This window comes from Mus caroli, unplaced genomic scaffold, assembly GCF_978045245.1.
Source record: "Mus caroli unplaced genomic scaffold, Mus_caroli_1 scaffold_11, whole genome shotgun sequence".
In the NCBI taxonomy this organism is placed as follows: Eukaryota; Metazoa; Chordata; class Mammalia; order Rodentia; family Muridae; genus Mus; species Mus caroli.
In genome coordinates this window covers 23,694,222-23,838,400 of record NW_028227266.1, presented here as the reverse complement: position 1 = coordinate 23,838,400, position 144,179 = coordinate 23,694,222, and the positions used below count along the sequence as shown (strand labels likewise).

The 144,179-nt window shown below is 42.4% G+C and overlaps 1 long non-coding RNA gene and 1 pseudogene across 2 annotated transcripts; one reads left to right on the top strand and one right to left on the bottom strand.

Moving 5' to 3' along the window:
* Positions 1-40,109: 40,109 nt before the first annotated feature.
* Positions 40,110-131,371, top strand: LOC110301806 (uncharacterized). Of its 2 annotated transcripts, XR_002378741.2 has the most exons (5): positions 40,110-40,181; positions 73,235-73,287; positions 75,334-75,463; positions 103,128-103,426; positions 131,239-131,371. It is a non-coding gene; the product is annotated as an uncharacterized LOC110301806 (long non-coding RNA). The 2 variants fall into 2 exon arrangements; XR_015044522.1 differs by lacking the exons at positions 103,128-103,426; positions 131,239-131,371 and adding an exon at positions 75,987-76,099.
* On the bottom strand, positions 114,153-115,212 carry LOC110301805 (small ribosomal subunit protein RACK1 pseudogene; annotated as a pseudogene).
* Positions 131,372-144,179: the final 12,808 nt, after the last annotated feature.

The following is a 144,179-nucleotide window of genomic DNA, read 5'->3' as shown; positions in this document are numbered from 1 at the left end:
TTCTTTCCCTGATTACAGTATCCATAGACTTTGCCACCAGATAAACTGACACATCGACTACCGTATGGATGGAGCTCTCTGGAGTCTTGTGGTGATGAACCTTGCTAGTAGACACTTAAGCATTTGTTTTGGGTGGAAACTGACCATGGAGATGTCCAGAGGATGGCAGGGATGGTATTAAGAGCTGGAGGTTTGCCATAGGAGGTGAACCTTCAACAGGGTGTTAGTCTGTTCTATTCTGTCCTGAGCTGATTTGGAGATTCCTTGGGGTTACTCTGGCATCCTGGGTGTTACTATCGTTCTCAGTGTTCAGACCTCTTCTACCAAGAAGGGCTTTCTGTTCAGAGTGCTTCCCATTGTGTATGGTTGCTACATATGGCTTCTGGGTGTAGGCTCAATGTCTGTGAGGAGATGATGCAAAAGCCCACAAATGTGGCCACCCCTAGAAAAGAGACCCAGAAACACTGTAGGTGACTGAAAACTGGAATGAAGGGGAACATTTCTCCAGTGGAAACTGTCACACTTGTGAAATGTGGTATGTCATGCATATGTGTGTGTGTGTCGTGTTACTAGCCAGAGCAATTCGACAACAAAAGGAGATCAAAGGGATACAAATTGGAAAAGATGAAGTCAAAATATCACTTTTTGCAGATGATATGATAGTATATATAAGTGACCCTAAAAATTCCACCAGAGAACTCCTAAGCCTGATAAACAGCTTCGGTGAAGTAGCTGGATATAAAATTAACTCAAACAAATCAATGGCCTTTCTCTACACAAAGAATAAACAGGCTGAGAAAGAAATTAGGGAAACAACACCCTTCTCAATAGTCACAAATAATATAAAATATCTTGGCTTGACTCTAACTAAGGAAGTGAAAGATCTGTATAATAAAAATTTCAAGTCTCTGAAGAAAGAAATTATAGAAGATCTCAGAAGATGGAAAGATCTCCCATGCTCATGGATTGGCAGGATCAACATTGTAAAAATGGCTATCTTGCCAAAAGCAATCTACAGATTCAATGCAATCCCCATCAAAATTCCAAATCAATTCTTCAACGAATTAGAAAGTGCAATCTGCAAATTCATCTGGAATAACAAAAAACCTAGGATAGCAAAAACTCTTCTCAAGGATAAAAGAACCTCTGGTGGAATCACCATGCCGGACCTAAAGCTCTACTACAGAGCAATTGTGATAAAAACTGCATGGTACTGGTATAGTGACAGACAAATAGACCAATGGAATAGAATTGAAGACCCAGAAATGAACCCACACACCTATGGTCACTTGATCTTCGACAAGGGAGCTAAAACCATCCAGTGGAAGAAAGACAGCATTTTCAACAAATGGTGCTGGTACAACTGGTTGTTAACATGTAGAAGAATGCGAATCGATCCATTCCTATCTCCTTGTACTAAGGTCAAGTCTAAGTGGATCAAGGAACTTCACATAAAACCAGAGACACTGAAACTTATAGAGGAGAAAGTGGGGAAAAGCCTTGAAGATATGGGCACAGGGGAAAAATTCCTGAATAGAACAGTAATGGCTTGTGCTGTAAGATCGAGAATTGACAAGTGGGACCTCATGAGACTACAAAGCTTCTGCAAGGCTAAAGACACCATCAATAAGACAAAAAAACCACCAACAGATTGGGAAAGGATCTTCACCTATCCTAAATCAGATAAGGGACTAATATCCAATATATATAAAGAACTCAAGAAGGTGGACTCCAGAAAGTCAAATAACCCCATTAAAAAATGGGGCTCAGAACTGAACAAAGAATTCTCACCTGAGGAATACCGAATGGCAGAGAAACACCTGAAAAAATGTTCAACATCCTTAATCATCAGGGAAATGCAAATCAAAACAACCCTGAGATTCCACCTCACACCAGTCAGAATGGCTAAGATCAAAAATTCAGGTGACAGCAGATGCTGGCGAGGATGTGGAGAAAGAGGAACACTCCTCCATTGTTGGTGGGATTGCAAGCTTGTACAACCACTCTGGAAATCAGTCTGGCGGTTCCTCAGAAAATTGGACAGAGTACTACCGGAGGATCCAGCAATACCTCTCCTGGGCATATATCCAGAAGATGTCCCAACCGGTAAAAAGGACACATGCTCCACTATGTTCATAGCAGCCCTATTTATAATAGCCAGAAGCTGTAAAGAACCCAGATGTCCCTCAACAGAGGAATGGATACAGAAATTATGGTACATTTACACAATGGAGTACTACTCAGCTATTAAAAAGAATGAATTTATGAAATTCCTAGCCAAATGGATGGACCTGGAGGGCATCATCTTGAGTGAAGTAACACAATCACAAAAGAACTCACACAATATGTATTCATTGATAAGTGGATATTAGCCCAAAACTTAGGATACCCAAGATATAAGATACAATTTGATAAACGCATGAAACTCAAGAAGAATGAAGACCAAAGTGTGGACACTGTGCACCTTCTTAGAATTGGGAACAAAACACCCAGGGAAGGAGTTACAGAGACAAAGTTCGTAGCTGTGATGAAAGGATGGACCATTTAGAGACTGCTGTATCCAGGGATCCGTCCCATAATCAGTTTCTAAACGCTGACACCATTGCATACACTAGCAAGATTTTGCTGAAAGGACCCAAATATAGCTGTCTCTTGTGAGACGATGCCGGGGCCTAGCAAACACAGGAGTGGATGTTCACAGTCAGCTATTGGATGTATCACAGGGCTCCCAATGGAGAAGCTAGAGAAAGTACCCAAGGAGCTAAAGGGATCTGCAACCCTATTGTTGGAACAACATGATGTACTAACCAGAACCCCGGAGCTCTTGTCTCTAGCTGCATATGTATCGAAAGATGGCCTAGTCGGCCATCAATGGAAAGAGAGGCCCATTGGACTTGCAAACTTTATATGCCCCAATATAGGGGAATGCCAGGGCCAAAAGAATGGGAATGGGTGGGTAGGGAAGTGGGGGGCGCTATGGGGGACTTTTGGGATAGCATTGGAAATGTAATTGAGGAAAATATGTAATAAAAATATTAAAAATCAAAAAAAAAAAAAGAAGTATGAAAGGGCTATCCATAGGGCAAGAGGGACAGGAAAATGCAGTCAGTCACATAGAGGTTCAGTGGATTAGAGTTGGACTCAAACCCAGGCCCAGTCAGGGGATGCTAACTCCAGGCTGCACCAGCATATCTGTGTCTGACTGTAGCTGTACCTTGGGTCTGGGCCTGGAAAACACTGTGGGGATGCTCTGCACCCCTCCCTTTTGCAGCATCTCCTACTCATTTTTCTCTGATTTCTTTCCCTAGGGCTTCTTGTTCATGTGACTTTTTCATGTCATGATGAAAATGTTTGATTCATAGGGTTGGGCTTGGGGTATCTATATGGGACTTGACAGAAATGTTCATAGCATCTCTTACTTTGTCTATTCTCTAGGAGAAATTACAAAATGTCCAGTTTTAAGAAAGCTTAACTAATATTAGACAAATAATAAAGTATAGTACACAATTCATTTGTATAATAATGTATAGAAATCCATAGACCTTTTAAGTGAGAAAGCTGAGCTAGTTATCCCTATTATACCATGTGTGTATGTGTATATATATATATATATATATATATATATATATATATATATATGCTCAAAGGAGCTGCACTGCAATTCACACCTCAGACATAGTCATCGTTTGTTCACATTTCAGGTGGATATCTGTGACTAGGAACTTGTTCACACGAGTAGGTGTTAAAAGTTTTAAAACCATTTTTACAGCCATTCAGAATTTTACAACAGCCAAAATTATATTTAAAGCCTCAAGTAGTTCTCCCTTTTTTTTCCACCAATAAAAGTAATGTTTGGATGCCTTGCAGTCATACTGATGGAGTTCTTACTATACTTTTTCATAGCTGATATTTGGAAAGCTAGCTCAGAAGATTGGCTAGCTTTAATGATAAATGAATGACCCCTGAGCAGAGATGAACAGCTAGTCCCAGGTGTGTCACACAGATCTCCCAATCTCAATCTGCAGCCAACTGCAGCAAGTCCTGGCCCAGCCCTCAGGAAGCCTGTGGGCTCCCTCATGGGGAGGGGATAGATCCTCCTCTGATGGCCAGAAGGAGAGGCCTCTGGGGCATAGTGCAGTTGGTAGAGCTCCTCCTTGGCCATACTCCCAGTACCACCCTTCTGGGCTTGAGCCACCCTGAGAAGCCACAGAGAGAAGCTCAGAGTCGCTGAGCTAACCTGGTTATCTGTCCTCGGGACTGGCTGCCAGCTGTCCTGGACCACTGGCCTGTCCCACCATCCTGTGAGAAGCTGTTTAGCATATTGTGCATGGTGGCAGGTCTACATCCTCATGGTGCCAGCACCCCTCCAGCCCCTCCTCCATCTGCTGCATATCAAGCAGACAAGAGTTTTACTCTTCATTGGCTGAAGAAGCAGAGATTCTCCTGCAGATCCCTTACTTCCTTTCTTTTATATTTCAAATGCAATGTCCCTTAATTTTTCTTTCTTCTATTTTTAAACAATATTTTGAGATTTATTCTTTGAAATTATCATGTAAGTATGCAATGTATTTGGATCACATCCATTCCCACCCTCTCCCTCCAGCTCTCTCTGTAACTCCCAAACACATCTCCCCCAATATTATGCCTTTTTCTTCTTTAGCTAATTAATTAGTAATCCATGAAATCCAATGAGTGCTGCTCGTATTCACATGGGTATGTGACTGTCCACTGGGGCATGGGCAACTTACTTGTGGTTACCTGTCCCCTTCGCCAAAGCATTTCTTCCCTCATCAGACAGCCATCCATGGACAATAGCTCTTAAATTAAGGGTGGAGACTTGGGACCCCCTCCCCCATCCCTACTGGTTGATCTTGGGCAGGTCTTGGATAAGTAGCCACAGCTGCTGAGTTCATGTGTGCAATGATCATGCCATGGACAGCATGGATGTCATGTCATGTCATGTCATGGACATCAGCATGGATGTCATGTCATGGACGTGACAAGACAGCATTTTACAGATCTCTTCTCTGTTCCCCTGCTCTTACATTCCATCTGCCTTATCTTCTGTAATGTTTCTCTAGCTTTGGTGTGGGGACATCAGTACAGAAGACTTGTCTATGGCTGAACACTCAGTCACCTATTCTCAGCCCTCTGACAGTTATGGGTCTTGGCATTATCCATTTCCACCTGCAAGAGGAAGCTTCTTTGATGGAGGGTGAGAGCAACACTTATCTATAGGTATAAAAACAGTATCTAGAAGGCAGTTTGATAATATAACCATTTAGCAAGATAACACTAGTATTCTTTCCTAGGGCCTATGAACTACTGAGACATGGTTTTTTGAATAGGCTTATAGTACTAAGCACAAAATCCCTCCTGTAAACAGTCTTCCAAAGAATGCTGCTGGTTTTACCCATAACTGGTTTGGCATGATTGTGCTGGAGGTACATCTTGCCCAGCAGATTGATATTGTAGCATGCAAGAGCAAATGCTCAGTAAGACCACTAATGGCATCCCCCTGCTCCTCCTGTAGCCGACTGTATACTACCTTTAATTATATGAAAGCTAGTGATCAGGTAGAGAGTTTCCTAGTCAGTTCAAGATGAACTTCTCCATGATCTGCCAAGGTGTGTCATGACCTCAGCAATAGGTCCCTGCCATCTAGTTATGGTGGCCAATCAAGGGCAGTAGCCGTTGCCTGTGTTGTTTTGAGTGCTTGCAGGGTCTCCCTGCCCAGTAACTCATAGCTATGTATCCCATGCCTGGAACTGATATTTTCATTTAAAAATGCATGTCTTCTTGGAGCAGCATTGTCTATCCATGCAAGGCTCCTCAGTTCAAACCCCTTTTCTGAATTATATTTTAAATGACCTTTCCAATATGTGGGTTTCCATAAGGCTTCTTTATATCCCTTAGTTTTGTTATCCCACTCCATTATCTCTCTACTTCCTTCTCCCTTGGCCCCCTTAATCCCTCCTGCTTAAACCTTTAACTCGCAACACCCCCCTTTATTCTCTTATGTGGCATGTGTTCCAGCATCCCCTTATAATAGTACTTTTTCTTTGGCTGCAAGGTCAGAGGCTTTTGCCTACCCTTTTCACACACCCTTCATTTTATTTTATTTTATTTTATTTTATTTTATTTTATTTATTTATTTATTTATTTTTTTGTTTTTCGAGACAGGGTTTCTCTGTATAGCCCTGGCTGTCCTGGAACTCACTTTGTAGACCAGGCTGGCCTCGAACTCAGAAATCCACCTGCCTCTGCCTCCTGAGTGCTGGGATTAAAGGCGTGCGCCACCACGCCCGGGCTCCTTCGTTTTATTTTTAATGCCTTCCTCTGCTTCCTCATTTCCCTTCCCTCTTACTTCCTGGCTATGCTTGAAGCTTTCTGTCCTAAGACTGCACCTTTTCACTCACATGATATGCCCCTCACTGATAAGTGGATATTATCCCAGAATCTTATAATACCCAAGATACAATTTGCAAAACACATGAAACTCAAGAAGAAGGAAGACCAAAGTGTGGATACTTCATTCCTCCTTAGAATAGGGAACAAAATACCCACCAAAGGAGTTACAGAGACAAAGTTCGGAGCTGAAATGGAAGAATGGACCATCCAGAGACTGCAACACCCGGGGATCCTCCCATAATCAGCCTCCAAACACAGACTCTATTGCATACGCCAGCAAGATTTTGCTGACAGGTCCCTGATATAGCTCTCTCTTGTGAGGCTATGCCAGTACCTGGCAAATACAGAAGTGGATGCTCACAGTCATCTATTGGATGGAACACAGGGCCACCAATGTAGGAGCTAGAGAAAGTACCCAAGGAGATGAAGGGGTCTGCAACGCTATAGGTGGAACAACAATATGAACTAACCAGTACCCCCGGAGCTCGTGTCTCTAGCTGCACATGTATCAGAAGATGGTCTAGTCAGCCACCATTGGAAAGAGAGGCTCCTTGGTTTTGCAAACTTTATATGCCCCAGTACAGGGCAATGCCAGGGCCAAGAAGAGGGAGTGGGTGGGTTGGGGAGCAGGGCAGGGCGAGTGTATAGGGGACTTTCAGGATAGCATTTGAAATGTAAATGAAGAAAATATCTAATAAAACTTGTTATGATCACTTTGCAAAAAAAAAAAAAAAGAGTGCATCTTTTCATTATCCTTTCATCTGGATTTTACTACTTTGCCTTTGGTCCATCTCCCATCTCCCTTCTATTTCTATTTACAAGTACATATACTGCCCATGGTGTGGTTGGTGTGGCTGAAGAACAGGACAGTCTATTTTTGGTGGATTTTTACTCTCCTTGGGCAGGTTATCTCCCACACTTTTCTCCTCTCCATTGCTACCCCAATGTTGTGCCTGAGACTCTTTCCACTATGAGACCTCTGTTTCCCTTTTTTCTCTACCCTGTTCCTGATGTTTTCTTTTCTGCCTGGCTTAGCTGAACATGGGTTGCTGGGATTCTCCTATTCCTCTCTGCCCACTCAGCCTTCAGCTTCATACCATCTGGATCCTGCATCATCTCACAGCAGAAACAGCTTTCTCAAAGGTCACCAGAGACATAATCACCAGCCTGATGGCATTTCCTTGGTCTCCTCTCTGCGTGATCAGACGTTGACGATTGCCTTTCATGTCTTGATTCTCCGCCCTTTCTCAGCAGTATATTCCCTCTGGCTTCTTCCTTAGTCATGGGGGCTCCCTTTACCTCTGCTAGAAGGAGAGACATGGAAACAAAGACCTTTGCAGCAGGAGGGACAGTGAGGCCCAGTGGAAGAGGCATGGGACCTATTCTTCCCTGCCCCTGGATAGGGAACACCTATGGAATTGTTCCTCATGCTTTGAGCTCCTGTTTGGATTTTATTCCTTGCCATTTGAGGGTGGTGAGCCTCTACAGCTGGTAGAAATATACGTTGTGTCTGTTTAAGAAGCAGCAGGGAAACAGGTTAGTGACCAGAGCCTGTTTTCTGGATCAGTAACTTGGATCAAATGCAAATCTCTAGAAACAGCTCACAACCCTGCTGCCCATCAGCCTCCCAGGCAGAGAAGCTGAACTAATCTGTCTGGCACCCAGGCCGGTGATGTCCTCTGTGGAAGGTGTATGTGCTGGCATCCTCCCTCTCTACAGCTAGCTGAGGGTCACTGCAGGACTAAGCAGACACGCTGTCTTCTGCTTGCTTGCTGCTCTCTCTATCAGTGGTTGGTGCCTTTACTACTCAGCACATGAAGTCCATAAATGAGAGCAGACTAATTCTTGTCTCACACTTCCCCTAAATCAGGGCCTGGGTACCATTTGTTTAGTGGACAATAATACTGAGTAACCAAACTGGTACAGGCATCCAATGCTGCTTCTCCATGGATGGACTACCTCTTGGGGCTCTGGGAAACTCTGCTAAATCTCCCCAAAGGATCCCTGAAAGATGGGAGAGGAAAGTGGAGAATGCCCCCCAGGAGCATTAATGAACCCTGCTCTGAGACCTCTTCAAAGAGCAGAAGACTAAGGATTGATGCCAGAAGCTCTCTTCAACAGTAAGGAGTCATGCGCATCCTGTGGTTGAGCACATGGGAGAAGAAGGCGACCGGAGACATGGTACTGACTTCCCTAAATGCCCCCTTCACCTGGCTGCACATCTGAGGCCTGCAGAGCAAAGTGGGAAACATAATATAAGTGTTATGAGTCCCAGGAACACAGCCAGTAAAGTGTCACCTGCAAGGTATGGGGACTGTTATAGACTGGGACCATAAGTGTAAGCAACAGCATGGAGCTTGTCATGGGCGTGTGCATTGAGGGGGGAAGTCATAGGAACTGGATCCTCGTGTGTGTGATGAGATACCAAGTCCATGTAGATAGCGTGAGGAATAAATTATTAGACATTCGAGCAGGATCAGATGCAGCACAGCTTGTTGTGTACAGAGACTCTTTTCACACCAGGTCACAGAAATGAGAGGGCAGAGAGAAGAAAACCTGTCTTTTTTCTTTATGTCCAAGATCCCACTGCCAATAGTTAAAGCCTCTTATCCTTGTTTCTGGAACTCTCTCCATCAACTAGATGGAGAATTAGCAAATAATGCTGGTGATAGTAGCGGGGCACTTGTTTAGATCACCAGACTTGCAGGTTCCATAAGAAGACTACTATCAATGTGCTCAGTCCAGATGCACAAAACCACAATAATGAAGACACTGGGAGGTGGGGAGGGTGCATTACCAGGCCTTGGGCAGACATGGGCTGCTAAGCCTTGGTGGTGTCTGTCAGTTGGAATGCGATCCTACACATGGAGAAGATAGGATGAAGTAGTCACGTAGTAAAGTGTAGATAGCCTGGGACTCCAGAAAGCTTTAGGGGGTATCAGAGACCCCTTTATGTGCACAGGGTATCAGAGGTGATTTCAGCTAGAAAAGCAAACTTCTGAACAATTCATAGTAGTAGTAGTTGTTGTTGTTGCTGCTGTTGTTATGCTGCAAATGGAATTTAGGGCTTCTCACATGGTAGACAAGTACTCTACCACGGAGCTACATCCTCAGCCCAATATTCAGAATTCCTAACCCAATCCCGGTCACTTTTAAGGACCATGCTTGAAGAAAGAACTAAAATCATGCTTACTAGTTAGAGTTATGGATCCCCCTAGATCCTGTACAGGGGGACATCACAGGTTTCTGGCTTCTACAGAATTCATTCCAAGAACTTTCAGAGTACACCTTAATGACAAGCTGGGGAGAGATAGGCTGGAGAGTGGAGACATACTGCTATTCAACAGGTAACAGGGAGATAAACTCTGTGCAGTTAGCAACATTTTAAAAGGCCGCTTAAAGTCTATTGAAAGATGTCCAATAATATATTTGAGATCAGGAAGGGTTTCATAGTGTTTATCTAGGGGAATAAAATGTTAATAATCTTTTTGTGAGTTGAGATTTTGACTTTCTTTTGCTACTATTGACTTGGTGCCCTGCCTTATTAAGTGTGAGATGTGTGTGCACACACATGTATCAGTTTCCTTATCAAAGTGTCCTCTGCCTAGAGAGGGAGCATCAGCAGCTGTTCCAGACTTCTCTGCCTGTGACGTCACTGTGGCCTGTTTCAGAGCTGTGTCAATGATGCTCTTCCACAAATGCCCATTGTCTCACCCTCTAACAGCTGCCACTGGGCAATAAGATTTGGAAGCCTGGCCCTGCCATGGCACAAGTTGAAACAGCGTTGGGATGCTCTCTATGCTCAGACTGGTCCTTCTAAAATGTTCCTTGTTCTGAGGAGCCTACAGCTTCCCCATCAAACTTTGGAGAATTATCAGAACTGTTCCCTCAAGAGACACTGAAGCGTTTACTCGTCTCTTTTGCCACCTCTGAGAGGTGGTGGAGTGAGTGAGCACACACACCTTTGCTTGGGTAGACATGGCTTGGACACAGCTTCCAAGTCTCCAAAACAGGGACTCACTATAATGCAGGGCCAGATGCTAGACTTCCATGATTCTTACTTCTCAGTGAGACAGGGAGCATGACAGTGCCCCTTAGCACAACTGGCATGCCCACTAAGTGAAGTAAAATGTGTGGGGCTCCTGAGCTGGAGACCACCACACTGCCAGAGCCTGATGATTTCTTAATATAAATATATTTTGTGGACTTGAAACATACATTTCCTTCTTGTATCCCACTCTGTTTGCAAAAGAAATACAAATTGGAATTTGCCTAGATTTCCCACCAGGGCTTCAATGGGGTGTTGACTGTGGCATGGTGCTCATGACCAGTGGATATACAGACTTCGAAAACTCCAGCTTCGGACTGGGAGTTGGTGGCCCAGGAATACACCAACAAGGCAACATAGATGGTTTTTCTAGGCCTGCAGAAATAAGACTTCCCAACCAGTGGGCTGGGCATTCTTAGTGGCATTCCTGGACCAAGAGACAAAAGTAGGCTCACTGAGCATAATTGCAAAGCTGACTTAAGGGCTCCCACAGGCTTTCAGATATTGTATAGCTCCCTACAAAAGGGTTGCATCAGCGTCCTTTTGATTCATGGAGGTAATATTATGTGGGAAAAAAATTGAGCATCACAAGCTGTGAATTAAGAAGTGATACAGAGGAGTTGGATTTGAATGTGAAGAGGTTTTAAGAATATCTTAATTTACTTCACTGATTTTTCTCCTTTTACATATGTAAAAGCATAATCTATAATAAAAAAAACAGTGGCAAAAAATAAGCCTCAACAGCTCTTTGAATGAATATCAAATAAGAACCATGTCCTAAGAATGCACTGTACTTCAGTTTAATTGGCAGTCTTTTTTTCTTAATACGGTAGTATGCATAACAATAAATTCAATAGTTTGCTAAGTGTCTGAGCTTTAGCGAGTCACAGCATGTGAGACACAGTAGGTAAAACTCAAGCACCTTTGGTTCCTGTAAGTATGCCTCATGTGACATAGCCATCTGGCTGTGTTTTCTCCCATCCCAATGATTTCAGGCTATTATATCAGATTTTCTTTGTGACAGTTGATTTATTTTTTTCTATTCTTTCTTTCTTTCTTTCTTTCTTTCTTTCTTTCTTTCTTTCTTTCTTTCTTTTTTCTTTCTTTCTTTCTTTCTTTCTTTCTTTCTTTCTTTCTTTCTTTCTTTCTTTCTTTTTTTGTCAACTTGGTGAAGTATGGAGCTGTTGTTTGGTAAATACTAGCCTAGATGTTAACCATGGTGGTATTTTGTAGATGTAATTAACACTGGCAGTCGGATGACTAGACACAGCAGAATAGATTATCTTCCATGCTGCAAATCCATCCGATTAATTGAGGACCTTGATATTAAAACTGAAATTTCCCAATGAAGAAGGAAGTCAGCTTTACTTGAATTACCTACCCCAAAGTATTTGGCGTTTTCAGCTTCTGTAATCACTTGAGTCAGTTCTGTATGTAATCTGTGTCTCTGGAGGACCCTAATATAAGCATTGAAAATTTACTAGATGGTTATTTCACCAAAGCATTGAAAGATGAAGACCAACAGTACTAGCCTTTCAGAGTGCCATGCTGAGGTAACACACTTTGTAACATACTCTATGCCTGCCCTGGCTTGTGCGTGGTTGATGAACATTTTTTCAAAAATCGTTTATTAAATTTTTTTCATACAAATATTTATGAAAAATACACATATTTTGATTATATTCTCTCCCCTCCCCCATCTCCTTCCAGATCTTTCCTACCCCCCTAACTACCAAATTTAGAATCTTTCTCTCTCTTGCTCATCCATGTTAACTGCTGCTCTCTTCATAATAGTCAGAAATTTGAAACAGCCAAGATGTCTACCAACTGAGAAATGGGTAATGAAAATGAACAATGGAATATTATTCAGCTATTAAGAAAAATGAAATCATAAAATTGTCAGGGGGGCTAGAAACAATCATCCTGAGTGAAGGAACCCAGACTCAAAACACAAATATTACATGGTTTCTCTTCTATGTCTATGTGAGCCTTTAACCTTTAGATATGTGTGTTTCAGCTTGAATAACTACAGAGGTTAGGTAGCTAGTAAGGTACCAGAGGAGAGGAGGAGACCTCCCAAGAATGGCAGACACTTAACATATGCCTATCTGTGAGCCTCACATTTTTTGTAGTCTCATGTGATTAATTATGGCTGACTCATACAGGAATTTATATTTGTCTCAAGTAATTACCACTCCACTAAATTTGGCCGATTTTTGTGTGTTATTTAGCACTCAATGGGGTGTCTTCTGATACCCCGCCATCAGAGAAAGACCTTTCAGCTGCAATTATGGAACCTGGATGGATGGAGGCGTTGCCCTTGCAGGTGCCAGTGTGGTGACACCAATTATGCCCTCATTGTAGGCATGAAACAGTCGTCTCCAGTTCTCTTCACAGCTCAACCTCTCCAGATTCAATTGCTTAGGGCTTGAGCTGCACGTGGGCAGAAGTGAATGAATTGTATTAATAGTTTCCTTGGCATAATCCATCATCCCCTCAACAATGCGTTTCTGGCAGTTAATTAGAATCCACACAGTGGAATAACGAACATCGTGTTTAGAATTACAATCTATTGCTAAACAACAGACCAGACAGCTCATTCTCTCCCATCACCCTGGATGTCTTAAGTGTCTGGCTTCTGAATCCCATTTAGTACTCTTTAGCCAGTAATACTGCCGAATGGTTTCAGATGGCTTAATAACATCTGTGTGGTGGAATCTCTCTATCTGTGCATGGGTGGGAGATAGAAGAGGAGAGAGTTGGACCTAGAGAGATGGATTAGCAGTTAGGCACACTTGCTTTTCTTCTGGAGGACTGAACTTAGATTTTCAGGGTTCATGTTATATGGCTCATAACTGCCTGTGACTTCAGTTCTGGGGGCAGGGGGGGATCTGACACCTCTTCTGGCCTCTTTCTGTATGTGCATGCACACATGCACAGACACACATTCACACATACGCATATATAAATATTAAAGTACATCTTTAAAAGAGGAGAGAGCAGAACTCAGCATTTTGAGAAGGGAAGCCACTACTGCCCAAAGCAACAAGAGGTGTTCTCTGCCTTGGGAATCAAACTTTAAGTTCTTCTGTGGGTGTGTCAGAGGGAGGAGCACTCACAAAGTTTGAGTTAACATGGGCCTCAGAGACAGAAGTCTCCTCTCCCCACTCGGAGTGTTTATGTGGATGGTGGCACTAACTCCTACCTCCCAGCATGCTATGCTTCCTTGTGTTCTGGGACACTGCATCAGTCAGGCATAGGCACCTCTCTTAGAGGCGCAGCTGCTCTCAGAGAGTCATTTGCTGGGTTCAGAGAGATTTCTAGTTTCTTGGCCCTTCTAGACGGTAGATGATTTGCAAATTCAAAATCTCTCAGTCTGGTTGTCCCTAAAGTTGGGTTCCAGCCCCATGACTGAACTGTGGATGGAAGCAGCAACCTGTGACAAGTGCCCTTGACTTTGATAGAGTGGGCTTTGGTTTTCACTCTTCTGTTGTCATTATGTGAGTGTTTTTTCCACTCCAGGGACTGAGGGGAACATGTCTGTACAGGAGGAGTTTCTGAGACTCTAGCTCTGATAACAGTAGGGTTGCCCAGCTTCCTGGTACCCATGTCTCTAAAAAGAAGCATGCTGCTATTGTCTGAATGTGTTCCCCGAAGTTTGAAGCAGGATTGGGATGTTTACCCCAGGTCACAGGGGCTCTTCCTGACTAGAGTTATCATGGGAGTAGGCTAGAGAAGTGTGTTTGTTCTATTCTCTCTTTATGTTACCCATCTCCAAACCACCACAATGCAGCCAGTAGAGTATCTCTAGTTGAAGTTGTGGGTGGCCCAGTTTCACAAACCATGAGCCAAATAACTTTCTGCTTAGGATAAGTTATCCAGGCTATATTTTTCTGTTTTATAATATAAATTGATTTAATATAAAATGGACAGAGGCACAATAGTATTTCTGTTGATAGCATGCTTTTAGTTTTTCGCTGTTTCCACAAGACAATTTCCATGGAATCCCCAAGTTCCATAGCCCTGGCATGCTTAGTCTCAGTCTCCTTGTCTACAAAATGGGCAAGGATCCATGTGTTTCTCACATTGGTAGAAAAATAGTATAATAATGAATGTTCTACATCAATCATGAAAGGCCCTTCTGTTTTAAACAGAGAAAGTTCTCATTCAGTATGGATTCTCTCTCAACTCTTTCTTCTCCTGTGTGTGTGTGTGTGTGTGTGTGTGTGAGAGAGAGAGAGAGAGAGAGAGAGAGAGAGAGAGAGAGAGAGAGAGAGAGAAGAAGAAGAAGAAGAAGAAGAAGAAGAAGAAGAAGAAGAAGAAGAAGAAGAAGAAGAAGAAGAAAGGAGAGGAGAGGAGAGGAGAGGAGAGGAGAGGAGAGGAGAGGAGAGGAGAGGAGAGGAGAGGAGAGGAGAGGAGAGGAGAGGAGAGGAGAGGAGAGGAGAAGTTATCCATGCCTTCATGTTGTATTACAATGTGGCTGGAGGGCAAGAGATATTACAAAGTGGCTGGAGGGCAAGAGAACATTTGAGAAACACAAACAGAGCCCCTTTCTCAAAACGAGGGCACCTGTCCCTTGATGGAAGAAGATTTTAGAGCCTAGTCACCTTTCTCATCTTATATTATCTCATCTTACTACCTTAACAGTAGCAATTAAATTTCAGTTAGCTCTCCTTGCAGGCTTGAGTCTGTTGTATAGCCAAGGAAGGCAAAGACACAAGTTTTAGGTTGCCTGGCTGGTTGGATGTCTCTGCACAGTCATGTCACAGGGACTGCTCCCATTTGTTAAAGCATGGTGGAGTTGAGCAAGCTCCTTTTCTCAGTTTTATCCCATACCTGGTCTCGAGTTAGCACTGTATCTGACTGCCTTGATGGCCCATGATGCATCAGTCTCAGAGTGTGCAAGCGCCTGACAATTTTGGTTGTCACAGTGTGCCTTGCTGGGTGGCATTTTAACCCCTTGTAACTGCATTCTCCAACCTGTACCCATTCTTCATCCACATCCTAACATGGTGTAGGCATTTTCTGAATGACTTTTCAGTGTGGAGGTTTTTAATCATGAGTCACATGTGGGCCCTTGGTAGGAAAGTTCAAAGCCCTTTGAATCTTACCTTTGCCCAAGTTTTGGATGAGTGGTATAGGTTTTTCTTCCTCATTGTGGGTTCTAAGCCCCTGTGAGAGGCAGCCTGGTACTTTCAAGGAGAGGTTTGAAGGGGCTCTGGTTGTCCTACCCTGCTTCTACCCAACAGTACCTTCTTGGTTCTACAGGCTAGAGTTGGGTGTCAAGCAGCCATGCTGAATGGGCAAGCTTGTCCCTCCCTTGGCTCTGCCAGGCTGAAGAAAGTCACACTAAATGACTCCCTAACAGTTGCAATGCCTTGTTACATCTTTATGAGTAAATTGGGTGACTATGGAAAGATCACTGTATCTCCAAAGCAAATCTCCACAAGACAATAAATACAGATTCCTTTGTCATAATCACGGCGGCATTTTGATCTGCCTGCAGTGATTAAAGTGTAACCAAACAGCCGCTTAATCTCATTTCAGACCATTTCCAAATTGTGTTGTGTAAAGACATCATGATGCAGAATTGCTCTGTAGCTGGAGCTTTGCTGTGCAGATTCTGTTGAAAATTGCAGCATCTGCTGAGGAATAAGCTCAGATTTGCCCATGTAGGTTGTATGTGAACACAACAATCTCTATTGCTTTGTCTTTTGGTTGTTCTACAGAGGTCATTTTTGCTTTGCCTTTTAGAGACTTTCTCCATTCTCTTAACTACTGGAAAAGAAACCCACAGTGCAACTTATAGAAGCACATCCCCATCTGGGTCTACATAGTGAAGCCTGATAGTGAGCTCCTGTCAGGAAGCTTTCTGGGGGTGGTTACATAAAGACGGCTTTTGCTGGGGATCCCAGGCATGTTTGGAAGCTTGTCCTGCAGGTTCATGAATCACATCTGTGCCTGAGGGAGAAGGGCATAAGACCTCTCTCTACTCAGCAGAGGTTTTAGCCTTGAGTTGAGAAAGATGCAGAAAGAAAGGCATCAATTTAAGGTACAGGTTGCTGAGAGGACAACCAGTGGCCTAGTCCAGTCAAATTGGCCAGCTGGCTCCTGTGGGCTCTGCTGTAGTAGCCGGCAGCCAAGCACCATGATTAATCTGATTTCCCTGCAGCAATTCATTTGAGGACTTGAAAGCTCATCTGCATGGGTGTTCTCTAGCCAGCTCTTGGCTGGCCAGGAGTGAGGAGGGCCCCGTGACTCAACATTATTACTAGGGAGCTTCCCAAAGCATCTTTTCACCTTAAGGGATCAGAATGAGAGCAAAATATGACTGTGGTCTCTAGGGTGGGAGGACATCCTGGCTGGGAGGGTCTTCTTGAGCATGCGCATACCCATTCAGAAGGGAAGAAAGGCTGCTCAGGTTAGACAGCATCATTCTATGCTGAACTCTCTGTTCCTGATGCTTGGGCATAGACTGGAGATTCTAAGAGAAGGAGCAGGAAACTAAGTGGAGAATATATAGGGAATCACAATAGAAGTGCTTGTGTATCTCAGAGGAGAAGCCAAACCTGCCACACGAGTATATGTGTGCACATCTGGGTGTGATTCTTATTGCTTGCCCAGAGAGATGAGGAGACCAAAGTCAAGCTGTGTTGATGGAGGATGCCTACTGTCCCTCGTGTGGGAGTTCTGTTGAAGGGAGGGTCTTGGGGACATGTTGGGTGTATTATTATGGAGCTACAGAGCTTCCTTTCTTTTCAACTATCATCTGCAGACCCACTATCAGTGTAGGATTAGTCACTTGGAGAAAGACCAGGCTATGTGAGGAGGACTGGAAGTTCTGAGCTTGGAGTTGCTGGATCTGGGGCAGTGAGGAAGGTGCTTGGGACAACTGAGAACACTACCAAGATGCAACATCTCTAGGCTATATCAGGCCAAGACTTATAAAGTAAAAAACAAAACAAAACAAATCAAACAACACAATTACATCTGTTCTGTTTACCTGTAGGCAAGGTCTGATTTTAACATGGATGTCTTGCAGTTGTCCTAGTCACTGAGCAGAGTAATCAAGTTTTGATTACAAGAGCAGCAATAGCAGTTAGTCTTATGGCCAACCATCTTGCTGGAACAGCAGATTTTTACAAGATCAGACAATGTAAGAATAATCTTCAATGCCTAGGGGGAAAAAGGGAAATGGGCTGACAGGGTACAAGCTAGGGGCTTGCATGTTAGAAGCATTTTTGCTGTTTGTTTTCTCAAGCATAGTAAGTGTAAACATTAAATGTAATGTTAACCATCATACCATCTGGGAGAGAGGCTTTAGACATAGAATGTTACAAAGGAAGGTGAATCATTCCATCCTGCAGGGAATCTCTTTGGCTCAGGAAATAATTAGACTAGGAAATAAAAAGACTAGGAAGTTGCTGAAACTGATCAGATTTACCAAACACCTCTCCAAGCATAGGTAGTCAGGATTCCTGAGAGAGACTATTAAGACAAACAGAACTGCCTAGAAGAGGCCCAGATCAGGTGATTTGCAGGAAAGAAGCAGAGACCTGCTAAGGACTGAAGAAGCAAAGACGAGCCCAGATGCCTGAAAAAGACACTCCTTAAAAAGGCCTGCTGATGTGTCTTCAAGCTGAGAAGTGAACTCCAGAGATTCTAGGTGTAGTGGATAATGTGTCATGTCCCAGGTTGGAGTAGATTATGGTGAAGCAGCTGTCTTTGAGTCACTTCTGCTTCTTTAAAGTAACTACAACAAAAGTCATTAGTTCACCAAGTTTGAGTTTGGTGGCATCCTTATTTTGGTTTGTCATTGGTTCCCTATCCTGGGTGAGTAGACATTTGCTGTCATCTCCCAGGGATAATACCACAAAACAATGGTTTTATTGGAACCCTTTGTAGTCCTTCATAGCAAACCAAGAAGCCTAGGACACACTTTCCATTATCTCTGATTCACTCAAACCTAAGGGAGACTGAGCATCCTGATAGCAAGTTAGTCAGAGAGTTCATGTCACTCTCTGGGGCTTGATATTGAACATTGAAATGGCAAAGGGCAATCATGGGTCCTAACTTAGGGGATATGAGATCTCTTCTTGTCAGCTAATTAAATTAAAAGATCCCAAGCTAGCTTCCCTTGCATCTAGTAAGAAACAATTCCTACACATTTTGGGGTACAAAACCTAAGTTGTGGTATGAGCACATAGTTGGAGGAACCACATTTGAGCTGTCTTATTTTCTACCTTGCTCTAAACCCCATAGGCCAATCCTAAATGAATTTTCCACTTTTCCTCCTTGTTTTCATGCTTAACACTGGCATTGTTTTGCCGTTCTGCCTCTGACATATTGTTTCTACATCCCAAATGTTCTACAGTCCATTAAGTATTTTCCCACCTTACCTTACTGCTTTGGTTTGAGACAACCTTATTCTTTTCCTGTTGATTGATGCAGGTTTCTATCTCACCCCATCATTCTTGCTGTAGTTTCTCTGAATTTAATTTTTGGTTCCTTTAAACTGTGCAACATGGGTCTTGAGACATGGCTCCATGGTTTATAGTGAATGTTTCCTGCTCTTGCAGACATTTGGTATTTGGTTCCCAGCTTCTGTGTTTGGTGACTCACAACCACTTGTAACTTCAGCTCCAGGGGATCTGATACTCTTCTGGACTGCATAGGTATATACACAGACATGTAAATAATAAAGAAAAAAATAATGTTATAGTTAACATTATTAAATATATTTATATATAAAAATATACATATGAAAGACCCTGCAATCTATCTTAGATCCCTTCTCAACCTCCTGCTGCCTGCAAGATGAAGCCCAGGCAAATTCCTAGGCTCTGCATGGTTGCAACTGGGAACTCCAACACCATTCTCCTTTCTCCCATCTCCCAGACTGGTAGACAACCTTGAGCTCCATGCATCTCCTGCAGAGTACCACTATCTCTTTTGGTGTTGGACAGTTGCATCATGACTTCTCAGCCTGCAAGTTCCCAAGCCCTTTACCTCACTATTTAAAGTTCTTTTGGGAAGTAGCTTCCCTTGTTGACTATATAACCCTCCACCTGCCCCTGTGGTTAGTAGTATTGCTAGCCCCTAGCTATAATATTCATCAGCAACCCACTTCATAAATGGCTTGTGAGGCTCCACAAGCCTCACAAGTCCAAGCACTGTGGCTCACACAGGGCCCACCAGCAGAACTTCACTGCACGCTCTTACTTCCAAGGAAATCCCATGATGTAAGCTATCCTGGCTAATTTCATTTCAGGGGCTAAATGACGCAGCACATTAAATGCATATCAAATTGCTTTTGATTGATATGATAGTATGAATTTACCCAAGATATCATACTTCTTTTTCAGTAGACCAAGGTTAATGTGTGGCTCTGCCTTGTCTTCAGTAGGAGCAAAGACTGCTCTCTACCTGTGTGTTGCAGTGCAGTTATATTCAGTTCTTAGGGTAGACACTGCATACTTCAGACTACTTACAGATTATCTAAAAAAATATTAAAAGATTCCATGGCATGTTCTGCCTTTACCATGTGATTAAATTCATTGCTTTTTTTCCATATTGACATACATTGTGAACAACCCGTCTACAGAATCAGTGTGACATGTCTGCAGAGGCTGCTCTGCAGTCTCGCCAGATGGATACTACTTTGCCCTTTCTTCCCAGTGTTGAAAATCTTATAGTGTATGCCAGGGGCTCCCAGTTTCCAGTCCTGTTTATTGTGTGGCTGTCGGATGAATGGCTAACTCTATTTTGCAAGGTTGCTTTTATACTTAAAGGTCTGTCATTGGGGGATAGCTGTTTTTCTTTTTAAAGAAAACTAGGGAAAAAAAAAAACCTGGATTCAAATGAAAGGCAAAGTCCACTTGTGTGAGACTATCAAAGCACCAATAGAGCACCTTTTCTATGAATTCAAGCAAAGACAAACTTGTTAAGGCATTGCCTTCTGGAGGTTCCCTTGGGCCTCAATTTGATTCTATGAACATTTATCCTGAGACTCAATTTAATGTGACGTCAGAGAGAAAAGACATGATAAACAAGTGGAAGGGTTCTTTTCTGATATTCAGAGGTGCTACAGTTATATCTGTGAGTGTATCCTTCCAGTTTTGATAGACATGATATTCCTATGTTCCCATGGGAATTAAAAGCTCCATAGAGTGGCAAACATTATTCTTATATTTTAGCTTCTGTCCTGCAGTTGAAGTGTTTGGGAAGAAAAAAAAAATGAATGTTCCACCCCAGGCTTTGGAATGGACTCTACTGTGTTTTCCCAGAAGTAGATATTTTGATAATAGATAGCTTTAAAGCTGATGCAACTAAGGGTGAATGAATGGTCTCATTTTTCTAATTTTCTAATTTTCTTTACTTTTTATCAAGAGTCTTGAGTGTCTAAAGTGTTCAAATTCTAGTCCTGAGACAATAAACTAAGGAGAAATGGTGTTTCTTGGGTCAGACCAGTGGAGGTTTCAGTCCAGGACCAGTTGGCATATTGCTTTTGGGCCTGAGGCAAGGCAGGGAATTGTGGTGGGTAGCCATGATAAAACCTCTTACTTCAGGGATGAAAAGCAGAAGAGAGGAGCTCTTCTTTAAGAGCTTAATACCAACATCTAGAACTCTAATTGGGCTCTACCTTGTAAAGATTCCACCACCTCCCCATACCATCAATTTGGAGACAAAGCACTTAGTAACTGGGGCATTTTGTAGGGAACATTTTAAGATCCTAACTATAGTACACTGTATGGTCACTTGTCTCCATTTGAATACATGTTCCCCCATTTTCTATTACTTATTTGTATAGCATAGAGGAGACCTTCAAAGACAATATTGGCAAAAAGAAGGGGTGGGCATTCAAAGCCTTAAATTAGTGCTTGTGGCGGGCCAGCCTTCCTCATGATGGGTGAGTTTCCTATAATCATCTACCACAAGCCACTTCCCTGGAGGAGTGCCAAGAGTGTAGCTGCAGCCTGGGCATTGATCTGTTAATTCATCCTCCTGTTACTCATCTGCAGATTTCTAGTTGACCTACTTTCCAGAGCTCCCAGGACAAGAGAAGAACGAAGGAATCTACAGCATCTCTGACTGCAGGGAAAGAAAAATCATGCAAAATCTTCTGAAAAAATTAGAAACAAAACAAAACAACACAAAACCACCCAAACAAATCCTAACATCACTTCAGAGGGACTCACTTGGCCTTCAGATGGAGTCTTAATTTTCCTTTCCTGGTGCTAAGACAAGATGAACCGCCAAAAGGCAGCTTAAAGGAGAAAAAGTTTATTTGGCTAACAATGCTAGGTCGTAGACTAGCATCACTGCAGGGAAGTTGAGGTGCAGGAACTTTAAGCAATTGGTCACATCACACCCACAATCACTAGCAGAAAGCAATGAATGAATGTATGTGAACTAGTGCTTAACTTTCACAGAGTCCAAAATCCCCCACTTAGGTGGCTCCACTCAGAGTGGGCAGGGCTTCTTACTTAAATTAAGACAATCAAGATAACTCCTGTAGGTATGCCCATAGACCAACTTAATACAGACAATTGCTTGTTGAGTCTTCCTTCTCAGGTAATTCTAGAGTGTGTTAAGTTGACAAAACACAGCTACCCTTTCCATAAGGCCTTCAGAGACATGCTGTTCCAATATCCTTAGCTGAGGTCTCAGGACCTGAGGCCTGACATCATCTTCCCTGAGGGTCTCTGCACCTGATCTCACATGTAAACCTATAGGATAACCTCTACCCACATTTGAAAAACCATTATCAGCTTTTGTAGTACTTTTATAAAAATATATTCACATCAATTCTCAGAGACAGGCACTATAATTCCCTATTTACAGATATGGATAAGTTTCTTATATATGCATTCAGTCATCCACTCCAAAACTCTCACCAAGTGTCTAATATATACATATCATGAAATAAATAATAAGAAATGCTTCCTAGAATGGATACAGAAAATGTGGTGCATATACACAATGAAGAACTATGTATTGATAAAAAACAATGGCTTGGTAAAATTTGCAGGCAAATGGATGGAACTAGAAAATATCATCCTGAGTGAGGTAACTCAGACACAAAAAATATACATGGTATGTAGTCACTAATAAGTGAATATTAGCCCCAAAGCTCAGAATACCTATGTTACAACATACAGACAATATGGAGTGTAGAAGGAAGGGAGATCATGGGGTGGATGCTTCAGTCTTACATTGATGGGGGAACAGGACGATTGTGGGAGATGGAAGGAGAGGAGAACAAGGGAGGGGGAAAGGAGAAGGAGGAAATAAGGGTGGCACTATCAGAATCTGGAGGAGAGAGGTCAGGAAATTGAATAAAAATAGGGGGGGAGGTGGATGAGAAACTAGGGATAGCCACTGGAGTGTCCCAGACACCAGAGAAACGTGAGGCTCCCAGGACCTAATGGGAATGATTTAGCAGTAATTTCCAGAGAAAAGGGAGATAAGAACCTGTGGAGACCACCTCCAGTAGATAGACATGGTCTCTGGTCAAGGGATGGAGCCACTCACCATTCTCAAAGTTGTTTTGTTTTGTTTTGTTTTGGTTTTGTTTTTTGTTTTTTTAACCCAGTAATGTTCCTGTTCACAGGAAGAACAGGGACAAAAAATAGAACAGAGACTGAAGGAAGGGCCAACAGGGAAGCAGCCTCATCTGAGAGTATATCATGTCTGCAGACACCAAATCCAACACTGTTGCTGTGGTCAAGAGGTGCTTGCAGACAGGAACCACTTGTGGCAGTTCCTGGGAAGTTCTGGCCAGCAACTGACCAAAGCAGAGGCTGATGCTTAGAGCCAACCATCAGGCTGAACTCAGGGAACCTGGTGGGGGAGCTAATAGAAGGACTAGAGGAGCAGAGGGGGAATGTAACTCCATTGGAAGAACAATGTAGGCTAGCCTGACCACCCATTTCTCCCAGAGACTAGACCATCAACGAAAGAGTGTACCTAAAGGGATCTTTGGCTCCAGATACATATGTAGCAGAGGATGGCCTTGCCCAACAGCCACGGGAAGGGAGAGGCCCTTGGTCCTAGGGAGATTTGATGCCCTAGAGTAGGGGATACTGGAGCTGTGGGGCTGGAGAGTGTGGGTGGGTGAGGAAGCACTCTCATACAGACCAAAGGGAGGGCTAACTGGAAAGTGAGATATCATGGGATGTGGGGTTTGATGGAGAGGGTAATAGGGAAGTGGGATATCATTTGAGATGTAAACGAATGGAATAGAAAGAATATTTAAAAATAATAAAAAAAGAAAAGGACACAGTTGCTCTGTTCTCAGGAAATGCTCCATTTTATAAGGGGACTGGAAGCACACAGAAACTGAATCAGCATTTAGGAGATACAGCCAGCTAGTTGCTGGTAACCATCTTGCTCAGTCTTCTGTCCAGAGCCCTAAAGAAGTTTCTGGGTGCTGAGCCTACCCTCACCCACGCACTGGGATATGTCTCTCAACTAGCTTGTTCTCTGGGCCTCCCTCAGAATTTACTTTCCTGAAGGACTTGGAAAGGTAGCTGAAACAAAGTGTTCGTTCTGTTTAGTCTTAGCCTGCCCCTGTTGCTAGCATGCTGGTGACTATCCAGGTCCAAGGACTTCTGTGGCTAAAGGAAGGCACCCTACCTGCTGAGCTCTGCAGTGCTTGCCATGCAGGAGATTGCTGTGAGGTCTCTTTGTCATCTCTCCTTTCTTTGTGGCAACAGCTTTGACTTAAATCCTCTTCTCTGATTGAGACATTGTCATCTTGTTGATGGTAATTTATACATAAAGTAGTTATAGCTAGTGTGGGATGCTGGCACAGGTACCAGGAGCTGTGGATGCACACCTACAGAAAGAGCCATTTTCCTTCAACCTATCGCTAGCATCCTGGGGTTCCTGTTATTTGTTGTGCTAGGCACATCAGAACTCAGAGATATCTCTACCCCCCCCCCAAACACTTTGCTTTCAAATTCAGAATAAGGGGCTTGGGGAGACAATAAAGAATGGTAGGGTGGTCCTTGTTTTGAGGAGTTTTGAGTCTAGAGAGCAAAAGAGACATAAGCACAAGTAATTTGATTCCAAAACAGTATAGGTCAGTCACAGAGTGCTCTGTGCTCTGAGACCACGAGGCAGGCAGCACCTTCCACTCAGCTGTCTTCATTTCGGTCCACCATCTGTGCTGAGAAAGCACTGTGGAGAGCTGGGGGCAGGGTGCAAAGTCGCAAAGCCTGCAAAGATTAACACAGGCTGGCCTTTCATTCTTTCCTCCCTCATGCCCTCCCCTTCTTGCTTCCACCATCTTTCCTTCCCTCCCCCTTGCCCTTTTTCCCTTGCCTTTCCCCTCCCCTGCTCTCCCCCGTCTTTTCATCTCAGTCTTCATCTGCCTTGGCTGTTTCTCTTTTCTTTCCTTTTAAAAATGTCTTTTTGAGATTTCTTCCATCTCTATCTCTCCTCCAAACCCTTCCATGTACCTTCTTGCTCTCTTTCAAATTTATAGCCTACTTTTAAAATTGTTGATATAGGTGCACACACACAGACACACACACACACACACACACACACACAGACACACACACCTGTTTAGTGTGTATGATGTTGCTTGTTTGCTATTGCTTCTTTATATTTACTCCTTCCATATGTTTCTGTGCTTCTCTTATTTGCTTCAGGCCCAGTGTTTGTCATTGAGGGCAGAGTGATGAGTTGAGTGCAGATCCTATCTTTGTTTTCATCAGAATTGAAGTATATGAGAGAGACAATCACCAATCAAATAAGTACTCAAGTAATTAGTATGGAATTGTGTTTTTAGTGACATGGGGTCATCTGAGTAGGCAGCCAGCTCTGGGCTATACCTGTGGGACAGAAACTGTAGGCCAAAAAAGACCTTCATTCTTTATTATTTGTGTATGTGTGTGTGAGCACATGTGTGCACATGCACACCCACATTTGTTTATACACTGAATTATTACCAATAGGATTAATTTCTGGCAAAGAAATTGGATTTGTTTTTAAAAAGTGGGATATGAACAGAAAAATTTAAACTTGCTTTTGAAGACAAAGTCCTAAATGGGTCCAGGAGACATGAGTGGATGTTTATATAATCTTTGAGTGGACAGACCTTTCCAAAAGGATGAAAAAAAAGGTAATCACATAAAATTTCAATGCTTTGGAAAACGGTAAACAAAGTAGAGAGACCCTAGAACCTGGGAGGCCTTAGTTTTACACATTATTTACTGTCAATGCAGCCAGCCTACATGCCAGTGCTGCCCCAGTGCTGTGTTAGCAGGTAAAGAGTGTCTTCTCCCAGGTTTTGTCCATCCTCAACTCTCCCACTAATTACTCTGCATCAGCTCACCACACAGAAGGAACGGAGTCCTCTACACTACCCCCATATGCACTGCAGGAATGGACTCTTTTAGACTACCCCACCACACTGCAGGAATGGACTTCTCTAGACTACCCCCACCACACTGCAGAAATGGACTTCTCTAGACTACCCCACCACACTGTAGGAATGGACTTCTCTAGACCAGCCCAGCTCACTGCAGGGATTGGCAGATTGATTAGAATACCACTTTTAGAACACTGCTCCAATGGTACAGGCAATTTCATCTTAATTGATTGAGGCCCCTGTCAAACAACTGTCAAAACGTTTGTATTTAACTTGACCTTCAACAAGATTTTTCTGGATGTTTTTGTATGCCAACCACTATCATGAGAAGAGTGAACCTTGCCAGCTGGTAATAAGCAATTAACATCAGTGTACCTTGTTAATCAACATGAAGAGATAAAAGAGGGTCCAACAGAAAAATGACTGTAGGGTTTGCACAAGTAATTTGCTTACACATGAGACCATCCCTGCATATATGCATGTATGCTGCATATATTTATAGGATATATAGTTCCACAATATACTTATGGTCTCTGGACTATCTAGGCCTTGGGTTGTATCCTTCAGGCAGTGTTAGGGAAGGGGTGCTACCTCTCATGGCATGGATCTCAAACTGGATCTGTCATTGGCTGTCCACCCCCATAATTTCTGCACTGTCTTTACTCCAGCACATCTTGTAGGCAGGACCAAATGTAGGTTGAAGGTTTTGTGGCTGGGTTGGTGTCCCAGTCCCTCCACTGAAAATCTTGTCTGGTTATAGGAGATGGCCAGTTCGGGCTCTGTGTTCCATTACTAGGAGTCACCCTTATAGATTCCTGGGAGTTTCCATTACAATTCCAGTTTTCTCTCCAGTTGTATTGATGCACCATGTTTGGTTGATCTCCATGGTGGGCTTGCCCTTTTCTGAATATAAATGGAGGAGCAGAGGGGAAAAGTAGGGCAGAAGGAGAAGAGGGAAAGAAAACTTTGATCAAGATATAAAACTGATGATGATAAACCTATGCAAAGACTTTCATTTTATTTAACAATTAAAGAGCTTCAAATGGCAATAATGAAATTCTTGTTATAATATTAGAAAAATAATTAAAAGGCAGGCAAACTCTTTAATTATAAGTATGTTTATCCCTTGAATCAGCTAGCCTGCCTGCAGGTTTACTGTGAGTAGAAGATTACTACTTGGTAGAGAGTACACGATCAAGGATGTCCATAGTAATGGCTTATAATCACAAAACATTGGGAATGACCAGATTTTACTAAGTAGTGAACTAGTATACAAAATATGGCAGAAACCTAAAACAAAATAATACAAGCCTGTTTTTTTTTCTTTTCCTTTTTGAGACAGGTTTTTTTTTTTCTACGTAGCCCTGGATAACCTAGAACTCATTCTGTAGACCAAGCTAGCCTTAAACTTAGAGATCCAGGTCCTGTGAAGGTTCTATGCCCCAGTATAGGGGAATGCTAGGGCCAGGAAGTGGGATTGGGTGTGTTGGTGGGGGGAAGGGGGGTTTTTGGAGGGGAAACCAGGAAAGGGGATGACATTTGAAATGTAAATAAAGAAAATACCATATATACTTAGAGATCTACCTGCCTCTAGCTCCTGGATGCTGGGATTGAAGGCATGCACCATTATAACCTGGCTGTAAGACTTTTTAAAAGACACCTAAAGTGTATAGGTTTGAATTACATTTTCTGTGAGACAAGGTCATAAAATGGTTGGTATTGTATTCTAAGACTATACATGTATAACTGTGTTGACTAAGTTTTATGCCAGCTTGACCCAAGGTAGAATCATAGGGACGAAGGAATTTTAATCGAGAAACTTCTTTCATAGGATTGGCTGGTAGAGAGTCTGTAGGGCACTTTCTTGATTGATGATTAATGTGGGAGGGCATAGCCTGTTGTGCCACTCCTGGGGTGTGGGCAAGAAAAACAGAGCAGGCTAGGAGAAGCAAGCCAGTAAGCAGCACTGGTATATGACCTCTGCACCAGCTCCCGACTCCAGGTTCCTGCCCTGTTTGAGATCCTGCCTTGACTTACTTCAGTGATGAACTGTGATATGGAAGTGGGAGTGAAATAAATCCCACCCCCAAGTTGCTTGTGGTGTTTTGTCACAGCCATAGTAACCCAAACTACAACAGATACATATGGATGTGTGTATATGTAAGACATCCAGAGAGGGGGAGATCAGAAAGCAAGTGGTGGATATTCTGGGGTTTAGGGGATTCTGTCACTGTTTTGTATAAAAAGCCATATGGTTTGAATCGTGACACTGAAAAGTGTGATTTTCATAAAAAGAGTAAAGATACTTAGTCTAAAATTACACAATAGGATTTTGGGTGCGGCTTCTTTTTGAGTCTTGTAGAAGGCTTCAGAGCAGGGGCCTGAAAACTTACAGATTAATATCTGCCTCTAATTATGACACCAATTTGGTAAAACATGCCCTCCATCCTTCTGTATAGTTAACCTGTATAGCATTGTAACAGTCCCCACCCCAGACCTCAGTAGATCTCCCAGAACTTAATACAACTGACACCATGATAAAAAGCCCATTCAGGCCTTGGAACCCAGCACAGGGGCAACAACTCCTGCCAAAACAGTAACAAAGACCTAGTCCGCCTGCCAGAAGAGGAACACAGGCTAACCTGACAGTCCCAGGATACAGCGGGGGAAGTCCAGAAAAACACTGACCTTGAGTTTTGGCTTCTGTTGTTGGGCTTCTTGCTGACTATTCTTGTTAACTGAAGTGTGTCAACAAAGGATGTGATTTTGTGCTTAAAAAGCCAAGAGGAGCTGGGCAGTGGTGGCACATGCCTTTAATCCCAGCACTTGAGAGGCAGAGGCAGGCAGATTTCTGAGTTCGAGGCCAGCCTGGTCTACAGAGGGAGTTCCAGGACAGCCAGGGCTACACAGAGAAACCCTGTCTCGGAAAAACAAAAAAAACACAAAAACCAAAAAAAGCCAAGAGGAGTGAGGTTCAGGGCTGCATGATTTGTGGGAGCCCCCTTGCAGTTGTCAGCCAGCTCTAAAGACTTTCTATTTGGTTTTGAGAGTCCATATGTTCTCTGAGAGAGTTATCCCACAACATTATAGCAAGCAGATACAATGTAAATGCAATATGTTTTATATTGTAGAGTTTGGGGAAAGAATGGCAAGTGAAATCTGTACACATTTCAATTAGATGCTGTTTTTGACAACACATTTATCTCATCATGACTTGACTCAGCAGAAGCAGAAGCTGTGGGTACAGAAGGAGTGTATGTCACTTCTATCTCATGAATAAAATGTCTATTCAAGTTCAAAGGACTTGCATTGGAGTGTGCTAAAGATTTGGTCTTGGATGCTGAAGAGATGGGTTAGTGGTTAAGAACATGCAATGCTCTTGCAGGGGACTTTAGTTCCCAGCATTCATCTGAGGCTACTCACAATTGTCTGTAACTCTATAGCTCCAGGGGGATCTGATGCCTCTGGCCTCCATGGGTACCAGTCCTGCCCCTACTCATCTGAAGCTAAGAAAATGAAGAGCCCATAGAGGGGGAAATTGGCTCATCATGTTTTGTGATGTCGAAGTATGTATTATAATACTCATACTCATGTCTCTGCTCTCTAGTTCCTCTTCTTTTATCCAAGGCACTTGATAAGCTATACTATATGTTTATCCCGAGTGGTCCAGACAGGGGACCAAGCTGTTTCCTAGCAGAGCTTTGCACTGAGCATCCTTGGAGGAGAAGATGAAAGGCTGCCTGACAAAGCTAACATGGAAAATGAGTTGGTGCTTCCTCTTCTGTGAATCAAACATTTTCTCAGTAATGACTCACAAGAAAGTTGTAGACAAAAAGAGTAATAATAAGACTCATAAGATATTTTATAACTCAAATGCAAAGTAACCAGTGCAAGAGTTACATTAATCCTTTAAAAAAAATTTCCATACTTTACAGTGCTTTGGTACTTTGGGGCCTGTGGAAACAGAAGAATTGTCCACTTGGAATTAGCTATTATTTTTATTAAATTTTTAAATGGATGTTTTGGCTGCATGTATGTCTGTATACTAAGTATGTACCTTTTGCCCACAGGTGTCATAAGGGGACATCTAATTTACTGGAACTGGAGTTACAGGAGGTTGTAAGCTGTCATGTGAGTGTTAGAAATTAAAACTGAGTTCTTTGGAAGAACAGCTAATGCTCATAACTATGGAACCATCTCTCTGCTCCGAGGGTTAGCTACTTGTTGGAGAAATCAAACAACATTCCTGCTAACGTCTTTAGTATACAGATCAGCAGGTCCTGAGACCATTTATCCACAGCCTCCTATAATCAGGCTCATGTAGTACCCATGCTAACCTTTGACTAGGTATTGGATGAGACTTCTAAACTGTGGAATCCTAAGCATCTTTAGCTGTATCCTGCCTGGATCACTCATTCCAGGACAACCACACTGAAGGCTGTGGATTTGCCCATCTTTCCTCTCAGTCCTTAACCAATCTAGTGCTTCTTTCTGTGGCTCTAGGTAGTGTTCTGTACCCTCCTCTCAGGGAACCATGAACAACAAACTACATTTTAATAGTGATTGCTTCTTGAGTTTTGGCCTAGCCGCGCCAACTGAAACAAATCCTAGGTACATTTAACGATTCAATCTACTCTATTCAGTGCAGGTCATCAAGATTCTCAGAATGAATTCAGTTCAGTGGCCCAGCACCTGCTAGCCAAGTTGAAGGTCATGGCTGCCATTCTCAGGATTTCATAATCAGAACTACAAAACAAAACAGATGAGATTTCCTATATTGGTCAGAAATATGAATAGGGTCAAGTTATTATGAATTTACATTCTCACTTTGTTAATTATGAGCACACAGAACTTATTCTATGGCTAGAGGAGTCCTGTGGAAGACTGAATGGCATTTAAAATTTATTAGAAGGAAATACAGAGAATGGTTTGGCTGACCTAATGTTAGTTAGAGAACCAACTCATAAGGTCTGCATCAAGAGGCTTGGGAGGAACATTCATGATGGAAAGTAAACTCTGTCTGACATGTGTGGACTACTGAAGCAATGCTTTTTGGGATCTGTTCAAAGTCATCCTAGTAAGTACACATCTGGAAGCTGCACTGTGAATGAGTGGCCACTCTCTGACTTTCACAGAAGAGTTGGCCATTTTTCATTCAAAGGCTTCTAGTCATTCCACACCAGCAGGTCTGAGCTCTTACATCCCTGCGGCTAGAATAACTTGACAACAGGAAGTTGTCAACTGATTGCTCAGGCTCCAAGGAGCTTCAACTGGGCATCCAGATCTATTTCTTTGCACTCATAATATCAACTCATGTGCAAAAGGGAAATGTTATATGTGATCAAGAGCCAAGCACTTGAACCTCCTATCGAGTGTGCAGTTTGAAACACTCCTGTGTCTGGGATGGGATCCTATGGGCCCTTGGTACAGGAGTTTGGTCCAGACTATTGATATTTCTGAAGGCTTCTGTTTTCAAATGCTGATGTCAGTCATTACTTGTAAGACTTGCTGCAGACACAGGTTTGGGGAAGAACAGGAGAGAAGTTGTAGTCTATGACTCTTTATATGCCTGTGCCTAGCCGTAGATTCTCTATGGATCCATATTTTCTCAATCTAGCAATACAGAGCTGTATTCAGTGATGTCTTGAGGAAAGATGAAATAGAATGGTTGCAGGGAAAGATTGAATAATGCAGGTCCAAGCACACCTGCAGCCTTGGGTCCTCCCTAAAGTTGGATTCTGAGTTCTCTGCACTATAACATTTGCTTATGTGGAGTGGGGCTTACAAAGAACTGTGTTCCTTCTACTTTCCCATTCCCTCTTCAGTCTTCACACTGATTCTTGAGTACTACTTCCTCTCACAGATGTGGTATAGAGGTTTGAAGACTGTGTCTTGAGCAAAGACAGTGAAGGACAGAGTGTGTGTGGAGCATGGTCTCTCTAGAATGGGAGTCTATGCGATTAGCTCACCCTCCATGGTCATAGCCATGACTGTAGCTGATCAGATTCTCCTCATGCTTATTTCCAAAGGTGACCAGTGGTCAAGCCTTCTGAAAGCAATTCAGCTTAAAACATATTTCCTTCTCCTCTGGGACATGATGATGGGTTACCTCATGCTCTCCTGCTGGAGGCTTATGAGGTCTTGGAATTAACAACTTCAGCTCTTTTCAGGAAACTATTGACTTCTGAGGCCAGTAAATTTATGTGGAGTCTAAAACACTATCTGTAAACCAAGATGTTTTATCTTAAATGAAGGTGGGATAGTTTTGTCACAGGAGGTTTGGTAGCTTCTGATCCTTTAGGGAAGGCCAGTAGGTTTATGGGAAAGGCGCAAAGACCCTTCATAGCACACCCACTAGACTTTTTTGGCATCTGAATACTCTCTCCCATTCCCCACCCCTGCCCCCACTTGTACCCTTTCATACCTAGTAGCATCTTTTTATATGACATGTTGGCTATGGTGCCGTTCTTCTCCCAAACCATCCACACTTGTCTTTCCATTTAGTAGGCCCCCTTTCAAAGTTTTAAAGCCTGTGCCCACACTCATGCACATATAAAACATAGAAAGCTTGGGTCAATATATGAGATAAAACACTCAATATTTGCATTTTTGCATGTGTATGTATGTGCACATATATGCATGCATTTGTGCTCATGTACATGTATGCTTGGGTATGAGCATGTCTGTGGAGGTTCAAAGTTGATTGACTTCAGTTTTCTTCATTGATGACTATGCATTTTGTTTTGTGAGGTAGGGTCTTCCTACCTCTCCTACTCCTGAACCTGGAGTATACTGACTCTGGCCAGTTTAGTCATCAGCTTACCCCAGGATACCCTGTCTCTGCCTCTTGAGTGCTAGGACTACAGGTAGCTGCCATGCCTTCCTGGTTTTCATGTGGGTTCCATGGATCTGGACTCTGGTCTTCACACTAACAGAACATGCATTTTATCCAGTTAACCATTTCCCTAGCCATATAATATTTATCTGACTGAGGCTAGGTTACATTGCTTAATATAAACAGTTTTCAGATCCACCAATTTCTTCATTTTTTTTCTTTACAACTGAATAAAATTCACATATATTTCCAATGTCTGCTTATCTGTTGAGGGGCAGATAAGATACTCTAGGCTGATTCTATCTCCTTGCTCTTGTTAATTGTGTAGCAGTAATATTCAGGAGTCCTTTGGGTGTTTGCCCAGGGGTGGGTCATTGACGGTTATGTTTTTAATTTTCAAAAACAAAAACAACAAAACAACAAGACAAACCAAACCAAACCAAACCAAACCAAAACAAGACAAAAATCCCCTTCATCTTGATGTCTATAATGGCTATCCAGTTAGCTCCTTAATCCTTAATCATGAAGTCAGATACTGCATTGAATATGTGATATTGCCTCAGCCTGGGTATCAGAGCCTAGGAGAATGAAGCCTGTAGGGGAAAGAGGGGAGAGGGGCCACCTTGGCATTTGAAACAACATGAGCCTAGGTCTGATAGTACACCTTGAGTCTTTAGTCTCTTTCCTGAGGCTTGGTTCACTTCATCACTAGAGATAAACTATTCCATCTTCAAATGATTGCTATGGATATACAGCAACAGAGTAATGTGGCAATTCCTCCATCCTCTGCACTATGCCAGGCCTCAACCCTGTTACTCATTCCATATGTCTTCCCACTCTCCTCTCCCTTCTTGAATTCTCTATTCCTATTTTCTCCATCCCACTTCCCATGAACCACATGCTGCCTGTGGGCTAGAACAGCAGGAAAAAGAGCACCTCCTTGGCTTGTGGAAAGTGCCTTGGAAGATAGGATAACAGCCTTTTAGTTACTTAAGCATAACCGTGGCACCCCATCTCTTTCTTTCTAATGTTATGGGGGCCAGAGAATGTGGGCATGCACACTATGGGTTCTGTTGGCCCTGCCTTCTTCTTAACAAAAAGAGAAACCATGAAGGAAGAAGACAATGCTTCTACATTCCCTCACAATAAAGTCACATTTAAAAGATGGTTCTGCTGCAATGGAACAGAGGGAAATATCCCTCGGAGCCAGGGGGTCACTGTGATTCCCCTGTGGATGAAACTAGCAGTCTATGCTGCTGCTGGCTTCCTCATTTCAAGAATTAATTTTCTATTATGAGCAAAATTAATGACTTTAGCCAATTTCTTGCGCTCATAAAGCTGTGCTTTTCATTGCCAAGGTTAACAGCCTGCTGGTGATGTGGTCTCCTGGCAGAGTGCCCACTGGGAACTGGGATTGGGTAGGGAGAAGAGCAGGGGAGGAATTCATAGCTGGGTTGGTCACCCCTCCCTCAATGCAAGATCGCCTCCTATTTCTGGCATCCTAACCTCTGGCTTAAAACTTAGCTCTTTGCATAATTTGACTGACAGTGATTACAGTCTTGGCACCCACTGGGCCCTCTTTTTGTACAGGGTCCCTGAAGGTTTGCTGGGAGCACTGGCTGGGACTGCAGCTGTATAGGAGTTAGTGCTGAGTTGTGTAAGGATGGGGAAGGTTGCATTCTGTATATGATGCACAGGCTGAGCTCTCAGAGCATGGCTTGCTCTAAGAGCACAGTAAGTATATGCTGAGGGCCCAGTAAGAGATGAGTCAGGGTTTCTTCATGATTTCCTGAGGCCTACAGGCAGATTTCTATAGGACTTGGCACCTCCAGACATGTCCCTTCAGGCCAGGAGTCAGTGCCCCAGAGCCACCTGGCCAATGACAACCTATTGTTTATTTGTCTACATCAAGTGTCATAGGCACATAGCTGTTCTCAATGCTCTACACAGGGCCTATGGCTGCTTTTGTACTATTAGGGTCATATGGTAGTGGACAGAAATACTCTGAACCATTACATATTTGCTACATGGCTTTTACATCACAAGTCAGAAGACCCTGCTCTCAGCTCCTTTTGCTGCTCACTGAGAACATTCCCCATGCATGGCCTCAAATACTTCTGTTCTCTGCTCTGATGGGTTGAGTCTAGAGTAGCAGCAAGGCGTTGATGTTTGTAAGGCAGTGGATTGCAAAGTCGGGCCCTGTTGTCCAGGAGCCCATGCTTGCATCTTGGCTTGAACTAGTCCCTGACTATATAATAATTAGAGTAGTGGTAACGGTGGTAAATAGAAAAACAATTTCATTTGCTTAGCAAGGATTATATGACAGATTCTGCTGGGTTTTTAAAATCACTCTAGTTCATTTAGATTCTCACAAGGCATGTGTGCATATAGATAGGTGCTTTGAAAACTTAATTTTATAGATGGTGACACCAAGACACAGAATAAGTGGTAACCTTGAGCCAGTTAAGAAGTATAGTTGAGAGAGAGAGAGAAAGAGAGAGAAAGAGAGAGAGAGATCCAAAATCAATATCTCAAATGAAATAAAATTCTTTCTCTCTTCCCATGACAGAATGAGCAGACATGATGGGAGATATGGCTGATTCCCTGTCACTTAGGAGCTGTAGTCACAACACATGACTTTCCAGTTTTCAGGTCTCCTTATGTACCCAAGAGTGACTTGAATTTCTCCCATCACATTCGTTTTCTGGAGAGAGAGATGTGGGAATCAAAAATTGCAATAAAAGACATTTCTTTACAAAGGTTACCTAAAACCTTTTGCTCATATCTTATTACATGGCCAGAACTATTTGAAAGTGAGGCTGGAGAATGTTTTGTGGCTGTGCATATTAAGACCTTGCATAAGAGAAATATATACTTATGATAAGAATGAACTCTGGTATGGTCACTGATAATGTCTGTGCATCTGGCATGTTGACTCCTAACTTCCATGTTCTCTTCTACACTGAGAACATATCTTGGATTTCTGAGCCTATTGTTTCATCCCACACCATTCTAACCAGTTGCGGCATCCTACTTTCTGGATCAGGCGTTTCCTTCAGTCCCAGATTGGGTTTCTTACAACCTAGTGACTTATAAACTAAAGGACAAGAATTTTGCTCCCAACCTGCCAAATTTATCATTGTGAAGAAAATAACTACAATTTTAAAAAATCAATCATTTCTCACTGGCTGCAGCACTCAGGAGAGCTGGCCCTGCACTTTGCCTGAGCAGCACAGTAGAGCTGACCCTGGTGGCTGGTGAGTGGGTGAGCTAGCCCTGAGGGGATGAGCACCAGAGAGCTGGCCTGCTGCTTGTCTGACATGAGGTGAAGTGGGTAAGGGAGAGATGCCCTAGCTGCATTGCCCTTTGCCACCTGCAGCAGGTGGGAAAGTTAGTCCTGAGGTTATGAATAAATTAAAATTCTTTTCATGGAAATTGTAGCGTGCCTGTCTTATTGGATTTTTCTTTTGTGGGGGTTACAAAGGTGGAGGGTGACTATGAAAGGATGAGGGCAGAGAATGGGATTGGGGTGTATGATGTAAAACTCACAAAGAATCAAGCAAAAGTTCTAAAAACCCAATAATTGTTTGAATAAAGGATGAGATAAAAGCCCAGCAGTCACTGACAAATGACATTGGTTAAGCTGTACTCTTCAGGAACTGTATATGTCTTCTGTCTCAACAGTAGACTGGGGGCCATAGCTGACCCATGTGGACATTCCTCTGCTGATCCCAGGGTTAAGCTTCTTGGGCCCTGTTTTTGATAGCTCCGACTTGATCTTTGGGGTGATCTTTTCTGTTGGTCACCCTCCTCTGCCTTTCTGCTGTAGCCATAGGAGAATAAATCTATCCTACAGAGTGTCCTGTATAGATGCCCTGGATACAAGCTGCAAGTTTAGGGACATAGAGCTTGTTAGGATGTTTATATTCTTGACCCATTATGAATTGCAGTTAAGGTTTCTTTAGAATTGCAGTTCTCTCACAATGCAGATTGGCTTCTTGTCTACTTTTTCATCATAATTTTAATTTGAAAATAACCATAACCAGGCTTCTTTGTGTGCAGAGAGATGTAGGTCCAAGCCTCAGTTCTTGTCAGTTAACCTCCTGTACTGGCTATTTTTGTGTCAACTTGACACAGCTGGAGTTATCGCAGAGAAAGGAGCTTCAGTTGAGGAAATGCCTCCATGAGATTCAACTGTAAGGCATTTTCTCAATTAGTGATCAAGGGGGAAAGGCCCCTTGTGGGTGGGACCATCCCTGGACTGGTAGTCTTGGGTTCTATAAGAGAGTAGGCTGAGCAATCCAGGGGAGGCAATTCAGTAAAGAACATCCCTCCATGGCCTCTGCATCAGCTCCTGCTTCCTGACCTGTTTGAGTTCCAGTCCTGACTTCCTTTGGTGATGAACAGCAGCATGGAAGTGTAAGCCGAATAAACCCTTTCCTCCCCAACTTGCTTCTTGGTCATGATGTTTGTGCAGGAATAAAAACCCTGACTAAGACAAATTGGTACCAGAAGTGGGGTATTCCTGTGACAACCTGACCATGTTTTGGGGAGGACTGTGGAAGGACTTTGGAACTTTGGGCTTGAAGATCCATTCGTTGTTAAGAGCTCTGTCAGATGTTGTGTAGGAGCTTGGAAGATAATCTTGAGAACAGTGCAGAAGATGGAGGTCTGGTTTGTGAAATTTCAGAGGAAAAATTAAAGACTCTTTTCAGGGCCATTGCTGTTTTGATTGTGAAGATTTTGTAGTTCTGGTTAGCTGGGACTGAAGAATCAGCTGTGATTAACAAGATACCTGAACTACTAAAGCAAAACCTTTGCATTACTGGGACTATTGATGCTGGTTAGCTGGAGCTAAGAAATTAGCGGTGATTAAGAAGAGACCAGCATCGTTGAGGTGACATCTTCTGGGAAGTGTTTTCTGAAAGCACAGAGAGGCTGTGTTCCAGAGATAGGCAAGGCTGTATTCCTGTTGCAGTGGGACTTGGTAATGTGTAAGGGTCACCCAGGTGGTACTGGTTTTGAAGGCATGAAGGGGTCACGCAGAGCAGCTGAGGCTTGGCACTGTGAGAGGCCATGGAAGGCCATTGGTGAAGGTTCAGCCTCAGTTGCAATAGAAGGCCCAGGACTGAAGGGGTCATGCAGTGTTTTGGAGATGCCAGTACCATGAGATGACCACCAAGAGCAGCAGCAGCAGTGGAGTACAGGCATCTGGAGCCCAGAGGACGATGTGTGTGCTACAAAGGGCATGGCTGGAGAAGTGACCCAAGCCCTTGGAGGAGCCCAGAAGATCATGAGTTGGATCCCAGATGTTGGATGATTGGAGATTGATTTTTGCTTTGACTGTGACTGTGCCCAGATATTTTCCCTCTTGAAGGAAGAAACTGTTTTAGTGGAGCCCACAGTTATGAGACTTTTAATTGTAAAAAGACTTTGGATTTTAAAAGAGATGGATATTTTGAAGAGATTGAAATTTTAAGAATATGTAAAGACTGTGGGACTTTTAAAGTTATTTAGATCTTGGGGATGAATAAGAATGTAAGGGTTGAGGCTTACTAGTGATGTGTTTGTGTGTCAAGCTGACAAGGGGTCAATTGTACTGGCTATTTTTGTGTCAACTTGACACAGCTGGAGTTATCGCAGAGAAAGGAGCTTCAGTTGAGGAAACGCCTCCATGAGATCCAACTGTAAGGCATTTTCTCAATTAGTGATCAAGGGGGAAAGGCCCCTTGTGGGTGGAACCATCCCTGGGCTGGTAGTCTTGGGTTCTATAAGAGAGTAGGCTGAGCAAGCCAGGGGAGGCAAGCCAGTAAAGAACATCCCTCCATGGCCTCTGCATCAGCTCCTGCTTCTTGACCTGTTTGAGTTCCAGTCCTGACTTCCTTTGGTGATGAACAGCAGCATGGAAGTGTAAGCCGAATAAACCCTTTCCTCCCCAACTTGCTTCTTGGTCATGATGTTTGTGCAGGAATAGAAACCCTGACTAAGACACCTCCTGACCTTTCAGCTCTTTATGTAACAGTAACTATGGCAGCATCTTTAACCTGATTTTTGCTGGTATGTGGACTCCCACTGTTTCTAGAGAATTCTTAATATGAGGTTGTGATGGTTTTGTATATGCTTGTCCTAGGGAGTGGCACTATTTGGAGGTTTGACCTTGTTCAATTAGGTGTGTCACTTTGGGTATGAGTTTAAGACTTTCATCCTAGCTGCCTGGAAGTCAGCCTTCAGATGAAAATGCAGAACTCTCAGCTCTGTCTAAACTATATCTGCCTAGATGCTACCATGCCCCCACCTTGATGATAATGGACTGAACTTCTGAACCTGTAAGCCAACTCTGGGTGAAATATTGTCCTCATAAGACTTGCTTTGGGCATGGTATCTGTTCACACCAGTAAAACCCTAAGACAGAGGTGCCAGACAAAATCTGGTGCTAACACCTCTATCTTTTGCTGGTGTTCCCACCTTACAGCCACCATTTATAAATGTTTTAGTTAGGACTCAGCTGCAGTGAGGTATTTTTTTGGATTTAAAAAAAATTTCAACTGATATAAGATGAAGGCTAGAAAATAAATATTTTCTTTTCCTATCCATTTGCATGCCCCATAGTTCTATCTGAAGTCCATCTCTCCTTTTAAAGATTTTTATGGAGAGTGGAAGGAATGATTTGAACCATATCATCATTTTTTATCTGTACCATTCCTGATGGTATAACCTCTTCATGGAATTTGATCACTTTGCTATTGCCCTTGAGAGCTGTGGACTTTCCAAAATGAAATTTCCCTCTCTCAGGGCTGCATGATGTCCTTAATTACACATCTAACTTGGCCATGCAGCTGTCAGACATATCATCTCTCTGTTAACAGAGATCCGACACCAGTTGCCTGAAACACATAATGTCTCAGATGATAGCCAGTACTCACTGTGTATCCAAATACCATTGTGAGCACTGGGGTACAAACTTCAGCCCGAGCCATAAGCCACACCATTCATTGACTCTTTCTGAAAAGGGGCAGAGCTCTTCTCTTGCCTGTTGGGGTTGTTTTAAGATGAAGTGAGATACAGTATAAAATGCTGTATGAAGGTTTGATGTTATTGTGAGTGGGTTCATCCATTTGCATTTTAAGCAGAATGTTCTGTGTCTAGATCCAAAGGGCTAACAAAGTGCATTTGGTATTGCAGGAGGCACACAGAAACAGTCAGTCAGATAAAGCAAGGCAACAATTTAAAGCCTCTTCTCAGTCTCCCTTTATAAATTTCTCCTTCCAACGCTTCTTTAATTCTTTTAAAACTCAGTAAGCATGTAGCCAGCCAAACTGGAATTGTTTGGTCACCTCATAAGGATCCAGAATGTTGGAAAAGAATCTTGAGTTCCTGTGCTCCCAGGGAGTATCAATCTTTCCTCATGGGAATTGTGACATAGAAGATGGGGTACGGTGTGGCAGAAACAGAGATGCACAGCCCTGAGGCATCTTATGCCACAGATCTCCTCTCAGAGGTGACAGGTATGCTATACAGGGTACTGGGGGAAGGCCTTCTCTCTGGCAGAACCCTGGCCAGCTTGGCTTGTGCAGAAAAGAGCCCAGACATGCCATATGGGAGGACATTTTGTGGAAGTCATTAGCAGGCTTGGAATGGCACAATTCAGATTGTTAAGAGAGAAGGAAGCCAGAAGCCCTGTCAACTGGGAGCAGAGCCACCGAGGAAGTTAGGAGAAAGAGGAGGAGGAGGAGGAGGATCAGGAAGACTCTGGTCAGTCCAAGCTGTCGTATATTCTTATGAGAAGGGAGATAGGGCTGTCATGATAGGAAGCTCCAAACCATGCCTAGAAAACATTTTTCAAGTACAGACAAACCAAGATAAGCCCAAGCTCTGTTTAATAAATTCCCTGTTTCATAACATCAATTGCTACCAAGATCTTTAATTTTTCCAAATTGTTATAAAATAAAGTGCCAGGACTACAAACCATCACTGGGAGTTGACTGCTGCTATTCCTGTGCTCTTTGCCCTTCTGACTGCTCTCTGAGGATGCAGACACAGATATAATCTTACAGGCTAGAATAGTGTGGTTCCCATTTTATACTGTTTCCTTCTTCCTCAGCATTTCAGGGTTGTCTGTCTGATTTAGTACCAGACGTCTCAGTTAGACCATTGAGCGAAGGCTTCACCTATCTGGACAAACTCTTCAAAGGCGCTATCTTGTGTCTAACTGTGGGCACCCCAAGGGCTGTGGATTTAAAATAGTCTCATCTATAATTGTGGGCACATGTTCTTTGGGAGAGAGCTCAGGTTTAGCTCCACCCAGGAGAGAAACAAAACATGCAGAACTTCACTCAGATGCCTGTCCAAGACCATAAGAAATCATGGAACAACTGCCTATGAAACAGACCACTCAATCTGTATCACTTAGTAGGTATGAGGGACTTGCCCTCCTCTTACCCAGCATACTGCTCACATGTCAAGGAGACAAAGCCTTGGGCTGGCAGATGAGTTTTTGGATTTTTTCTCCTCTAGCATTTGCTACTTCCATGTATCTTGCTGTTCACTTTTGCTTGAGTAGTCAATCAACAGTGTCCCACCCTTCTATTGCCAAACATTACTTAGCTAGGATTCAAACTTGGAGTAGGTTGTGTCACTGCTTATATGCTTTATTAGTTCCTTATTGTCTACAAAGTTCTTTTCTCACAAACAAAAGAAAAGAAAAGAAAGAAAATACAACACAACAAAACCAAACAAAATGTCCTTACAAGGTCATTGTGGCTGTTTGTGACCTTCCTCTCCAGATTTTTGCCAACATTCCTCTTCCCATCAACACTTAAGACCTCCTCGTCCCAGGAAACAAGCCCTTTAGTCACCTCTGCCTCATGCCTGCAGCTACCTTGTAAAACTGCTCACTGTAGACCGTGGATCTGTGTCCTACACTAGACACGGCTCTCTTCATCCTACAGGCCTACAGTGCACAGTTTATAGAGCTGTAGCCAGTCTCTCTCCTGTGAGTGAGTGAGTGAGTGAGTGAGTGAGTGAGTGAGTGAGTGAGTGATCAGAGGTTCATTTCACTAACATTTACCTTAAAAGTTGTGTGGCATGCTCATGGAAAAGAGCTACAGGAGTGGAGGCAATTGTAGCCATGCATGGGACTTTGACTGTATACATATCTTTGCCACTAGCTGCCTGGTAGTTTATTCCAGGTCTGTGACCTTGGAGCTCAGCTGGGTTCTGGGTAGGGTGATTTCACTGCTCAGAGGTCTCCTCTGGAGTCCAGGCGTGATTCTAGCTTTGTCTTTCAGCTGGTGTGTGTGACACTGGACAGATCATTGCATTCCTCTTGGTCTTGGCTTCCTCATGACTATAACGAGCATGGAAGCCCTTATGTCCCTTTCACATTTCCAGTTCTGCCATGCTGAGCTGGGAACCCATTCTGTTCTGAGAACTGCACAAGAAGAAGAGGATTAGGGAAAGGAGAAAGGAAGGAAGCACAGAGCCATGGACTCTTCCACTTCATTCACCATGGGGTGGTGATCATATATGTGGGCATCCCTGCAGACTTCTAAGAAGAGCCACAAATAATGGCAGTTTCTTAATTAAAGCGACAGACTTCTTACTGTCCCCATAAATGAGCCTTGGTCTCTTCCTGTCCCCCATGGTCTATTCATGACCCCAGGGGATCATGCTTAGAAAGTTGGGCTCAGCACTTCAGAGCCACATACCACCTCTTTCTTCCCTGTGCCACTAGAATCCAATGTCCCAAATGATTATGTCTCAAATAAGGGGTAGAAACTCTTTAGTCATAGTTCCAGGTCCCTTGAGATCTTTTACATCAATAGAAATTCCAGCATCTCCTGAGGGTGTTTCAGAGCAAGCTGTGCCCCCCTCCCACCAGTTCAGGCTGCAGAGTCTGGCTAATACACCAGCTTCACCTAGGTTTGAATTATGGCCATGCACTGTAGGTACCTCACACCTAATCACACACTGATCAGGGCCAGGCTGTGTTCCTAGTTTTCTCAGCAACTCTCAGTGGTGATGTACATCTTTTGGCTTGTTTTAAAAATGGGAGTTGAAGAAGTAAAATGTCCTGTAAATAATCCTTTTCACCATAAGGTACAGATAGTAAAAGAGATCAGTAGAAGAAGGGTCTCAAAGCAGCATGCAGTTCTTCATTTGATAGACAAAGACTTGGAACACAGAGAAAGGACATTATGGTTTATGTGGTTCGCTTGAAGTTTCCCTGTTGGAAATTTAATCATGAAAGTCTTGGGTTAGTGGCATTGACATGGATGATCAAAGGTAGAGCTTTGAGTAAGTTACTGAGATTGGGTGAGGTGATAAGACTGGGGTGCCCGTAATAGTATCAGTGGTTTGGTAAGATCCACTAGTGTACTTATCTTTGCCACATTATAAAACCCTTGCCAGACACTGATCAGGGCCAGGCTGTGTTCCTAGTTTTCTCAGACTCTAGAGCCAGAAAGGAAACAACTGCATTTTCCTTATCAATTGATAATACTCATATATTCTGCTATAGCATTAGAAAACAGAGTAAGTCATGGATTGGTTCACCCCAAACAGGGTGGGTAGAAGTTAGGTATCTGACCTCTAGCTCAATGTGCTTGACTGTGGAAGGATATTTTCTATTGCTTTTATTTTCTTAGGGGCAAATACTTCTAAACCAAGCAGTTCAATGTCTATCAGGATGATGCTGAGGCAGCAGGGAGTAGTTGTGCTAAAAAAGGTCTGGCTCCTTTGAAAGCCAATGGAACTGCCCAAAATCCTTTTCAGATGACGTCTCTGGAGAACACATTACATGCTAGGATCTTTCTTTTGGCTGAGTTCCTAGGATCCCCACCGTTTGGATTTAATAAGTTGGGTCTGATAGCAAGGTGGCAGTCCTAAGACCCCTAAAAATAAGAAAAAACATTTACCAAGTAGAAGAGTGAACAAATGTGGCATAAGAGGTGACATAAGCCCAGTCGTGTTCTTTCCATTTGCCAAATCCACCTCTGTGCTGCGCAAGTGCAGAGGGTGGTGATGGCAGAGACAAGGATGCTACACACAGCAGAAATCATGTCCAGTATTAAGCAAAGTGTCAGAAAGCATTTAGACATGTAAAGAAGCAAAGGCAATGCAGGTTCTATTTGCAGAATTGAATTTGTGTGCTGCAGGGAGGGTGCTATCATTTCTCATTGATAGAACAAAAGAGCCAGAAACATGAGAATTGATCTCAGGGAACAGAGAAATCAGGGCTGGTATTGAGACCAAAGGTGCCACCTGGCGGAGACACAAAAGTCCAGGCCTGAGACAAATCTAAAGATGAAAGGTGTGCAGTCTTCTGGTCAGGGTCCAGATCTGCATATGTGTGAGGATGTGAGGATGCAAGCCTGTTCCATTCCTTTAATGGGACTTGGAGTCAGTCACTGTAGAGTTTCACTCAGCTCTTTGCTCTAGCTCTGGTGTGGTGCTGAGGAAGGGAGAAGGGACCAGAAGAATGGACAGACTGACCAGGCCTCAGTTGTTGGCATTTGAGCCTCTTCTTTTCCCATTACACAAAACAGCAAATCTCTAAGAACTCATGTTCAAGATATGACTAGATGCCCCTTTCACAGCTTCAGACCAGAGAGGCAACTCTAGGTAAGAGCAGTTGGCACAAGAACGTACTGGAGTGCCAACAACTCACCCTCAGTTTGTTCCTTGGCTTGAGTCAGGCAAGTTGGCATGGAAAATGTTCCTTGGGGGCCAGTTTGCAGGGATCTGCAGAAGGCTGGAGCCAGTTACAAAATAACCACAGCCCAGGAGCAGCTCAGCTGAAGGCAGAGGACAAATGCCTGTCAAGGGGTTCTTGGAGCCAGGGTGAACTGTCTGAAATTGGCCATTTAATCCTGATGCTTTTAACAAATTCTGTGAGTAGCTCCTATTTTAAAGATGTGTACCTTAGTCTCAGAGAGGTTTTGGGCTTTGTCCTAAATCACATAGTTTGTGTGTGAGAGAACTGAGATTTGAATCTAAGTACCTGCCTTTAGGTTTCAGTTGTCCCGGAGAAAGACTTGAGAGGAGGTGGACTTCGAGCAGTACTTTAAGTATGACAGTATAGGTTCATGGCAATGTTTCAAGGACCAGAAAGAATAGCATGAGCAATAGAGGCTTCTAGTCTTTACAAAGATAAGGGGGAAGAATCTGCAGGAAGGTTACAGATGGAAGGGGGAGGAGCTGGGGGCAGAAGGGAGGAGGAGGAAATGGAAAAAAGCTTTGAAGAGAAGCCAATGGGAGGCCATGGGCCTTTGGTGCTGCTTCCATCTGTGGGCTGGGAATTGAGTATGGGAGAAAAAGGCTGACTAGAAGGGGAGACAGAGGAACTGAATGAGGTGAAGAAGGAAAGGCCCTGACTTCTGCTCTCAGAAGAACTCCACATCACAGCTGGTTCCAGGATTCAGAGTCATTCAGATTGAGCTCAGCTTCTCCCTGGTCCCTTCCTCCATTACATCTCCCTTCATGGCTCAGAGCCAAAGATTAGAGCAGTCCAAAAGGATTTTTGAGCTTTTGGTTTTTGAGCTGCTGAATTAGTCAGAGTTCTCTAGAGGAACAGAACTAATAGAATGACTCTATCTATCTATCTATCTATCTATCTATCTATCTATCTATCTATCAATCATCTATCTATCTATGTTTTTTTTTTTTTTTTGGATGGTGTGCCTAGTCATCTGGATTTTTGTTAATTCTAGATATAGTCCAGTTGACTACCTGGAACTGCTAACATAATGTGTTTGCGTTAGTTGTCTCCATTGACATTTTCTCTTTGGGGGACCAGAGTGTAGACATCACAGTATCCACATTCTAGAACCCAAAGAAATGGGCTTCTGTTTGCTTTAGGGCTGAGACTCCTCTCTTCTTCCCCTTTGGCTCTCATCTGTTGCAAGAAGTCTTTGTCTTAATGCTGTGGCAACTTAACTATTATATTTATTCAACCTATGGTCTTAGTGTTGAGTTGCATCTCATCATATTTAAATGGATGTGTGACAAGCCTTTCCACATACCATGGCAGTGACCTCCGTGGACCTTTTGCTAGTTTCAGAGGACATGATTTGGATGTAATGAGATCCTGTTAACACTCCTCTGGCAAAATACATATGCTCCTTTATACCTGATCCCTTCCTTTCTATTTAGAAATGGAAGGAGTGGTGTGAGTGGAAGATAGGACTTTGGGAAGGATATTCTCTAGCTAAGGCAAAAGACCCTTACAACAATGATAGCTACTAGGATGCCTACCTTCTCCCTTTTCTATTGTTCAGTTCGTGCTTGATTTCATGTTGAAGAATCATATAACAGTTGAAACCACCTTGCTCCTGATGACATTCAGGAATAATTATCTTCCATGGTGAGATATTCAGTTTATATCCCATAAGAAAATCCCAGATTCCAAGAATTTCCTGACACTGGAGATGTTTTTGTTAAATTGAGAAAAGTGGTTCCAAATGACCTCAGTGGAGATCAGATTGAAGGTAGTGGTAGCCAGGCATGACTGACCCTTGAAACACTGATTTATGAAATTCTTAATCTCTGATTAAATGTCATTCTGTCCTGGGGTAGAATGGCCACTTTTTTTCCTTCTTGAAAGAGAATGGATACACCCATGAGAAACAATAGATTTAATTTGAATCTACAATTAAAGATTAAATTAAAGCAGGTTCATAAAACCTCCTGCTTTAACAAACCTGCTTTTAGAAATGGTCCGATCCTTGGTGAGGTTTCAATATGGAGTGTACAGCCATAGAGGAGAGAGTAGAGGGGAAGTGTAATTCCTTGCCTTTTCCATCCTTCAAGGTTCTTCCCCTACAGGAACATCAGTAGAAACAGATTCTGTGCAGCTAAGAATCTCCTGCCATAGGTGGCTGCTGACTCTCTTGATGATGGAGATTTTGGAATCTGTGTTGGTGGCTGGGAAAGGGCTGAGCCAGAGTTCCAATAAGTCCCAGTTTATCTCCCTATAGTCCCAATTTCATATATTGCATTAAGGGGTGGAGCCTTGAAGGGATGGTTTCAGAGAGTAAGAAGACACACACATTATAATAGACACAAATTTTCTTTCTTCTCTCCATGTATCTAGAAGTAAAGTTTAACACCAAAACATCAGTTGACATTTTAAGGAGTTAAATTGGGTTGACTGGCAGGAATCCATTGTATCTGTGTGTATCTATGTGGGATTGGTTCTAGTCTCTTCCCACCCCAGGTACCAAAATCTGTGCATACCTAAGTTCTTTATGTAAAACTGTAATGTTGCTATAACCTATGCACATGCTCCCTGAAACTTTAAATTATCTTCAGCTTACTCATAAGTCCTAATACAATGTAAATGTTATGCAAATAGCTGTTAGACTGTATTGCTTAGGGAATAATAACAAGGAGAAATGTCTGTATATGTTAAGTACAAGTGCAAATTATTTTCTGAGTATTTAAAATTCAAAGTTGGCTAGGTCCACAGATAGAGAACCCGTGGATATGTATACTTGCCTCTTTCCTAAAATAGTTGAGAAGCCTGAGAGAATGAAGTCTAAGGAAGAAAACTCACCCTTGAGGGAAGTTGTCACATGCCTGGATATGGCCAGGCCAACCAAGAGTGTGTAAGAAAATGTAGGAGGCAGGCTATAATCTTACTCTCTTTAATTAGGACCAGAGAAAATCAGCCCATGGAAGTTGTTAAAAATCTGGCTGACTTAGTAGATGGCATCAAAGTAAGACAAGCCAGAGGAGATGTGAGCCAATAAATAGTCAAGAGGGATTATAGTAGAGGGCCCTGTGCAGACCTGTAAACGAAGCTCAGCTAATTTAAAGCAAAGGGCAGAGGTTGAAATCTGATGACTTGTATCTAGAGTCACATTTAAAGGTGCTTACATGCTTGATTCTTCCAAATGCATCTCTACACTCTGTGTCTTGTATGAATGGTGATTCCTTATCTCTATTAGTTAATTGCTTTGACTTGGCTTTGGAGAGAAACAACTCCCAGTGATAGACTCTGCACTTGTTTCTTCTGCTTATTTACGTGTTTCTGCCTGTGTCCTTTTCAAATTATTTTAAATAATAAGCTTAGTTTTAAGCACATTCAAATGCAAGAGCATACTGGGATTCTTAGATCATATTGCCATATTTACCAGAAACCTAACACTTTACAGTGTGAGGTTACAATGAAAACACAAAATATAAAAGGGCTCCCACTCATATATGGCCACCTAAAGCCTGACACCCTCTAGGGCAGTTATTCTCAGCCTGTGGGTTGCAATAGAGTTAGGGGTGTGGGTTGAATGATCTTTTCACAGGGGTTACCTAAAATCATCAGAAAACACAGATACTTATACTATGGTTCACAACAGTAGCAAAATGAAGTTATAAAGTAGCAACAAATTCAATTTTATGGTTGAGGGTCATCATGGGTATCAGAGAATTAGGAAGGTTAAATACCAATTCTGGAGGCTATTGCTTGCCTACCAACTCTGTTAGTTCAATTCTGATTTGTCCAGGAGTATGCTGTCTTTGGGCAATAATGTGCTTCAAGGGAAGCCAGCCTTATCAATCATGGTCATATTGACCTTGTCAATCATTGTCTGTGTTATATAAAGTGAGTAGCAGCCTGGACACAGTCTTTGACAATGGGATGATTAAAACCAAGTGAAAAAGCTCTGAGAGTTTTCTTTAAAAGGGACAGAAGAAAGAATTTGCCTCTCTTTTCCTGAGTATTGCACAGGTGGGTGTGAGCTCAGAGCCCTGCCAGGCCTAGTGTGACCATAGAGAGCTCAGCCTAAGAGCAGGTCAACATAAAGACATGGCAGCTGACATTATAGAGACCCACTCTCTTCCTGACACTGTGGGGTCATTTAATTAAAAAACCTTGAGTCCCTTTCCTGAAGCTGCTTATTTCCTGGGTAGTCTTGCCTCACTGAAACTTTTGTCATCGAGACTATTTTACATCTCTACATATCCATATATTGATTTTTGTAAGTCAGTGACCCTGTGTAGTAAGGTACCCATAGTCAGTGTCATAGCTTGCCAGAGAGCTAGTAGGTTCCAGAGGCGGACTCAGACCATTGAAGCCAATGCCTCTGTTTCATTATACCATATAGTAAAGCTAATGTTGGGCACAAACCTGGTTATCAAGGAAGAAGCATGTTCTGCTAAGGTAGCCAAAAGAATGAGCTCCAACAATAGTTGCTCCCATTACAGCAGCCATCTAGGCTCTGTCCTCCCTTGCTGCTCTGTCTAGCTGGAGGGATGCTGCAGTGACAGCATCTTTTATTGCAAAGGATGACAACTGATATCTCTCATTTTATCAGGCTTCTATCAGCAGCCAGGCAGCTCTACAAATCAAATCCACAGTGACTCAATCCCAAGCAGAGATGCTTCTGATTAACAGGAAGGATCTCCTCACTGCCTCCTAGATGAGGACCACAAATTCTCTGAGGACTATTTTGGTCTCTTGGCTTTAGTGTAGAGGGCATGGTTTTCCCTTGAATGCGTCATGTGGTTACAGTGCTTGATTCTACAAGACCTGTAGTAGACATGATATGAATGATTTATAGGCCATTTTGTCAAAAAACTCTTTCCATGGTATGTTTATCCTGCAGCCAGAAAGACCATGATGCAGAGAATGTTGGGGCTTTCAGAGTCTTGGAGACTTCTGGAGTCAAGAGTGGAACCAAGAAGGGAAGGATCCTAGCCAGCTGGGAACATGGGTAGAGGTCACAATGATGAGGGTATGGAAGAAGAAGGGATCTTGAGATTCTTGCTTAAGAATAACTAGGGCATCCAATAGCTGACTGTGATCATCCACTTCTGTGTTTGCTAGGCCACAGCATAGCCTCACAAGAGACAGCTATATCATGGTCCTTTCAGCAAAATCTTGCTAGTGTATGCAATGGTGTCAGCGTTTGGAGGCTGATTATGGGATGGATCCCCAGGTATGGCAGTCTCTAGATGGTCCATCCTTTCGTCACAGCTCCAAACTTTGTCTCTGTAACTCCTTCCGTGGGTGTTTTGTTCCTAGTTCTAAGAAGGGGCAAAGTGTCCACACTTTGGTCTTCATTCTTCTTGAGTTTCATGTGTTTTGCAAATTGCACCACAGGGCCTCCAATGGAGGAGCTAGAGAAAGCACCCAAGGAGCTAAAGGGGTCTGCAACCCTATAGGTGGAGCAACAATATGAACTAACCAACCCCCCCCCCCCGGAGCTCGTGTCTTTAGCTGCATATGTATCAGAAGATGGCCTAGTCAGCCATCATTGGAAAGGGAGGTCCATTGGTCTTGCAAACTTTATATGCCTCAGTACAGGGGAACTCCAGGGCCAAGAAGTGGGAGTGGGTGGGTAGGGGAGTGGAGGGAGGGTATGGGGGACTTTTGGGATAGCATTTGAAATGTAAATGAAGAAAATACCTAAAAAAAAAGAGAAAGAATAACTAGGGCAGTTAGTTGCATGTGTGCTTTCAGAGAGCTGAAGCCTCCCAACACCTGGAGACATGGGCTTCGTTGGTATAATCATGAACCCCGTGGAAGAGAACAGTGGTGACAGCTTCTTTTTGAGTCTTTGTTCTGTGACAAGATCTTATTTTATGTAGATGACCTCGTACTCCTCAGGACAGTCTGAGAAGAGAATGCTAGTGAGGGAACAGAATCAGAAGGGTTACTCGAGTTTTGCAAGGTCACCTAGTGAGATCCTGGGCTAGAACTCAGGTCTTCTGTTTCTAAGCAATAGGCTCCCAACTAGTCTAGAGTCTAGTAGCTGAGGCCTTAGGTGGGTATCAGGATAGCTTGCCACTGGGAGCTATGGAAATGTCATGGAGTTACATGTCCCAGCAGCAGCCAGAGAGAAGAGGCCCCTTCTGGAATTTGCTTGTGGAGCTGTTTATTACCTACCAGGCATTTTCTGAAGGTGCAATTTGCAGAGCCATTAATGGCAATGAAGTTCCAGTGGGTGTCAAGAGACACAGGAAAAGTGGAGAATGGAACAGAGGCTGCAGCTCTTTCAGCTGCCCTTTGCAAGGACTAATGAAGCCTGTGCACTCTCCTGAACTTGACAGCTCCAGGAAATGTCAGGTGCCACCTAGAAGACCTTGTGGGCTTGTCAGCCTTCTTTTGTGCCAACACCAGTCACTGGAGGAGAAATTGCTATCACATGATGCTGTCCCTCCTTCCAATCTCAGGGTTCTGTAGGATAGTCAGAAAGAACTTTGGATTCAATTGCTGGACCTCTAACACTGCACACTAATGGCCTGTGTTACTTTGTACAATAAATGTTGAGAATAGCTCGACTCTATAATGAGGAATAACTCGATTCTAGTAATTTAATCTCCATTAAAGTCATCAGGAGCTATTTATTGATGTTTTTAAAAAGAGTGATGTGAAAGAACAGGCACCTCCCATCACACTGCCTTCCACGTCATCCTTCATGGTGCAGGCTCTGAGCAGGGATAGAGCCTAGAGACCTGGAGTTCTGCTTTGTTTAGGTGCAGTTTAATGCAGAGGAGAAGAGAAAATGAAAGAGGCAAGGGCAAAGGTCACACTGATGACTCTGGCTTCTGATAAAGCTGTGGGGCTCAGTGTGGTCTGCCCTTTTTGCAGCATCCATGCCCTCCCGTGAATGGCTAATCCTCACACAGGGGAAAGTATCGTGTGAGGTCAGGACTGAACGTCAGCTTTGCCTGGCAGGATGGTAAACACATGGGTAGGCAAATCTCTAAAGGAGACAGACAGCAGTCAGAGACAGCAGAGAAGGAAACAGAGGGAGAGAGTAACCAAAAGGACCTCCTGAAGGAGTGGACTCAGGATGCGGAGTGTGATTCTTCAGGGATGTGGCAAGGGGCAACAGGGAGATGGGGTTCATGGCTCAGATCTAGTTCCAGTCTCTGAAAGGGACTTGCTGTGAGACCTTGGGCAAACCAATGAGCTGATTGGAGCCTCCATTTTCTTATCAATGAAATAAGGATAATGATGCTCATTTTACACAATGTGTGCTAGAACATTCTCCGGGGGCCAGTAATGTGAGAGAAATTCCCAGAATATGGGCTTTTCCTCTACAGTCTAGAAGCAGCGTTTGGCTGAGAGGAGCTAGTGTGGCCAAAGTGTCTGAAGCAGTGTTTCTGCCTGGCAAGCTTGTATGTGAAGTGAAGCAAGGATTTTTAATATGAGTTATGCTATGTCCCACCCCTCATTCTCAAATAGAACTGTGCTTTCATGTTAATATCTGTATAAAATGTTGATTATTGATGAATCTATACTGGGGGCTGATTGTGTTGAAAATTATGTCAGAAAAGTTAAGAATATCTAGAAATGGACAGATGGAGAAACAAACCCCAGGAAGCAAACACTAAATTTATCATACATTGCAGTGGCAAGCATCAGGAATTGTCTCTGAGGCAGTACATATTGGCACAAGATGCTTAGTGAATTTGTGCATCAGCTAAAAGCTGAAGGCTAGTGTTCTCCATTGCTTCCCTCAAAGCAGAGGAGCAGGTCCTGGTGGGTCTAGCAGTGCACATTCACAGGAGAGAAACCTGATACCAAAGCATCAAGGTTTCCATACTTAAGGCTTTCCCTGCTGCAGACCAAGAACTGGAAACAAAAATGCAGAAGTATTCTGAAGGCTTCCGTCTTAGAGCCAATAGGAAGCATGCTAACATTTTGCTATGGAGCTCTTTGGGGTAGTCCAGATTGAAGGATCATCTGTTGATGCTACTGGGAAGGCTACTCCCTTCTGGGTAACAAATGTGTGTTCCGGAGATGTTAGCCCTTCCCCAGGTCAATCTGAGCGGCGTAGGCATCCTCACATGACATAATCCTAGGGACCCTGCTTCACAATGCCTCCTTCTCTCGCCTGAGCTCTGGCTCATCCTGAACTTCGAGATGCTATGCCACAGTGAGTCAATGCACATCTCAGGACAGACCCTGAAAGGCATCAGAAACCAGACCAGGAGATGGAAAGAGAGACATATTTGAGTTGAGTCTAAACTGAAAGGAAACTTGTCCAGATGGGTGTGGCAATCACTTTATCTGATGAATTTGGTGTATTTTCTTGCTCTAAAATTGTTTCTGTTATCACAACACTTGATGATCATTAGTATGCTAGAGTTAAATACACCTCAGTAGAGAGGTGGATGGAGGTGGTCAAATTCCTAGAGGTGGCAAAGGCCTAAGTAAGTCCAATGCTACTGAGTTAAAAGATCATTCCAGAAGGGTGCGACTAGGAGACCTCAAATGCTTGTCTTGGGAGAGGCCTGACCTTCAGGAGGACTCAACAAGGACTTCTGAGCTGAAGGTTAGGATTTGAAAAGCAGCTCGAGGATAAGGCTGGAGAGGACCAGATGATGTTGTACAGAGAACAGTCAAAAGGCTGGTGGCACTGTCTAGACACAGAGGAGACTGCACTTATTAGTAGTATCTGGAATGGAAGGGACCCCAAGAAGTACTTGCTGAGTACCAACTGTATGTGAGAGGTGAGTTGGAGACTGAATCCAGCAGTCAGCTGACTTTGTACAGTATAATGACATGGATTCTTCTATCGATCAAATAGCATGCCCAAGTGCTATTGGACACACTGGGAGGGACTCAAGTGTCTCTCCTGAGTGTACCTTCTAAGTCACACGTCACTGCTGTTTATACTCAGGAGAAGCGAAAGATGGAGAAAAGCCAGAATCTTTCCTCAGCTCACCAATTAATACAGGGTGGACCTTGAATTCTAGTCAATTGTTGGTGCAAAATTATTTGATAACATCTGGTAACATGTCCTGAAGGTTCCTAAGACTGGGGATGATGTTGAGCTAACTTTCTGAACTATTCTTTGTGATTCGTCACAACCCTAAAGATGGAGGAGTTACACTATTCCAGAGAGACTAACTCATCAGCATAGTTGTTAAGCTCCAGACCCGCTGCTTTTCCTGGCCTCTGTGACCACCTGAATGAAGACCCACTCTATGCTGGCTGAGTAACTCTTGTGAATTTCTGGCTGGTGCTTGGTTTCTGGGGTTTATCTCAAGGCCCTCTCCAAGGAAACTTCCTAGCAGGATTCTCTGTCCTGGAATAATGCTGAAGATAAGGGTCTGCTAGAGCTTCCATTCCCCTACAGCAAAGCTGCCAGTGAGTGGGCCCTCATGAAAACCTTTCCTGCCTTTTCTGTCTCCCACACAGCTGACTGGAGTATCAGGGCTGTATTTTCTTTTCCTTATAGCAGGTTCCTTCTGGAGTCAGGGGAGCTCCTGGGTTCAGAGAACTTGCCTGAGCACAGAGGAGAGTGACTGTCCTTCCTCCACATGGCCAGCTTCCTGGCTATTGTCACGGCATCTGCTCTAGGGAGTCCACAATGCTTTGTCAGCTGTGATCCACAGATTGTAAGCCCACAGTGGCCTTGTCTTCCTCTGTCCCAGCTTTGCTCTAGGCTGGGATGACTGCCTGTGTAGAGAACCCTTTTCTTGATCTAGCTCATCTTGTTCTTCACAGGCTGTACACACTGCTCTCTGCACAGGAAAAACTACCCTGTGAAGCTTCCTGGACTAGAGGAAGCTGCTTATGCCACCTCCCAGACTCATTCCCCCAGAACCTCAGCAGCATCATCTTGGGCATGCCTCTTGAGCCAATTCTCATTCCCCTTTCGCTCACCTGGTCTTAGCATCCTTTTCTTCTCACCCACATGCTTGCCAACTATGTTCTCCCTTCAGATCAGTCCTTCACCATGTCTCCTGTAACCAGAGAACCATTGGAAAACACTGCAGACTTGACCACAAAACCAAAAATCAAATCCTGGCAAGGATGTGGAGGAGCACTCAGACACTGCCTATGGGAATAAAAACCTGTTAAGTCACCAGGGAAATCATCATGGTCTCCAAACCTAAAAACAGAACTACTCTTTGATCCCTGTTCAGTTACACTCCTTCTAAATATACAGCCATAGGGACAGAAGTTAGCATGGCACAGAGGGTCTAGTTTGAGCAGCTAAATAGGGAAGCAGCTTAGATGCCTGCTATAGGACAGATGGATGGATAAAGAAAACATGATGTATATATACACTGAAATATTCAGCTATGAAGAATGAAAGCCTGCCATTTGAAAGAAAATGGATGATAGTGAAATCATTGTATTAAATGATATAAGCCATACTCAGAAAGACAAATATCAAATAATGTAGAGGGAAAGGTAAATTAAGGTAATAAAGGTATATGGATATGATCAAAAGATATGCACAATGAAAATGTATTGTGGAAAGTCATTATTGTCTATAATTGATACTCATGAACAACACTTTGTAAAATATCCCAGATGAGCTGTCTGTGTTCAGAACTCTCCCGCAGCTTCCCTGTGACTTTGAGTTAAAAACCTAACTGTGACTTTCACAGCCTCAGCCTCCTGACCTCTGCTGCTCCCCTACTCTAGTCTACCACCCAGCTTTATTCTCCTTGAACCTGCTTGCCATACCTGTGCCCCAGGGCATTTGTACCTGCTGCTGTTTCTGGCTGTACCACTCTTCCTCTGTCTGTGTGGTTGAAACCTCACTCTTTTTAGCTCTTTACCAATCAGGAGTGTCTGAGACAGCACACTGTCGAAGTAAACACTCAACCTCCAGTACAGGATGTGACATTCTCAGGCCAGGAAGGTGGATTTCCAGATGCTCAAGGGAACCCACACCCTGCAATCAGCACAGAGGTGGCAGCCACCACTTAGTGTAAAAGCTGTCTGTGAGTGAGGGTGCACATCCTGTTCACACATCTCATTCTGGCTCTGACCTCACCTGGGCACTATTCACTAATAGTCGAACTGGGACTCTTTCAAGTCCTTGATGGATTTTCCTGTTTCTCAACATTTTCTGGTAGTCCAAACAGCATAGAAACACCCTCCCTGACAACCTCTCAAAGCAAAGCAACCTTCCCATAATACCCCCTCTTTGTGTGACAGGACAACCTCTTTTTTCACAAGCCCTCACACCCCACTAATGGCAATTCCACAGGGCAAAGCAGTTCCTTCCCTGATACCTCATAGATAATTTTAGCAACATGTCCCCCAAAGACCTTCTTCCTGTTGACCCCAGGAGTATAGCGTCACCTTTTCTAGAAACTAGAAGTCACACAGCAAGCCCTCCCTATGGCTTATGCAGCTGATGTTCTTCTCCTATTTCTAGCTCCTTTTCCTCCCCTTCTCCTCTTGAGCCATTCTCCAGCAAACTCACAGCTCTCTGAAATACAATACATTGACTTACTCATTATCCTACTCAGCCTGGGCTGCTGGAGCAGCACACAATTGACTGGATGTCTGAAATAACAAACCTCAAGTTCTTTTCGTTCTTGGAGGTTGGGAGGCCAAGGTCAGGTGCTGGCAGATTTGGTGTCCGGTAAGAGCCACTTTCTGCTTTGCAAACATCTCTCACCACCATTCCTAGGAGGGATGCTATGTCCCCTGCTCTCATTGTATGGGTTTTATCTACCTCCTTACCTGGAAAACATCCAAGTCCTCACTTCTAGCTCCCCCACACTGGGCTCAGGGTTACACAAGACTCTTGGTGGGACTTTTGTCTGCTCTTTCCCTGATCTCATTATGTTTCATAGACTAAGATCTCTCTTCCTTTAAAAAATCATTTGTTTTTATTCTATGCATATATATTAATAGTTACATCCCATATGAGCAATGTGTGTGCATGGTACTCACATGGTCAGGAAGAGCACATTGGATTTCCAGAAACTTGGGTTAGTGTTATGAACTGTCATTATGAGTGTGGGTGCTGGAAATGAACTCAGGGCTTCTGCAAGAGTAGCAAATGATCTTAACCCCTGAGACATTTCTTCACTCCCAATTTCTCCCTTTGTATTCAACATGCTATTTGTAAAAACCAATAGGCTTAATTATGACCCTTTCCCATATACATAATGTAGTTTGTTCATATTAACCTACATACATTCTCTTGTACCTCTCTACACTTCAAGGTACCTGTGCATATGTGTATGTAAGGATATGTGTGAGTGCAGTATATGACTGCAAGATGCACTTTTGTTGGGCAGAGTTTACCTTTTCTGGTGTTCTCTACTCCTTACTTCATTTGTCAGGGGTTACAAAGATGGTAAATTCATTTTATCCTCTGCATTTGCCTAGGGGAGAACTCAGTTATCTGGGAGATGGGTGCGAGGCCTAGGCAAATGTGGCATTCTATGTCTAACTCTCAGGCCATATAGGATCTATAGCTCACTAGGACTGTGAATGGGAAAAATTGAAGGCCCTGTAGTAGGATTCTACTGAGAGGCACAGTTTAGCCTGATGAGACTTCATAGGAGCTTCATTTCATTTTTCAATGAAGAAGAGTACAATCTGCCTGCAGTGAAGGATCTTACTTGTCTCACTCTGCCTCTCTGCATGGTGTGTGCGCATCTGTGTGCCCTGAACAGAGTGTGTGCTGTCCTAGGTACTTGTCTACACATTGGTGTGTGCCACACATCCTTCCAATGCAGTCACATCTACAGAAGGTCTGCTCAACCTCCCCCCGCCCCCGCCCGACGACAATGCATATAAAGCACATTTTTTTTTTCCCAACACAGACATTAGGAATGGGCTTCTATGTGCAAGACTCAGCAAGGTTGTTGGGGAAAACCAACAATTTTTTCTGGACTTACTGTCTTTTCAGTCTATAGAGGCAAATGACAATGAGTAACTGCAGACTGTGTGCAAAGTAGTGGTAGTGAAATTTTTTTCTTGCTGAGTGCTTTTGGGTATCTGTAGATATGTACTTGAAGGTAGAATTTTCACATCAAGGGGTTTGCTCCTATATCAATGCTGTTATGTGTACTTGAGTATGTTTTGTAATTAAAGAGGGTGACCAAGAATAAAGCTGGGCATGAAAGATGATTAGATATGAGGGTGTGATGAGATGGAGGGCTGGAAGAGGGACAGTAATATGACCTAGTAAGCTGACTCAAAGATGGTTAGTCATCCTTACTGTCTCCGACCAGTAGTATGACTTCAGGTCTTTGTCTTGTTTATATAATCAATATCCCAGGACAGTCATCCTGAAAGTCCCATTAAGCCTTGCTATTTAATGTGTCTCCACCTGCACTCTAGTCTTACGTAGTAGATCAAGTGACTGAGAATAAAAGACACAGTGATCATACAACCACACTTTAGTGAATGTGTGTACAGCATGTTAACAGAAGGCTGCATCAGGGCAGTTCAGATATATTGCCCATCAGAGGAGGCTCTAAACAAAAACTGGAGTGACTAATAATGGGGAAGAAGTAAGGAAATGGCAAAGGTGAGGACGAGGAGGCAGCAATGGTGTGGTGGGGAACAGCTGAACATGAGGCACCTGCTCCTTGAAGAGAGCAGCGATGTCTGAAGCATGTGAGTTGGTCATAACGAAAGAGGCAACTTACCTAACAAATGGGTTCCTTCATTATTCTTGGAGCTAGAAGTCTAAGATAAAGAGCCCAGCAGAGTTGACTTCCCCTGATGTCTCCTTTTGTAACTTGAAGACTGCATCTTCTCTCTGTCTTCACAAGGTCATCTCTCTGTGTGCACGTGACTGTGTCTTGTTCCCCTCTTGTCTAAGGACATCAGTTGTGTTGTGTAAGGGTGCGAGCACTCCTGTGACTTCTGTTTACCTTAATTGCATCCTATCTTTGAATGCAGTCACATTTGGAAATGCCGGGTGTCAGGATTTTAGTATATAAACCCTGGGGGACACAATTTACTGCATAACAAGAGGATACAGAATTTTCCTCTACTAAGATTAGACACAGCGAGGACACCAGTCACAGGAAACAAAGATGCTTGGGCATGCAGAACATACCAGGGGAGGCACATGTGATCCAGCTTTGCAGAGTCCTTAATCAAGGACAAGTCACTAAGTCCCTCTGAACTTATAGGAGTGGGGCTTTGCACACTGCTCTGGAGGGGAATGGGAGAAGGGGCAGATAAAATTGAGAGGGCTTGCTAAGATGTCAGGGAGGGGTAAGCCACACAAGTAACTGATTGCCAACCATGTGTTAAGATCTGTGTGGGTTTTACTTGGTGGCTTTGGAATTTCTTTTTTAAAAAACAAAATAGAACAGCAACAAGAACAACAACAAAAAAAACAACAAAGACTTGAATGCAAAGCAGAACCAGCTCTGGACAGAGACAGAGACCAATATACTTAAAAATTAAAAAAATTATATCTTTATTATTTGAGAATCATAAATGTATACACATGTATAGAATAATGCATGTATAGAATGTGCTTGTATCCATTCTGTCCATACTCTTTCCCTTCCAACCCCCTACTTTTTAATTTAAATTTAATTTTTAATTTAAATTAGAATTTCAAACACAAGTACTATATTTCTACCATTTTTTTTACCATGTCTTCTTCCTCCTCCAGCTCATTCCCTACTCTCCTCTCAAATTCATGACCTCTTTTTTCTTTAATCGTTATTGTTACATATAAAGCCAACGGAGTCCATTTTGTATTGAGTGCATGTACGTGTGTTTAGGGTTGAACCCTTGAGATTTGATAACCTGTCAGAGGACTCATCCCTCAAGAAAACAGACTCTTTATCTTAGCAGCCATGGACTGCCTGTAGCTTTCTGTTTAGGGGTTGGGCCTCATGTGATTCTCCCCATTCATGTTGGCTTGTCAGCTAGAGTTCTCATTGTGCAGGTCTTGTTAAGATTTTCTGGGGTGCAACTTCCCTGTCATGTTTAGAAGATACTGTCATGCAGCAGGTGTCCTGGGTCTCTAGATCTTCTAATCTTTCTGCTCCCACATCTGTGATGTTTTCCCCTGTACCTTAGGTGTCAGTTGGGATTTCCATCCTCATTGTCACCTGTTCTCTGCCTTTTGACCAGTTGTGGGTCTCTGTCATAGTCATCACCTGCTGTAAACAAGAAGCTTTTCTGATAAGGAACTAGAGCTATGCTTATCTGTGGGTATAAGAACAAGTACTTGGAATCTTGTTGGGAATTCTATCAGTTTAGGAAAATGTTAGCCAACCAGCCATGAGTAGTGGCTAGGTTTGTAGTACCAGGAGTGAGTTCTCCTCTATTGAGCAGGCCTTAAGTCCAATTAGTTATTGATTACCCCCAAATCAAAATATCAGTATTGTTCCATTGCAGATATCATGCTAGGTCAAGACCTTTACTCTTTTTATCAGATAGTGTGAAAGCCTTAAGTGAGGCTGAGTGTATTTACAGTTTTTAGCTAGTCTCAAAACTACAGGCTTGCACATTTGCCTGCATTCCATGGGGCTACACTTGGCATTCATTTTAGAGGTTCTTCAAAGAGTCAGTTGTTTTCTAGTTGCTAGATGAGCAGATGGAAGCGGAGACAGAAAGTACAGAGAGGACGCTGCAGCTGTTGGGATAGAATATAGCCGTGGTGATTTCCTTTGGCACTGGTGTTTATTCATCATAAACCCATAATGATGAAATTCTGGACTCTGGCACAGTTTTAAGAGGAGAAACTTGGGGTATATTGTGAGAGGAGTTTCTTGGTATCTTCTAACTATCTTATTTGAGGGTCTAACTTTACAGAAGTGACCCACCACTCACATTGCTTGTCAGTCTAGAGGTGGTTTTCTGTCTAGAGTGTAAAAGATGCAATGCCCCAACCTGGCCTGGACAACTGTATTTTGTGTGAACTAAGAAATTCTGCTCTTTTTTTTTTTTTTTTTTTTTTTTGTGTCTCTTGCTTGTTTTCAGCCCAAGAAACTTCCATCTAATCTTCCCAGCAAACAGGGCAGTTGCTTTTCTGTTTATAAAAAGGGATAGCAAAGTTTCACCAGAGAGTAAGGTTTTAATGCCAAGCGGTTTTAAGCTCCCCTCTCAGCATGTTTTAACAGTTTGTTGCACGAAATCACTCACTAGAGTGGCTTTCAATGCAGCCTGAAGCTGTGCCATCTGAACCAATTGCTATTGCTCTCTCCTTCACATGTGTCTCCTGCCACCAAGCCCAGCACTGCTGTGCACCTGTCAATCTTGCAAGGTACTCAGGGCCTTATTGTTTTTGGCGGAGTCGAAAGCTGAGTGGCTAAGTGTTGTAAGCATTCAGGAAGTGGGTGGCTCCAGGGTAGTGGTTGTCCAGTGATGGAGAAGTCAGGGTTCTGCCACTGCAAAAAAGAGACTGTGCTGGGTAGGATGGGCTGATGACAGGAGGAGTGACTGTGGTTTCTTCAGACCCTATGATGGGCTTAGATCTCAACCTGAAAGCTGGCCATAGAAACAAAAATACAGGTAGAGCCAGCACAGGTTAGGGTAGCTCCTCCTCCCAGGTTTTCACAATGGTAAGCTAAACAGGCAATCATCCAGGCATGGCCACGCTGTTAATGGATGTGCTCTTAACCAGGTGTCTCTTTTTTTCCCCTTGCTGTAAATGGGTGACCTTAGTGTTGCAGTGCTGTCATAGGGAGTATGTGACATGATGGGTATACAGGGACAGGTGTCAGTGATGGCTACTGCATTGATTGCCTCTTTGAGACTGTGTCTTAGAGAAGTGCTCGACCCTCAAAACACACAGGGATTCACTCCATACCCTGAGTTTGTGAGTGGAGGTTCAACCTCTGCTTCTGCAGCTCCTCCTGCCTCAATCCTTTGGTCCTTCTCCTCTTATCCATAGCTCACTTTCTATTCCTTTTTACTTCTCTCTATTGCCATGGCATCATCTCCTGACATCTCTGTGGCTGACAGCTCTGGATCCAGTAAGTGCCCAGTGTGATGATGCTCTGTTGTAGGGCCTGATCTTTGCACAACAGAAAGTCAAAATGCTCTTCCATCTCCAACAACTCCACCCACCTGCCCCATAAGCAGGTGTCCTTAAAGAATACCACCTTAGGGGAAAGTGAAGCTGTTTTAATAAAATGGCAGGAGCACAGTAGGACCTTATTAAAATACAGAGAGATTAACAAGGCCTCTTTCCCCTCAATTATTAACAATGTACTTGTTCTTCGGAAAAGTACCCATGAAAATTTAAAACAGATGAAAATGGTTGTTCACTTAAAACGGCTCCGTTAATCTGTGAGTAATGTTTTATTCAGTGCATTAAATGAACACCGAGGTTGGACACCTGCTGATCTATCTCCCCAGGGTACCACAGGCACAGGGATGGAGAGTGATGAAGAAGCACAGACCAAGGGACAGCCGAGGGCCAAACCTGGAGTCTTCTTCTTAAGTTACCATCCAGTGCCAAATTAGGAAGAATGCATGAGAGGGTGAAGAGGAGGTGCCAACATGATAGCAGGGAAGATGGCTGCCAGGGTGGGGAGGGGGTGGTACCTCTGGTCAATCTCCTTAGTGGTCTTTGCTTCATTATCCAGTACTGCTTTGCCCTCACTGCTGTGTCTAGTCCTCTCACAGTTGTAAGAGGGACACAAGAAATTTCCACCTCCAGGTGCTGAGAGGGGGTGAAGTGACTAGGTGATTTTGACTGCTCTGGAAGTCAGGGCATGTGGGCCAGCCTGACAGAGAAGGCACAGTTTCTTCAGATGGAGACCAAGCAGGTTTTATGGGGTAAAGGGCACCCAGTGCTCATGGGGGGAACTGTGGAGGTTGCACCTGTTAGCTGTGTTTTTGATGCCTGATGCTTACTGATCTCTTCCCATTGCCATGAATGATATTGACCATCATAGACAGTAGATCAGTGTTTTTCAAGCAAATTAATGGGTTGGGGGATAAATCAATGAGCAATTGAAGTACGGTGTAAACTCTCAAGGACTCACACAAGCCTCAGCATACTTTATTTCAGGGCACTGGGGTATAGTGCAACAAATTCTGGGATACAGTCCTGGAGAACTTAGTAGTTATGTCTCATCTCTGTGATCCTTAGAGGACCATGGAGCTCTGGTAGGTCTTAAGACATAGCCCTCGAGTAGGGCCCATGTGGGCCCTACTACCTGTTAACCAAAACTGCTTTGACTGAACTGCTATAAAGTAGTTCAGAGAACACAGCCCTGGTGCTAGTACTGTAAAATGAGCTCTGAGTTCTACTGCTATAAAGTAGTTCAGAGAACACAGCCCTGGTGCTAGTACTGTAAAATGAGCTCTGAGTTCTCTGTATAGTAAATTCCTCTATAGATTATGCCCTTTCCCTCCAGGCATCCTTGATAACTGAAAACAGATGTGAAGACAGGTAGGAAGGATTTTAGGAGCCTGGAGTGAGCATACAGAGGTATAGACCACAGATGAACCCAGTATCTACAAGGCAACTATGTCTGTGTGCTGAATAGGTTTAGGGCATGGGAATGAGGGAAGGAGTCAGGCTCATCTCACTCAGTGACCATTAGTGACTCAGAAAGTGTGTCTGTGTGTGTGTAATGTGAGAGAACTCTTGAGGATGTCATCCTAGGGGTAGAGGGAAACAACGGAGCTTGTGGAGTGTCAACTCAGAAGCACACATTTTAGATTTGTTCGAATAAAGAGCAGTTGCTGAGATGACTTGGCCTTTGGAGATGACAATGACAGTTGTGTTGAAGACTAAAAAAACCATGAGCACACAGCTACACATATGTGAAGGGATAAAAAAAAATAAGATGGGGCTACAAATGGCAAGAAAGGCACAGAAGTTTGAGGTCTGTAGTCACAAGAGCTAGTTGCAGGACATTGGCTGCAGAAAGCCTGCCTCCAATGAGGTCTGGGGACAGCATGGACTTGATGCAGATATGGAGAATTTCCAGTGATCTGGGCCATGTTGGATGTGAAACATGAGCTCTTGGTGAACAGACCATAGCAATCCAAAGCAGACACAGGAAAAGTACTTGGGCTGCAGCAGGGATAGGAGATGATATACTGATGGTACTACAGCCAGATCAGAAACCAGTTCTAAATGCCTAGGTCATGGCTAAGGATGCTGCCCAGTGATAGAGTAGTGCAGGATGCAGATCTTTTGCTCCAATATTGTCAATGGCCAGGACAGGAGGGGGAGGGCCTTCAATACATGGGTCACCAGATGGCAACAAATAGAAGGCTACAGGAGAAAAATATCAGTCAAGAAGTGTGGCCAATGACATACCCTATTCTCATAGGAATTTCATGAATGGAGATGTCATTGAATGAAATAATAGACCCTATTTTGAGTCCTGAGCCTCAGAAGGAAGGATAAGTAAGTGTAGACTCTAGGAAGCAAATGGAGGCTGGGTTTTTTCTCCTACAGTTACTAATGTATTAGCTGTACACTTTTTCGGAGTGTCCAGACCTATGATTTCTGTCAAATATACATACTGTGACATTGTGGTTATTTCTGCTACTTTTTCCTCAGCCATAGAAAATTACTGTTCCACTTTATGCTCCTATGGTCTGCATTTTCCAGACATAGTATACAGACAAACCCACTGAGTAGATCTGGTCTGGGAGGCCAACTTTTTTGTTTGTTTGTTTAGCATGATTTACTCAGATGAATTCCATATTGCAGAAATCCCTTTATATTTCCAAGTAGTATTTCATTGTATGGCTATACTGGTGTGTGTTTGTCAATTTGCCTTTAGAACTTTTGGTATTTCCTCCTCACAGATTTTTGTCATTTATGAATAAAGCTATGTTAAGAAATCATATTCAAATATTACATGGACATATATGTTTCTGCTGAGTTAGGATTAAGTGTGTGTTTTATTCTATATGAAACCAACAAGCTGTTTTCCATCGTGTTTGCATCATTTTGCATCCTTGTCACAGCTTGTGAGAGCTGCAGCTGCTCAGCAGTCTTGCATGCAATTGGTGTGTTGGTTTCCAAGTACTAGGCAATTCTGAGCTGCGTAGAGCTAAACACTTAAATTTGAAGAGTGTTAAGTACTCTCTCTCTCAATCTCTCTCTCAACCTCTCTCTCTCTCTCTCTCTGAAGTGCTTGTATACCAAAGAAAGTTGGATTAGTTTTTTATTACTACAGTAAAAATACCTAAGACAACAACAACAACAGAGAGAGAGAGAGAGAGAGAGAGAGAGAGAGAGAGAGAGAGAGAGAGAGAGAGAGAGAGAGAGAGAGAAAGAGAGAGAGAGAGAGAGAGAGAGAGAGAGAGAGAGAGAGAGAGAGAGAGAGAGAGAGAAAACATTTACCTAACACCGTTTGGTAGTTTGAGGTCACTGGCACCTGCATTAGCTCAGTCCTGGTGACAAAGCAAATGGTAGTATACCATCTCATGAGTTTTCATGGAGCAAAACAATCACATGTTGAATGAGAGAGAGAGGAGGGGAGGGAGGGAAGATATTGCTTTAAAGAGTACCTCTGGTCCCTTAACTATCTATCTTCCACTAGGCATTGGGTCCCTCCTCTAAATTTTCTACCCACTCCTAATGGTGCCATTTCTGAGATCAAGATTTTAATGCATGAGTCTTTGGGAGACATATAAAATCCAAACTATAGCAGATTTGATTAAACAGAGCATCTAGAGGATGTAAGAGCCAAGGAGAATGGGCTGGAGCAGCTGATCAGGTCAAAGGAAGGCAACACAAGTGTCCTCGACCACACCACAGAGGGCTTTGCAAGGGAAATTTGACAATTGGTCACGTGCTACTGAGGTGCTGCAATGGTGTGCCAACATCCAACTCTGGTTGGCCAATTTGGAAAGGCAGTAGTCAATAGAAGTTTCAGTGGTGCGGTGGCAATGAGACACAGGTGAGAGAGTGCCAAAGAAGTAATAGACCTGGAGATTGGGCAACAGCTCTTATTTTCCACTGCAGGGAAAAGAGTCTGCACCCAGCTTCCTCAGTTTGCTTCCATCCTCTCAGTAAGAACAATCTGATTTTAGCCTGGTGTGCCCAGCTGAAATGACCACATTTTCCAGCTCTCTGGAAGACTGTACTTTTGCTATGCTAGTGACACTTGGTAATTGGATTTCCAAGAAATCTCCTTCAAAGAGGGGGTGGAGGGTGGGGGCGGCAAGTGACTGGCACAGGGCCACTTTGCCTTTTACTGTCTTCCTTACTGGAATAGGGACATCAGGGGTATAGCTCAGCTATCATGTTGCATATTTTGGATGGGGTGACCCAGAGGATGGGAGCCAGCCCCAAGAAGGGCAGAGGAGAAAGACAGAAACCACTTAGAGCCACATGGTTCTAGTGTGCTGCCAGCTACCTCAGCCTGCTGTTAGTCAGAGATGCTGGTGGAAAAGCCCGGGCATGCAAGCTTCACCACAGGGCTCATTTCCTAATTACTACAGATGTAAGCCTTAATATGAAGTTGTAGGTTGTCTCTTGTTGAACTGCTTGATCTCAAATGGATTAACAAAATGGCATGTTTTGAGATTCGATTTGAAAAATTACCTAAGATTCACATGGAAAAAATAAACAAGCATCGATAGCTCAGGAAATCTGAAAACAGATGTGTGGTGGCAGGTGGTGAGGACTGCACTTAGAGTTTAAGGCTGGAAGAAATAGCAGGTGTGGTGTGGGTGACTGGATAGGAAGTCTGATCAATGGCACAGGATGTAAAGTCTCAAAATAGCACCAGATGCATGGGAGAAATTTAGAGCGACATGAAGAACTCTCTCCACTACCCTTAAATTAGTGAGAAAAGGATGGTTTATTGAGTAAGTGGTGTTGGCATAATAATGCAACTGGCTGAGGAAATTGCTGTTGAAGCTACAACTAGGATATTAATAGACGTCTCAATACACTTTCCAAGTGGATCAACATTTTGAAGGTTAAAATATGAAACCATGTAATTATAAGAAAAATTAAAACATGGATAATTATTTGCAGTCTCCGGATGGGCAGGACTTTCTAAGGATGACATTCAACAAACAAATAAAAGCTAGAAATCATTAATCGTGGCAATTTTAATTATGTAAGAACCGGCAAAAATCCTGCAAAGTAAATCCTACTATAAACAAATCCAAACAACAAAATCGGGGAAGATATTTGGAATTCTGATGGCTGATGAAGGTCAAAGTCTCCCCGGTCTCCCAAAGAGACTCATAAATAAAAGAAACACTGAAAAAGAAAATAGCCAAGGAAACAAAGAGATAATTCTCAAGAAATGAAGCAGGAACCGCTCTGAAATATGAGCAGATGTCAGCCTTTAGTGTCAGAAATTAAGGCTCTCTCTTCTTAATATTTTTTGAGTCAGGTCTCTTTATGTAGTCTGGGCTGTCCTGGAACTCCCTATATAGACAGGCTGGCCCCTAATGTACAGAGATCCTCCTGTTTCTGCCTCCATGCCCAGCCTCTTAGTATTTTGACACTGCCTACCCTTACCCACAAAACTGTCAACAATCTAGATAGGATGCATGTTTCTGTTGGATTGGTTATGAAGATTCCGCTTTCCCACCTCTCCATTTGTTCACAACCCCAGTATTGTGCCCTTAGTTGGGTGTGTTGTATCAGACATATTGGCCATGTTGATGGATCAATTGTTGGCCTCTAATCATTTATGAGTTTGTCATATCTCCTGGCTTCATTGTGTGCTCTTTGCAGCCAGGGGCTTCGATGAGGCATTATCAGGGTATATGTTGGTCCTCTGCCATAGCTTCTGAGCTAGTTAATGGGCTATAGGTAAGCAGTGGGACCAGCTCACCTGAGTCAAATCCTAGGAACTGGAGTCTGAAGTTCAGTTTCAGCATGGAGAGACACTCATCTTGATCAGTCTACCTCTTGGGTAGACAACCTGTTTCACTCATCACTTCCTGTCTGACAATCCACATCGCTGCTTAAACTTCTGAGTGGAAAATTTCTCACCTCTTCAGAGTATAATTGCGATTTCTTTTACTGAGTCAATAGTTACATTCTCTAATCTTTTACCAGTTGGCTGCTGTTTTGTCTTCTGGAAACTAGCAGAAAACTGTGAGTCCTGCTTATACAGTCTTCACACACCCAGTGAGAAATCCATGTAACATGACAACAGGGCATGACTACCATTTCCACATGCTGTCTATTATGACTCCATCCTACCTGGATGTCACTTTTTCATTATTTACTAGTGGGGTCATATCAAGCACCTTTTTCATTCTTTCCTTCAGAAGCAGCCAACTTCTGGAGAAGCAATGTTTTCTAGTAGCCAGAAGGACTGGTTCTCTGGAGCTGGTGAGCCACTGCAGGGAAGGTTTTGGCTTGCTTTCCCTTCTGGGTGATGAATGAATATGTATCTCATTCTTCAAGTCTCCTAAAGAGACAGGCAGACACACATTGTCAAGAAAGCAGCTTGTGGAGAATGAAGCAAGCTGAAGAGCTTGCACCAAGCATATGGTGCCTCCTCCATTCCTTCTGGCATCAGGCTCTTTGGGTGGCTGGAAGGAGATTGGCACTCAGTTTTGTCGTCTGCAGCTCACCCACCTCTGTCTTAAAATGGTCACAGTGCCCACAGGTTGAAAAACAAGCCCAGAGTCTTAAGGGCATTCCTAAGGATCATGGACAGATCTTACCTGACCTTCCCTTTTCATCTTGGCTCTTCTCACTTGAGCCTGGGAAAATAGTCAGGAAGCATGTTAGCTATCAGGGAGCTCCAAGATGTCACACTTGTGCCAGGATTTGTTGTCTTTTCCTTACATACTCTAACTGTTCCTCTTACTTGCTAGCTAATGCCCTTTCTGAGTTCCTTTTCACCATCACTCCCTGTTCTCCAGAAAGACGATGTTAGCCCAGGACTGTATGGATGCATATTACTGTTGCAAAAAACAATTCAAAGACAAAAAGAATACATCTGTGGCAGGTGCTCTGAGAAGCACCCTTACCTCTGAGAGTATTCAAAGGGCCTAGGAGACAGACCCACAGAGACCCAGAAGGCTCCTAGAGATCTGTTCTATGGCATCCTACTTTGGCCCATCTGAAGGCAATGACTAACAGGGAACTACAACTTGTGGTTTTGGATTCTCCTCAAATGCGGATTAGACTGTGCAATCTTGAAAAAATGTCTTCAGTCCCGAGAGCTCATGGGAAAGCAGGGGATTACCTAATTTTGTTTTTTAGTCACTAACAGAAAACTATAGGCAGGGTGAATTACAAAGGAGTTTATTTCTCACAATATTGGGTGCTCAAAGTCTAAGATTAAGATGTCAACATCTGTTAAGGGCTTTATTTTGCTCCTTTATAACATGGTGGAGGACATTGCATGCTGAGACCAAGAAAGTATGATAGCACAAGTCAACCTTCGTTTTCTGATAAACCCATTAATATTATGATTAATATGAAGATAAGACCATCCTGGGTGTCATATCATAACATGGTGGAGGGCATCACATGGTGAAACAGGGAAAGCATGATAGCACAAATCACCCTTCCTTTTCTGATAAATTATTAAACCTTCATGGCAGTGTTATTGTCATATTTTCATCTAGCCCTAATTGCACCCAAAGGCCACAGCTCCAACTTCCATGAACATATTAATTTGAAGACTATGTTTTTATGACATGGACCTCAGAAATGGGAACATTCAAGCCCCGAAGGTTGTAGCATTTAACTGCAGAACCAACAGAATGCTTTGAATGTCTCATGAGCATGCTGGACCATTAGGTGGTCAGAGGTTGGAGTGGGTGAAACCATCATCGTAGAAATCTAGAAGCCTGAGGCTATGATGTCAATACTTACAGCAAGTGTGGCACTAGTCATGGATTTGAGTTTACACCTGATATTGTGATACCCATGGGGTCGTTTGGAGGATTAAATGAGATAGCGACAGGACTTGGAAACTATGAAGCTATGATGTATTTGTGATAACTCTCAATAATGACTAATACCTCGAAGGATTACATGGGGGCCAGGTGAAACATACCTGTGCTTATTATGATAGTGCAATAAGCATTCATTTGCAGAAAAGCTGCCAATAGTAGTATTAGGTGTTAAACCTGCGTTGAATTGACTTCAAATCCCCAACTGTAAAGTAGGACTGGGGCCTCCCATTCCTTCCTTGTACATCTATCTAATATACATGAATACTTTGGGGGAAATGTGATTTCAGCAATAAGATATTCCCACAGATATACACTCTGCCCTCCTACACCTTTTAAAATAAGACAGAATCATCACTCTGCCTCCATCAGAGAAGCAAAGAAGACAGAAGAGTAAGGCACATTGCCATCTGGAAGGAAGGAATCTTAATTAAGAACAAGAAAGGGAGGGTGGCAGAGAGAACTTAGCTAGGTCCACATGGAGGGAGCCTGTGGGGCTCATGAATTTTGAGAGCACTGGGGCACAGAGCCTGTTTTCCCACCAGATGGCAGTGGGGGCTCCAGGGAGATAGGACCAACCCTCTGGTGATACCCTGAAACTTTCAGTGGCAACTTCACTGAAGTACTGTGGTGTGTCTTTAGCTCTTTAGTACGAGGATGTGGCATTTGCAGTGATGACTTTCAAAACAGGGTTCCTGGACCAAGAACATTAATACCACCTGGGTACTTATAAAAAAAATGTGTATCTTTGAGATACACATGTCCAGATGTCCTGGAGAAGACACATATTAGGTGGGGTTAGAATTCTGTGCCTTATAGCTTTCAAGAGGTCATCAAGCATACTGGTGTTTGAAAACCTTTTGATTATTGCAAGAAATGGTTGTGGACATCTTCCAAGTTGTCAGGTGGAGCAGTACTAACATCTGCCTTGCTGCTTCTCAGCGTGCAAAGAGCTTGAGCGTGGGTGCTAGACAAGCCTAAATTTAAATTCCAACTTAGCTCTTCGCTGCTTGCAGAGTTTAGGGAAAGTTGCTTTTGTGTTTTCTCATTTCTAAATCTAGGTAATAACATCAACCCTGGGGGTCATTGTTAGAGTCTGAAGTAACATCTATGATAAAGGTTCTTATTACAAAACAAGAGAGCAAATGAGGAAGCCCTCTATCATCCCTACCTCCTTTCCCACCCCACTCCCCAGAAATTCTCATAAGAACTTGCCTATAATAGATGATTTTCATAAATAAAATTAATCTGAAGCATCTTCAGGGCTTGCCATCTGCAGCGGATTCCAAAGGGATCATTCATTGTCTTTCTTATGTTTCCCAAGAGACACTGAGCACATTGAAGAGCTGCAGTGGGTGTGGAGAACATACTTGAACAATCAGAAATGAATGACTTGTAAGGCTTCACAGCATTTCTTCTTCTGTTTGCCTTTCTATATACTAATGCAGATTTTCTAAGCAACATCCAACTCAGAGTGGTGAGACGGTTCAGTGAGTAAAAAGGGCGCTTACTGTACAAGCCTGGGAACTTTTCACTTCACTGGAAATCACACAGAAGGAAAAGACTGACTCTTGACTCCTGACTCCTAAAAGTTATCTGACCATGCCATGGCATAAGCACTTACACACACACACACACACACACACACACACACACACACACACACTAGAGAGAGAGACAGAAAGACAGAGAGATACACACATACACACAAACACACACACACGCGCGCGCGCTCGCGCGCACACACACACACACACACAGAGTCAGAGAGACACAGAGAGAGATACACACAGAGACAGGCAGACAGACAAACACACATCTCACAGATATAGTCAGATACACAGAAACACACACACACAATGGGCATGATGGAGAGAGTGAGAACATGACTTCTGGAGAAAAGAAAGTCAATTTTCCTTAAGGTTGTAGGCCTTGATAATTTCATTGTGCTCCAGCAGACACAGTCACATCCACAAATACGTCATTTAAAACTGTGGACTTGTGGATAAGTCTTAAAAAATAGAGTTTGTTGGGAGGGGTTTGTGGGTAATCTCTGTTAGGAGTTAGGGAAAGCAATAGGCCTGAGTATGGTTAAGATACATTGTATGCATGCATGAAATTCTCAAAGAATAAACAAAAATATTGTATTTAAAACTAAACTAAAACCTTCCAACTCAGACATGTAATCTTGACTGTCAATGAGACTGGACCTAGGATCAAATAGCATTGCAAGCTGCTGAGCACACCGGGAGGGACATTCTTCCTCAGATTATTTGAAATGGGAAGCCCACCCCATATGTGGATGGAAGTTTCTGGTAGTAACTCAGATAAAAAGACGTTAAGGATGGGAATTTTGCTTTTTGTTTGCTTGCTTTCACTGTCACTGGTGAGTTGATCTATCCCATTGCTCTGGCATTCACTTGATGTTACTAAAGCCAGTTTATTTCAGGTTTCTAACATAGACTGAAGACACCAGCCATGCAGGGATTCTCCAGGTCTTCAACACTAGTTAAGGATGCTCTCTGGCAAGACCTTATTGGTGAATCACAGCAGGGACTCTTAGAATTTTGGAGCAAGGCTCTCTCAGACAAATCTTCCTTTGAAAGATATTGCTTGACCTACTTCATGACCTCGATTAATACAATACTACATTTTTGACAATGGGTCAAAACATTACCATGTGACCTGAGCTGCCCACCCATCAGCTGGCTGTTATCTAACTTACCAAGACATAAAGTGTGATCGACACAGAAGTGATCAATCATCAAACAGAAGTATATAAACATGATTAGGCCCAAGTAGGTCAAGTAGGTACAAACAAGTTACATTGAGAATTTCCCAAAATGCCTATGGTTCCTACTCTAGTTACAATGCTTTCTGCTCCCAGATTTCATCTATGGCCTGAGGGTGTGTTTTCTATGGTCGGTTAATGGAGGAAAAGAAGACTAGGAGCAGGCTTACAGATGGGTTGTTCTGTGCATATGCAGGAACCATTCAAAAGTAGATAGTTGCAGCATTACAGGCGATTTCTGTAACAACCCTGAAGGACAGTGATGAAGGAAACTCTTCACAGTGGGAATAACTTTGCATGGTCAACTTTGCATTGGAAAGAGAAGTTGCCAGATGTGATTATATACTGATTCATGGGCTATGTACAATGGTCTGGTTAGATGGTCAAACACTTGGGAAACATGACTAAAAAATTGGTAGGAGATATATTTGGGTAAGATATATGTAGCTAAATTTCCCCAAATGGAAAAAGGCTAAGAATATGATTATGTCCAATGTAAATACTCATCAAAATGTGACTTCATTGAAGAAGGAGTTCAATAATCAAGTATATAGGATGATCCATTCAGTGGACAGTTGGTCTCTTTCTCTGGCCATTTCTGTCATTTCTCAGCGGGCTCACAAACAAAGTAGCCATGATGGCTGAAACAGAGAATATGCATGGGATTAACAACATGGACTTGTATTACCGAAGCTGATCTGGTTATAGGTGCTGAGTGAAAGTTTTGCTAACAGTGGAAACCAACATTGAGCCACCATTGTGGCACCATCTACTAGTTAGTGACCTAGTAGTAGGTTTATTACATTGTATCACATTCATTATGGGAATCTCAGTGCTTTATTTCCAGAATAAATACTTTTGCTATTTCTGGATTTGCCTTTCTTGTTTATAATGTTTCTGGCAAAACTAACACCCATTGGCTTACAGAATGTCTTATCAACCATCTTGGTATATTACACAGCATTGCTTCTGACCAAGAAATTCACAATTAAAAAAAATGGGCTCATGTTCATGGAATTCACTGGTATTATTATGTCCTCCACTGTCCTGAGCATCTGGCTTGATAAAATGATGGAATGACTTTGTAAAGACACATGCACAGAGCCAATTAGGTGACACCAGTACAGAGGGCTGGGGCAGGGCTCATCAGATGGCAGTCTGTGCTTTGAATCATTGTCTAATATATGTTATTATTTCTCCTAAAACCATAGCACACTAATCCAGGAATTATGGGCAATCACCATCACCCCTAATGATCCAGTTGGTAAGTTTTTGCTTCCTATTCTCTGACTTTATGTTGTGCTGGTCTCGATATTCTAGTTTCAGAGGGAGTGTGGGAGTTGCTTTGATTCAGACTGCCCTAAGGACATTAAACTTCTCTACAAAAGAGGTAAGAAGATTATGTCTGGAGTTCAGGAGATCCTTTAGGGTGTTTCTTGGTGTTACTATGTTGTCTTAATCACTGTTCTATTGCTTTGAAATGACATCATAATCAAGGCAGCTCTTATAAAGGAAAGCATTTGGGATCTTGCTTTCAGCATTATCATCATGGCAGGGAGCATGATAGCTTGCATGACACTGGAACAGTACCTGAAAGCTACACTCTTATCCACAGGAAGACGGAAAGAGAGCAACACACACATAGAAACATACACACATAGACACAGACACGGAGGGAGGGAGGGAGGGAGGGAGGGAGGGAGGGAGGGAGGGAGGGGGAGAGAGAGAGAGAGAGAGAGAGAGAGAGAGAGAGAGAGAGAGAGAGAGAGAGAGAGAGAGAGAGAGAGAGAGAGAGAGACTGGGTTTGGCATAGGTTTTTGAAACCTCAAAGCCCACCCCTAGTGATACTCTTTCTCCAAGAAGGCTACACCATCTAATCCTTCTAATCCTTTCAAACAGTGCCATTCTCTGGGGACTAAGCATTCTAACACATGAACCTATGCAGTCATTCTTATTTTTACCACTACACATAGCTTGTAAGGTCAGTGGGAATCTACAACAAACTAATCCAGGCAAGGTGGAAAAGAACCCAGACCCTTCAGTGGTAATAATATGTCACCTATGTAGGAAATAACAAAGGCTCATTGTGGTAATTTCAGAGGGTGGAAGAAATACAGAATATGCAGGAGAAAGGGTAATTATAAATTTGTATCAGATAAGTCCACATGACGTTGCAGAAATAAGAACTGAAATTGACATAAATATTTCTGTCTCTTTTATTGTTAGTCTCATGTTTGTGCATACATACACATATGTTAGGCAGATATTTGTGTTCTCTTCCATCCATTTTACTATGTAATATAACACTGATCGGGATAGTATCAGTTGTTAAGCTTTCTAAATTTTTATTTTCAAATAAAGGGTCATAATTCATCAATGGACTTTGACACATATTCTTTAAAAAAAGGAAGGGATAGTTACATCATGTTGAAAGAATGTTGACTTTGTTACTATGTTCATTTGGAAATTAAATGTGCCATAAAGAAATGTGATTGGTGTCCATTTGAAAAGGGGCAAGCTTGTAAAGGCTAATCTTGATTGCCAACTTGAGTAGATCTGTAATCGTTCATAGTACTAGCCACTATGCCCTCCAATGAGAGATTTTCTTGATCAGATTATTGGAAGTGGGAAGACTCATCCCAAATGTGGGCAGCATCTTCTGGTGACAGCACAGATGAAAAGACATGGAAGAAGGAAACGACTTTGTGCCTGCTTCCTTCACCTTTGCTGTGAAATTCATCTCTCCTGTTACTCCTATTAGAACTAACTTCTTCAGGCCTTCAGTACCTGATTTGACTTGATAGCTAGAGCCCCCATGAACCGAGAAGCTCTCCATGTGAGTCAGTAATTGTTGAACTACCCAACTACCCAGACCATATCATGTAGGTCAATCTAATAAATCTCCATTTAACATATAGATTCATTCTATCAGTTCTGATCCTTTAAGGAACTATGAATAATACATCAACTCAAACTTTAGTAGCCCCAATTAAACACACACACACACACACACACACACACACACACACACACACACACACACACTCCAACATGCTAAGGAAGGCATTGGTTCTGTACAGGGTGAGTGGTCTCCCGAATCTGCTTAGGATGGTTTTGATTGTGTTTGTCTGAACCAATCAGGGTCCCCCAGAGAATCCTTTTCCCTTTGTTCTTAAGAGGAATTTTCTTTGAGTTCCAGGGTAAGAGACAAGTGCTGATGAGGTGCACTTAGCTCCCACACCCTACCCTGAGAAGGAGCCAAAGGACTGTCTACTAGAAGAACCAGAGGAATTTTTATTTCTATTTTCAGATCCACATTGGGTTCAAAATGCCAAGTGGACAAAAGACCATCAATATATGCCAAGCTGAGTGGGAGTATGCAGCTCACTTAGCTGCCTTGACATCGATTTCCACCTGCTATTGTTGATGAAGCTGCATTCGTAAGTAGTGATAAATCCATTAGACAAACATGGCACTCCATTATTCACAGTGTCTACAGCAGGCAGGCACAATATGGGATGTTCTGCTTCAGGCTGGAGAGTCGGGCTCAGCTGGGGGGCAAAGGAGTGAATATAGCCTTTCTGAGACTGGCTTGTCAGTAAGAAGAAAAGGGACCAGAAAGTCTCACAAGCCACAGTTCCTTGTGTTTTGTGGCAGGTTGGTCTTACAACCTTTATGAGTGCTTTGTCTTATTTATGGCTAAGGGCTTAGGGATAATGCTTAGGGTGGGATCTGGGCAGAAAGCACTTTCTTTGTAGCAACCTATCCTGTCCCATTTAAGACATAGAGTACTAACTTCCAAGATGAGAAATGTTGTACCTGGGATTTCACAAAGCAAGCAGAATCAGGACTAGAATTCCAGAACTCTAAATTTCATCCTTCTCCAAATCTGCCTCTCATAGCATATGGCCTCTGGTTCCTTATGATGACAGTACATTGGCCCTTGTTCACTCCTTGGAATAGGGATCCAATTGAGAAGCATGTGAGCTCCAGGCAGGGATTTGGAGTCTTCTGGCCTAGAATGGCTGAAGATGCCTGGGTATCTAGAGACAGTGACTACATGGACACAAGTCTCTAGTGAGGTGAGTTTGGACTTCCACTGAGGAAGGTACCTTAATGGTTCTACATCAGCAGGGGATCCTTGAATGGAATAGATGGACAGCCTCCATCAGGTTTCTGAGACAATTGTCTGCCTTTATCCTGGTAACATTCCACCTGTCCAGAGACTAACCTGAGCCTCAGGCATGAGTCCAGACAGCAGTCCACAGTTGAATTTGGGCTTAATTCCATATCTACACTGTCTTCTCCCATTCCCCAACTACTATGTTCAACAATGGCAGAGGGAGCTAGAAGGGAGGCTATGAGACAGCCTGGACTAGTGATTTGACTCTCTCCTTGGAGTCCTCATGGCAGGATCTAGAGAGCTGGGCAGATGGTGTTCTACATATTGCCAAGATGCAGAAGCGAGAGTAGAATCAAGCTGAGAGCAAGTAAGCCACATAGACTGGGAACTTCAGGTTTGCTCTGCAGACTGTTGTTCCTAGGAAGCTCCTCCCCTTCAGACTTCATAGTCCATGGCTGCTGAATAAGCCTGACTTGAACCTTCTATAATGCCTCTCCTCAGCAGGAAAGTTATTGCTCCAGTGTAGAGATGAGGGAGCGCTGAGCTTTCTTACCTCCAGTTTCTCATTCACACCTCTGTCCATGGGAGCTTCTGCATAAATGCTGGCAGCCAATTTATCACCTCATTGACACTTATGCTTGACACCTAGGAAGCTGACTTTATTCAGGAACTGCAAACAGGAACTCACCACAAAGAAGAAAGCAGTGGCCATATGGACTTGTGTTTTTCTGGTTTAAATGAGTTCTTTGTGATGACAATAGAAAACTCAACATACATCACTGAGGCCCTCCAAGTCCATCATGGGATATATTCTAGGCATGGCTCCTCAGTTGTTTGGGCTCTGGGTCTACAAAGTTCCTGTATAAAGGAGATACCTCGACTGCTAATGTCTGGCCTATACTTTGGGTGTTAGGGTCAGGAAGGGCCTGCTGATGCCCTTTTCTCATGGGCCAAGTAACTAGGCTGAGATTCCCCTGGCCAGGTCCAATTTCTACACAGTAATTATGCCCTCTGAAGCCAGCCAGCTAATTGCTTTTGCTATTTCTGGACTCTGCCTCTCCTGTTCTGTCCTCCTGCTGGAGACAGAAATAACCTGGCACTTGGTGGGTAATTATTGCATAGCATTTTCAGAGTCAGCAGACATTGAGCAGCAGATGCAGATCCCTGACTCAGCATGGGGGATTTGGCCAGGATCACTGGCCAGCCAGCCCCTGGTTGGACAGTGTACTTTAGTGCCAGCACTTGCCACTCAAGAAGAGTGTTCTTCTTGGGTTTACTGTGTAGAGCCCCTTCTATCTTGGTCCTCTTGACCTCATTTGTACTTGATTCTCCTTCTTTACCTTGTGACCTTTTCTTGGAACAGGGGTATGAAAAAATGGAGGAGAGAGACTCATAGCTAAAAATTGTATGTGAAGGTTTTTTTCTTCTCCTGGACCAGAGAGAGATGGCCCAACAGGGAAGAGCACTAGTTGTTTTCCTACAGGACCTGGGCTCCATTCCCAGCACTCACATGGGTGGCTCACAACCATCTGCAACTCCAGTTTCAGGGAATCTGATGCTCTCTTCTGGCCTTTGTGGACACCAGGCAATCACATGATGCACAGTCACAAAGATGAGCCAAATACTCATATACACAAAATAATACTCTTTTCTTTTTAAGAGAAAGGTCAACTTTGGAGATGTGGTAGAAGACTAAATAATAGAGTTAATATTTGCAAGCACTTCTTTACTTTTGGGATAGATGGATGCCTGTGTTGTGTCTGTACTGTAAGCTTTAAGCTTTCAGAGAAGGCAAGTGTCCTCTGTGTGGTCCCAGGAGCTTTCTGATGTAGGTGAGGCCTGGGTTGCCCCCTGAGGAAACTAGAGCATTGTTTTGATAGGATAGAGGCACTGGCTAGGAAAAGCTGGAGACTGTGGGCCCGCAAGCTTCTGAAGCACAAAGCAGTTGACAAATGCAAAACCCTCTCCTTTTCTGAGGAGGGCTCTTCCTTTTCCTTCACTCCTGCAGCACTAACTTCACAAGTGAGACAAGTCAGGAGGGAAGAATGGTTTGATACAGCTCCTGTTGGAGGCCCAGATTTTTTAAAGAATCATTTTTTTTTTTTTTATTTATGTGAGTACACTATAGCTGTTTTCAGACATACTGGAAGAGAGCATAGGATCCCATTACAGTTGATTGTGAGCTACCATGTGGTTACTGGGAATTGAACTCAAGACTTCTGGAAGAGCAGTCAGTGCTCTTAACCACTAAGCCATCTTTCTAGCCCCAGGGACCCAGATTTTAACCCTTTTCCCCCAGGTTAGTTCTTGATGATGCCACTTCTGTGCAGAGAACATGCTTTTAGTTTAGCAAGCAGGACATCTGAGTGAATTGCTCTTGAAATAACTGGGCAGGGCACTTAGTTCTTGATTCAACAGCACTAGGATTTGTGTTTCTGCTTTGCTGCTTGAATCAGTGGTATCTAGCATATGGCATCTGCTCTCTGGGCTTTATAGTTTTTCAAACAGCAGCTTCTCCCAGCCTATGTCAGCTAGCACAGTGAAGGACGCGGCCTTCACACCTCATGCTGTGTTTTAAGAGGTGTAGCTCTATTCATTCATGATCACCAACTGAGCACTGACTGCACATTGTATATAGGTGAGAGTAAGATTTGGAGAGAGAGAGAGAAAGAGGGGGAGAGAGAGAGAGAGAGAGAGAGAGAGAGAGAGAGAGAGAGAGAGAGAGAGAGAGAGAGAGAGAGAGAGAGAGAGAGAATGTTTTAATAGGAGAGACGCCACTTTGACTCAGGCTAGGTTGATGCTCAAATGAGCTCAGGGAGGCTCTGGGCTCATTTTCTGTCCATCAGACAAGTAAGAAAACTGATAGAGAGAACCAGACACTCCTCAAGGCCATGCATGACCACCAATGAGACTAGGTTTATAACTGGGGTTGTGACTTCAAGACCAGCCCTATATTTTCCCACCTACGCAGTGAGTCACTCAACTGGGACAGATTTGTCAAGATCCAAAGCATATCTGCTCATCTGCTAAGGTGATGCAGGGAGGAGCCCTACAGCTCTGGGAGTCTGGATGGGAGAGTTTGCAAGTCAAGCCTGACCTGTTTGTAGGCAAAGTACTGGAGAGGGTCAGTGCTTACCCAACTCTGCTCTCTGCAACACTGGTACAGACTGAGCTCAAATACAAACAACACAAGCAAAGCCTACATGTGGTGAGTGCTTGTTCAACAGGGATCCCCACCCTTATTCCAAATGTTCTCTTAAGTCTATTGACACACACGTTGAAGCAAAAGCCCAGACTTCCAGACTGAGGCAGGAGTGTGGTGAGTTCTTGGACAACAGAGCGCTTGAAAAACCTCTCCTCCCTCTCCCTCTCTCCATCCCCCTCCCCTTCCCCTCCCCCTCCCTCTCCTTCTCTCTGTATTTCTTGAAGAAGACAGATCTAGCATGTCTAGTGGGTAACATTGCCTAGGTTGTATGTTTTCATCTAGCCTTAGACTTTTGCTTCATGTCAGATGAAACGCTCTCATTTCCCACGCTGTTTCTCAGCCTCCATCCAAATTCAAGGCTTAATTGGAAGAATTCCAGTTGGCCAGTATTCATCACTGAGGCAGGAAAAGCCAACTTGTCATTCTGGGCCAGGGTCTATCTGCTAGGGTGGGCTTATTTTCCCCTTTGAAACTGGCAGGCACTGTATCCCAGGCCTATCTAAGTTAAGCTAGAGACAGGGAGACCACAGCTGGGAGACTATGAGATGTTTTTCTTTTTTGAAAGACAGTAATTGCAAATTTGTCACCAGCAGTGACATGGTGGTGAGCAATTAATTGTTGGGGACTCCCTGCCTGTCACTACATGTGGCTGCAGTTATAGCAGTCCTCCTTGTATAGGAGGCTCCTATCCCCACTACCAGTTGACAAGCTAATTTGTTTTAGACCCAGATTCGTGGAGACAAAAGAGGCCCTCACAGCTGAGGGTCTAATTTTGGGGACAGTGCCTTGCCAGGTAAAGAGAGATGCAGAGACAGCACCAACACTAGTTTACACTTGTCAGTATGTGCTAGGTCTAGCATGCTTCCAACATGTTCGGTTGTGGCAATACCCTATTGGGAAAGGAATCAGCATTGTTTCTACTTTACAGGAAGGAAAAAGGAAAGCATAGAGAGGTTAATTACTTGATCAACAGTCCCACATCCCAAAGTGGCAGAGCAGGTTTAAAATCCAGCCAGCATGGAACTTGTGACCCTCACCACAGCTCTGTACAACCTTCCTTTAGGGGTCCTAAAACATTGAATGGGTTAACTGGTACAAAGCCATCTTTGCCCTCCTAGGTTCAGCTCCCTTGGGCAGATTACTTGTTTTTCTTAAGCCTCATTTTCTCCTAGTGCTGGGCATGTAGACAAAGTAATGAGATTTAGGATATGTCCCTATTCTTCATCCTGCCCAGCATCCCTACCTGCTTCTCTCCCCTTTACAGCACTTCACCAGAGCCCCATCCAGTCATTGCTGAGTCCTAAGTTATTGCTAAGAGTAATGGCGATTTCCAATATAAAAGTGGAGCAAACAGTGACGTTCAAAGCCCATAGGCATGCTGGGTGGTGGTGGCGCACGCCTTTAATCCCAGCACTTGGGAGGCTGAGGCAGGTGGACTTCTGAGTTCGAGGCCAGCCTGGTCTACAGAGTGAGTTCCAGGACATCCAGAGCTAAACAGAGAAACCGTGTCTCGGAAAAAAACAAAACAAAACAAAACAAAATCAACCAACCAACCAACCAAACAAACAAAAAACAAAGCCCATAGGCAAAAAAACGGAGCATATTCTCTTAGTCAGGGTTTGTATTCATGACCAAGGCACTCCTGCCAACATCATGACCAAGAAGCCAGTTGGGGAGGAAAAGCTTTATTCAGATTACAGTTCTACATTGCTATTCATCACCAAAGGAAGTCAGCACTGGGACTCAGACAGGGCAGGAACTTGGAGGCAGGAGCTTATGCAGAGGCTATGGAGGGTTGCTGCTTACTGGATTGCTTCCTCTGGCTTGCTCAGCTTGCTTTCTTGTAGAACCTAGGACTAACAGCCCAGGGATGGCAACACCCACAATGGCCTGGGCCCTCCCCCGCCTTGATCACTAAGTGAGAAAATGCCTTAAAGCTGGATCTCATGGAGGCATTTCCTCAAGGGAAGCTCCTTTCTCTGTGATAACTCCTTCTCCGAGATAACTCCAGCTTGTGTCAAGTTGACACGCAAAACCATATAACCCCTAAAGTGTTTTCAAGGAAGAAGGAGAGAGGCCATACATCCACAGCCAGGATCAGCTAGAGCCAGCAATCCAGGGAGAGGCTGGAGAAATGCTTTATGTATTGGATTGGAAGAGGATTTACTTCTCTATTGATTATATTTTAAAGCTTACATTAAAGTAAGTTCTGAGGCCTTCTGCAAATAGCGCAGGGCTGAATGAAGGGTGAAGGGAAGAGACAGGAGAGAGACAGTTGGCAGAGTACAACCCAGTCCTTGTTGGGGAATCTAGAGCAAGGGTTACATTTTTCACCCTGGATGAATGGTTTGATAAGATTCGCTCCAAGACTCAGTTTTTTTACTTTCACACACAGAGCATTAGTCCCTAGCTCTAGGATTTTGGCTATCTTCTTGATGTTACCTTCTCTGACTTTTACACTCTTACCAGAGACTTAACAGTAAGTTAGTTAGCACGAATGGCAGCAAAAGTGAGAAGCCAGCTGCACTTGGAGTAGGGCATCTTACAAGACAAGAATCCAGCTGTGTGGAGAGGCTGTAAAGCTGGTCTAGTCTTCCCAGGCCTGTCTCTGACAGCTGCTGACTGGGATGGAGCATTGGTATGCTGGTTTTTGTTAATTTTTTATTAGGTATTTTCCCTCATTTACATTTCCAATGCTATCCCAAAATTCCTCCATACCCTCCCCCCACTCCCCTACCCACCCACTCCCACTTCTTGGCCCTGGTGTTCCCCTGTACTGAGGCATATAAAGTTTGCACGACCAATGGGCCTCTCTTTCCACTGATGGCCAACTAGGTCAACTTCTGATACATATGCAGCTAGAGACACGAGCTCTGGGCGGGGGGTTGGGGGGTACTGGTTAGTTCATATTGTTGTTCCACCTATAGGGTTGCAGATCCCTTTAGCTCCTTGGGTACTTTTCCTAGCTCCTCCATTGGGAGCCCCATGATGCATCCAATAGCTGACTGTGAGCATCCACCTCTGTGTTTGCTAGGCCCCAGCATAGTCTCACAAGAGAGAGCTATGTCAGGGTCCTTTGAGCAAATTCTTGCTAGTGTATGCAATGGTGTCAGCTTTTGGGGGCTGATTATGGGATGGATCCCCAGATATGGCAGACCTTACTTATCCTTTTGTCTCAGCTCCAAACTTTGTCTCTGTAACTCATTCCATGGGTGTTTTGTTCCCAATTCTAAGAAGAGGCAAAGTGTCCACACTTTGGTCTTCTTTCTTTTTGAGTTTCATGTGTTTTGCAAATTGTATCTTGTATCTTGGGTATTCTAAGTTTCTGGGCTAATATCCACTTATCAGTGAGTTCATATTGTGTGAGTTCCTTTGTGATTGGGTTACCTCACTCAGGATGATGCCCTCCAGGTCCAACCATTTGCCTAGGAATTTCATAAATTCATTCTTTTTAATAGCTGAGTAGTACTCCATTGTGTAAATGTATCACATTTTCTGTATCCATTCCTCTGTTGAGGGGCAACTGGGTTCTTTCCAGCTTCTGGCTTATTAAACAAGGCTGCTATGAACATAGTAGAGCATGCGTCTTTCTTATCAGTTGGAAAATCTTCTGGATATATGCCCAGGAGAGGTATAGTGGGATTCTCTGGTAGTACTATATCCAATTTTCTGAGGAACCGCCAGACTGATTTCCAGAGTGGTTGTATAAGCTTGCAATACCACCAACAATGGAGGAGTGTTCCTCTTTCTCCACATCATCGCCAGCATCTGCTGTCACCAGAATTTTTGATCTTAGCCATTCTGACTGGTGTGAGGTGGAATATCAGGGTTGCTTTGATTTGCATTTCCCTGATGAATAAGGATGTGGAACATATTTTCAGGTGCTTCTCAGACATTTGGTATTCCTCAGGTGATAATTTTTTGTTTAGCTCTGAGCCCCATTTTTTAATGGGGTTATTTGTTTTTCTGGAGTCCACCTTCTTGAGTTCTTTATATATATTGGATATTAGTCCCCTATCTGATTTAGGATAGGTAAAGATCCTTTTTCCAATCTGTTGGTGGTATTTTTGTCTTATTGAGAGTGTCTTTTGCCTTCTAGAGCTTTGTAATTTTATGAGGTCCCGTTTGTCAATTCTTGATCTTACAGCACAAGCCATTGTTGTTCTATTCAGGAATTTTCCCCCTGTGCCCATATCTTCGAGGCTTTTCCCCACTTTCTCCTCTATAAGTTTCACTGTCTCTGGTTTTATGTGGAGTTCCTTGATTCACTTAGATTTGACCTTAGTATAAGGAGATAGGAATGGAACAATTAGCATTCTTCTACATGATTACCACCAGTTGTGCCAGCACCACTTGTTGAAAATGCTGTCTTTTTTCCACTGGATGGTTTTAGCTCCCTTGGTAAAGATCAAGTGACCATAGGTGTGTGGGTTCATTTCTGGGTCTTCAATTCTATTCCATTGGTCTATTTGTCTGTCATGGTACCAGTACCATGCAGTTTTTATCACAATTGCTATGTAGTACAGCTTAATGTCAGGCATGGTGATTCCACCAGAGATTCTTTTATACTTAAGAATTTTTGCTATCCTAGGTTTTTTGTTATTCCAGATGAATTTGCAGATTGCTCTTTCTAATTCGTTGAAGAATAGAGTTGGAATTTTGATGGGGATTTCATTGAATCTGTAGATTGCTTTTGGCAAGATAGATAGCTATTTTTATTATATTGATCCTGCCAATCCATGAGCTTGGGAGATCTTTCCATCTTCTGAGATATTCTTTAATTTCTTTCTTCAGAGACTTGAATTTCTTGTCATTACAGATCTTTCACTTCCTTAGTTAGAGTCACACCAAGGTATTTTATATTATATGTGAGTATTGAGAAGGGTGTTGTTTCCCTAATTTCTTTCTCAGCCTGTTTAATCTTTGTGTAGAGAAAGACCATTGATTTGTTTGAGTTAATTTTATATCCAGCTAATACACCAAAGCTATTTATCAGGTTTAGGAGTTCTCTGGTGGAATTTTTAGGGTCACTTATATATACTATCATATTGTCTGCAAAAAGTAATATTTTGACTTCTTCCTTTCCAATTTGTATCCCATTGATCTCCTTTTGTTGTCGAATTGCTCTGGCTAGGACTTCAAGTACAATTTTGAATAGGTATGTAGAAATTGAGCAGCCTTGTCTAGTCCCTGATTTTAGTGGGATTGCTTCCAGCTTCTCACCATCTACTTTGATGTTGGCTACTGGTTTGCTGTAGATTGCTTTTATCATGTTTAGGTATGGGCCTTGAATTCCTGATCTTCCCAAGACTTTTATCATGAATGGGTGTTGAATTTTGTCAAATGCTTTCTCAGCATCTAACAAGATGATCATGTGGTTTTTGTCTTTGAGTTTGTTTATATAGTGGATTACTTTGATGGATTTCTGTATATTAATCCATCCCTGCATCCTTGGAATAAAACATACTTGGTAAGGATGGATGATTGTTTTAATGTGTTCTTGGATTTGGTTAGCAAGAATTTTTTGGAGTATTTTTGCATTGATGTTCATAAGGGAAATTGTCTGAAATTCTCTATCTTTGTTGTATCTTTCTGTGGTTTATGTATCTGAGTAATTGTGGCTTCCTAGAATGAATTGGGTACAGTACCTTCTGTTTCTATTTTGTGGAATAGTTGGTGAAGAACTGGAATTAGATCTTCTTTGAAGGTCTGATGGAACTCTGTACTAAACCCATCTGGTCCTGGGCTTTTTTTTTTTTTTGGTTGGGAGAAAATTAATGACTGCTTCTATTTCTTTAGGGGATATAGAACTTTTTAGATCATTAACCTGATCCTGATTTAACTTTGTTACTTGGTATCTGTCTAGAAATTTGTCCATTTCATCCAGGTTCTCCAGTTTTGTTGAGTATAGCCTTTTGTAGAAGGATCTGATGGTGTTTTGGATTTCTTCAGGATCTGTTGTTATGTCTCCCTTTTCATTTCTGATTTTGCTAATTAGAATCCTGTCCCTGTGCCCTCTAGTGAGTCTAGCTAAGGTTTTATCTATCTTGTTGATTTTCTCAAAGAACTAGTTCCTCCTTTGGTTGATTCTTTAAATAGTTCTTCTTGTTTCCACTTGGTTGATTTCTCCCCTGAGTTTGATTATTTCCTGCCTTCTACTCCTCTTGTGTGAATTTGCTTCCTTTTGTTCTAGAGCTTTTAGGTGTGGTGTCAAGCTGCTAGTGTGTGCTCTCTCTATTTTCTTTTCGGAGGCACTCACAGCTATGAGTTTCTCTCTTAGAAATGCTTTCATTGCATCCCATAAGTTTGGGTATGTTGTGGCTTCATTTTCATTAAACTCTAAAAAGTCTTTACTTTCTTTCTTTATTTCTTCCTTGACCAAGGTATCTTTGAAAAGAGTGTTGTTCAGTTTCCACGTGAATGTTGGCTTTCTATTATTTATGTTTTTATTGAAGATCAGCCTTAGTCCATGGTGATGTGATAGGAAGCATGTGACAATTTCAATATATTTGTATCTGTTGAGGCCTGTTTTGTCACCAATTATATGGTCAATTTTGGAGAAGGTACCATGAGGTACTAAGAAGAAGGCATATCCTTTTGTTTTAGGATAAAATGTTCTGTAGATATCTGTTAAATCCATTTGTTTCATAACTTCTGTTAGTTTCACTGTGTCCCTGATTAGTTTCTTTTTCCACGATCTGTCCATTATGAAAGTGGTGTGTTGAAGTTTTCCGCCATTTTGTGTGAGGTACAATGTGTGCTTTGAGCTTTACTAAAGTCTCTTTAATGAATGTGGCTACCCTTGCATTTGGATCATAGATATTCAGAATTGAGAGTTCCTCTTGCAGGATTTCACCTTTGATGAATATGAAGTGTCCCTCCTTGTCTTTTTTGATAACTTTGGGTTGGAAGTTGATTTTATTAGATATTAGAATCGCTACTCTAGCTTGTTTCTTCACACCACTTGCTTGGAAAATTGTTTTCCAGCCTTTTATTCTGAGGTAGTGTCTGTCTTTTTCCCTGAGAGGGGTTTCCTGTAAGCAGCAAAATGTTGTGTCCTGTTTGTGTAGCCAGTCTGTTAGTCTATGTCTTTTTATTGGGGAATTGAGTCCATTGATATTAAGAGATATTAAGGAAAAGTAAATGTTGCTTCCTATTATTTTTGTTGTTAGAGTTGGCATTCTGTTCTTGTGGCTGTCTTCTTTTTGGTTTGTTGAAGGATTACTTTCTTGCTTTTTCTAGGGTGTGGTTTCCGTCCTTGTATTGTTTTTTTTTTTTTTTTTTTTTTTTTTTCTGTTTTATCTTTTGAAGGGCTGGATTCGTGGAAAGATAATGTGTGAATTTGGTTTTGTCGTGGAATACTTTGGTTTCTCCATCTATGGTAATTGAGAGTTTAGCAGGGTATAGTAGCCTGGGCTGACATTTGTGTTCCCTTAGTGTCTGTACAACATCTGTCTAGGCTCTTCTGGTTTTCATAGTCTTTGGTGAAAAGTCTGGTGTTATTCTGATAGGCCTGCCTTCATATGTTACTTGACCTTTCTCCCTTACTGCTTTTAATATTCTCTCTTTATTTAGTGCATTTGTTGTCCTGATTATTATGTGTCACGAGGAATTTCTTTTCTGGTCCAGTCTATTTGGAGTTCTGTAGATTTCTTGTATGTTCATGGGCATCTCTTTCTTTAGATTTGAGTTTTCTTCAATAATTTTGTTGAAAATGTTTGCTGGTCCTTTGAGTTGAAAATCTTCATTCTCATCCACTCCTATTATCCATAGGTTTGGTCTTCTCATTGTGTCCTGGATTTCCTGGATGTTTTGAGTTAGGATCTTTTTGCATTTTGCATTTTCTTTGATTTTTTTTTGCCCATGTTCTCTATGGAATCTTCTGCACCTGAGATTCTCTCTTCCATCTCTTGTATTCTGTTGCTGATGCTCGCATCTATGGTTCCAGATTTCTTTCCTAAGGTTTCTATCTCCAGAGTTGCCTCAGTTTGGGTTTTCTTTATTGTGTCTACTTCCCTTTTTAGGTCTAGTATGGTTTTGTTAATTTCCATCACCTGTTTGGTTGTGTTTTCCTGTTTTTCTTTAAGGACTTATAACCCTTTAGCAGTGTTCTCCTGTATTTCTTTAAGTCAGTTATTAAAGTCCTTCTTGATGTCCTCTACCATCATCATGAGATATGCTTTTAAATCCGGGTCTAGGTTTTCGGGTGTGTTGGGGTGCCCAGGACTGGGTGAGGTGGGAGTGCTGCATTCTGATGATAGTGAGTGGTCTTGGTTTCTGTTAGTAAGATTCTTATGTTTGACTTTCGCCATCTGGTAATCTCTGTAGTTAGTTGTTGTAGTTGTCTCTGGTTAGAGCTTGTTCCTCCCATTATTCTGTTAGCCTCTATCAGCAGACCTCTGAGACTAGTTCTGTCCTGAGTTTCAGTGGTCAGAGCACTCTCTGCAAGCAAGCTCTCCTCTTGATGGGAAGGTGCCCAGATATCTGGCTTTTGAACATGCCTCCTGGCAGAAGTTGTGTTCCACTCACCAGAGGTCCTAAGATCATGTGGAGAGTCCTCTGGGGACCTTGGGGGTGTCTGCTGACTCTGTGCCCAAGGTGACCCGGTGATGGTGCCGAAAGGAAGGGACTTGTGACTCTGGTCAGGCCAAGTTTTCTGCTTCCCTAATTAATGCTGTCTCAGGTCCCATGTGATTCGATTGGAACAGAAGTTGTGTTCCACTCACCAGAGGTCTTAAGATCGAGTGGAGAGTCCTCTAGGGACCTTGGAGGTGTCCATCGTCTCTGCACCCAAGGTGACCCGGTGCTGGCACCCTGGTATGCTGTTTTAAGGTTGTCCTCTGTTCCTCTGACTGCTTTCAGGGGGATGAAGCCAGCTAGGGGAAATTTGCCCAGTTTCATGCCCAAGTTTCCTTGCCTGCTTCTGTGGCAGTTTCTGGCATCAACATCTATCTAGCTAAAGCAAACCCCACTGAGAGTTAGAGGGGATTCTCTTTGAAGTTGGAAGTGCTGAGAGTTTGGCAATGCATCCTTTTGATCAGATGCTGTTATGCACCTCTGGGAATTGCTGGACTCTTTGGACTTACAGAACTTAGGTTGATCAAGAGTCCTTCTGTGTGGAGGCCCAGGACTGGAAGGCTTCTATGGAGTTTTGAGGGTAAACTGGGAGTTAGGTCTGTGTGGCTGCCTTGCTTCTCTGCATCTATTGCTTGATAGCATTTTTCCCTCTCCAGCACTATGCCCAGGGAGAGGGGGACAGCAAAACAGAGAAGCCTCTGACTGTATCTTTTCTCATAGACCCCATGAAAAGAGGATGCTGGGCATCATACCTCTTACAGGCTTGTGAGGATGAAAGAGAGGAGGGGTGTGTCTGTGTCATCTGCCCCTTTCTCACCTTGGCCTGCTGCTTCTCTAGTCAACCACCTCCAGTTCCTTGCTTATTACCATGATATTTCAAAAAGCATCTCCCTTAAACTCACATCCTTGCCTAGTTTCACTTTTTCACTTATTTCTTACATTTCCATTGATTTTTATTACTTTTAGTCTAGCTATTTTCTTGATTAACTCTCTAAAATTAATTCTTAATCCCACACTTATCTATTTATGAACTCTAAATCCATTTATTATCTATCATTTATTATGTATTTCTCATTAATATGTATCCCTGAACCATCTATCTACAAATATATTTATTATATGTGTATTTCTTTTTCTTTTTTAAAAAAAAATCAAAAGATGCATTTATTTATGTAACATTCCAATGTAAGTAGAAAGGTCAAGTCAGAGTCAGCCAAAATGAAATGTCTTAATGTGTGCTTACCATTTATCGTCTATCTTAATCTCTTTATCACATATCTGTCATCTATTTATGTCTGTCTGTCTGTCTGTCTATCTATCATCTATCATCTACCTACTTATCACCTATCATCTATCATCTATCTATCTATCTATCTATCTATCTATCTATCTATCTATCTATCTATCTATCATCTATCTATCTCTATCAATCATCTGCTTGGTTGTCTATTATCTATCTATTATCTTTCTATCGTCTATCTATTGATTATCTGTCATCTCTTTATTGATTATCTATCTATCTATCTTCATCATCATCATCAATAATCTATCAATCTATACCTGTCAATTAACTTATTTACTAGACAGCATATATATTTAAAGTAAATTCTGTCTGAGTGCAGATGAAATGTCTGATAAAGGAGCATTCCAGCAGGGGATACCATGGGCAGGATAACTACCCAGTGAGGTCCAATAGAAACAGCTGCTTGGATACACTAAGGTTTTGAGCCAAAATGACACAGCAAGTCTGCAGAGTACAGTCCTTGAGACAGGCAAGCTTCGGACCTCCTGGAAACTGGAGGTTAATATTCATAAGGGGTGGGGACTGATGAAGAGTCCTTAATCTTCAGGCAGGGCAGACCATCCCTCCTTCAGGTGGAAACAGCATCTGTTCCCCATTTCCTGGAATTGTGATGATGCTGTGGAGGCAAGAGCCCTGTGCAGGACAGCACCCTCCTGCACTGTGCATAGGTGTCACCTACAGCCTTTCACACTCCTCTCAGTAAGTGGCACACTCCTCTAAGGCTTTTACATGTTTCTGTTGTGATCAAAAGGTTCTTGTTTCATGCTTATATTGCATGTTATTATGCTTATTTAATTTTACTTCTATCCACATTTTTTTTTGTTGTTATTTTTAAACACATTTAATGATCACACTTTTGAAGTGTTTGTCTGGAAGTTCTTTCAGGTTACCTCTTAGGGGCCATCATTGTGGGACTTAATGATTTCTGGAACAGACAAGTCTTGATTTGTTCATGTGGTTTCTGACTGGGCCAGGACTTGCACACATGCTGTTAGATTGTTGGTTGAGTTTCCTTTTGAATTTCAAGTCCTTCCCTTTTCTTTCAGTGGTGGCATTTGTCGTGGTCAGTGAAGGGCTGTCTTGCAGTAGGGTTGAGGTGTCTATTGGTGTGTAGGGCTATCAGCTCTATTTTGGATCTTCCTTTGAGGGTAGGCATGGTCCCATGTCACCTCTTGACTCCTGCTGTTCTACTGTGTTCTCTCTGAGTTGTGGGACTCTCCACATGCCTGTGGGCCTTACCAAAGTCAGATCTAGTCTGCACTCTGGGTTTCAGCTTCCACTGGAGCTGCTACAAGATGAGGAACTCTCCAAATACTAGAAGGCCTTACATGGGTTCAGAAATTTTCTTCCTCCTGAGTTTACAGCTTCTGCCAAAGCCAAGATGAAGAACTTCCTGAGCTCCTAACGAAAACTTCCATTCTGCATTGCCTTCCCAAGTCTGCTTTACCTCCCCAGGATCATAATTGAATAGAGTGACTGACGGAGGAGGCCTGATACTGATAGTGACTTGTAGGGTTGTGGTTGTTGTGGCCATGTCCTTATATCACTGTACTAGATGAACATGGCACAGCAGATTGTGAATGTCAGTTAGCACTTAGAATATACCATGTAGTGCTCTGGGCTTCATCTTAAGTGTAGTATCAAAAAAAAAAAAAGACTTGTTACCCACTATCATACATATTGACACATTTCTGTGGTAATCCTGTAGCTGAGTCCAGTTCCAACATGACTATCATAAGACAAATGCCTTGTTAGAATCAGCAGTGCATCTAAAAAGCATTTTATTCTTATCTCCCTCTCTCTCTGGGGCAGCTCAGTTCTTCTAAGACCCCAGCTTAAAAGATTCCATTGCAGCTTATCTTTTATCTAGAAAAACAACACCAATCACATATTTATCATTATCCCCATATTCAATGGACATCAGATGCTTCAAGCAGGGTGTAGACACAAGGCCAGACAAGACCATACTGCCTAGAGCCAATAGGTGAACAGCCAAGAAAGGCAGAGCCCTTTCCCACAGAGCTGCACACAAATGGCAGGAGGAATCTCCCTCATCAGTCTTCAGTCTGGGGATGCTCAATTTTGTCAAGGACTTACCCAACTCCCATTGGCTGGTTCATTTGGGTTCTCTGCTGTGAACATTATGAACATCCTTATTGGGAACCCTCAGGAAAGAACTGAACACCCTGAGCTCCTGTGGAGGGTCTGAATACTGTGGGTAGTGGTATTCAGAGAAGGCTTTTTGTGTGTGTGTGTGTGTGTTTATGTCTCTCTCTCTCTCTTTGTCTCTCTGTCTCTGTGTATGTGTGTGTGTGTGTGTGTGTGTGTCAAAGGCCACAGGCTAAAGACTTGGAGACAAGATTGGATCAGGAGTTCTCTCACCTCAACAGCGGATAGATCCAGTGATGGTTTAACATGTTGCTGGGCTACTGGGGGCAGGGATAAGAAACTGAAGAGAATAAGACCTAGTTGAAGAGTCTTTGGGGTATATACTTGGCCTATGTCTCATCTCAGGAGTCTTCCTTTCTCTCTGTATCTTGTTCCCTGTATGTCATAAAGTGAGCTGCTTTACTCTGCTTTGTGTAGTTGACCATGATGTTCAGCCTCACCTTGGACTCAGAAGCAATCAAGCTAGTTGAGCATGGATGGAGTCCCTCAAAATCCTGACCCTGACTGTGTTTTTCTTCCTTTGTTTCCTCAAGGATTCTTTTCATGGTAATGAATAGCAAACTATCACACTCTGAAGATGGATTACGAAGGGTCTTTAGTGATGGAACAAATTCATGTCTGCAGAGATATAGAAAGGCCAAAACTAAAAGAAAGGAAGGGAGGATGTGTGGAGAGTGCCTTGGACCACAGGACCTCTGCCTTGGAGCACCTGTGGGAGAGGTCATGGGGATGTGAGCACAGTCTGGGAAAGAAGGTTTCCTCTGTCAGACTGGCTTTAAAATCCCAAGCTTCTGAAGCCTGCTCCAGGGAGCCAATTCTCAGGTTGATTGGCACGACCACACAATCAAGTCACAGAAGAATGGATATGGGCCTGAGAATTAGAAAAATCTGCATTCAAATCTCAGTCCTGTATTTCCTGGTCCGTGGATTTGGATAAGATTTTCAAGGTCTGAGTGTCCTTCTCTATTTTGAAAGCAGTGAGACTTTCTTCACAGAAGCTTGGTAGGGGTAGATGGGGAAACACACACTGATCTGACCATGCAGTGTATTTCCCAAGACAAGCCAGCTCTGTCAAAGCAGCCTCATTGCCCTTGCCTGCTCCTGCATCCTCCAGCCTCTCTGGCACAGCCTTGAAGGTGAAGGGGAGATTTCTTCTATGCTGTACAGGTCCGTGTCTGTCCTTTCTTTAGATCATGGTGCAGTCCTCCAGCTGACAGCTCCAACTACTCCATTTGTTGGGGAAGAACATCTCCATAGCAACCAATTCCTGGCTCTATCCTTCCCTTTTCCCCAAGGCTAGGGCCTCAGGCCCCCATATTCCTAGCCTGCTGCTGTTTCCAGGGTACAGGCCAGTCCTGGGAGATGGCAGCCATCAGAGCTACAGGGTTGTATAACTCAGGTGGTTCAATCAAAGTAACTGGGGTAAGCTGAATTTATCCCCGGCATGCTACCAGAAATGAGTTTGCTGTGTTCTTTGTCAACTAGGGGCGTTACCAGAGGGGTGAATGAATGTCTGCTGCTTTTGGCTGCTGGGAGGAGGTGAAGTGACACGGTTGGTGGGTGGCTGTGCAGTAGCTAGTGACACAGAGAGGTGCAGACTAATCCTATGTTAGCTGCCTGTGTCTCTTCTAAGGAAACAGGAAGTGTTGCAGGGAGGGAAAAGAAAAAAAAAACAGCATTAGCTACCACCAAGACATGTAGCTCTCAATTTGGGCCAAATTTAAGGCTGTTATGAATAATTCAATCAGCTTTGGAGGCGCTGAAGTCCTCGGGGGAATTAATAACGGACAGGCTTTTCCCCCCACTCTACCCTTCCCACCTCCCACCACAGGGCTGATATTACACCTTTGGCAAAGGAGCACACAGGTGGAGGAAGGGACAAGGAAGGACGAAGGGAAAGGCAGCAGAATAGGGCAACTGTGCCTCCCCGTGCTTCTCAGAAAAAGTAGTGGACATGACTTCTGCTGCACAGGGATGTGCATATCTTGTGGTGCTTCAAGCTGGCAAGTGGCTATTGGTGGGCTTCCCTGAGGTGCTCAGTGGATCCAGGATTTTAGTCCTAGGCAGATCCAGGGCTGGTCTGAGCTAGTTCAGAGACTCTTCCCCGTGTTGTTTCAAGCAGCTGATATGGCAGAAGCCCATGCTTTTCTCAGGGTACCCTAACTGTGGGCTCAATCCTTCATGTCAGGGTGGAGGAGATGACCATCCTCTTGGTATGACTGTGCTGTCATCAGGTCAGTTGGGTTAACTTTCATGTAGGAAGTGAGATGGTGACTTTAGGAAGTAGCCCATTCTTGGGAACAGATTCTGTGTCTCCAGGAGCAGGTGAGTTTGGGGTTATAAGGACAGAGGACACTCTGTTATTTCACAGACTATCCAGCCTCACCTAGCTGCCTAGGGGCGATTCCCTGCTTCTTCTGGTGACAAAGTGGCTTTACTCTGCTGTTCTGCAATAGGAGACTGGGGCCAGACTGAGCTGACTGCTGGATAACACCAGAGTACCGCAGCTACACTCTCTCCAGCCTCAAGGACCCAGCAGCGGGAATGCAAGTAGGTTCTAGACTGGCTCTTGAGTCTGAGGTCAGGTCAGAGAAGAGTCTAGGGGGTGTTGGGAGCCCTTCTTCATAGTCAACTCAGGTTCTAGTGTCCTCAATTTCCCAGATATTGTAGGGGGAATACACCATGTTTCTGCTCCTTGGCTTGTAGAATAAATTCTAACTGCTGATTATCAATCCAAAATACCAGACCCAATGCATGGATATTAGGCTGGGACTTCAGGGAATGTCATGGGAAACCTTTGAGCCAATACTCCACATGGAAGTTACACCTTATGTATCCTGTCCTCTTCTTTTAACATGGGAGAAACACTGGGATCAAGTGTCTTCCTGTAAATATCAGATGAAGAAAGAGGTGTGGGAACTCCAGGGAGTCATTGTCCTACTTTGTGACCTTCTGAGGGAGGAACAAGTCATATGTGTCCACAGGACACAGTCTCCCTCAGATAATAGCATGATGGAAGGTTATTATGAGAACTGGATCCCTCCCCCCTCTTATATAAGCTGTCAGGTTTGATGAGAAGTAGGATAACACATGTTTCAAATGCATATTTGCACACACACACACACTCAATAAGAGACTGAACTCTCATATTGTAGGTGATAGGAAGGCACTAGAAGCAAGCACTATAGGAATATGAGAGAGCTATGATATACATATGTGCACATGGATGAATGTGTACTTGTGTGTATGTACGTGTGTGAGTATGCATTTGGATACAGGTCCTTGCACAGATATAGACTTGAAAATGAGCTACTAGGATAAAACAAGACTCTCAAAGAATGGAGTTAAAAAGCTTGCCAATACTAAGGGGCAGAAAAGAAAGCAGCCCAGCCTGTAATTCTGGGTGTAAATCCTTTCCCATGATGATAGGTGTCCTGGACCTCTGCCACGCCTATGTTTGGAGTGGGAACTGATTCTACCTCCATGGTTCTGGGAGTTCCAAGCTGAATCAATCCAATGAATGGGATGCTCCAGTGTGCCAGGAAGAAGCAGACAAAATGTGTGAGATACAAAGAAAAAGACCTGATGGTTTTCAGCCCACAGAAACACCATCAAACACATTCTATCTACTACATGTATTAGCACAAGGCACTATGGTATTGGAGGTTTGGTCTCTGAGGTTAATATCTCAATACTGGAACATTAGTGACAACTATTGAACAAAAAGGCACAGGGCCAAAGAGGGACAAGGAAGTGTTACACAATGAGGGAGGAAGAGGGTAGGAGGGGGAGGAGAGAAGGAAGGGAGGAGGAGAGGGAGGGGAAGAGGGGGAAGAGGAGAGAGAAAAGGAGGGGAAGCTTGAAACGATGAACTTCTAAAATGAATGTGGATAATGCTATTATTAGAACATTAATGGGCAACTTAAATTGCTGACTTAAGGCAGTGAAGGCGGTTTTCTCACTCTGCTGGGAGTGAGAGAAGGTATACACTAGAGGAGTTAGAAGACACCCAGGAAGCATGAGATAGTCTCTCAGCTTGGAAGGAGAGTTGGAAGAGATGGTTTCCAGTGGTGCAATTGCCTCAGAATTAAAATTAGTGAGGATGCAGTCACTCCATGGAGGCTAAGTAAGTACAATAACCAAAGAAATATTGCATTCCAAGCTGGGGCCATTGATCTGTAAAGACAGTGCATTTAAACACTTTCAGGCCCTGGGCTTCTTGTGTATTAGCAGCTTTCCTTTCTCTAAGTTCACTTGCTGTAGTTACCCAAGGCCAGAAAGTTACCAACAATTGGATAGTTTAAAACAACTTTCATTGATGTCATTTAACTGTTACATTTTTATTATTGCTGTTTGCTAGTAATCTCTTTCTGTGCTTAATATTTATAAACAAAGGTTCAGAGCTATCCTTGCTTTTGGGTGACCAGAGACTGGCTGTGGGGTGAGATGTCACCATGAGGAATGGTGTCTACTGTCCTGGTTCTACCTAGTCAGTGCACAGATGTTGGGAGTAGGTCTAGCACTGAGGAAAAGGTAGAATGACTTCTCTGTGGTCCTGTGTTGGTGAGTGTGTGGTTGAGTTCAGGCCATTCTCTGTGATCTTACTGATCACATGCTTACTGAGAGCCCCAGAGGACACACACTGCCTGAAAAGGGGTGGGGACTCTCTGTACTTCACTGTACCTGCCCCCTCCTCGCAGCCCCTTCTTTCTCTGAGACCTCACTGGTTCTGACAAGAAGTCTAGGGTCTGGTATTGGGCTAGAGAGTAGCCCATGTTCTACCAGGGCCAGAGTTCTGGGGTTCCCTTCTCTGGGCTCGTTAGATCATGCCTTCTATTTTCTTTTGGGTTCTTTCAAAAGCTTGCGATACCTTGGTGACACAGGCATTCCTTGAAATATCACTTTGAAGTCCAAGTGCTGGGTACAACAGTATTTGTATAGAGAAGGCTATTGGAGAAATTCAAGCTTCCCAGTAAAAGATATGTCACTTATAACAACATATCCTTTTTAAAAATTAATATAAGAGTCTTCTTAACCTTGCCAGGCTTGCTATGCCTGTCTACGTGTCTGAAACAGGATAGAATATCGCAAACTGTGCCTCAGCTCTCAGCATGAGCAATTGTGGTCAGAGGTGTCACTAGCACAGGACAGAGAGGTGTAGGTTGCCAAGGAGCCCTACATGGTCACAACATTCTCAAGTGTCTCTTGCCCTTATTTTTGCTCTTGCCTCAGTGTTCCTCCAGCTGACTTCAGAGATGCTCATGTTCTCACAGGGAAGCCTAGGACATGCAAAGTTTGCTGGATTGGGCTTTGAGTTAAAAGTTCTTTGCCATTCTGCCAGGGCCTCACTGCCTGAATGGAGCCTCCTTTGGCTAAAAAAAATCAAATGTTTATACAAAAGCTTTCTTTTAGTTTTACTTCATCAGCCTGTGCTTCCTTGCAGCAAGGCATCAAGGAACCAGATTCCATAGCAAAATTTCCTTTTGGAAGAAGTTCCATCCATTAGTCTCAGTGGTGGCTCTGTGTAACGTGGTCATGGCTCTCAGGTGGGCAGTTACCCATTTGAAGAATGGAAGAGGGATCTGTTACTAGAGTGAGATAAGAGAAATACTTTCCTAAATGGTCTTAGTTGTGTATGACTGTGTGGCCAGGACAGAATAACGTCTGTCACAGAAGTCACAGCACTCTGGGCAGATGACACCTTCCTTGCACAGACCTCAATTGCTCAGGTAGATTTGAGCCCAGGCCCAGAAGTACCTGAGAAAGGGGAAGGAGGAGAAATCCCATAGCCCTATGGAATCAGAGAAGGCCCAAGATAGGCCTAGCACTCTGGACAGAGGCAGCAGGGGCTTGGTATTATTGGCCAATAAGGCAGGATTCCAACGTAGTTTCAAGGAGCCCGAGGAAAAGAAGATCTGGCGACAGGCCCAAAGTGGGATCCAGTTCAAGGGAAAGTCCCAAGGCCTGACACTATTACTGAGGCTGTGGAGTGCTCACAAAAAGAGACCTATCATGACTGTACTCTGGAAGACCCAACAAGCAGTTGAAAGAGTCAAATGCAGATATTTGCACCCAACCAATGGACAGAAGAACCTGACCCCTGTTGCTAAATTAGGGAAAGGCTGAAAGAAGCTGAGGAGAAGGGCCACCTTATAGGAGGACCAGCAGTCTCAATTAAGCTGGACCCTTGAGATCTCTCAAATACTGGACCATCAACCAGGCAGCATACACCAGCTGATATGAGGCCCCAACAGACATACAGTAGAGAAGTGTCAGTTCTATGTTCATTCAGAGATGATGTACCTATCCCTCAAGAGACTGGAGGCCCCAGGGAGTTTAGAGGTCAAGTGGGGCAGGGAATGGGGGCATCCATGTGGAGACAGGAGAGTTGGGAGGAGTTATGGGATGTGGAAAAGTTGGAGAGTGGACGGGGTGGGGGGGAATAAAATATGGAGTATAAAAAATTAATTACTTAATTAATTAAAAAAATAACTCCTGTGAGCACTTACTGAGATTCACATGCCACATGTTGTCCTGGCTATTACCCCATATATATCTACCCATTTTAGCCTTACAACAGCTCTATAAGGGTTAACTAGTCTTACCGGAAAGACAGAATATTCCACTTGAAGTTAGTGTGACTGATAATTATATTGGGGCACAGGATGTCTCTCACGAGCAATCCAGGGATGCTGAGCATCCTCATCCAGGTAAAATGGGCTCAAAGGCATTGATTAATTTTGTCTGAAGTCAGTGCTCATTTCAATGGCAAATTTAGGCCTTGCAACGTTAAGATTTTAGGTGTCCTCGGGTTTCTCATAATCTGGACTTACAGCTCCAGCAAAGAGCCTAGAAAAGCATCAGCTTCAACTCACCTGGGGAAGTTCAACCCCCTCCCATCCTGTGGAGAGAAGCTTGAAAGGCTTGAGCAGCCATAGGGACCTTGGTCTAGGTCTTATGTGTTAATTCCCCATTCTCCCTGGCTAGCCTCACACACCTCATGGGACAAGGCTAATCAGAGTGAGCAGACTGCAATCCCCCTGCTATGGACTTCAGGCTTGCTCTCTCTCTAGGAACCTCTCAAACAGTCCCAAATTACTTTCACACATTCAGACTACAAGGCCAGAAGCATTCTCTGCCTTGGTCTTTGAAAGTCCATCTGTGGATAGCCTGTCTTTTCCAAACTGTGGCATCCTTTTTCTTCCTCTCATGATTTTCCCTGACTAAAAGTATAGGCTTTCCATTCCACGACTCCCCACCCCACCCCACATATATGGGCATACAGCTTTGTGTGTATGTGCACATGTGCTATTGTTTCTTCCTGGCCTCATTGTAGGCAGATGGACATAACATTTCTGCTTTTACATATTCCTTTATTCTACACTTAACCTTGAAAATCTGTCATGTTCCTAACATGGGTTGACATTCTAGAGATACAGTTGAAGGGAGATTTTAGACAGAACTAATTCATATCATATAATTTGCTCGTTGGCAAAGGCAGTCTTTAAGTACAGCCACATGCTGTCATGTCGCATTGTGGCCCATAGTGGATGACGTGTATAATGGTGACCTTATAAAGAGTATAATGGAGCTGAGAAATTCCTACCACCTAGTGATGTTGCAGCCACCTTACCTTTGTGAAGCCACAGTTCATTGAATTACTTACATGTCTGAAACACTACTGGTGTAATCAAACTGTGCTGCCTGTTGCATAAAAACACAGTGCATACAACTACATATAATATAGACTATGTAATAAGCCACCATGTTGATATATTCACTAGACTATACCTTTATCATTTTATAGTATACATTTTAGACTTGTATAAAACCATTAGCATAAAACAACCTTAGACTACTTAGAAGGAGACTACTAGAGATCTTGGTAGTAAAGATATTTACAGTTACATGTATGTATGTCATTGCCACTCAAAAAAACCTTTAAGTGTGGCAAGAAAGGACAAAGACATGTAGTGGTGCTAATTTTCTGACTCTGTGTAGCACAAACTGGGTCTTAGTTTTTTCACCTCTTAGTTATCAGTGAGAGATAAGAGGAGTGCCTGGGACCAGTGTGAGGGACATCCTTTTCTCCTCTGTCCTTGCTCCATGAAAAGATCTTGGGCAGAACATCTAGGTGCAATTCTAGACTGTGAGCCCAGGTGCTGGCCTCTTCAAGGGTTGACATTTCAATAGAGGTTTTCCAGAAAGAGGACCACCTAATCAGGGTGGTCCATCTCCCACCCCAACAGGTGTCCTAGGATGGAAAGAGCCTGCCCACTGGTGGGAACACAGTGAATGCTCACTGAGTGTGCCCTATATTGTAGTAAGTGTTTTGAAAAAAAAAACTGTCCCATTTAAATATTCACAAATACCTTAAGGAGTATATAGATTACTGTATTTTCCCATTATTCACCAGGAAAGCTGTGGTTCAAGGAATAGTTGGATGCCATATGTCACATAGTTATTACTAGAATCTATGCATACCAGGAGTGTGACCTCTCATTTTGGTAGCTGCAGAGACCAATAGGAGGGGTGAAGGATGGAGAACCTTCACATCCACAGAGTGAAGGCCTGGAGGCTTTCCGTCATTTCTGTTGGTTCCTCTTCCTGGGTTCTGGGAAGAGCAAGCTGCAGGAGGGGAAACATTTCACACTGAATTATGGAATTATGCCTTGAAGCAAACAACACTCAGTACAGTTGGTTGCAATGAAATGGAGTTTGTGTTGGAATCTATTATGGTCCCAACATAAATTAATTATAGCTCTCCTGCTGCAGGGAACCTTCATGCATAATTAACATTTATTGAAGGAGGATGGGACAGGGAAGAGGAACGGAATCGCTGCCTTATTATATGATGGGCAAGCTTGGGAGAGACTGGGAGAATTTTTTGTTGGTGCTCAGAAAGACCCCAATGGTCAACCTCCATGTTAGCTCTAGTAATGGTATCTAGTAAAGTACCATTTTGGGCACACTGTACATAATTTACCCTTTAAAACACCCTTGAAGTATTATCATAAGGCCAGTTTAAAGATGAAGAAATTAAGGTTAATGTACTTTCTTAAAGTAAAACAGTAAGGCCAATGTGTTTGTTCCCCTGCCACTTGTATAGACAGTTAAGGGATGTGTGAGTCAGAAATGACTGCCCACTCTGGCTGGGCAGGATCTTCAGGTTATTGGCATCATCTGTCTCTAGAGACTTGGATTCTGCTCCTGGGTCTAGTGACTGGGATGTGTAGCAATAAACATGGGTGCTAACTCTTAGCCAGCACGTTTCCTGTGTCAGGAGTTGTGCTAAATGTTTTGAGTGTGACTTTTTTTTTCTGAGTCTCATTTGGGTTTGGTGATGACAAGAGCACACTGACTGTATATGAAGAACTTAAACACAGAGACGATAAGCAGGATGTTCTGAGTGTGCATGGCACTCCAAGATTCCTATGCTAAGAACTTTGCCCATATGGCAGTAGAACCTTTAAAGGGTGGGGCCTTGCAGAAGGTAATTGGTTGAAGGAGGTCTCCTCCTTGGACGGGATTAATGCAGGTTTTGTGGCATTTGGACTTGTCTTTGAGAATAGGTTGATGTAAAGGAGCCAAGCGCCTTCTCTGAGTCCCTCTTCTTTATGATCTCTGAACTAGGATGCAGCTGGCCATAGTACTCTTGGAACTAAGGAGATACGGGTGCTATGCTCTTAATTCTTCAGAGATGTGCATGAAATAAGCCTCTTTCTAGGGTTGTGGCTGGGATCTGGAATGCTCCCCAGAGACTCATATATTAAAGGCCGATTGTCTACTGGTGGCACTGACAGAAACTGATAGAACCATTAGGACTGGGGCACAGTTGGAAGAAATGAGCCAATGATGTCATGTCTTTGAATGCTATACTTTGTCTCCCATCTCACTGTATTCCTTTTGCTGTTTCATGGCCATTCTGAGGTGATCAGTCTTCCCCACATCACCTGTCCTCCACCCTGCCATTCTGCTTCAGCAAAAGCCATGAAACAACACATCCAAGTGAACTTTAACCTCTGAAACTATGAGCTGAAATGCTTTTTTTCCTTTAAGCTGTTTTTTTTTCTTTTTATATATTGTATTTTTATCATACAGATACAACATTGACTAACATACCCAGCCTCAAGGTTTTTGTAGAGCAACACAAAACACTTATATAATGAACTACCCTGAGTCACACAACACATACATAATGTAGTATGGATCAGGCTTCAAGCTTCTCCAGCCTGAGGGTTTTCTAAGTTTTGATCAAATTTTAACCTTACAACCTCATGGGTGCCCACTTAGGCTCTTGATCAGACCATGGTATTGTAACATTGTGAACAAGACAGTGGGAGGTGGTCTTTTCTCTTAGAGAGAGTCTCTCTATGCAGTCTCTTCTAGAAAGAAAACCAAACAAACATGATTTTCTTCTGACTGAACCCAGGGACCACATGAATATAGAGTAAAAGCATTCATTCAGAAACTGAGTAGACCTGAGTAGGCCTGCTGTAGACACTTTTCCATTCTCTTGTCCTCATTTGTGACTGAAAACAATTTCAACAACTAAGAACCCATAGGTGTTTCACATGCAAGTCAAGCTACCAATTCCAGGTGATGGTGAGGGGTTTGTTGGTGATTATTACATGGTAGCAGAGGAGGTGGAATGTGACTTGGGTCAATGAGTAAACGCTACATACATGGTGATGAGGAGGAGCCAGTACAGATATGTGAACACATGCCTGTGAGCATACATGTTGGTACTTGTCTGTAGTCATGAGCACATATGTGTATATATGTCTGTGAACTATATAATGTACATACATGTATACATTCTTAGAACTGACTGATGAGAGGAGGGTCTTTTCATGAGGAAACTGAGGAAGAGGAGGAAGCAGGAGAGATTTTGATCCCCAGGAAGTATGTTGGAAAGGAGCTCCATGAACTGAAGCCAGCTGTCTGCATCTTTTTCTGGGTCTCAGATGGAGGGACACCGCTTTCAATACAGAAAGTTCAACTTCTGGAAAACTGTCCTCTTTCTCCGACCACTTTCTTATTATCTAGTACTACTCTGGGTCCCAGATACAACCCATGGAGAAACATACAAGCACAGAAATGCCATCCAGGTATCTGTGTGGGCCAAATGCAAGTACTCTCTCTCTTGAAGCTGTGTATAACTGAATAATATCTGCTGCAGCTTTGTCAAGTTCTCCAGAGCCTACACGGTGAGCCTACAGACTGAAACCTGACCTACTTCTCTCACAGCATCTGCTTGTGCTTCTGTCCTCCCAGCTTCCAGGCTGTTCCTCTGTCCTTGGACAGGTACAGGAGTCATTGCTCATTCCAAGCTGCCTTGCCTTTCTAGATGCTAGTCTTATTACCCTCTCCCTCTGTATAAATACAACCTTTTTTAGAGATGTAGAAACTTGGACCTATGGGATTGTGTGATGGCTCCAAACAAATCATGAAAATTTTCCAAGGCTGCCCTGATTCTGTCAGCCAGCTGTTTGGAGACACAGAGAATACAGTGTGGGATCTGACCCTGCACTGAGGAAAGTTTATTGAAACACAATCACTGAAGGTGGATGGGAGAGCTGACAGTGAGGGCATCTTAGGTGCTCTTCACCGCCCAGCTTTTGGCTTTTCACATGCACATCTTTCTGTATCTCAGTTGGACAGAGGCCTATACATGGGCCAGATCTCAGTTGAAAATCATCTTGACAAGTACTCACTTTGTTCTAGACAGGGGAAAGAAGATGATGTGTGCTTTGAAGCTGACCAGGCCATCAACTTGGCACAGACATGGATAGGTGTGATTGAGATGCTGCATCCTGGATAGAATACAAGGAGAATGGTGCCCACCACTGTGGCACTCCTCCTACCAAAGCTCACCACCTGGAAAAACCATCACAACCACAGCAGACAAACTCCCATGCAACAAAACACCAGAGTCTGATTCCTCAAAAGCTTCTATCAGAAGCGAGGAAGATCTAGGAAACTGCCATAGACAAGAGCATTCTAAAGACATATGAAGACAAAAGGTAATATATTATACTGAAAGTGATCTTTTGACAGAAAAAGAATATTATAGAGAGTTGAAGAATTAGGAGTGAACTACAGATGTTGGTTATTAATAATGCATTGGTATTGGGTCATTTGTATCTCACACAAACCATAGTAAGGGCTGATGGTATCAAGGAGGACATCAGGCATGTGAAGTATATGGAAACTTACTGCATAGTTTTCTCAGTTCATTTACATGGCCAAAATTCTTCTACAAGAAAAAAAATATATTAAACAGTTTTCAGTTTTCACATTTGGTCTCATATGTAAGGAACTTAGAAGTCATCACTCTTTCCTAACAAGAACACAGTTGACCAAATGTCAAATCTACAACTCTTGTTAGATACAACAAAGAATTGAGGACATAGGCAAACTTGGATACCCAGGTTATCCAGATAGGCTACTCCAGAGCAGAAGTCTCTGTGGAAATCAGAAAACTCAGTTACATTGACAGATTGCTGGTGTTCAGTGTGGTTACTCTCAGGAGGGAAGTCTCAGCACTAGGGGATAATTGTAAGGAGGTGACTTACTTTCCTTTGCTTCAAAAGGCCATTAATTTTTCAGGGTAAATATAGAAGAAAAGTTGATTTATGTTTTGAGAAGAAGGAGGTAGAAAGCTGTTTTAATTATTCCCAGAGCATCTGGCTATTGTGATAATGCTCTGATAAGCAATGTAAGTGAGAAAGAGTTTAATTTTGGTGATGGTTCCAGGTTCCAGTCCATCATGGTGGGATTGTCACAGTGGTAAGAGCTTGAGGGGAGAGTTATATCCTGTTTATAATCAGAAAGAGATGCAATGATAAAGTCATGCTGCTGTTCCATTTTCTTTCTCCATGGAATCCAGGATCTCAGACAGGGAATGATACTCACTGCAGTGGATGGGTCTTCCCAGGTCAGTTAATGTAATCAAGACATACTCAGTTGCACATTTGCCAGCTGATTAGACATATATCAAGTTGGCAGCAATAACCATCACAATTTCAGAAAGCATCATAGAAAGACAAGGGTGAGGCAATATGTTTAAGGAACTGAATCAAAAGTACCTACCTAGAATCCTGGATCCAGCAAAAATTACTTTAAAAGAGAAAGGACAGAAATCTTCAAAGAAAAACTTTGAAGGAAGCTTTTATTACTATAGTGTCTTGTGCTGAATGTTAAATGAGAAGTTTCAGAAAGAGGGAAAATAATGTTGGATAATCTTGATCTACATAAATAGTGAATGTGTAATAGAATCCTTTTGTTCTTTTAGACTTAGTTAATGAACTAAATAGCACTTTGAACAAATTAATGACAGCTACAAATGTATTTGATAATTATAGCTCTGAATAAGTGAAATGCATAAGATCAATGTGTAAAGTTAAATCTTCATTGTCAAACTGGCTGGATGTAAACCCAGGATGTACCAGACATAGATATATGGTGGATTTTCTAGATATGAGTAACTTAGAGGAGATAAACCACCTGAATGCATGTGGTACTATCTCTATGGCTGCAATGTTACCAGCTACCTCAGACTCTGATCATCAGGCCTTCATTACTGTAATGGATGGTAGTTCCTTTTATACATGAAGCAAAACAAGTCCTTGTTCCTTAAGTTGCTTCTGTCAGGTACTTTGTCACAGAAATGACAGAAGTGAACAATGCACAATCAGATAAGGGACCTGGTGCCAGTGGGAATTGAGAATGTACTATATAATGTTCTTGCACAACTTGTGCAATAGCATACGTTGAGAAAAGGGGTAGAACTAGCTATAAATGTATAATGGAGACTCAAAAAAATCATAAGTCTAAAATAAGATGATAAAAAGTTTGAAAGTATAATTAATGTTTTAAGAGAAAAAAAGTAAGCACACAGAATGTACTATCAAAACTAGAAAGGGTATAAAAAGAGAAAAAGAGGCATACGATGACTCATACTTATAATCCCAGCCTCAGGAAGTTGAAGCAAGAAGACTGCTTTGGGTATGAGGACAGTCTGTACTACAGTGTAGACCTTCCATCAAAAAATAAAATAAACCAAGATAAACAAACGAAACCCCTGGGCCTGTGAGATGTCTTGGCTGGCAAGTGCTTGAGGGGAAAGGACAGTGGCCTGAGCTCAAGCCCTAGAAGCCATGTAGAAAGTCAGTACAAGCATCTCAAGTACCTGCATGACCACTGTGCCCTTACAGGAGGAGGGAGCTAGAGACTGGAGCATCAGCCAGCGGCCAGGTACCCTGGAGTGTCACATGTTACAGAAACAAGAGGCATTCAGCCTGCACATGGTAGAAAGTGTCCTCTATAAACTCTGGTACATTCTCATGTCTGCAAAATTCCATGCCGCCCCACTAATACATAAAACATTAGCTCCAAGAAAACCTACTTTTGGCATCTAAGACTCAGAGAATCTATCTGTCTATCAATATATCCATCCACCCATTCATCATCCATCCCTCCATCTGGTAATTTTTTTTTTTTGAGACATGGTTTCTCTGTGTAGCCCTGGCTGTCCTGGAATTTACTCTATAGGCCATATTGGCCTCAAACTCACAGAGATCCACCTGCCTCTGACTTCCCAGTGCTGGTATTAAAGGTGTGTGCTACTACTTCATGGCTAAATATTTTAAGAGAGAAAAGAATTTAAGTTCTGAAACAGGTAAATGTATTGAATAAATGAATTAACTGCAAGAAATCACCTGAAACTAATGAAAATAAGCAAGGAAACAGATAAATAATAGCTCATGATGGCTCTGACTTTTCTATATTCTGCCTAAAGCTCAGATAACAGGCATGCAAGATCACACCTAGACCACATATGGTAGGACTTAATAAAAATGTCAGGAAGCATTTTGAACATCAATTTCCTAACTGTACTATTAAAGAAAAAATACTGTTAGGTTGTATAAAAATACTATAGGGTCCAAGTTGATACACTGTCTATGACATATGGTTTAGCTATAAAGATATAGAGAAATTAAAAATAAAGTAATGGAGATATATTCTGACATTAATCCAAGGAAGGCTATCTAATGCTGTTATATACAGAAAAGCAGACTGCAGAGAAAGCAAAGTGATGGGGATAAAAGAGTTCATAATGATAAGTTTGGCTTTCTTAGGAGACATAATACTTCTTAATGACCATGCCTAATCACAGTGGCAAAGGAGATAAAACTTGATAGAAGTGCAAGGGGAAATGGTTGAATCCATTGGTATGGTGGCACTTCTGGATCATCAATGGACACATCTAATAGCAGGAGACCAGTGAGGATGTGAAGACAACACCACTGGTTATGTAGATCTGATGAGCTGACATAGGAGATGATTTCAATCACCACACACATTCCTCTCAAGACCACATGGAATGAGTACACAGATAGAAAACGTGGGCTTTCAAACACACCTCACTAAATCTAAAAGATACCAAACCATGGAAAGCGTGATCTCAGACAATCAAAAAAGATCTAGAAATAAACAATAATAAACAACAAAAGGTAGCCGGTCTCTTCATAAATACTTGGACATTCAGAAACATGCACCGAAGCAATACAGGATTCAAGGAGAAAGTCTCCAAGGAATATTGTGATGAAAATTAAAATCATTCCTCAAAATCTGTGGGATTCAGTGGGATTAATGGCAAGAGAGATATTTTTAGTACAGAATACATAAGTTTACAAGAAAAGTTCAAGGTTAATATGCTCAGCATCTACCTTAGGAAGCTCCAATAAATAGAGAAAAATTCAAAGTAAGTTAACAGCAAAAAGTAAACAGTAAAACAAGAATCAGTGATTTTTAAAGTGGGAAATCAATAGAGACAACCAACAGAACCAAAGACAGCTCTTTGAAAACATCAATGAAATTGATAAATACACTCCTAGGTTAACTAAGAGAAACAGAAGAGTTACAAATCCCTCCTATCAGATATGAGCAGGAAGACATTTGTATGGATTCCTGAAAATTTAAAGGTTAAAAGATAATCAAATTTGAAAAGGCACATAAGACTGAGGAAGCCATTGAAATGCAAAGTTTATCCGAATTCATGAAAAAAAAATAGACGATTTAACTAGGTACATGTTTATTAGAATGGAACAATTATACCTTCTGCCCCAGAATGAAAGCATAAATCCTGGTGTGCTTGGTGGAAAATTTACAAAATGTTTAAGAGAAAAATCATCCTAGGTCTTTGCAATCTCTCCTAGAAAATAAGTCTGGATGCCCATTCTATTGACTTGGTGGTGGTTCTCAGATGCCCTCCCCTCAAACCTATATGTGTATATGAGTGTGTGTATTCAGCTGAACATGGGACAAATCTGTATTTATATTGAACACACATGCTATATAGTAAAGTACTACAACTATTTAAATAGTTGAGATGTGATTTGTCCTCTAACATTATTTTTGGAAGCTTGGTCATTGAAGGAGACATGTGGTCACTGTGAATACTCTCTTAGAAGGGACTAAGGTAGATATCAAGAGATGAAGTGAGGCTATGTGGGAGTAACTTTGTGGATGCTCATACCCATTATAGAGAACGGTGCAATAATTTATATAACTGACATCTCTCTATACACTCCAGATATCTATAGATCACTTATAATACTCATTACCATATATGTGATGGTTAAATGTGATTGTCAACTTGATTGTGTCTGGAATCAACTAAAACCCAAGATGGTGGCACTCCAACAAATATATATTTTCTGGGCTAATATTCACCTATCAGTGAGTGCATATCTAATGACTTCTTTTGTGATTGGGTTACCTCACTAAGGATGATATCCTCCAGATCTATCCATTTGTCCAAGAATTTCATAAATCCATTGTTTTTAATAGCTGAGTAGTGTAAATGTATCACATTTTCTTCATTGTGTAAATGTATCACATTTTCTGTATCCATTCTTCTGTTGAGGGACATCTGGGTTCTTTCCAGCTTCTGGATATTATAAGTAAGGCTGCTATGAACATAGTGGAGCATGTGTTCTTGTTACCAGTTGGAACTTCTTCTAGGTATATGCCCAGGAGAAGTATTGCTGGATCTTTTGGTAGTATTATGTCCAATTTTCTGAGAAACCTCCAGATTGACTTCCAGAATGGTTGTACAAGCTTACAATCCCACCAGCAGTGGAGGAGTGTTCCTCTTTCTCCACATCCTCACCAGCATTTGCTGTCACCTGAATTTTTGATCTTAGCTATTTTGACTTGTGTGAGGTGGAATCTCAGGGTTGTCTTGATTTGCATTTCTCTGATGATTAAGGATGATGAACATTTTTTTTTCAGGTGCTTCTCAGCCCTGCAGTATTCCTCAGTTGAGAATTCTTTGTTTAGCTCTGTACCCCATTTTTAATGGGGTTTTTTGAATTTCTGGAGTCCAGCTTCTTGAGCTCTTTGTATATATTGGATATTAGTCTTCTATGAGATTTAGGATTGGTAAAAATCCTTTCCCAATTGTTGGTGGCGTTTTTGTCTTATTGACAGTGTCTTTTGCCTTACAGAAGCTTTGCAATTTTATGAGGTCCCATTTGTCAATTCTTGATCTTACAGCACAAGCCATTGCTGTTCTGTTCAGGAATTTTTCCCCTGTGCCCATATCTTTGAGACTTTTCCCTAGTTTTTCCTCTATAAGTTTCAGTGTCTCTGGTTTTGTGTGGAGTTCCTTGATCCACTTAGGCTTGAGAGCTCAGTACAAGGAGATACCAATGGATCAATTCACATTCTTGTACTTGATAAACAACAGGTAAGCCAGCACCTTTTGTTGAAAATGCTGTCTTTTTTTCCACTGGATGGTTTTAGCTCCTTTGTCAAAGGTCAAGTGACCATAGGTGTGTGGGTTTATTTCTGGGTCTTCAATTCTATTCCATTGATCTACCTGTCTGTCATTATACCAGTACCATGCAGTTTTTATCACAATTGCTCTGTAGTACAGCTTAATGTCAGGCATGGTGATTCCACCAGAGGTTCTTTTATTGCTGAGAATAGTTTTTGCTATCCTAGGGTTTTTATTTTTCCAGATGAATTTGCAAATTGCCGTTTGTATCTCATTGAAGAATAGAGTTGGAATTTTGATGGGGATTGCATTGAATCTGTAGATTGCTTTTGGCAAGATAGCCATTTTTACTATATTAATCCTGCCAATCCATGAGCATGGGAGATCTTTCCATCTTCTGAGATCTACTTCAATTTCTTTCTTCAGGGACTTGAAGTTCTTATCATACAGATCTTTCACTTCCTTAGTTAGAGTCACACCAAGGAATTTTATATTATTTGTGACTATTGTGAAGGGTGTTGTTTCCCTAATTTCTTTCTCAGTCCATTTATCATTTGTGTAGAGAAAGGCCATTGATTTATTTGAGTTAATTTTCTATCCAGCTACTGCACTGAAACTATTTATCAGGTTTAGGAGTTCTCTGGTGGAATTTTTGGGGACACTTATATATACTATCATATCATCTGCAAATAGTGATATTTTGGCTTCTTCCTATCCCCTTGATGTCCTTTTGTTGTTGAATTGCTATGGCTAGGACTTCAAGCACTATATTGAATAGGTAGGGAGAAAGTTGACAGTCTTGTCTAGTCCCTTATTTTAGTGGGATTGCTTCATGTTTCTCACAATTTACTTGGATGTTAGCTACTGGTTTGCTGTAGATTGCTTTTATCATGTTTAGGTATGGGTCTTGAATTCCTGATCTTTCCAAATATGTTATCATGAAGGGGTGTTGGATTTTGTCAAATGATTTCTCAGCATCTAACGAGATGATCATGTGGTTTTTGTCTTTGAGTTTGTTTATATAGTGGATTACGTTGATGAATTTCCATATATTAAACCATCCCTGCATCCCTGGGATGAAACCTACTTGGTCATGATGGATGATTGTTTTGATGTGTTCTTGGATTAAGTTTGTGAGGATTTTATTGAGTATTTTTGTATCAATACTCATAAGTGAAACTGGTCTGATGTTCTCTTTCTTTGTTGGAACTTTGTGTGGTTTAGGTATCAGAGTAATTGTGGCTTCATAGAATGAATTGGGTACATTACCTTCTGTTTCTATTTTGTGGAATAGTTTGAGGAGAGTTGGAATTATGTCTTCTTTGAAGGTCTGATATCACTCTGCACTAAACCCATCTGGTCCTGGGCTTTTTTTTTTTTTTTTTTGGGAGATTATTGATGACTGCTTCTATTTCTTTAGGGGAAATGGGACTGTTTAGATCATTAATCTGATTCTGATTTAACTTTGGTACCTGGTATCTGTCTAGGAAGTTGTCCAATACATCTAGGTTTTCCAGTTTTGTTAAGTATAGCCTTTTGTAGTAGGATCTGATGGTGTTTTGGATTTCCTCATGATCTGTTGTTATGTCTCCCTTTTCATTTCTGATTTTGTTAATTAGGATGCTGTCCCTGTGCCCTCTAGTTAGTCTGGCTCAGGGTTTATCTATATTGTTGATTTGCTCAATGAACCAGCTCTTGGTTTGGTTGATACTTTGAATAGTTCTTTTTGTTTCCACTTGGTTGATTTCAGCCCTGAGTTTGATTATTTCTTGCCATCTACTCCTCTTGGGTGAATTTGCTTCCTTTAGTTCTAGTGCTTCTAGGTGTGCTGTCAGGCTGCTAGTATATACTCTCTCTAGTTTCTAGTTGGATGCACTCAGGGCTATGAGTTTTCCTCTTAGGTCTGCTCTAATTTTGTCCCATAAGTTTGGGTATGCTGTGGCTTCATTTTAAGTAAACTCTAAAAAGTCTTTAATTTCTTTCTTTATTCCTTCCTTGACCAAGGTATCATTGAAAAGAGTGTTGTTCAGTTTCCACATGAATGTTGACTTTCTATTATTTATGTTATTGAATATCAGCCTTAGTTCTTGGTCGTCAGATAGGATGCTTGGGATAATTTCAATAGTTTTGTATCTGTTGAGGCCTGTTTTATAACCAATTATGTGGTCAGTTTTGGAAGAGGTACCATGTGGAGCTGAGAAGAAGGTATATCCTTTTGTTTTAATATAAAATGTTCTGTAGATATCAATTAAATCCATTTGTTTCATAACTTTTGTTAGTGTCCATGTGTCTCTGTTTTGTTTCTGTTTCCAGGATCTGTCCATTGATGAGAGTGGGATGTTGAAGTCTCCCACTACAATTGTGTGAGGGACAATGTGTGCTTAGAACTTTACTACAGTTTCCCTAATGAATGTGGCTGCCCTTGTTTTTGGAGCATAGATATTCAGAATTCAGAGTTCATCTTGCTTGATTTTAACTTTGATGAGTAAGAAGTGCCCCCTTTGTCTTTTTTGATAACTTTGCATTGGAAGTCAATTTTATTCGATATTAGAATGACTACTCCAGCTTGTTTCTTCAGACCATTTGCTTGGAAAATTGTTTTCCAGCCCTTTACTCTGAGGTAGTGTCTGTCCTTTTCCCTGAGGTGGGTTTCCTGTAAGCAACAAAATGTTGGGTCCTGTTTGTGTAGCCAGTCTACTAGTCTATGTCTTTTTATTGGGTAATTGAGTCAGTTGATATTAAGAGATATTAAGGAAAAGGAATTGTTGCTTCCTGTTATTTTTGTTGTTAGAGTTGGAATTCTGTTCTTGTGGCTATCTTCTTTTAGGTTTGTTGAAGGATTACTTCCTTGCTTTTTCTAGGGCATAATTTCCCTCCTTTGTGTTGGAGTTTTCCCTTTATTATCCTTTGAATGGCTGGATTCATGGAAAGATACTGTGTGAATTTTTTTTTTTCATGGAATACTTTGGTTTCTTCATCTATGGTAATTGAAATTTTTGCTGGGTATAGTAGCCTAGGCAGGCATTTGTGTTTTCTTAGGGTCTGCATAGCATCTGTCCAGGATCTTCTGGATTTCATAGTCTCTGGTGAAAGTCTGGTGTAATTATAATAGGCCAGCCTTCATATGTTACTTGACCTTTTTCCCTTACTGCTTTTAATATTCTGTCTTTAGTGCATTTGATATTCTGCTTATTATGTGTTTGGAAGAATTTCTTTTCTGGTCCAGTCCATTTGGAGTTCTGTAGGCTTCTTGTTTGTTCATGGGCATCTCTTTCTTTTGGTTTGGGAAGTTTTCTTCTATAATTTTGTTGAAGATATTTACTGGCCCTTTAAGTTGCAAATCTTTATTTTTATCTATACCTATTATCCTTAGGTTTGGTCTTCTCCTTGTGTCCTGGATTTCCTGGATGTTTTGAGTTAGGGTCTTTTTGCATTTTACATTTTCTTTGATTGTTGTGTCCATGTTCTCTATGGAATCTTTTTCACCGGAGATTCTCTCTTCCTTCTCTTGTATTCTGTTGCTGATGCTCACATCTATGGTTTCTGATTTCTTTCCTAAGATTTCTATTTCCAGGTTTCTCTCCCTTTGGGTTTTCTTCATTGTTTCTACTTCCATTTTTAGGTCTTGGATGGTTTTGTTCACTTCTCTCACCTGTTTGTTTGTGTTGTCCTGTAACTCTTTATAGGATTCTTTGTTTCCTCTTTAAGGACTTCTACCTGTTTATTAGTGTTTTCCTGTAATTGTTTGAGGGATTTTTGTGCTTCCCCTTTAAGGACTTCTACCTACTTAGCAGTGTTCTCCTGTATTTCTTTAAGTGAGTTATTAATGACCTTCTTAAAATATTCTACCAGCATCATGAGATATGATTTTATATCCGACTCTTGCTTTTTTTGTGTGTTGGGGTATCCAGAACTTGCTGTGGTGGGTGTACTGGGTTCTGATGTTGCCAAGTGGTCTTGGTTTCTGTTAGTAAGATTCTTCCATTTGCCTTTTGCCATCTGGTAATCTCTGTTTTTCGATGTTCTAGCTGCCTCTGGCTGGAGTTTGTTCCTCCTTTGATTCTTTAGCCTCTGTCAGCACTCCTGAGAGTCCAACACTCTATTGAATCCCAGTGGTCAGAGCACTCTCTGCAGGCAAGCTCTCCTCTTTCAGGGAAGGTGCACAGCATTCTGGAACTCAGATCTATCTCATGAGTCCTGGAAGCCGACTCTGCTCTTGTGGGGAAGGTGCCCAGGGATCTGCCTCCTGGTCTCTCAGCTCTGCCTCCTGGCTGAGGATGAAGGCCAGAGGGGACACTGTTTAAGAAGCTCTGTTGCTTTTGTGGCCCACAAGCTCTCCTGTGTAGACTGGTCTAAGTGACCCCAAGATCCTGGGTGTGCTAGGGCTCACCGAGTTCGCACACAAGATGGTGTGGGGCTGGAGCCACCAGTACAAATCCCAGCTGCCAGTTGGGTGGGTTTCCTTTGTCTCTGTTCCTGCAGTGATCCCAAGATCCTGGGTGTGCTAAGCCCACTGAGTTCAGGCCCAAGATGGTGCAGGTTTGGCACTGACTGGAATGAACCCCAGCTGCTGGTTGGGCGGGTTTCCTTTGTCTCTGTTCCTGCTGGCACAAGACCCTCCGGAATTTTTTTGAACAGATGTTATGTTCCACTCTCCAGTGATCTCAAGAACCTGGGTGTGCTAGGGCCCTCTGAATTCACACCCAAGATGGCGCAGGGCTGGTGCTGACCTGAACAAACCCCAGCCACTGGTCAGATGGGTTTTCTTTATTCCTGTTCCTGCTGGCACAAGACCCTCTGGGATTTTTTGGAACAGATGTTGTGTTCCACTCACCAGTGATCTCAAGAACCTGGGTGTGCTAGGGTGCCTGCAGCGTGGAGAGTCCTCTGGGGACCTTGGGACCCTCCTCTGAGTTCACACCCAAGATCCCAAATATTTTCTTTTTTCTTTTTCTTCTTTTTTTTTTTCAGAAAGTCAGATTATTTCTAAGACTTTGTCATAAAACTTTTAGCAGGTACCAATAGTTACCTGCCATACTCGCACCAAGTTGTCTGTATAGCCAGCAAACAGAATCTGGCCATCAGCAGACCATGCCAAAGAGGTACACTGGGGTGGTTCTGCCTTGCTGCTGGTGCTGATAACTTCTTGCTTCAATTCATCTACAATGATCTTGCCCTCCAAGTCCCAGATCTTGATACTGGGACCAGTGGCAGCACAGAGCCAGTAGCGGTTGGGGCTGAAGCACAAGACATTGATGATGTCCCCACCATCTAAAGTGTAAAGGTGCTTGCCTTCATTGAGATCCCACAGCATAGCCTGACCATCCTTGCCTCCAGAAGCACAGAGGGATCCATCTGGAGAGACAGTCACTGTGTTCAGGTAGCCAGTGTGGCCAATGTGGTTGGTCTTTAGCTTGCAGTTAGCCAGATTCCACACCTTGACTAGCTTGTCCCATCTGCAGGAGATGATAGGGTTGCTGCTGTTCGGGGAGAAGTGGACACAAGACACCCATTCTGAATGACTCTCATCCTGGACGGTGTACTTGCAGACACCCAGAGTATTCCACAACTTTATGGTCTTGTCTCAGAACCCAGAGACATTCTGCCGGTTGTCAGAGGAGAAGGCCACACTCAGCACATCCTTGGTGTGGCCGACAAATTGCCTTGTGGTGGTGCTCGTTGTGAGATCCTAGAGGCGCAGCGTTCCGTCCCAGGAGCCCGAGAGGGCAAACTGACCATCAGAGGATATAACAACATCACTAACGAAGTGGGAGTGACCTCGCAGAGCATGTTGTGGTATGTCATAGTTGGTCTCATCTCTGGTCAGCTTCCACATGATGATGGTCTTGTCTCGAGACGCAGACAGGATCATGTCCAGGGACTGCGGTGTGGTGGCGCTCTGTGTTATCCATCCATTATGGCCCTTAAGGGTCCCACGAAGGGTCATCTGCTCCGTCATGGCTGCAGTTGATTTGAGGGTCGCCGCAGCGACAAGGATGGCACCGGATAGCTCTGAGAGCCAAGCACCACCCCCAAATATTTTCTTAATCAGATTATTTGAAGCATGAAGGACTATCCCAAGTGTGGATGTCACCTTGTGAATGCAACCCAGATAAAATGCCACACAAGAATTAATCTTTGGTTTTTGTCTACTTGTCTTCAGCTTAGGGATTTCAACATAAACTTAAAATCTCCAGGTCTCCTCAAGTGACAGTCTGGGAGTACTGAGACATCCAACACTTTTTATTATTATTGAAAATATATTTTCTTCAGGCAGTATATTCTAAGTAGAGGTAGGTCCTGCTCCTTCTTCTACTCTCATCTGTATCTGCACCCATTCTGTCTCTCATTAGAAAACAAATAAGCATCCAAGGAATAATAATCAAATAAGATAAAATGAATTCAAAGAGATTGAAATAGGACAAAGCAACCAAACAACAAGCAGAGCCAAAACAGTAGCAAAAGCACAAGAAACACATATAGATGCAGAGGCACACACAGTTGCACATACAGAAGTCTAAATAAAACAAACAAACAAACAAACAAGCCATGATATGTACTCAATGCACTGACTTCATATTATGAGACAAAGATCCTCTAAAGATGCTGTTGTGTGTTGGTCATCTACTGCTAGGTATGGGGCTGAGCCTTAAGAGTGGTTTGTTTCTCTACTGAGACTCCCTTGGAGAAGGCTAAGTTTTTTCATTTGCAGTGGCTATCAGTTGGAGATAGCTTCTGGGCATGTGTCCACATATCGTTTTAGCTCTAGGACCCCATCTGGTGCAGAGCAGTACAGGACCTGTGCATGCTATCCAAGTCATCATGAGGTCATATGCTCATCAGTCCTGCTGGGTCTAGAAGGCCTTGTTTCCCTGGTGTCCATTATTCCCTCTGGCTTTTATGCTCTCTGAATCTCCTCTTCCATAAATTTCTCTGAGCCCTGAGGAGAGGGATTTAATGCCATTATCCCATGTTGGAATGAGTATCCTAAAGTCTCTCACTGATATTGTCCGGCTGTGGGTCTCTATATTTGTTCCCATCTTTTGCAGGAGGAAGCTTCTCTGATGATGGCTGAGCAAGAAACCGATATCTGAATACAGCAGATTATCATCAGGAGTAACTTTATTGCTATGTTTCTTCAGCAGAACAGTTATATTTGGTTTTCTCCTTAATCCCTGGCCTATCTTGTCTTAGATTCTTAGACACTCAAGCAGCATTGGCTATGGTTTCTTTCTCATAGAGTTAGCCTTAACTTAAATCAGATATTGATTGGTCACTCCCATAAGCTTTAGCCACCACTGTACTGGCATATCTTGCAGTTAGGTCACTGTTGTAGATCACAGGGTATGTAGCTGGGTTGGTGTTTACCTTTCTCCTTTGGTAGTATGGAGTACCTTCCTATACCATGAACTGTTCAGTAGGGGTGAAGGTTTGCACCAGCTTGACTTCTCTGTGTTCAGTGAATTGTGTAGAATTTGTCTCCAGCAATAGGGCCTTACCATCAGTTTGGGAAAAGCTTTTAATAACTTGGGCAATAGGTTGGGTTATTTGGGGGTTCCCATGAGACCCCTTTGGCTATAAACTATATTAGATGTAACCCATTCCTAGTACTGGAAGCTTCATTTTGTGCTGAAAGATGTCCAGTTTGGGATATGTTTATCCTATTATTTGAAAATTTCTTTTAAATAGTCTTCATACGGGGGCTGGTAAGATGGCTCAGTGGGTAAGAGCACCCGACTGCTCTTCCGAACGTCCGGAGTTCAAATCCCAGCAACCACATGGTGGCTCACAACCATCCTTAACGAGATCTGACTCCCTCTTCTGGAGTGTCTGAAGACAGCTACAGTGTACTTACATATAATCAATAAATAAATCTTAAAAAAAAAAAAGATAGTCTTCATACATTTATATATTTTAGATAGCCTCTACTTTATTAGGTTTTGATATGACCCCTCAAATGCCCCATACTTTTAGCTCTCCCTCCATATATTCCCTCCTTCATTCCCCTCTTTTTCCCTTTTCTTATTTGATCCTCTGATTCCAGGACCCTGTCCCAAATCCATCCATAACTATCTATTATATTTCCCCTTCCTAGAGAGATTCTCTCCTTCCTTCATAGTCTCTTACTCTTTACTTAACCTCTGTAGTTATACAGATTATAGCTTTCTTATCAATGGCTTAACAGGAAAGACCCACATATAAATGAAAATGTACCATATTTCTTTCTGGGTCTGAGTTAACCCACTAAGGATAATTTTTTTTCTAGTTCTATTCATTTACCTCTGAATTTCATTATTTAATTTTTAATAGCTGAGTATTATTATGTAAATACAGCATATTTTTCTTATTCATTCATCCATTGACTAATATGTAGGGAATTTCCAATTTCTGGCTATTATGAATACAACAGCAATGAACACGCTTACACAAGTGTCTTTATAGTAGTATGAAGGATCCATTCGTATATGCTCAGGAATGGTAGGTATAGTTGGAGCTTGAGGTAGATTGATTCCCATCTTCATGAGGAACCACCATACTGATTTTCATAGTGGCTGTACAAATTTTCATTCCTTCTAGCAATGGATGAGTGTTTCCCTTACGCACATTCATGCTGACAGTCAGCCTTGTGAACTGAACAACTATTGAATTCTTGTTTTTTCTGTCATGAGTCAACCATTTTTGGCTACCTGTGCCATACTCTACAAGTCAGTATAATAAATCCCCTTTTATAATATATACTTGATTTTCCTCTAAGTCCTTGGACTGTTTAGTCTTAGGCTTTACAGCCAGCATACTGCACTATACATGTAAAAAATTTCACTGCATTCTACTATAAAGATTGTGTGTGTGTGTTGCTTTAAAGAACCCTTACTAATGTAGCATATATTATTTTGGTGTAATAAAATACCCATGACTGGATTACTCACAGAGAAAAGAGTTTTGTCTAGCTCAAAGTATTAGTGTCTAAAATAGTTTTAAAAGCCTTAGCAGTACTTTTGGTGATGGTTTCCTTGGTTGCTTTTCATGTCAGGTTATATCATGGTAACTGATCATATGAAAACAAGATCACATGGTGACAAGGAGAGCCAGGGAGTATGATTAGTTAGGCTAGCTACTTTATAACAACTCACTTCTTCTTATGATAACTTTCAAGGGCAGTGTCTTCCTCAAGGACCACAGGGATCCTTTCAATATTCAGGACCAATATACCAATACATGAGCCTTAGAGTTGTCTTCTAACCAAAACAAAGGAGAGTATAGCAGAAAGCCATGTGAACAGTTGTGCTGTGATATTTAAGAATATGACAAGAAATATGCCTAGACATGTTCTGTAGGAATGCTATTTGTTTCATGTTTTTAAAGACTTATTTATTTTATTGTCTGTACATGAGTGTTTGCCTGTATGTATGTATGTGTGTATGTATATATGTATGTATGTATGTATGTATGTATGTATGTATGTATGTCTATGCCTGGTAACTGCAGAAGTCAGAGGAAGGCCTCTATCCCTCAGAACTTGAGCTGTATAGTAGGTATTAGGTATGGAACTTGGGTCCTTTGTAAGAGCAACAAGTATTCTAAACATGGACCTATTTCTCCAGCCAGTTTCATATATTTTTGATAAAAGGTCAGTTTAATGCATACAAATGGAATCTACAAACATGAGGTCTGTGTACCTCGAACTCATTGTACAATGAGAGCATCATGTCAATATTCAAGCAGATAAATATATTATAAGAAATTACTACAAGTCTGTACACCTCACAAATATACATGTAAAAATTCTCAATAAAAAGATTAATGAATTTAATACAGCAATATATAAGAAAAATATATACCATGACCAATCTGAACATATTTCATACATGCAAGACTGGTTCAACATGTGACAGTAATGAATGCAATTCATCATGTCAGTGCTAAAGAAGAAAATTCATGTGATTATGTTAATATTCAAGCAAAACAGCTTAACAAAATCTAATATCTCACCATGATAAAAAATCTTCAGCAAGAATAGCAAGAAGTTTCTAAACAGGGTCAAGAACACTACACAAAACCCACAGTCAAAATTCTGTGTAATGATGAGAAATTTGAAGATTTCTACTAATACCAGGGGCAGGAGCAAAATGCCTCTTCCACTGCTGCTTTTCAAAGTACACTGGAACCAACAGATCTTTAAGTGGACTTAAGATCTGCTCAACAAGCAGGAAACCATGTCTGATACTGGAAACTTAACTAACTAATCACTGCTAATGAAATCATGATTATTGAAAGATAATTTACAGCCACTAATTTACTACACCAGTATAATCCTTAACAATTTATAAAGATTTGTCCTTATACATATAAATAAGTGCAGTTTTTGTCTCTCATCAAGGAATCTTAGCAACAGAGAAGACTGAAAAAAATCTACAACCAACCAATATGCACAGTTATGGAGTGTAGTCCCAATAGATACAGCTACAGAACACTCCCCCACCTAAGGCTCAGGGAAAATCAAAGAAGAGGGATGGAATTGTAATAGCCAGAGGGTTAGGAATTTTCCTATGAGATTGTGTCTCTTAGTAACATCAGAATCTGCAACTGTAAAAACAACCAACATGGCTAAACTAAATGTGAGCTGAATAAAGAGAAGACAATTATGCCAAACTTCATGAGAAAAAGCCCACAAGGCTTCAATCCTACACAAAGAATGCCAGGCAATAGAATAAAGATAAGATGGGAGAGATGGCCCTCCCTAGGGAAGATCACATCAGTTGATTTTCTAGTGCCAAAGAGTTTGCTATGAAAACATAGATACAAGCAACATTATATAACTCAACATGTTATATCTGGGGATATGTATGTAAATCCAAATACTTATATGCCTGCAATAACAATATGGAAAGGTTTGGAGGGAGGAAAGGGAAAGAAGAGATGTAATTAAAAATTCAATCTCAAAAATAACAATAAACTGCACTGGAAATCTCAATGCAATAAACCCAGGAAAGCATTTAGAAAACATATATATTTGTAAGAAATGAAACTTCATCCACAGTTATCATGATTATCTATGTAGAAAATGACAAGGAATCAATAACCATGAAGTCCTGAAACTAAGAAATGGTTGCAGCAAGTATACAGGACAGCAGGTTAATACAAGAAATCTAAACACATCTCTATGTAAAAGTGGAGAGTGACTGAAGTTCTCATTAAAACTGCAATGTCATTTGCATGGCACCAGAAGTGAGCAGTTAGGAAAGAAATCAATCAAAACATATGGGAAATCTGTGTGAGAAAAGTACAAGAATCTCATGAAAGAATTAAAAGATATAAATAAATACATATGCCGCACACATAGATAGAGATGTCTGATATTATTAAGATGTCAGTCCATTTCTAGTTGGTGTACAGTCTTACTTTCAATGCTAACCACAGGTCTAGCAAGTAATAACACTACTACCTGTTTTGATTTGTCTTGTATTTTTTTTTGTTTTTTTTTGCTTTTTAATTTTGATAAAGGGTCTTCCTATGTAGGCCTGGGAAGCCTGGAGTTTGAAGTGAAGATTTCTGGTTTCTTTGGAAACTCAGTTGCGCCACGTGATGTTTGTCTGGAAGCTGTCTTGTGAGCAGATATTTTTGGTGAAGCAGAGGCTTGAGAGGGTGCAATGTTTGGAAAGAGTGTAAGTAGAACCCCACAGACAATGAAAGGATGTTGTTGCATTGCTATGCCTTGCAACACTTCACTGGTCTTCGCTGGTCATGAAAGTCTTTGCTGGTCTTTGCTGGTGTTCACTTCATAGAGAGAAATGCATGGAGCCACTGACACTGATTCTTGTTTGGTGTTTGCTATTGTACTGGACTGTTGCTACTGATTCGTGTTTGTTGTTTGCTGTTAGTCTGAACTGCTAATATCCTAACAACAAAGATAGGAATTGCCCCAAAGAACTATTTCTAAACAGGTTCAAAACTCCCTTTTCCTATAAACCTCCCCCCCCCCACCTCTAGTTTATGGGCTAGAAGGGATGTTGAAGCATTCTAGAACCTAAATAAGGTAGGTTTAGAGAAACATCTAAGCCTACAGGAATTTACTACACAGATGAGGCTGGTTTTAAATTTACAAAGATCTGCCTGTCTCTATGTCTGAGTGCTAGGATTAAATGTGTGCAGCAACAAGCCTAGCAACACTAACTGATTTTGAAATGCACACTGTCAAGCCGAGAAGAATAGACCAGTGAATCAATACATTAGGATGGAAAGTCCGGCTATAGATCTACACAAACAGTAGGTAAGTCTTTCTTAAGAACAAGGGCAATAGAATGCAGAATGATACCTTTCTCAACAAGCAGTGCTAGAACACATAAACATTCACAAACAAACATAAAATATCTTCTACTATTCACAAAAATGAACTAAAAATCAATAATTTGATTTCACACTGAAAGGATATAAAGAATGTGACACACAGGAGACAACCTAAGTGACCTATGATTTGGTGATGGCTACCCACAATGCCCAAAACACATGTAGGAACATACTAGCAAATCCATCATGATACACATCAAAACATTTTGCTCTGTGAAAGACACCATTAGTCTAATGAATGTAGGAGTCATAGGCTGAGAGAAAATCTTTGCAAAACTCTTAGACTCAGGGATCATACATCTGAAATGTATGAAAACTCTTCTCAATGATAAGAAACAAATACCTAAACATAGCATGCAAAGGAAGATAGAACAGACAACTCACCAACAAACTACAGATGCACAGATGGAGCTAAGATGGATCATAGGCATCACACACCATCACAGGACTGCCAGCAGAGCAGAGCCACAGGATAACTCACTATCAAGAATGTAAAATCCACAATAGTGACCAATGCTGACAAGATGGGAAGCAACCAGAATGCTCCTTTGCTGGTGCTGGAGTCACTGGTATAGCTCCGTTGGAAGATAGTTTTATAGTTTTGTTCAAACCAAACACAGATTTATGAACTGGCAAACATGTCTTCAATATTCCACCCAAAGGACTTGAGAACTCCGTCAGCAAAAGTCCTGTGCATGATTTCAGTGTAAGCTTTATTCAGAATCAAGTAAAGTTGGAAACGACCGATTTGTTCTTCAACAAGTAAATGGATAAACTGTAGTATTCAAAATGTTATTCTGTAATTTAATTTTAAAAAGAACTATCAAGTCACAAAAAGATAAGGGAGGGATTTTGCCAAACCTTCCTAATATCCTCCCCTAAACATAGTTCCTTACGTTGTGGAACTATACAACATACATACCAAACAATTATTCCCAACCATACAATTATTTTCATTGCTATCACATAACTGCAATTTGGCTGCTCTTATGAATTGTAATGTAATATACGAGATGCAGGGTATCTGATATGTGACCTTATACAGATCATGATTGGAGAATGAGAAGCACTGTATCTAAACCCATATTATATACTACACTAGCAGTAAGCCCCTTTCTGAGCTACAGAGTTTTGGTAAATAATAACATATCAGCATGGGCCTGCTGGTTATGATAAGAGGAAGACAAAATATTCCTAATCAAGAAGGCTTACAGGATATAAATAAGACATTTTCATAAAACTCAGTTTTTAGGCACCCTCAAAGGCATATTAATTAAAAAGGGAGTAAAACAGAATACACATTTTTTAAAAAAACCATAAAAACAAACAAATGAACAACAACAACAGCAACAACAAAACCAGAACAGGCTGGACAGACTGCTTGATTGATGCTGTTCCAGAGAACTGGTGTTTGCTTCCTAGAATTTATATTGGGTAGCTCACAGAAGGTTACAACTTCAGCTCCGGGAAATCTGACACCTTTTTCTGGTCTCCATGGACACCCATGTACCCATGTACAGGTGGACACACACACACATAAGTAAAATAAAATAAATCAGTTGGAAAGTGGCGGTGCACACCTTTAATCCCAGAACTTAGGAGGCAGAGGCAGGTGGATTTCTGAGTTTGAGGCCAGCCTGCTCTACAAAGTGAGTTCCAGGACACCCATGGATATACAGAGAAACCCTGTCTCAAAAAAAAAAAAAACCTAACTAAATAAATAAATCTTTAAATAAAAGAAACTAGAACACTAAGATACTTTGATTGTTTTTTTCTTTGTTGCTTTGCTCAAACTCTAGACAGAATCAAGTCATGGGAGGGCTTATTTGGGTTCACAGTGTAAGTGTGCTGTTCACATGGTGGATGGCAGCAGGACAGTAAGGCAGCTCAGCTAGTCACATTGTGTTCAGGGACCCACACCAGAGAGCAAGTGATGCTTTTCCTCATCTGCTTCTTCCATGTAGGGACTGTAGTCTATGCAATGGTGCCTCCCACAATTACAACTCTTCTTATCTCCTCAAGCCAATCTAGCACTAGTAGCACATCTCCATAGTGATTCTACATCCCATCTGGCTGGTAAGAATGGCCCCTCTCCCCTCTATGTGCTCTTCTCTTCTACATACTGCCTGACAGCAGACCCTCCACAGCTGCTGGAGTGACCCTCTCATCCCCCAGCCTGGGGTTGGGGGAGGATGCCTGGATTGCCCTGGTGGATGGTCAGAAGTGAGCATCCCTAATAGGTTCCTGGCATTAAGACTGGGGATTGAAAATTGTAGACTTGTGTTTCCCATTGGAGGAGAGTTTTTATTGATTTGGAATTTATAATGTGTACTCATAATAAGGGCAGGACTCCTAGAACATAGGTTTCCACTTTGAAAACAAAACAAAACAACCATAACACCCCTTTAAGGCATCCAAGTACACTCGACATTTCTTTAAATGCTTCAGAGACTAGAGTCTGCACAGTCACTTTTACTGTGATCCAATATCCATCATTACACCCTCTTCCATTTCAGTGTGCTTTTTCTTTCTTTACAAGGTGGATTTTCAGCTTACTCATCCACATGAAGCACCCTGTGATCTATTCTGTGCACCTAATTTTGTGTTCAGTAGTTCATGATCTGGAGCCATCTACTGTGCTTTCTTCGGCTTGCAACTCTTATCCACAGAAATGCTTCCAGTGGGAAACCCCAGAATACCCATCACAGATGCTATGCCCTGCCTTTCTAGCCACAGACCATATTAATCCATGTTTTAGCTCCCAGCTGTTCTGCATTAACCAGGGACTCTAACTCAGTTCCTGGCATCATTCTGCCTGCAGAGGCTGAACTTGTGAAGTTGATAAGACAGATTTAGCAAGGCTTCAGGCCACTGTGCAGCTTAAAAGTTTTAGAGATCAATAGAAATTGTCAGACATTTGTGATGGCTTGGTGCATATAAAAGTGATATTGACCCCTAAAGCAATAATTTCCTGTCTTGTTACTAGTTCACTGTGGACCCTGTTTAATCCAAACAAATGAGGCCTCTGAGACTATCTCATGCCACTTCTTTCTCTTATAGATGAAGAAACCACAACCCACAGCCCTTGAATGGTTGTCCTCAATATCACACAGGATAAAGAGAGACCATAATTAGGTCCTAGACCTCTGAATTACATTCTCCTATTCCCCAGGGCCCTCAGAGCACTGCAGTGTCTTGTGAGAAGGGGAGGAAAGACCAGAGTTTAGTTAATGAGTCAAGGTATAGGTTACCATTCAATGTAGTTAGCTGTCTCCAGACCAGGGATGAGTGACTGAAGAAAGATATACTATAACTTATGCTGCCATGGTAAGCTAATACAGGGTGGGGGCTGCTGTGGTAGAGGACAGAAACTGTGGCTTAGGGACATAATCTATGGCCCAAGAACTTTGGCATTTACTTCCCTGAAAAATAGTCAATCTTGATGAGGTCATGGGTGCAGTCAGATAACACCAACTCCACAGACTCTGCACAATTCATAGACAATGCTACATATATTAGAGGCACAAACATCAGCTTCCTTCCTTCCTTCCTTCCTTCCTTTCTTTGGTTGATCAGTTGGTTTATTGAGATGGGGTTTCTCTGTGTAGTCCTGGCTATCCTGGAACTCACGATGCAGACCAGGCTGGCTCAAACATCAGAGACCTTCCTGTCTTTGCATCCCCAGTGCTGGGACTAAAGGCATGCATCACACCAACCTTCTCGTTTAATAAAACAACAAATGTTGATGCTGGAAATAGTCTTTCTGTGCAAGTCGGCATGACATCAACTGTCTTCCACACAACGGTGTTCACTTCCCATGTATTTGTGTCTCACTACCACGTGTAGCTGTTGAACACAGGACCTACTGCAGGCGTGGCCCTGAGAGCAAGCAGCCTGAGGTCCTGATGCTTACACCAGATAGGAGATCTTCCCAGAGCAAAAGGTTTCATTCTTCTGTTGAACTCCACTAGGAGAGGTCTTCCTTGCTCCGAATTGTTAGAGAACCCAGGATTTCTATGTCACCAGGACCTAAGCAGAGAGGGCTAAGAGTGAGGTGAGAGCAACCTAGTGCCCCTGCCAGCCAGGGATTGAAAGCATCCTGGCTACCTTCATGTCACATAAACCACATACTAACCAGTTCCCGTACTCCCAGTGTGCCGATTGCCTTAAGTTGTGTATGCCCTGCTTCTCGCCTATCTCCCATGGCACAGGTCACATATTAGCTAAGTCTGCTTCCTTACTGTGTAGGACTTCCCATTTCTTCAGAGACCTTTAAACGTAGATACTCTTATTTGTTTCTTGGGCCTGAAACTCCCCTGTGTGATGCAGAATTAAGATGTTAATAAACCTCCTGCCCAAAGGACACTTGGACTCAGCATTTCTCACTCCACTCCCTTTTCCTTCCCCTCAATAAAACCAACCATGAAAGTGCTGAGAATTTTATTGAGTCTAGTGGAGGCACCATGAATTCTCTGTGCTCCTCTTCTTTACACCATCATGGTATCTTAGTTACCCACCAGCTTCAGAGACTAAGCATTTGCTGCCTTGTGGATCCAAAGTGCCAGTTTTGAGAGTAATCCTTTTAAGGCCGGGTAGTTATTCTTTTAAGCTTTTAAAAACTAACAAGAATGATAATAATTCGAAGACATGAAGCCTAGAGATAAACAGGTTGGATTTGTAGTAGATCTCAGGTATTGTCATGGGAAGGTTCTCTTGTAATACCAATGGGTATTTAAGATGTAAAGACATGATACTCAAAGGATAATAAAAATGGGGCTTTCTGCTAAATTGATTGGATATTTATTCCTGTGACTGTCAGGAGGTCCTATGTGTGAGTAAATTTCTACTCAAGTCCACTTAATGACCCCTAGGCTTATGGAGATGGGCATACAGGTAGCCAGCCTAGAGAGCATCAGCATTTGGTGTGGTAGGCAAAATGAATCATACTGGAGCTATAATAATACACCCTTTGCTGGCTGGCTGAGGAGACTGCCTTGCTTGCAAATCCCTGTGTGCCAAGCTTTGTGTAGTTTTCCTAAACCATTGAGGCTGTATGTTTCACCACTTGTGTTGGGGATTTTATCCAATGCTTGTCAACAAGCTCCATGTACGTTTTCTTCTCTAGTCCTCTACCCCAGCTAGGAGGTGGGTGACTGACCCAGGAATGAAGAGAGAAGAAAGAAAAGACTGAAGGGTTGCTGGGTGCTCACCTGTGCTGCTTCAGCAAGCCAGGATAAGGCCAGATCATTTACAAAGCAAAGATTATTTCTCTCACAGGGTGCATGGAGGTTTAAATAGCATGGTGCCTTTGTCTTGGCAAGGACCACATGTCTGTGTGCCAGCATTGTGGAAAATGGAAAGAAACATTAATGAACCAAAGAAACCAGCACACCAGCACATAGGGTAGACACCTTCTCATGAAGCCACTCAGCTGTCCCTGGAACAGGGTACATCTGCTTCTGGCAGTGATGCCCATCTGTCTGAAGCTTCCCTGAGGATAACCCAGTCCTGGTAATGTCATGGACAGAGGTGCCAGTGCTTAGTTTTGGTAGTGTGTCTGCAGATGTTTGTCATTGTCTCAGTACCCATGATGCATTTCTTTCTGGGCTGGCTCAGATGCTTCACCATGGAGAGTAATTGTGAAGGAGAGTTTGCTGTAATACACTGGTTTGAAAATGCTATAGTGACATTTATTGCTCTGTATGCTAATTATTTGTTTTTTTAAAGTTGTGCTTTTCTGGGTCCTCAAAGAGACAGAGAACAGCCCAACTTCTCCCTCTCTCACTGTATCCCTCCTGCACAAACATCATGACCAAGGAGCAAGTTGGGGAGGAAAGGGTTTATTCGGCTTACACTTCCATGTTGCTGTTCATCACGAAAGGAAGTCAGGACCAGAACTCAAGCAGGTCAGAAAGCAGGAGCTGATGCAGAAGCCATGGAGGGATGTTCTTTACTGGCTTGCTCAGCCTGTTCTCTTAAGAACCAAGACTACCAGCCCAGAGATGGTCCCACCCACAAGGGGCCTTTCCCCCTTGATTACTAATTGAGAAAATGCCTTACAGTTGGATCTCATGGAGGCATTTCCTCAACTGAAGCTCCATTCTCTGTGATAACTCCAGCTGTGTCAAGTTGACACAAAACTAGCCAGTACACCTACCCTCTGGAGTCTTGTACTTTATTGCCAATGTTACTACTTTACGAATGACTTGGGTCCCACTTGATGGTTCACATTGTATGAGGTCCAGCTTTGTTTTTGTTGTTGTTGTTTTTTATTTGCTTTTTGTTTTTTATTTTTGTTTTTTTTTTTGTTTTTTGTTTTTTTTTTTGAGACAGGGTTTCTCTGTATAACCCTGTCTGTCCTGGAACTCACTCTGTAGACCAGGCTGGCCTCGAACTCAGAAATCTGCCTGACTCTGCCTCCCCAGTGCTGGGATTAAAGACATGCGCCACCACGCCGGGCTGAGGTCCAGCTTAGAGTCCACATTTTCCTTCTTCATTTAAGTCAGTCTGGTTAAGAAAGTGATAGCAAGTTTCTGGCCCACGACAGACTCTATCAGGAGTTTTCTTCTTCATTATCCTTCCCTCCTTCAAACTCACCCTCCCAAGTACTCTGCCTTTCTGCCTCTCTCCGAAAAAACAAGGGGAAGAGAAAACGGAACTGTAGCCACAGCTTCCAAGCCACACTTCCTCTGCTACTTAGGGGCATATAACAATAAAAATATATAAATAAAAGACTAACCTTCCGGCCAATCGCAGTTTAGCTACCCTGCAATTAAACAAATCCACAAACCGCAACACATATTTACATCTCATTAGCAGAAGCCAAATGCAACAACGGCATTAAAATTAAGAAATTAGACACAATTATCCTGTCGGCAGCAGTGGGGGAAGCTGTCAAGGGCTGGTTTATTCATCAGTTTGTGCAGAGGTTCCGCAGCACCCTAATTGTGTGCTGCTATTTTTCACCCCCTCCTTCTCTTGCCAAAAAAAAAAAAAAAAAAAAAGCATAAGTCCTTGGCAATTCCACTTCTCTGCATTGCTGCTGCCTTTAAGTGGTCAGGCTGGACTAGGCAACTCAGGAAGGCTCTTCTCTTCTGTGTACTATGTCTCCAAATACCAGCCAGGCTCACAGAGTCATGTTGACCGGAAGCTAGGAAGCTCTGAGTGATTGTTGGATGGTCATGTGTCCACAGGTTCCCTCTGAATACCCAAGGGTCTGGCCCACCGGCCCACTCATCAGCATCATGGCCAATCCATGTGGTGCCATCTACATTTTGGGAACACAATTTCCAACATTTCTGTAGGTGGCTGTTTCTGGAAATGGCACCTGGGTATTCCAGGCATGGTTGTTGAGTGGGTGACTGTACACCTTCTTGTCAAAGCCCCTTGCTGTGATGTTGAGAAGATCCATAGTGCCCATGCTGTGACTTGCAGTCTGAGGGTGGTTAGGGCACTGGGAAGCTTCAGACCATGCTGTTCTGGAGCACTATTCTGTCTGTGTACTCTTGCCCTGACTCCCTATCCCCCATTGGCATCTTTCCTCTATGTTTCCCTCTTGATCTTGTGTGTTGGAATTATCCAATATGGACTTTATCTAGTCTTGGACCCATGGATCCTTAAGTAATGAGTTAATGGCTCAAGAACTATGTGTTCCCATGGTTTCCACATGACGTGATAGTACTGTCCCCAACTCTGCATTCTGCTAGATGCTAGATACTAGATACTAGATGTTAGATGCTAGAAGCTATCTTGCCAACATTAGCCTGTAGAGTTCTGTCCTTAGATGGTGATAGAAGAAGAAAGGGAAGAAAGCTTTGCTGGGCTTTCCCTTACTTGGTGGGACCCTGACACCATTGTCAGGAAATCTTCCACATGTAGATGGCTCCCCAGCTGTGTTCTAGCTGGGAAGAAGCCTAAGATCAGTATTAGAAGATGGTGCCAGTCTAATTAATGGCTGGCACTTTAATCATAAATATTGTTGATTTGGGGGGGTGACTATGCAATAGAGAATGACTCTTGTACCCTCTTTCTCAGAAGTGAATTGAGACTGTGTTTCACAGGTATGTGGGAATCAAGGGATTACTGCCTATCCTCTGGTTCCCCATCAAAAAGTGATGCATCTCCAAGGTAGACTTTTCAGCTTAGTCCCCAGCACTGGAGTCACTATAGCTGGTGGCCTTGGGTGCTTTCCTTGCTGCTGTTCAAAGTTTCTTAACTTTCCACAAAACTGTCTAAGCTGTGAATTGTCTTAGAGTTTCTTCACCCTCTGGCTCAATGGGTCATAAAGGATCTGGTAAACATCCTACCTCCTTTAGTAATTTCAGTTAAATCAATACTAACAAACACATTTCAAACCAAAGCAGAAATGAAATAAGGTACCCATCAAGAAAACATGCAATTTAGCATGTTTTAGTGGTCATTTAGAAGCTGGAAGTGGACCTTTCTTCCATAACTACTAGTGTTCCTCACAGATGCATGCTGCAACTTGAATCACCACTGAAGCAGCACACAAGTATTTTCTGTTGTAACCCCACCTTTCATCTTATCATGAAATTATTCAATAACCTTTGATAATAGTAATGAATGATGTCCGTGGCATTTTACAAAGGACACGGAGACTTCTAACACACTACAAAGACCTCTGTCTATGTCAAGAGCACACTGAAATGGCATTATCCTCACAAAATTTCACAACTGTTTAGCTGAGGTGTCCACAGTCCTGTCCATTCCTCTGCAAACCTACTATCCACCCATCAGCAGAGACAGTCTGATACAAGATATCCATTCAGTTTGTGATAAAACCAGAAGCCAGAGCCAGGTGTATAATGAAAATCTTAGTGACACTTGTAACTAGATTTTGTATAAACTTTCTGACATAAAGTTCATTTTCTTCAGTAAAGTTGGGTTGATTAAGACACCTGCTTTGTGGAGTTATTGTAAACATTGAATGAGATTAACAATTCAAGGCATTTAATGTGATGATTTTTATGTAGTAAATGATTAAACACTTCAGTGTTTAAAAAATTCAGTAAGTTGTGTGCAAAGGTGAAAAAGATGAGTATGGAGCAAAGTTCCAGGAATTCTTCTCAGGAGAGGCCAAACTTGCACCAGGTCGTGGAGGAAGAGGAAGAAGCCACCATTCTATGAATACAGTTTGCAAACTGAAGCTTAGAGTAGGCTGCAGTATTTCTTCTTGTGTTGAGGGGAAAGACTGCATGGCTATACACATGAGAAAGAAGCAAGGAGAGAGGCCAGTGATGTCAGTAGAGAACTAGACCTAATAAGTCTGCCTGACATGCAAGATGACAGATCTTTTCTTAGCCAGCTATGTGAGACATTCAGGATTGAAAAATTGGAGGTGGTTTGGTGATAATCGAGATTCCTGGACCTAATGGCAGATAAGTAAGTATATTCTAAGATGGAGATAAAGGCCAGTGTAATATGTGACTAAAATGATCGTGGTGATGAAGTTGTGAGGAAGCAGAAACAAGATCTAAGTGACTTAAAATATGTCTGCAGGACCATGGCCTTGGTTGGAAAGTTTACACGAAGGACATGTGTGTGTGTGCGCGCGCGCGCATGCGCGGGCGCATTTGTATAAAGGCTGATATTAAAGTCCCTAGTTTGGGTAAATGGTGGATAAGACAGCAAAGGAGAACTTTTTTTCATGTTGCTGAGTCTAATTCTGTTTTTTTTTTTTTTTAGGTCCAGTTCATACATAAGATGCCTAAGTTGTACATTCAAAGTTTATCTCCTCATCTTTTTCCTTCATCCAAGTGTTCAAAGTGACCTAAGTTGACTAATAAGAGCTTTGAGAAGACTGGATAAAAATAATGCAGAGGCATGTTGTTGGAATGCTAGAAAAATAAAAATAAATAAAAATAGTAATATATCTGATAAGCGCCATTCCTTAAACCTGCATTTCAGGATCAACTGATCCTTCATGTATGGGGTTTCTACATCTACAGAGTTGACAAAGGCTGGCTCTAAAAGATATTTCAGATGTGAGTGAACCAAATATGTACAGATGTCTTCCTGTCATTTCCTCCTAAGGAACACAATGTAACAACTGTTGGCACAGCATTTACAGGGCATGAGATATTATAAACAACATAGAGATGATTTAAAGTGCACAGGAGAGCATACAATGGCTATGTGCAAAACCTAGCTATTTTAGATAAAGCATCTGAGCATCTGTGGACTTGGGTACCAGTGAGTACTAAGTGATGATAACTACATAGCTTTTGAGAATATATGGAAAAAGGCACATGATGTTAGAAGGAAACAGTGGTGGGGAAATAGGAAAGGGAGTTAATGCAGGCAGATTTGATCAAAACACATAATATGCATTGGAAATATTAAACAAAACAGTAAATGAATGCCTAGAATTCTTCAAAGTATTTTTTTATACACATGTTCTAACCAAAAATTTCCCCAACAATATTGGCTGTACTGTGTTGATTCTCTAGTTGTCTCTGCTTTTACGTTTCCTAACTCATTCTTTATATTGATATTGATATGTCTTTTTTTTAGTTTAATTTATTTATTTATTAATTTTTTAATTAGGTATTTTCTTCATTTACATTTCCAATGCTATCCCAAAAGTCCCCCATACCCTTCCCCAAACTCCCCTACCCACCCACTCCCACTTCTTGGCCCTGGCATTCCCCTGTACTGAGGCATATAAAGTTTGCAGACCAATGGGCCTCTCTTTCCAATGATGGCGGACTAGGCCATCTTCTGATACATATGCAGCTAGAGACATGAGCTCCAGTGGGTACTGGTTAGTTCATTGTTCCACCTATAAGGTTGCAGACCCCTTTAGCTCCTTGGGTATTTTCTCTAGCTCCTCCATTGGTCACCCTGTGATCCATCCAATAGCTGACTGTAAGCATTCACTTCTGTCTTTGCTAGGCCCCAGCATAGCCTCAAAAGAGACAGCTATATCTGGGTGCTTTCAGTAAAACCTTGCTAGTGTATGCAATGGTATCTCCGTTTGGAGGCTGATTATGGGATGGATCTCAAGGTATGGCAGTCTCTAGATGGTCCATCCTTTCGTCTCAGCTCCAAACTTTGTCTCTGTAACTCCTTCCATGGGTGTTTTGTTCCCAATTGTAAGAAGGGGCAAAGTGTCCACATTTTGGTCTTCGTTCTTCTTGAGTTTCATGTGTTTTGCAAATTGTATCTTGTATCTTGGGTATTCTAAGTTTCTGGGCTAATATCCATTTATCAGTGAGTACATATCATTTGAGTTCTTTTGTGATTGGGATACCTCATTCAGGATGATGCCCTCCAGGTCCATCCATTTACCTAGGAATTTCATAAATTCATTCTTTTTAATAGCTGAGTAGTACTCCATTGTGTCAATGTACCACATTTTCTGCATACATTCCTCTGTTGAGGGACATCTGGATTCTTTCCAGCTTCTGGATATTATAAATAAGGCTGCTATGAACATAGTGGAGCATGTGTCCTTCTTATCAGTTGGAACATCTTCTGGATATAAGCCCAGAGAGGTATTGCTGGATCCTCCGGTAGTAGTATGTCCAATTTTCTGAGGAACTGCCAGACGGATTTCCAGAGTGGTTGTATAAACTTGCAATCCCACCAACAATGGAGGAGTGTTTGTCTTTTTCCACATCCTCGCCAGCATCTGCTGTCACCTGAATTTTTGATCTTAGCCATTCTGACTGGTGTGAGGTGGAATCTCAGGGTTGCTTTGGTTTTCATTTCCCTGATGATTAAGGATGTTGAACATTTTTTCAGGTGCTTCTCAGCCCTGCAGTATTCCTCAGGTGAGAATTCTTTGTTTAGCTCTGAGCCCCATTTTTATGGGGTTATTTGATCTTTTGGAGTTCATCTTCTTGAGTTCTTTATATATATTGGATATTAGTCCCCTATATGATTTAGGATAGGTAAAGATCCTTTCCCAATCTGTTGGTGGCCTTTTTGTCTTATTAAGAGTGTCTTTTGCCTTGCAGAAGCTTTGCAGTTTCATGAGGTCCCATATGTCAATCCCCGATCTTACAGCACAAGCCATTGATGTTCTATTCAGGAATTTTTCCCCTGTACCCATATCTTCGAGGCTCTTCCCCACTTTCTCCTCTATAAGTTTCAGTGTCTCTGGTTTTATGTGAAGTTCCTTGATCCACTTAGATTTGACCTTAGTACAAGGAGATGAGAATGGATCAAATCGCATTCTTCTACATGATAACTGCCAGTTGTGCCAGCACCATTTGTTGAAAATGCTGTCTTTTTTTTCCACTGGATGGTTTTAGGTCCCTTGTCAAAGATCAAGTGACCATAGTAGTGTGGGGTCATTTCTGGGTCTTCAATTCTATTCCATTGGTCTACTTGTCTGTCACTATACCAGTACCATGCAGTTTTTATCACAATTGCTCTGTAGTACAGCTCAAAGTATTTTTAAACCATTTAAAGAGATTTAGTAATTCTCTTTAGTGTCTATTGTGGATACACACACACACACACACATATATATATATATTAGAAAATTTAAATAGAACAATAATTGTGGGACTCCTGACTCGCCAGCAAGAAAGACACCACAATAGGATCCTTCTGCACACGTTTATTGGGCTGCGCATTGTCTGTGTAGGTGAAAGACCCCGAGCCCTGGGCCTCTCACTCTTATATACTATCAGTTCCCATCCACTCACAGCAGGCCACATCACCTCACCAGGCACGCAGCTTCAGCTAATCAGGGCAGCAGAGGCATATCTCCACCAAAATGGCTTCGCCAGTAACCTGGTACATCTGCGCAGCTCTCACGATGTTTGTGGTTTATATGAGGAAGTCAGGTGCAAGTCATACGACTTAGCTGCAGTCCCTGACGCCTTTGGGACTGCTGCCACACCCGCTCCCCACATCTCCCCCTTTTTTCTTTTTTGGCAGAGAGAATATCTGTCTTAGATTGCCCCCTGCAGCAATGTCCCTTACCCGTCCTTGGGGTAAGGGACAAACAGCATTGGTTTGATCCCTGTCTTAGGTTGGTGACATGCCCAGGGAGTCTTATCTGTCACTGACTACTTCTCTGTCATGCCAAGCCATGTGTTGTGTTTTGCTTGCGGCAGGTGCATCAAAAGGCCAGGATGTTGATTAATCTATGGCCAGATCTTGATTGCTGCAAGCAAGCCTCATGGGTGATGGTAGAGGTCTGATCCCCAGTGTGCAAGCATAGGGGCCCTACACAAAACCATCCCTTGGGCTCATCACCCAGAGAGGTGTTGGCCAGCTCCCGTGTCGTTTTTCCTGGGGGAAGGGAACTAGGACACTGAACCTTCATGCAATCAGACATTCCTTCCACAGGATGCCAACAGCAAGCTATCCTCTGTGCAGTGCTTAGCCTCGCACCCCACGGCATAATGCAACATAATTTCTTTTAGAGTGGCAAACCGAATCTGAGGAGATTGTCCCGCCTCCACTGCAGCAAAAGCCTACGCTACCATGGCGAAAGTGCAGGCCTGCACATGCTGCACCTAACACATGTGCCAAACACACAACACAAACACACTACTACAAGCATACATCCCAGGGCTCCCATCAGCCCTGAGGCAAGGGATAGACAGTTTGTAAACAAAGTAACTTGAAAAGGCAAAGGTACAAAGCAAGGCATCCTAGTCACAACAGCCAAATAATATAACGAATATCACTACTACAATTAACATTATTCTTATAAACAGTAAACACAAAAGGAGATCACATACAAACAGGCATAGCCAGAAAAGAAACATTCCTTCCTCCAGAAAATTGAAATACAGAAGTTTCAAACACATTATAACCATTCCAATAAAATTTGCATTACCCCAGGCCCCTCCCGCCACCTGGCTTAAGGGGGAAAGATCAGTGCAACTACAATTCACCCCACATAACAACCATACATATAAGGGGCACTGCCCAAGGTGGAAGGGAATCAGGAACACTCCTACAAAAAGGAAAGAGGGGCCCATCTAGGTTGGGAGGGTATAGTGCCATTGCCCTTGGATATACTGGCAGGCCACACCCCTCGAATCCAGGTAGCATTAGTTTTAGTAGATACAGCTGAACACAATCACTCATCTGTGAAATATTTTAAATCATCTGAAAACACAACAATCCCTTTAGCTGAACCAGCATAGAAAAAAGGCAATTGTAGTGAAGCATTAGATGTAAAGAATTGAGCAAACACTTGAATGCATCAATGACATGGGTTTCAGGAACACAGCCCCAACGTAGCTCTTCAGTTCTCACTAGCGGGAGCATTCCCAGCCACAGGAACATCCAAGTCCTCATAGCTCCACCTGCTCTGAATTGCTCTGGTCAGCCACTCCGGGACCTGCAGCTGTTGTCGATGATCCTGAGGAAACACAAACAGACCCTCTCTCCCAAACCAATTGAGAGTGCTCCTCTCTCACCTGATTCAGCGCCTCATTACCTCTCTGGAGTTCTGTGCCACATCTTTCTCTATCTTCTATGCAATTTCTCACTAACTTCCAGACTAGCAAAACTCCTTTTGGTAAAACCCTCTGTTCCTCTGCAAACCTCAATTCCCCATGGTGCTTGGTGCAACTTGTCCCAAAACCGTGAACCTTAACTTGTTCCAAAACCATGAACCTTAACTTGTCCCAAAAATCAGGAACCTTATCATTACTTTGTGCCTGCTTCCTGGCAACTTTATATTTGCCTCTAAAACAACAAAACAAAAACAAACACGAATTGACAGACATATGGACAATTTGGTGCACCAAAAACAGATAACAGACAGGCAGGGAATAGAACTTGATGTCTCAAAGGGACCCAGGTATCCTAACCAGAGCTAAGAATATCTCCATAGGAGCCAGAGAGGAAACAGAACGTCTTCCATTTTCCTTCTGTTCCTAGGAGAGCTCTGAAATAGCTTATTTTCATTTTTCTCTTCTTATATTTCTTATTTTACTTATATTTCTGCGCATGCCTTCTTTTTCATTTCTCTCTGTTTCTGATATGCTTCCCTGGTGCTCCTGCAAAAGTTGCTACCCTTATTAAGGCAAGCAACAATTACCGGACCTACTGCGTAAGAAAGCATACCTCTCAGAGAAATTAATTTCTTTTTACTTACTGGTACCACTGTTCCCCAGCTGAAGAGTTCTGAATCCACGCAGTTGAATCCTTCTCAACAGTCTGTGTTGCCGGAACACTTCATTAACCGCTCCTTCCCCGTGATGCAGTTCTGAATCCTCCCTGTAACGGGGTCTTCACTCATGCCTGAAGATGTTACTTCCCGGGTTTCGGCACCATTTGTGGGACGCCTGACTCGCCAGCAAGAAAGACACCACGATAGGATCCTTCTGCACACGTTTATTGGGCTGCGCATTGTCTGTGTAGGCGAAAGACCCCGAGCCCTGGGCCTCTCACTCTTATATACTATCAGTTCCCATCCACTCACAGCAGGCCACATCACCTCACCAGGCACGCAGCTTCAGCTAATCAGGGCAGCAGAGGCATATCTCCACCAAAATGGCTTCACCAGTAACCTGGTACACCTGCACAGCTCTCACGATGTTTGTGGTTTATATGAGGAAGTCAGGTGCAAGTCATATGACTTAGCTGCAGTCCCTGGCATCTTTGGGACTGCTGCCACACCCACTCCCCACAAATAATCAAGCCTTGTCCATATCTTTTTGTCCTCAGCATATTGGATGATAAGGCCCCTGACAGCAGAAATTTGTCAAATCACTCTGATTTTGTGTTGTTGTTGAATTGTTTAGTTTGTAGCTACTTCAATTCCTCTTGGAACAAATCTTCATGTTCACCCCTCTCCTACTGCCACTTGAATTCACCTGGATTCACCTGGATTTGTCAGATTGCCTTGTTTTTTATATATTTCCCTTTGTGTATATAGCATGTTAATTTGATTTTTTGCAATTGCTATATATCACATATCAATTATCGTTAAGATTTGTGTCATGCCATTGGTTTTAGAATTTTTGTGATGCTGTCTGTCAGTTTTATGGATTATTCCAGGCTTTGGTTTTATTTTGTTATTATTATCTATTCAAATACTCCATGTGCAGAAAGGGTACAAGCCATTGCTGCTGTTTAAAACTACAGCTGATGCTTATTATTACTTGTTGAAATGGGCTCCCTTTGTTTTGTAATTATCATATATTCCTGCAATTTGACATTTCTGTCTAAAGTATTTTTTCCAGATATAGTAATTCTCTTTAGTATCTATTGTGGTTATACATTATAGTTTAGGTTTTGTTTTGTTTGTTTCTGCATTGGTATTTGCTTATATTTTGTTACTCAAAAAAACTTATTTTAAAAATCTTGAAATGCTTTTAAAAGTCTTTATTCATATAAGACTCACATTAAAATCTCTTAGCACTTCAAAAATAGACTCTCTTTGGATTTAATCCTTTCTTGAGAAGGCTACTCTTCTTACTCTTCTTTTAAGACAATTTCCTTGTTTTGTTCTCTCTCCCCTACCTCTCTCTCTATATATATATATACATACATACACACACACACACACACACACACACACACACACATACACATATATGTATATATCTATATCTTATATATATATATATATATATATCATCTATCTATCTATCTATCTATCTCTTTCTCTCTTACACACAAACACATGCAGACAGACACACATACACACAGATGTGTGTGGATTTAAGACAGGGTTTCTTTATGGAGTACATGCTGGTTTTGAACTCATGATCCTCTTTCATCCTACACTGGCCTCCTAATGGACAAACATAATCAATGAATGTCCTTTTCTTCAACCACTGATTGTTTGGCAGAGGAATAATAGAAGACTAGTGGTTAAATGGGGCCAGGGACAGATGAGCAGGGTAGAAGAGGGAATAGGTGAGGGACAATTAACACTATAGACCTTTTGAAAAAGTCATATGGAAATTTACTGCTGTAGGAACACTCTCAAATACACACATAAACACATAAAAAGAGTCTAGATGGAGTTATTCTATAACAGGCCAATGATGTCCCTGTTAGATAATATAGGCTAACAAATACAAAGTCTACTACTAGGAATGGGTCACCTCCCACATTGCAGCTATTGTCCATGTTCTTGTTTACCCTCATGGGAAGACCCTGTTGCTGAAGACTCCACTTACTTGAGTCATAGAGCATAGAGAAATCAATCAAATCAAGCTACTCTGCATCTTTAAGCATCATCCATATGCTCCTAAGGCTAGAAGCTGCTATGCATTTCACTGGAGGAGAAAAGTAATCTTATGTAGTGTGAACTCTGTGAGCTACAGTAACAACTGGCTTGACAATATGTGATCTCTGGTGCAGTATTGACAGACATATCAAGGAAGAAACCAACCACTTTCTGATTGGATTTAAGACCCATTTTAAACCCATATTTAGCACTGTTACTGGGGCTAAGAACATGCGACTATATAGGTCATGGACCATAGGTGGAACTGACTACGATTCCCCTGCTAAATGGGCATAGTAAATCAGCTTGTAATGTGCATATTATATTCACCAATTAAAGCTTCTCTCAACCCTCATCACAGAAACTTCTTTTTACAGTAACTATTAACTCAGAGACCCACAACTGGTCAAGGTACAGAGAATAAGGGACTGTTTAGCCCTAAATGAGACATCTATATTACATATTCTCTTTCCAACTCATGGGGGTCACAGTGCAAGAAAAGACATACAAATGTAAGACCCCAAAGCAGTGGATAACTACAAAAAAGTGGGTATTTTGACACAACAGGGCAATTGCAACTTTAAAATCCCAAAAGTTGTAGTAGCATAAACAAGATCTGTGCAAACTCAAGGTAGATAAAATCTGTCATGGAAAGTGGATGTAGACTTGAGGTCTCATACCTCCCTAAAGAACTATTGACAATTTAAAGGTGCAGATAGAGGTGGAGTCAGGGGGTGTGACAACTGGTAGGGCAATTCTACTCCAGGGGAAGACCATAAATCCAAGAGTTTATAGGCAGCACAAATTGTAAAGCAGCAAGGCACAACGTTGGGTGAGTAGGGAAGAAGGGATGGATCTGGGAGGAGTGGGTGTTGAATATGCTAAAAGTGTGTTCTACAGCCTTCTCAAGTAATTATTTTTTCATTTTTTATTAGATATTTTCTTTATTTACATTTTGAATGCTATCCCAAAAGTACCCTGCACCCTCCCCCCACCCTGCTCTGCTACCCACCCACTCCTGCTTCTTGGGCCTGGCATTCCCCTGTACTGGGGCATATAAAGTTTGCAAGACCAAGGGGCCTCTCTTCCCAATGATGGCCAACTAGGCCATCTTCTGCTACATATGCAGCTAGAGATACAAATTCTGGGGGTACTGGTTAGTTCATATTGTTGTTCCACCTATCGGACTGCAGACCCCTTCAGCTCCTTGGGTACTTTCTCTAGCTTCTCCATTGGGGTCCCTGTGTTCCATCCAATAGCTGACTATGAGCATCCTTTTCTGTATTTGCCAGGCACTGGCATAGCCTCACACGAGACAGCTATATCAGGGTCCTTTCAGCGAAATCTTGCTGGCATATGCAATAGTGTCTGGGTTTGGTGACTGATTATGGGATGGATCCCAGGGTGGGGTAGCCTCTGGATGGTCTATCCTTTTGTCTTAGCTCCAAACTTTGTCTCTGTCTGTGTAAATGTACCACATTTTCTGTATCCATTCCTCTGTTCAGGGACATCTGGGTTCTTTCCAGCTTCTGGCTATTATAAATAAGGCTGCTATGAAAATACTGGAGCATGTGTAATTATTACCAGTTGGAACATCTTCTGGGAATATGCCCAGGAGAGGTATTGCTGGATCTACAGGTAGTACCAATTATCTCAGGAACCACCAGACTGACTTCCAGAGTGGTTGTACAAGCTTGCATTCCCACCAACAATGGAGGAGTGTTCCTCTTTCTCCACATCCTCTCCAGCATCTGCTGTCACCTGAGTTTTTGATCTTAGCCATTCTGACTGGTGTGAGGTGGAATCTCAGGGTTGTTTTGATTTGCATTTCCCTGATGATTAAGGATGTTGAACATTTTTTCAGGTGCTTCTCAGCCCTGCAGTATTCCTCAGTTGAGAAATCTTTGTTTAGCTCTGTACACCATTTTTAATGGGGTTATTTGATTTTCTGGCGTCCAGCTTTTTGAGCTCTTTGTATATATTTGATATTAGTCCCCTATCAGATTTAGGATTGGTAAAAATTCTTTCCCAATCTATTGGTGTCCTTTTTTTTCTTATTGAGGGTGTCTTTTGCCTTACAGAAGCTTTGCAATTTGATGCGGTCCCATTTGTCAATCCTTGAAATTTACAGCAGAAACCATTGCTGTTTTGTTTAGGAATTTTTCCCCTGTGCCCATATCTTTGAGGCTTTCCCCCACTTTCTCCTCTATAAGTTTCAATGTCTCTGGTTTTATGTGGAGTTCCTTGATCCACTTAGACTTGAGCTTTGTACAAGGAGATAAGAATGGATGAACTCGCATTCTTCTACATGATAACTGCCAGTTGTGCCAGCACCATTTGTTGAAAATGTTGTCTTTTTTCCACTGGATGGTTTTAGCTCCCTTGTCAAAGATCAAGTGACCATAGGTGTGTGGGTTCACTTCTGGGTCTTCAATTCTATACCATATACATACCTGTCTGTTGCTGTACCAGTACCATGCAGTTTTTATCACAATTGTTCTGGAGTACAGTTTTCTCAAGGAATTATTTTAAAATGCCAAAAAAAAACCCTTTTTCAAAATAATTTGCCAAAGTACATTTGCCAGGAGGCTTCGGCCTAGTTATCTTATTTTTGGTTCACTGAGATTCTTAAGTTTGTGCTCTTCTTTTGATGGACTCCAGCTCTTTGACTGCTGTCTCCACCATGTTGTGTCTCTCTTGTTGTCCTGTGGATCTAATTAAAATCATTTTGGATCCACAGAATATGATCTACATAGTCCAGATTCTGGCAAGTGTTCTATGTTATTCTCATTTGATTTATGGATTTGCTTGTGAAGTGGGATCTTAATCCAATCAGAAACTCCAATTTCTGTTTATTTTCAACTAAAATTATCGGGTGCCAGGTGTGGGAAAATAAAGGGGGTAGGAGAGATGACCCTCATCCCACCAGAGCTCAGAAAGACTGGGCAGGCAGATGCGGGGTACTGCTTTGCCAGGTGGGCATTTGGCTGTGGGAAGCCACAGAACCCCAGTCCGAGGGGGGTAGGTAGAGTGTTAGCAGTCCTGTGTCCCTGGGCCTCATAGAGTCAGTGGCCCCCGAGGTTAAAGGGAAAAAGGGTGTGGGGAAGGTGTTGGGTGGTTCCGGCAGGGCAAGAGTCCTTGGTCCAGTCTGGCAGCTGGAAATGCTGGGAGGCCTTCCTGAAGGAGATTAGTCATGGCTCTTTAGGGGAAGGCCTATTTTATGGCTCCAGCATGGCTAGTCTAGATGAAAGGAGGCAGTCCATGATTTTAGAGCTTTATTGTAGAAGAGAGAGAGAGAGAGAGAGAGAGAGAGAGAGAGAGAAGTAGAAGCCAACCAAGGCCATGTGGAGAGAGAGGAGAATGGAGGGGGGAGAAGGAGAGTGAGAGTTGAGAGTAAGAGAACAAGAGCTTAAGAGAGGCAAGAGAGAGGAAGGACCAAGCAGCTCCTTTTATAGTGGCCTGGGCTACCTTGCTGTTGCCATGTAACTGTGGGGTGGGGCATTCCTGGCTATTGCCGGGTAACTGTCGGGGTAGAGTCCCAACAGCCTACATGACTGATTGCCACAGAATTATGGAGCTGGGGCTTCATGGTGTCAGGCACCTGTCTCTGGGGACATAGCTGACATTCTGTCCCTTGTAGAATTTTCTACTAGGTCTCTGGAGTAAGCCTCTCTCAACCAGAACACAGACTGCCTTTCATGGTCCAACATAAAATTACCATAATAATTGAGATTTTTCACTCCTTTATAGGATCAAATTAACTATATATGTCAAATTTTCCATATTTTCATTCGTTTGGTAATCTTTCAAATGATTATTGATCTGCATTGTAAAAGCTCTTTCTGTTAACTTTACATTTCAAATATTTGGTCTTTTTTGTTTGTTTGTTTGCTTGTTTTTTGAGGGACAGGGTTTCTCTGTATAGTCCTGGCTGTCCTGGAGCTCACTCTGTAGACCAGGCTGGCCTTGAACTCAGAAGTCCGCCTGCCTCTGCATCCTGAGTGCTGGGATTAAAGGCGTGCACCACCACGCCCCGCTGGTCTTTTTTTTGTTGTTATTCATAATTAGTTATCCTTTTTCGGTGGTCTAACAAAAAACCTACTTTAAGATGGTCCAGATAGTGGGTTTGGTAAAACATAATCTTTATTGCAAATATGTTAAAGGACTTTAATAACCATTTAATTTCAATTTTAATTATGTGTATTTGTGTAGGTGCAGGTGATCACAGAGGCCAGAGGAGGGTGTTAAGATCCCCTGAAGTTGCATTAACAGGCAGTTGGAAGTTGTTTGATGTGGGTTCAGGAATCAAACTTGGGACCTTTGGAAGAAGAGTCCACATCCGTAACCGCTGAGCCTTTTCTCTAGCTCCAGTGAAAGGACTTTTAATAATTCAAAAGAGAAAGCAGATAGGAACTGGCATCAAAACAACTGGAACCCATAAACAAGGGCCAAAAAAGAATTCAGGACTAAATGTTTGATAATTTAAATTAAGACGTGTTTAATGAGCTAAACTACAGAGTAAAAATAGAACAAAGAATACATTTAGAAAATAGGTCAATAAAAATGATTTTTAAAAAAGATACTATTAAAAGAGCACAGAGGAAAAACAAAAGGAAATATAAAAAGAGAGAAAAAAAGAGACTGATATGCGAGTCCCAGAAGAAATCATAACACATCCCAAGGAAGTCACTGCTGAATGCTACAAGCAGAAGTCACATGTGAAGTCTCAGAAATAGTGCCCCACCCCTCCCACTTTGCCCTCCCTCCAGGCCTGTAACTGGAGGGAGGAGTGAGAATCTTCCTGATGGGTGGGTTCTCATCAGGAACAGTGGAGGCCATAAGGCAATACAGTTTCAGCAACATTGAGAGAACTGAAAGGCAAAGGGCAAATGAAAGCAGCCCAGATCTTAACATTCAACAGAGATATTCCCCAGAAAGCACTACAAAAATAAAACACCTATATCAAAAGAAATGCTTGAGAATTGGCTTCAGACTGAAGAGAATTCCAGGCCATATAAAAATGGAGACCCACAGGGGATTAAGCAATGAATAAGAAACATGTTAAATATGAAGGTCAATATAGTAACTGCATTAGTAAGTTTTTTGTAGATAGATGACTTTTTCAAAGCACAAATAGGATTGTAAGGTAAAGAATTTAATGCATTGAAGTCAAAGGTATAGATCAGGAATACAATACATGGAACCTCACAAGCAAAGTGTCACCCTTAGAAAATATAAAGTATTAAGGGTGAAGTGCCCAGTGTGAGTGATGTAATATTATTTCAGTGTTTCCTAAATCAGTCTCTGGAGTAACTACCAGTATACTTTCACTATATTGATACTCTTTATCTGGAGTTCTTGGGATCAGAAATACTTTGGATTTCAAAGTTTTTGGTTTGGAACATTTGCATACATATGAGATGACTTGTGGATAAGACCCAAGTACAAATATGAAATGGATTACATT